The sequence below is a fragment of the Nannobrachium achirus genome, assembly GCF_963921795.1.
Source record: "Nannobrachium achirus genome assembly, chromosome: 18".
Taxonomy (NCBI): Eukaryota; Metazoa; Chordata; class Actinopteri; order Myctophiformes; family Myctophidae; genus Nannobrachium; species Nannobrachium achirus.
In genome coordinates, this window is record NC_137825.1 from 26,412,365 (window position 1) to 26,556,543 (window position 144,179).

Consider the following 144,179-nt stretch of genomic DNA (forward strand, 5'->3'; position numbering starts at 1 on the left):
AGAAGAATCCACATACCACACACAACTGTTGCACATACAATCAGCAACGACATCGCCTACATAACAGGTTCGGAAATACGAGTCAAATGGAGGCTTGCCAGACTGAGAAGCAAAGTGACGAAACCAATCCACTGAACGGAGCGTAGCAGGCTGGTACCCAGGCTAGCTGGCGAAGGCCTTGTGCCAAAATGTATCACTCTGATGTTGAAAATGAACGTTGTTGGACTGTTAGCCTTTGCTTTAGTCTGCTAGTACAGTGGTTCTAAAAGGGGGGTCTGGGTACCCCCACAGGCCCTTGAGGGGGTTCTGGGGGTCTACAGCAAAAAGAGGAAAAGTTGAACCACTTAACCCTTATTTTATTATACTTGAGCTCAGATATTCGAAAATAACATATTTTTGACAGCACAAATCTTCTCTTATGGGGGGCTGGGGGCCCATGGCACAAAATCTTAGATGGGGGTCCATGGCCAAATATATATAAATACTTTCAGGGCCGCCCATTGGGAGAGGCGAAACAGGCGCGTGCCTGGGGCGCCAGGTCTCCAAGGGCGCAGCGCCGCAATGTAGCCCCTATGAAAGTATGAAATATAATAATTGTCGCCAGACTGGCGTGAATCAGACTCATTCATACTGCGCTGATGTTCTCCTGTGAAATGACGCCCCCAAGGTAGCATTTTTTTATGAGACACACCATCACATGTGACAGCAGCCTGTGCAGTGTAAACAAAGTGAACGTCCCTACAACTCAAAGGTAAGACCTTATGTGCTTGAGACTTTCGTGGCATGAGCAGGGGTCCTTGAGGGAGTTTCAGGGGGTCCCCAGCTAAATGATAGGAACCAAATGGACCCTTATGGGTATGTAACTCAGAGAGGGTACTAATGGAACCAAATGGACCCTAATATGGGTATGTAACTCAGAGAGTGTACTAATGGAACCACATGGACCCTAATGGAACCAATTAGAACTGTAGGGGTCCATTTGGTTCCATTTGTACCCAAAATTTGGGCTCCAAACCGAAGAAGACCCACCCCAAAAATAAATGATATTTTCTTGGCACACAATGTATGCTGAATCTATCTATCTATCTATCTATCTATATATCTATATATATATATATCTATTCTTAGATAGCTAGTAGGCCTACTGTAGATATAGACGAACTTAGTATAGGTTTAGTTGTTTGGGTATCCAGTGGCATCGTGTGCACCCCTGTTGTCCTTAAAGTGTCACTTGCCAGTGTGTCACTGCCGTAACCTGACTGCTGCGCAATAGTGGCATTATTTTCCTTTAGATGAACATAAGACCTTCAATTGTGTCTATCCGTTACCTAACCACTAAGGGAAGTCAGTTTTTATGCTGATAAGGAGAATGCCTACAGTATATGCTTGAATGCTCCATCTCAAGGATGCACTGCAAAAGCTCTGAGTTTGTGTAGATGGATCAGTAAGGGTCCATTTCTACACACTCTTTGAGTTAATGTAACATTCCGGATTTTAGAGTGTATGTTCACTTGGGAGGGGGTGACACTTTCAATAGGTATATCCTTTTTACTCCAGGCACACAAATGCTGATTGTGGGAGAAGATGACTGCAAAGAGTTACTTCCCTGACTTTTCTTGTCATGGAAATCTTTCAAACTCCTTCCTCTAATGAGAACTGGCATTCCACCTTTCTACTATTGCCTTGGTGCGGGGTTGGGGGTAGAGAGAGATGGTTGCGAGACATAAAAGGATGACAACAGTTAAAAGTGCCAGGCTCAGGAAAAAGAATCCAGCCTAGCCCGTTATTTCATATACTTGAGTTTGAGAGTGGTCTGTACTGCAGATGTCACATGGGTAGCTCTTTATGAGAACCCCTCTCAGGGGTGTTGCACCACATTCTGGGCCCTGCATGGGTACAAGGATTGACTGCGGGGCCCCCATGAATGTTCTTCATAGGGGGAGGGGGTTTAACCCATTTAGACTGGGAACGCATTATTACCCAATATTTTGTGCTTTAACGATTGAAAAATAGCAGATATACAAGCTCATAGCGTGGCATCGAGTGCCGCGCTGCGAGCTTGAAGATCTGCTAAGGTATTTTGAAAAACCTATACAGGTATGTCAGTGGTGCTCAAACTTTTTCATGTGACGGACCCCCAAAATGATATGTATTTGGCCACGGACCCCTATCTCAAAATATTTAGTTCCAGGGACCCCCCAGAAGCAAAATTTGAGTTACAAATGTTTGCTTAAAAAAATACATATATTCAAAGATTTGCACACATTTTCATGACTTTTCAAAAATAGCTAAAGTATAAAATAATTAAGGCCCCTCCACCTTGGGCCCTAGTAACTCAGTCCCACTTTTCCCCCCCTTGTGACGCCCTTGGTCACGTGGGAAAATACTGTTGGTCAGCTCTATGTGAGCACACCCCTCTCCTTCCTCTTTTGAACCATGCAACCAGAGAAGATGACAACACTGTAGCCGACTGAGGGCTGTGATGCTGCTGTCTTCAACCTAGAAGACTTTGAGCCACATTTCTACCGGTCACATGGACACCAACAGCCTTTGACACAGTTATTCTTTTTTCTTTCTTTAGCGGTGCTAACCGCTCCGATACCTGACTGTGTGTGTGTCATGTATTTTCCCATTGTATCAAATAGGTTCAAGTTAGGTCTCCCCTTAAAATGTGAGGTAGCAGGCCCATTGTCGTATTTATGAAATCTGTCATGTACAGTATGAAGCTTGAGTGTTAAAGTTGGTTATTCATTTGGTCGTTGTTTGTGAATTATGTTTTTTCATTGTATAATTATGTCAAAAGAAATGTAAAAGTGTCCTGTAAGTCCATATGGGCTGGGCTTCCTTGGAAGCATGACACTTTAATAAAGAAAAATCAATCAATAAATCAATCAATCATCATGTATCACATACTGATGTCTTAAGTTACCCAGGTGTTTTTCCACTGTATCAAATAGTGATGTCGTATGTCCCTATCATGTGACGTCATATGGGTCTATCATCGTCATCATCATCATCAGCACCGCTCTATCATCAGCAGCAGCACCGCTCACTTCACACTGTGTGTGATTTTTTTATTAACACACCAACACTGGCATCCCAGATTTTTCAAGGAGATTATTGCGACCGTAGGTCGCATTTACTATGAAAACCTGCAGCTCACGTGCGTCACGTGCACTATGCCGTCCTGTCAGTCTACTGTCCTATCAATAAAGGCATAAAAAAGCCCAAAAAACTAATCTTACAAAAAAATAGTAGATCTACAGGCTTATAAAGCAGCACTATGCCACTGCTGGTGGAGTATTGGTGGACACTGGACATGAGATGTCCAACGTCCACAAATGATCCACCTGCAATCATACTATTGATTCATTGAAGACTTTATTAGGAGTTTGCATAAAAGGTACAGGACAGTCCAGTTCACTGATACAAGGTCAACTAAAATGATAAAACACCACAAGAAAGCCTTTGGGCCTGTTTGAATTGGGGTCCCTTTTTAACTCATAGGCCTACTCATCGTCGTTGTCGGGTGGAAATCTCGTATCTCCAAGTTTCAAATTTGTATGTTCTTTCGCAAAGCAAAGCCCTGCTTCATCGTACAAGGCCGTCGCACAGAAGTAGTGAAAACAGCAGATCTACAAGCACACAACGCCTCGGCTGTTTTCACTAGTTTAAATCATTTTTTAAATGATAAATGCAAAACGAACGGTTTTGGACATACAAGGTTTTCACCCGACAACGACATCATACAACATTAAATGACAGACAAATAAAACACAGTCGCCTACTATGCAAAAATATCATCATAAGACAATTGACAATTGATCATTATTGAGTCATTCTGCACACATAATAGGCTACACTAGACTAGTTAATTAATTCACAGCGAATATAATATAGGCTATATATGCAAGAGTCCTGTGGTGCAGACAGTCGTGCACGACTTGGCTCAGTTTGGTGCAGCAGAGTGGGGAAGATTCACCGTTATAATTTAGCCCTGCCAATTCCACACACAACACCGCTGGTGGTGGAGGCTTGCCTACTGGCAAATATTTATTTAGGGATTGTATTGTCTGAAAGACTGCATTAAAGGAGATTAAGAAATCAATTCATGTTTTCGTCCTGAAACGATGGTGCAAGCCCCGCGGCAGTGGGAGAAAATGAAAACGTGCCCGAACGATTATCATTCTAAAAGAAAGTTGATGTGGAACTGAACCGTGAATAGATTTGTTTGGGGACTGAAAGCAAACCTGTAAAAGCAAAGACAAGAGGTCGCAAATTGCCGTACACATCTCAAGTGCCAGTCATGTACAGTGTAGGCTATAGGGGGTGAGGACTGGGCGTGGCCTTGCAAAAATCGGCCACTTCCTCCCGCCATGTTCGTTGCTATCTCTCTTGTGAGACTCTTGGATAAAAGGAAGCGATGACCGGAGAACAGCAATGACAGTTCGCTGGTTGTAGACAAGATGGATTGGTCAATGCAAGTGTAGGCTACTCTATTACAAGTCGAAGTCCAGTAGTAGGCCTATTAAAAATTTACATGAGTTTAAAAGTATAAAAGTATTGGTAATGGTATCAAAATGTACTTAAAGTACCAACAGTAAAAGTAGGCCTACTCATTGTGCAGAATGTCCCTTTCAAGTTATCAAAACATCTTTTGAAAATAGCATGGATCTAACATTGTAAGCTTGTAGATCGGCTATTTTCAAATGGTCAAAATATATGTATATGCTGAAGTGGTTAATGATGTTTTGTAATAATAATCAAAATCTACAAAGTATAGTAGGCCTAGCATTACTAAAGTTTTGAAATAAATGCAGTGGAGTAAAAGTAGGCCTACAATATTTGGATCAGAGATGTAGTGGAGAAGAAGTAAAAATATTGGCAAAGTACATAACTCAAAAGTGTACTTATGTACAGTACTTCATTAAATATACTTAATTACTTTACACCACATAGCGTGCCTACAGCACAGCCAGTTATTGGGCCACTGCCAAGACCACTTGCAATTTGACTCGGCCATTACTCCGTCAATTTTCATCAACAAATTAAAATTTAAACGTGTCCATATTCACTGGAATGTCTGCTTTCATTTGCTGGTGCTCATTATTGTCTCCCAATAAAAAGATATCATGCTAAAATCGCTACTTCGGCTGTCCATGCATGACCGCAGAAAGAGCACAAGCAGATCAGAACAGCCATCACATTCATCCATTGCTTTGGAAATAAAGATCGGTTTATAATAATATAACATTCCCTATAAACAGTAAAACCAAGTGTGTGGGAATATCTTCAAAGGTTATTTTGTTTCTTCTTACAGCAGACACCCAAGCCATACGACATCTCTTGGTTATATCATCCATCTGTTTGCCAAAGGTTCTCTTCCAAGCTGGAAATGTGAACATTTTAACTCCGCCGTTTTTATCGCTGACTTCACATCCCACAACGCAGCACTTATGTACCATTGCTAGACAAAGATAGAATCTAGAAAGATGGAAGATACACACCACGTCACTGCTAGACAAAGATATAATAGATGGAAGATACGCTGCACACCACCGTCACAAGTAGTTAGCTCAACAAGTAGAACTACAGACTGACTGATCTTGATGCATCCAAGACCTAGCAATGGCAATGGCCGCCAAAGTGGGCGGAGTTAAGCCCCGAATCTTACGGTGATGTCATAACCGACAGTCCCTATATCAGTGGTTCTCAACTTTTCAGGCCACGACCCCCAAAATAATCATATTTTAACTGGGGACACCCACCCTGACAAGCACAATGAGTTGAGTCGTTACATTTTTATAACCCGGTTCTATTGTGAAAATAGCCGATCTACATGCTCACAACGCCTCGCAACGAGCATGTAGATCGGCTATTTTCACAATTTCTGCCTCTAATATTTGACAGTTTGGTCAATGTTTAATTTGTCATTTTAGAGGTATTAAAAAGTCCTTAAATTGTCACTTTAGAAATGTGCAGATACCCATACACTTAAACTTTATGTTGGTTTCTTTACTGTTGAGAGAAAAAACAATGTTGCACATTAAGTTAATCATCTGGGTCTCGACCCACAAGTTGAGTACCACTGGGCTATATGACAGCAATTGTCCTACTACGCAGACAGAGTGCCATGTGTGGGAAATTAATTTAGAGGTGTTCAGTCTTGGAAAGTAACTAAGTACTTTTACTCAAGTACTGTACTTAAGTACAGTTTTGAGGTATTTGTACTTTACTTGAGCATTTCCAATTTTCAGTACTTTTACTTAATACTCCACTACCAAATGTTGTACTTTTACTCCACTACATCTATTTGAAAGCTTTAGTTACTAGTTACTTTGCAGGTATAAATATATAATATAACCACATTAGCCCTATTCTATACACATTTTCAAACATTTTTTTTGTACTTTTTCTTTTCTTACTTGCAGTACTTTTAGATGCCAATACTTTCATACTTTTATTCAAGTTCCATTTTGAATCTCGGACGTTTACTTGTAACAGAGTATCTCTACGTATTGATATTGATATGTGAGTACTTTTTCCACCACTGGAAGTGTTAATGCCAACCATGCAGGCAGACTGAGAGGCAGTGGTGGAAAAAGTAGGCTACATGTTTTACTCAAGTAATATCAATAGGCTTCTGCAATGTAGAAATACTCTGAAGTAAAAGTCCAGAATTCAATTGGTATAAAAATGTAGGGCCTACACAGCACAGGTTACATGGAATGTTCTTGAGTGTGTGGTCTCAACATATAAAGCAGAAAAACAAAACACCATTTACAATCATAAAATAAAAGCAAGGTCAGAATGACTTTAGTAGGCTACTAATTAGCTTGGTGCAATACCTGGCAGTTACAGCATTTATCTAACAATCAAACAAATGGAGCCAAGCATCTATAATTGCATCTTTAAAATATAGGCCTACATAAACTTCAAATTCAACATATCCAAGAAATAACCATATTCTACTCAACATATAGTCTACTCAAACACAGCTCTCATGCACCTGCGTCATGCGCGCACACAGTAAAACAAGAGAGAATGGAGGACTGCAGCTTCTTGTCCTGTCGTGTGACTGAAGCCTCTTATACTGGACATGCTGCCCTGGCGCAGTCTTAATTGCAGTCAGGTGTGCTAATTATTATTTAGTTCAGGTGCGCTGCAGCCTGCAGGTTTTTTTTTTGTACATTTATTATAACTACTAACTACTAGTAATAAAGTTTTCAAATAAATGTAGGCCTACTGGAGTAAAAGTAGCCTACAATAGCCTATTTGCCTCTGAAAAGTATTGGAAATTGGAAACCCTCCAACTAAAGTATAGGCCTACATACAAACACCTCAAAATTGTACTAGAGTACAGTACATAAGTAGCTAAATGTACTTATAGTTAGCCTACTTTACGCCACTGCATTTAATTTAGAAGTGTTAAACGCCAATAACCGGGCAGACCATGGGAGGGAGGGAGAGAATTGCAATTTGCCCGATCCTTGGCTGAGTTGTGACGCCATGCAGCATCAAAGTGATGTAAGGAGGAGTGGAGGAGGGAGAAGCAGTGAGAGACAGAGAGAGAGAGAAAGAGAGAGAGAGAGGGGTTTCGGTCAGAGCTCTGATATTCTCCTCACTTTCGGAGAGCCTGAGAGAGAGAGAGAGAGAGAGAGAGAGAGAGAGAGAGCAACTCGTCGTCAGCATGCGGGAACCTTAACCAGAGGTAGGATGGATTCTGACTGCAGCGTTATTCGCCCGGCCAAGCCGGACAGCCGGACACGCACACGGACATCAACGTCAATAACATCGTTGTTGTCGGGTGGAAACCTTGCCATGTACAAAACGGGTCGTTTTGTATTTATCGTTTAAAAATATATATATTTTGAAACTAGTGAAAATAGCCGATCTACAAGCACACAACGCCTCGCGTTTGCGAGTAGATCTGCTGTTTTCACTAGTTTTACGTACGACAGTCTTGTGTGATGAAGCAGGGGTTTACTTTACGAAAAAAGGTACGAATTTGAAACTTGGAGATACGAGGTGACGACAGTGACGATAACATAGCCTATATTATGTTTTGTTTTTTGTTTTTTTACCCCATAGATGACATTTTAAAGATTAGAACTATATATCTGCCGTCCAAATTGTCAATCTGGCTTTGGCTGTTATGATCGACGTTAGAAATTGAAGCATACAGCATGGACAGATAGGCACAATTCAAAGCTTTACATAGCCTTTATTTGCATGTGAGCCAATTAACTACTGTATAACCTTTGTATGAAGTTTACGTCGTTGTTAGGCTACTTCCATATTAAAATGTCAAACGTTACCGACGAAAATACATTTGACAAATATGTTTGCAGACGTGACCAATGTGTCTTAGCGTGCACGGGGGAGTGGGGGACACGCACACGGAGCAGTTAGTCCCATAGGTTTTATTATTACATTCGCAGTAAATACTCAAGTATACCCTACTCCAGTCCCTATACGTGAGGATCATGTTTATTGCGGTGGTTCTTGGGGTCCGGGGACCCCCAGGGGTCCTTGAGGGAGTTCCAGGGGGTCCCAGGCTAAATGATAGTTGGGAGTCCATGAAATTAAAATTGTTGAGAATCACTGCTAGAGTCGTAAAAATCTTCTCTTATGTGAGTCCATGGCATATCTTTTCAAATGGGGGTCCGCAGGCTAATTAGTGTCAATTTGGGGGTCCTTCACATGTAAAAGTTTGAGAACCACGGGTTTAATGAACCGTTTCGTATGTTTCTCTGCTCCAGCAGAACTTCTGCTTGAACAAGATGTGAGGAACAGATTCCCAGCACCGTCTCCAGAATCAGCACCTTGGACAGCGACCGTACACTTCAGCACCCCTCACACAGAGGAAAGCGCACAGCGCTCACACACTCACAGCCACTGACAGAACATGCCGTTCCACTGCTGCCATCGCCTTTTGAACAATACTGCAATTTAGCTGCTTGACTCTTGCACGAATGGCATCGGCAGTACCCGCTGTCGTATTGAGTATGATAGAGGCACCAGAGACCGGGCTGGCAGGGGATGTCAGGGTTGCGAAAACCACAGAGGACTGAACAGCCCTTTTCACATCCAAGACACATCCACACTGCGGGCAACCAGAAGTGAGCTGACAAGTTAATCACACCATGGGGATAAGGCACCTTTTGCTCCTGCTCATATACCTGGACCCGCTGAGCGTTTTAAGCGCTGCCACGGGGGGCAAGAAGGGGAAGCAGGTGCCCAAGAAGAACCCCAAGCCTAAGGAAGCCAATGCCACGGCGGTGGTCCCCACGGCCGTCCCGCAAAAGACCCTCCAGGTCCCGCCGCCGGCCACCAGCAACCACGACACCTGTCTGGGCTATTACGACGTGAGCGGACAGTATGACAAGATGTTCGAGTGCAACAACACGAACCACCGCTTCTGCTGCGGGACGTGCTACCTGCGCTTCTGCTGCGAGTACAAGAAGGACCGGCTGGACCAGAAAGCCTGCAAGAACTACCACACGCCGGACTGGGTGAAGACCGTGTCCCCGTCGCCCGTCCCGACGGGCGAAACGTACGATCCGAGCATGGATCAGACGAACACGGCAGTGTACATCACCTGTGGGATCATAGCCTTTATCATAGTGCTGGGAGTGTCGGCCAAAGTTGCCTACGACAAAGCCACAGAGCCGCCTCAAGAAATGAATATTCATCGGTAAGTCTGTGGTGTTTACTCCAGTTGTGTGCACTTTGTCCAACATAGCCTATGGCAAAACATGTTTTATCCTGTGCACGTGCAAAATATCTGCCTAAAACAAGTCTTGATTACAGAGAAATACCTGCGCCATACAGTAAAATACTCTCTGTTAATACATATCCATTTGTAAGTCTGAAAGTGTACAAATGGACCCTTACTGGTCATTTGGTTACATTTGCAGAGTTAAATTAACACAAGGATTGTTCTGTGCAACTGTCCATCCTGTACAGTATGAAACCCACCAAGAGCTCCACCTTTCTTGTATAACCTTGACCTGAACACATGGGCAGATATTGACAGACAGTGCATGGGCGGGCTAGAATGCTATTGGCGGACATGGGTCACAGGCCATGACAGTTGCCATCGACAAGCCATGACTCATGCGATGACATGAACTCCATTTCACACTAGGGTGGAATAATATGCCCCCAGAATGGTAGTGATGCATTGAAGGTTGTCTAAATGCAGAAGAACCATCACCAAAGGGGCTTAATATCACGCTGAGGTTTGTCTCCCACAATGTGCTGAAATTAATTAACAGATGATCATCTAAAGCCAAACTGATACCCACAATGCCTTTCAGCTCACATTCTATTAGATTCACAGCAGATACTGGGACATCGAGTCCCTCTGTGTAGCTTTCTCCAAAGCCCAGAATAATTGCAGAAATGTTCAAAGGGAAATATCAAAGTGATTTTTGCTATGCGGCACAGTAGAATGGTTCAGTTATTTTGAAACTGGAATCCAAAACGTATTTGAATGACTAAAATGAAAATTTTAGCCAATCTGTGTGGTAGAGTGTATGAAAGTCTGCAGTGTTAGAGGTGGTCTTCTTATTCTTCCATTGAAGCATTTAGAGCCTGGTGTTGGGTATAGGACACTGACTGGTTGGCAGGTAGTACTGCAGGAAGCTCATAAGCGCAATATCTCCCAAGGCCAAATGGCTTCTACAGTGTTTGCATCCCGGGTAGGACATGAAACCCACGGATTGCAGCATTACTGAGGGCTTAAAAATGATCTCTTGGGTCATTTTATTTTATACTCAGTTTAGTTGTATGAATCCTAAATATTTCACTGTGTGGTGGTGTGTATATAAAGTGTGTACGTGTTTGTCAGAGAGATAAAGAAAGACTGATGTCTCACGTCACATTTGACGTGTTGTTTTGTATCCGCTTTACACTGGAATCTGTCTAATTGTCTTTTTAATCAATAATGCATGAATGAATGACTTTAAGATCTAAATCTTCACTCACTGGTTATAGTCTTTTTACCCGAGGGTGTCAAAATGGACCCGTAAGAGTCCATTTCTCAGAGTTAATGGAGGTTGCTGTATTGAGATTAAAATGGCCCCCTCTTTGAAATTGAAACAAGCAGTAGACCCAGACACAGTAACGGTGCATGTTGTGTACATTTGGATCATGAAACACAAAGGTGCGCAGTACACAATACTCAGCATCTATTTACCCTTTTAGAACTCAGAGAGTGTAAAAACCTAAAACATTTCCTACACATCACTGAGGATTTTACTGTGTGCCTGACCTCACAGAGTTAAAGATGCAATCAGAACGTATTTTAATAAATCAAATGTTATGTTATCCTGTATGATAGAGTTTGTTCATATAATATAACAACTGTACATCTGCAGTGGTTGGAGGCGGTCTCCTTACTCGTCCGTTGAGAAATTTGACCCTTGTGGTTGACAAGTAATACTGCCCGAAAATTCATACGCGTAATATCTCCCCTGGCCGAGCAGAAATGTGGTTGCCCATTCACCAAACGTACATGGCTTCAAATCCCAGGCAGAATCATGAAAGTTACTGATAGAAGCTTTAAATGATTTCCTCTACTCTTCCCATCCTCTCCTCTGCCACCCACTGCACATCAACACATGCTCTATGGCATTCTGGTGTGTGTGTGTGTGTGTGTGTGTGTGTGTGTGTGTGTGTGTGTGTGTGTGTGTGTGTGTGTGTGTGTGTGTGTGTGTGTGTGTGTGTGTGTGTGTGTGTGTGTGTGTGTGTGTGTGTGTGTGTGTGTGTGTGCAGGGGCGTCACAAGGGGAGGGGGTAGTGGGACTGAGTTACTAGGGCCCAAGGTGGAGGGGCCTTAATTATTTTATACTTTAGCAATTGAAAAATAGCAGATCTACAAGATCTTGTAGATCTGCTTGTAGATCTGCTTGTAGATCTGCATGAAAATGTGTGCAAATCTTATTATGTATTTTTTAAGCTTTTAACGTTTGTAACTCAAATTTTGCTTCTGGGGGTCCCCGGAACTAAATGTTTTGAAATGGGAAACATAGGGTTTTCAAAAAATCATAGAAGGATTTGAAATATTCAAAGACTTGCACAAATTGTCACGTTTTTTTCAAAAATAACAGATCTACAAGCTTGCTGCGCGGCGGCTGTGAGCTTTTACATCTGCTATTTTTCAATAGTTAAAGCACAATAATGTGTAATAATGTGTTCCCAGTCTAAATGGGTTAAACCTCCTCCCCCTATGAAGAACATTCATGGGGTGCCCGCAGTGAATCTTTGTACCCAGGGCCCAGAATTTGGTGCGACACCCCTGTGTGTGTGCATGCTAGATTGAGAGCGGAATGCTTAAAAGACGTGAGATACCATCTATAGATATTTGTATATAGATTCCTGGGCTGTTTCCCCACTCTCCCCTCGGGGCCTGCATGGGGCCTCACCATATGAGGGTTATCATACATGGCTGGACAACACATGTTGTACGCTGCAGGCCACATCAGTGAACAAACGCTGACACATATTATTTCCTCTAGATTAAATAGTTTTTCTTTTATATTGGGTGCTTAATTCAACACTCGAGTGATCTTAAGACGCCCGGTGAGTAATGGATAACAGTAAGGTCGGGGTTTTATTAAGGTCATTCAACTCAGCCCGCCACGGAACAAATTCAATTACAGAACGCACAGCCGAAACGCATAAGGGACCAAGCCAAACAAGAAAATATATACATTGTTGCAAAGGTTAAGCTGCTGACACATTTGTCATACAAGCGTATTGTGTCCCTGCAGCAGAAACAGAGATAATTTGATTTCCTCATCAGGACTGATGCCAGAGAAAAGCAAATAAACATTATTATTATTATTCTTTTTTTCTCTCTCTCTCTCTTTCTCTCTCTCTCCCTCTCTCTCTCTCTCTCTCTCTCTCTCTCTCTCTCTCTCTCTCTCTCTCTCTTTTCTTTCATCATGCTTGGTTTTCCTTCTCTTCTCCTCTGCCCCCCTTGAGGGCTTCATCACACTTCCATATGCACCTGGTGCGGTCTGAAAAGCATTTGTATTCAACCCAATTACTCTAGATAATCATAAACCCAATGCTGTTTCCCTTGCAAGAGAACTGTCATATTCGCAGAAAAAACAGACCAACCCCTACAAGTTTGCGATAACACAATATTTGGTTAAGACCAACCTGGAGCCATCAACGTGTGTAGAAAGCAAGGCGTCATCACATCATTTTGTTAACTCTTAAAAAGATGCCTATCATACAAAAAAAGAGACACTTAAGATCTTTTTCTGCAAGGAAAATAATTTCTGACTTCTGCTGTATTCCCAGGGCCCTTGCGGACATTCTGAGGCAGCAGGGACCCATACCCATCTCACAGTATGACTGTGAGAACTTTGCAGCTATGAATGGCTCCCCAAAAGACAACACGCCCGTCAGAACATCGTCCAAGAACCACTACACTCCTGTTCACGCCTCCAAGTCCAACCACGGTGAGTGAGATCTCTCTTGTCACGCCAATGAGTTTTCAAGATGCCTACAGTGTTCCATAAAAACCTTTTTTGCTAAGTGCCGATTTGTGTAATTGTCTTCTGCCGAGCTGCAAGAAGTAAATTCCTTTGTGAGCCTATACGTTCTGTATATACCTCAGTCAGTCGGTGTGTCAATCAAGGTTTGAGTTGTCTTTTGCTAGTTTTACTTTTCCCAACAGAGCTTTGAATGTGCTGTGTGTGTGTGCGCGTGCGTGTGTGTGTGCACGTGTGTGTGTGTGTGTGTGTGTGTGTGTGTGTGTGTGTGTGTGTGTGTGTGTGTGTGTGTGTGTGTGTGCGTGCACGTGTACCTGTGTGTGTTGTGTGTGTACAGCTGTGCATGCATGCATACAGTCCATATCTGCTGTATGCACACTGATGTTTCAGCAGAGTAATCTCCTATGTTAACATCCAGTAATCATACGTTTTGAGGGGGGGAAAACGCGGCGCAAGAGAGATAAAGATAGAGGGAAAGAGAGGGGCCCCGCTAGCGGAGATAATTATGGGCTGGCGAGGTAACGCAGCCCTGCCGTCTCTGACAGCATGGAAGTGATGGCCTCTCAGTTGCTCAGTGGGTGAATCCGCCAGAGCTCACTCCCAGGCGCGCAGCACAACTCTCGATGCACACGGCATGACTCAACCCCGCGATTCAGAGAGCAGACAGGGGGTATAAATCTGTAAATCAGCCTCTCTCTGCAAAGGGGGAAAAAACAGGGGAAGAAAGGAGAAAAGAGAAAAGAGTCAAGGGGGCACAGACTGCTTCCAGGGCAAAGCCGGTTTTATCCTTATCAGATAGAGAAAGGCAGAGACAATGGACAGTGAGAGAAAATGGGTAAAAGTGGAGATCTAACTGGTATATAAGAAAAACCTGGAGGGAGTAAAAGAGATTGAGGCAGAGAGTCAGAGAGGGGCTGATGCAGGGTTACAGGCTACCTTTTTTACCTTGACGTTCAGCATACAGTATGTTGTTGGCAAGTGCAGCTGTTCACCTGGCTCACCATGTCAATCTATTCATGATCCAGGCTAAGCAGCCACACGGTACAATCCAGAGTGTTAATTTTACTGTTCAGCCATGCAGGGGACGTGCCTTACGCTGTTGCGTGTGCAAGACTGTTATGCATGACCTTGTGTGTATTCAATCCTCAGTAGAGGGCGGCCATCACTCTTATCTGCCTCTCTGTGTGTCTCTCTCTCTGCTTGACTCTGGATATTTGCCCGTGCGCGCACACGATCACAGCTCAGTGCAAGGGAAACATAACTCGGCCTGGCTCAACTCTGTTCAACACCCGAGTCCATCCAAGCCAAGCAACCCCTTCATCAGGGACCCTGGCAGTCCTAACGGGGTTTGTACATGAAAGGCAGTGACAGCCAGAGAAGCGAAAAGCGTGGGTAATGTGTGTGTGTAAATTGGGAGTGCCATTCCATGCCCTGACAGACTCGACGGTATTGCAGCGGAGAGGGAGCCCACTCACTCACATAGGAAATGCATATTCATGTGCGCACAAATGCACATTTGGCACAGTTCGGGGACGCAGTTCTCCTGAGGAGTGGCCTCTCGGTTGGAACCGTTGTTGAGGAGAACGGCACTTCTCTTCCCGAGTCTTAAATCAGGTAGAGAGACCTCATAAAGTGAGTGGGCAAAGGGCCCACAAGCACCCGTATCGACCCGAGTTAAGAGTTGGAATAACACCCGTTTGCTCTGCTTTTTGCTGCAGGGCCAGGAATAGCAAGCTCCTTGCCAAAGTAGTTCTCCTTTCCGCAGCTTAGCGTAGACATAATCCTAAACTTACCTGTGGAGGTTTCTGAATGCAGACCTTGTGTGGCGCTCCCTCCCTGGTGCATTGCAAAACTCTTCTCTGCATTTTGAGAATGATATATTCTCTCTGAAACATGCAGGAAAAAAAGAAAAGAAAAACCCGGCCCTGAGCAAAAACGGTGCAGACAGCATAATATGATATCGGCACAAGGACTACTATTTTTATTCCCATCCACTCTGCATTGTTGGCAGGCTCAGATCCTCGTTTAGGTCGGAGTGTAAACATAGTGCTCCCTGCAGCCACAACAAGGAGAGGACCTTGAGTTAGATGCCATCAGCTGAGTTTGCCGGTGGTAAAAGTAAACAATAACTGGTTTCCATGAGTAATGCAGTTTGGCCCGCAGCGCTTCTAACATGAAGTTGATTTATTTACCGAACACCACAGGCAAATATTTGTCTTTTTCTTCCCTTTTTTTTATAAATTATTCTTTGTTTTTTCAATCTTTTGGAAGTATTGCTTGGTTTCCTTTCCGACGTTTTCTTAAATACTCCCATGTACCAAAGAAAATGTAAATAGGATGCATATGGTGCTTGACATACTGCATCACGAGGGTAAGAGATAATTCATACTTTGTCGCACGACGAACACGGCAAAGTGGTATAATAATATGGCTATGTTGGTTCCTGGCAATTCCCTGCTGTCTCTTAAAAGGCCTCAACAGCTCTCCGCGTCTTTCAGAGCATAACTACTCCAGTGAGCTTAAACAATCAACCCCTATAAGCGTAAAGGTCAGTGGCTCAGCACAATTAAATGCCCTGACAATAACATAACAATTACGGCTATTCGGCCTACTTTGACGTGACCACGGGCTACTTTTGGGCTCATAGCCATTGCGTGCGCGGCTGCACGTGCGCGTGTTCTTTGTATCGTATTCGTATGTGTGCTCCTGTGTATTTCCCTGCCATGACTTACCCACGTAGCACGCATGAGTTTTTCCCGAATAATTAAACAATGATTTAATTACTCTAATGATTTGCCGACAGGCACTCTTGTAATCATATTCAGTGAATCTGAACTTTTTTCTCCTTCTTTTTTTAACAAAGTGGCCCCCGCATCCTCTCTCGCTCTCCGCCAAACTCCCACTAATGACTTCCAAAACTGTGTAGCTTTTAACATCTCCACGGTGACCTTGCTGCCCCCCCCCCCTCCCCCCTCACCCTTATTTGGCACAATAATAATCATCCCCACGTTTAAAGCAGTATTTCTCTGCTGACCGCATCAACATGTTCCTCCTCCTGAGTGCAAACTTGTGTCAAACCTCAGCATATAAGAGACCCACCTAATTGACTCCGGTGCTACCTCTCATTATTGCTGCTTATTATGAAACACAACCTTTGGCCCCCCCTCTGTGTGCGTGCGTGCGTGTGCGACTGCGTGTGTGTGTGTGTGTGTGTGTGTGTGTGTGTGTGTGTGTGTGTGTGTGTGTGTGTGTGTGTGTGTGTGTGTGTTTGGGGGAGGTGATTGGGAGGGAGGTTCAGATGTAGGCCTATGTATCCATCAGGGCATCTCTCTGGGACCCAACCTGAAGTACCTGCTTTTTATCGTTTTAGTCACAAAACGATAATAAACGATAATAATAAATGGACACTCAGGATATTACGACGTGCACTAAACCTATACTTGCAGAGATTCTCAACCTGCGGAACGAGGGGCCCACACTAGCGATGCATTATGCATGCATATTAATTGAAGAATAATGAAAAGGGTTTCTTTAAAGAATAATGAAAAGGGTTTCTTTAAAACCTCGAGAGTGTGCCAGTTCCGTTGATTCAAGCCGGAACACAAACAACTGACTAATCATTAAGATAAACATGCCCTGACCCAGTGCTTCCCAGGCCGCCGACACACATTTAAGGAACATTCCTTATCCTTTACCTGGGGGGAGGCGGGGGTCCAATTCATTCCCTATGGAAGTCACGTGTTTTGATAAGGAAAGCCTTCCTTATGCTAAAATAATGTTTCGAAAATATTTTATAAAAAGAATTAAGCTTCATATGTGTTTCTTTTCAAAAATGACCACAAAAAGCGTAGAATAATGATAAAATAATCATTTTGGCCGTTGTCAGGCTGACTTTGTTTACATCCCTCTTCTATCCTTTTATATGGATTCCATATAAAAGAATAGAAGAGGGATGTAAACAAAGTCAGCCTGACAACGGCCAAAATGAAAAGGTTGTCTATAGCTCCTTTAAGGATGGTTTTAAGGGAAGAGGTTTTCTCAGACTTTGTAGCTCAAGACCCAAAGACGTTTGCCCGGGACCAAAACTAACAAAAACAGCAGATCTACAAGCTCACAACGTGGCGCCTCCGGCCGTGTTGTGAGCTTGTAGATCGGCTATTTTCTCTACTTCTTAGACATTTGTTTTCTAATTTTATGGACGATTTTTCTTTTATTTATTATTATTTTTTCATGAAAATCTTTTGAAATGATAATTGAAAAGAAAATGTTGGAAACAAAAATTAAGGGATCCATAAAAATGTGTACGCGACACAGAAATGGGTCCCGACCCAGTGCTTGGAAACCAGTGCTCTGACCACTGGCTGCCATGTTAAATGGTCAGATGCGTCGGCCGTGGGACGCTTTTGAGTGTTAGTTTAACTCGGGAGTGTACAAAGGGTTCCATTTATACACCCTCCTGAGTTAAATGCCAGTTGAATGCCACTGACAGTGATGAGGAAAAAAGGCCTTTGCTTTTTCAGGGACTGTTACATTTGTTAATAACCACTTAAACCAGGGAGGGGTCTTCAATGTTTTTCAGGCCAAGGACCCCTTAGCTGAGAGAGAGAGAGAGAGAGATGCAGCAGGGACCCCCGCTACATATTGGATTCATGTTAAATGTGTTTTTCAGACATTTAACCACCAAAACCCTCAATACTTTGTAAACGTTACCGTTGGCTCGGTATACTAAGTGTGCTCTCTTTTTTTCCCTCTACACGTCTTAGCTGAAAATAGCAGATCTATGTGAGCTGGTAATCTGACATTTTCGGCTATCCCTAGAATAGGGAGGCAAGGGTTCAAGTGGTTAATGTAAAAAATTAAAAATAAAGTCCATATCATATGCAGTATATCTCTGAGGACCCCCTATAGGTGTCCCAGACCTCCTGTTGATGACCCCTGACTTAAACCTTCAGTTGACCAATGTTTCCCCCAATGGTCTATCCACAAGTTTCCTGTGTCCCATTATCCCTTGCGTGAAAGGTGGCATGATAGCGAAAGGCAACTGCTTTCTCCCTAGTCCCGGAAAAGACACGCCGTGATTGGCTGGCGTCGTTTTGAATGACAACCGCACGAGTGTCCTCCCCTACGTGAGGCCTTTCCTCCCCTACTAATACAGACAGACCGAATGCACCATCCCAGCACTGGCCTCAGTGGCTTAGTCAACTAGTCACGACGCTCCCAATCCATGCATCCTGGGTTTGCACACTTTTTTTCGCCACGGCGGACAACCTTTTTTTTTGGGCAATTAAGTACAATTATTATCCTTGACGGTAGCGCGCCGGTTCAGGCGACCTGGAGCGAGCGGTGCGAAGTTTGCATGAGCCGACTTAGTACCGTTGGAGTTACATATACTGGGGGGCAGAATAGTAAATATTGACCAAGGGACTGCTTCTGCGTCAGAATGCGGCTCAAAGGGACTTCAGCCAATCACACGCTGGCAGGGTGGAGTTTGGGTGAAAGCGGTTGCCTGTCGCTATCATGCTGAAAGGTGGGCATCACTTCCTGTTCCTCTAGCTCATACATGGGCAACTAGCGGCCCGGGGGCCACATGCGGCCCCCACCTTCACTTAATGCGGCCCGCAGGTTAATATTGGAGTACTGGTTACAATTCTAAACATGGAAAAAATTACCGACTTTAATTACTTCTATGTTAGTAGCTAAATGACTAGTATGTCCAATGTATTTGTATTTAAGTTCATAAAGTTAACATAAGAACATATAAAAGCATTTGAAATTTTAAAACAAAAGAAGAAAAAAAGGTTACTTTTCGGGATTCCAATTCAAAAATAGCAAAAATAGCCGATCTACAAGCTCAAAACGCGTCGCAGGGCGACGCGTTTTGAGCTTGTAGATCTGCTATTTTTGCTATTTTTGATGCATTGTGGCCCTCTGGAGTGAGTGTGAAAATGTAGAGACCCCCTCCATCATCAAAGTTGCCCACCCCTGCTCTGTTGCTGCTGTAGTGTGCACCTGAATCTGCATGGTTATTAGGCTACTTGATCTTTGTTAAGTGATTTGAATCAGCTGTGTGGAGGAAGTGAAGCCCACATTAACACCCCCCCCTTTTCCCCAGTAAGCTCATTGGACCTCTCCTTTTCCCCCTCTACACGTTGTGAGCATGTCGATCTTTTTTTCTTCGTATGTTTGCTTGTAGTGAAGAATGTGCTTAGGGTGCTGGTTTGGGTTGTATGGAATTGTTCTTAATGACAATTGGCAGCATGCATGATATTTTGCATATATTATATGACATGCCGTGACAAAGACAGGGACAGGACAGAGAGAGACAAAGAGAGAAGAGACAGAGACAGAGACAGATGAGACACAGGGGTCTTCAACAGGGGGCCCGGGACCCCTAGGGGGCCCTTAGAGTTACTACAGCGGGTCCTCCAAATCTTTGTGTGATAGAAATAAAACCTTTTTTCCCCTGAGAACTTTAGCGAAAAATCGCAGATCTACAAGCTCACAACGCCTCGCAGCACGAGGCATTGTGAGCTTGTCGATCGGCGGTAGAGGTCAAGTTTATTAAGTATTGACGGTTCAAGTGGTCAAATATCTGAAAACACAAATTGACATGAATCCAAAATATACTGATGATTGTGCTGTCAAACAATGAAACTATATGGAATCTATGATACGGTTGTGGGGTTCCCTGCTTCATCTCTCTCTCTCAACTAAGGGGTCCTTGGCCTGAAAACGTTCAAAACCCTGAGATAGAGAGAGAGAGAGACAGAGGGAGACAGAGACGGGGAGAGGGAGAGGGAGAGGGAGAGGGAGAGAGAGAGAGGGACAGAGACGTCAGAGACAGAGATCAGTCAGCCACTCAGATATAGAAATACACGAGGGAGCATGCAATGCAGGGAGCTACTGTACAGCTGAGAGACTTCACTGAGATGATGTGCAAGGCACCATGTCCACTACAGCAGATCGCCATCTGATAACGCCATAAAATCAGTATACCATGTAAATTACCTCCTCCTGGCTGTGTTAAGGCTTAATCGACCTTGGAACCGAATAACCTTCCTGGTTGCAGCCAGCCGCGCAGCGCGCCATCCTCCGCATTCCGTAATGTAATTATCTGATTATTCACATTTTCTCTGCTCCTCGTGCAAAATGGCACATGGAGATACACACAGGTGACCGGAGAGAGCGTTTGATTTTTTTTTTCTCTTTTCTTTCTTTTTTTAAGTATTAACATTTGAATCGAAAGTCACGATTTTTCCTTCCATCAAGGACAATAAATTCATAATGCGTAGCCTTCCCCTGCAGCTTGTCTTAATGAGTTGGGGAGGGGGGAATCTGGAGGATAAGGATTGTGCTTGAAGGGTCTTTCAGGCATTCAAGTGTGGTCATATGGTGTGTGTGGCGCCTACCAATGACATACGTGACAAAGGAAGACAATTGCGTGTGCATGCGGGATGGGACGATATGAAAATGTCATATCACGATTATTGTGACAAAAGAAATCGCGATTTACAATATTATCGCGATATTATCACGATAATCAAAATCCATTATCCTGGGGTGGAACATTTGCCAAAAAATTGCTGATCTACAAGCTCACAACGTGTCGCATCGCGACGCGACGCGTTGTGAGCTTGTAGATCGGCTATTTTTTGGCAAAGACATTTGATAGAGAGTATAAAAAATGTATATACAGTAAGTACCTTTTAACAATTATAGAGGGTTTAAGTGGTACCGGATATGCAGCTCTGCAAATAAAAGGTGAATTGATCCCAGTGCATGACAGAGGACAATATCACGATAAATTAAATCTCCACGATACGATTATCGTGAGTGTTTTTTATCACGATATAATCGCGTATCGTCCCATCCCTAGTGCGCACTTGCGTGTGTGTGCTTGCTTACGCATGGGTGTTTGTGTGCGTTTGTGTGTGTGTGTGTGTGTGTGTGTGTGTGTGTGTGTGTGTGTGTGTGTGTGTGTGTGTGTGTGTGTGTGTGTGTGTGTGTGTCTGTTATACAAGTGCATTCGTGTGTGCTTAATGTATGTGTGTTTGTGTGTGGGTCCTTACGTATGTATGTGTGTGTGTGTGCATGCTGGTATTCATGTGTCACACGCGCTTGCACACACACGCACGCACGCACGCACGCGCACGCACGCACGCACACACACACACACACACACACACACACACACACACACACACACACACACGCACGCACGTAATTACCTCTACAATGGAATGGGAAAATAACCTTAGTGGCAAATATAAGGTGCTCCATCTGCAGTCATGAAAGCGGTGTGGGCAGAGTTTAGATTGGGTTCAAAGTGCTCTGGTATGTGGGCGCTGGAAACATATTGCTTTTCAGATCGCCACCTTTTGTCTGCTTGTTGTTTCACATATCCCTGTTTCCCCATTACAATTAGGAGCTGACACCACAGGGAGCCTTTCTGTCTGATACCACATAAAAAGAATAATACAAAAAAAACAGGTAGCCTTTTAAAATATCACTTCCAGTGTGAGTGAGTGGTGCCTGACAGGGACATGCTGCTGGGCCCCTGATTCAGCCTGGGAAAAAGAGTTGGAGAGGCCCTCATTGCGCGCTATAGAGAGAGATCTCTCTCTATAGTGTGTGCCAGCGGCTACGTCATTGTAGTCCTTTGCAGCCATTTCTTGGGTAAAAACACAGGTGTTTCAATTGTTTGCTTGCATAGAACTAATGCTATAGTCTAATCAGAACACCTGTGTAAGGCTGTGTTTACCCAAGAAATGGCCGCTCTTAGAACTACATTTGGCACACCCTATAGCGCTGCCGCTACTCAAAGATTTGCCATTTCAGATCATGACAAAGTGACAAGCCAGTGGGCAAATTACATGAGTTATATTTCGTTGTCGGGTGGAAACCTTATATGTCCAAAACTGTTTGTTTTGTATTTATCATTTTAAAAATGATTTAAACTAGTGAAAACAGCCGATCTACAAGCACACACCGCCTCGCACCGCGAGGTGCTTGTAGATCTGCTGTTTTCACTACTTGGCTGCGACGGCCTTGTATGATGAAGCAGGGCTTTGCTTTGCGAAAAAATCTACACATTTTAAACTTGGAGATACGAGGTTTCTGCCCGACAGTGACGATTTACTTTGTTGGCCGCCCAGCCCCCAAAATGGAATGAAGTCCGATATTTTATTTTTAATTTTTTCCTAATGGCCAGCCTGGACCGGCCGGGAATGGACCGGCCGGGAATGAACCGGCCGTTCGGGAGTTGTCCCGCTTTTCCCAATGGCCAGCACGTCCCTGGTGCCTGAGGCTGCTCAAAAGCTCCACTTGAAGGTATAGGTCACCCAGCGGTATTGCAGCTGCTGAGGCCGTACTCCTGCATAAATAATGGACATACATCCGGACAGACGGACATAATGTTGGAGTGGTAGGCGCTAGGTCTGTGTGGAATCCTCGATTCCATACACACACAACGTTCCTGTCGACATTGTGATTTGTCTCAGCCCATTGTAGCAGATGTTCATACACTCTTAAAATTGTTGGGTCAAAAACAACCCAAGTTGGTTATTTATGTAACCCAACACGTAACACTGTTTTGGACCAGCCCAACATGGGTTATTGCAGACCAACAGGGTTGGGTTAAGGCTGTGACCCAGCATGTTGGGTTGGGATTGTACAACCAAGTAATGGGTTAAAAGTGACTTTGCTGTTGGGTTAATGTGATACTGCTGATGGGTTGGAATCTAACACCCAAAAATGGCTTAAAAAAAGTGACCTTGTTGTTGGGATTGTACACTCATTCACATTAAATCTATTCATTTTTTTTTTTTTACAACATTTTTTTCAATGACATATTTCATGCTTAATCTCTACTCAAGGAAGAATGCATGCGGAGTAAATTATGCATTTAGTCGTGGCAATATATCACAACTTTGAACACAACAGATTATGTGGTGCTTCATATTAAAAGAACAGCAAACCTGTTTGTATGTGTCAGTCTGGACCATCTTAGTCATGGTTTCTGTTTCTGTGAGCAACTATGTTTTTTTATATATTTTTTAATTAGGGATTATGACTGGGCTACATCCACTGCGATCATCTACAATACAATGTTGTTTTCTCTATCTAAAACCATAAAATAATGGAAAGGTTTGTAAAAAATATCTGCATGGGAGCACAGTTGCATGCTGGGTAACTGCCCACCCACTTAGTTTAACCCAATAGTGGTGCAATTCACAAACCAATGTGTTGATAGACAGAGAGGGCGGGTCTATTTTAACCCAAGTTGGTGCAATGCAGTGAACCATGTGTTGGGTAAACTCAAATTCAAAAGCCTATACCAACACTTGGGTTATGAACTCAATGCATTTTATCTGATGATGTGGGCGGGCCATCCATAGCCCAACAGATGGTTTACTAATTTTAAGTATTTTTAATCCAATGTTTGGTCAAACTGACCCAACCTTTGACCCAACAGTGTCAACCCAGCAAAAGGGTTGAACATTTGACCCAACATTTTTAAGAGTGTATTGATGTGTGTGTGTGTGTGGGTGTGTGTGTGTGTATGTGTGTTTGTGGGCCTGCGTGCGTGCGTGCACAAACAGGTCTCCACTATGGCAAGGAGAGTGTACGCAGCAGTGGCGGCCACGACCTTCACAACTTCATCTCCTCTGGTTTTGTGACACTGGGTCGAGGCCATCAGAAAGGTACAGTGCCAGCTCCTCGTGCACGTAGTTACGTACACACAGTAGAATCTAACCCAGTGGTTCTCAACCTTTTCAGGCCGCGACCCCCAAAATAATCATATTTTAACTGGGGACCCCCCACCGTGACGAGCACTAGGCGTTGAGGAATTGCATTTTGTATAACACGTTTCTATTGTGAAAATAGCCGATCTACATGCTCACAACGCCTCACAACGCGAGGCGTTGTGAGCATGTAGCTCTGCTATTTTAACAATTTCAGCCTCTAATATTTGTCAATTTGGTCTTTGTTTAATTTGTCATTTTAGAGGTATTAAAAAGTCCTTAAATTGTCACTTTAGAAATTTGCAGATATCCTCTATACACTTAGACTTTATGTTGGTTTGTTTACTGTTGAGTGAGAAAACAATGTTTCACATTAAGTTAATCATCTGGGGATCCCCCAAAATAATTTGGGGACCCCCCTGGGGGTCCCGACCCACAGGTTGAGAACCACTGATCTAACCAACGCCTGTCCAAGTTCAACATGCACACCTAAGGGACCAGCAACACTCTTCTCTTCTCTTCTCTTCTCTTCTCTTCTCTTCTCTTCTCTTCTCTTCTCTTCTCTTCTCTTCTCTTCTCTTCTCTTCTCTTCTCGCCCCATCAAGTCTTCTAAATCCTAATGGTTTTCAGAAAAAAAACTTTCTGTATCGGTGGTGCTCAACCTTTTCATGTCAAGCACCCCCTAGAATCTCAAAATATTTTGTTCCAGGGACCAAGAGAAAGAAAGATTGCCTTAAAAATATATATATGTACAAGATTTGCACACATTTTCAAGATCTTTCAAAAATGGCAGATATACAAGCTTTCAGCGCGGCACTCGGTGCTGCGCTGTGAGCCTGTGAAAGCAAAAAATAATGGTTAAAGTGGTTCAAATCTAGAGTGGCACAGGGATGCGTTCTAGGTCTAAAATGGGTTAATCGTCTGTCACGTATGATCAAGAAAAGTATTGAATCACACAGGATGATCTCCCTTGTGCCCAGGCTCATTGTGTGACCGTGCAGAGTGGCGGCAGCATTGCTGTGATGTTTGTATACTTGTAACGTAAAGAGATAACAGAGAGAGACTACACAAATCACAAACTGTTTCCACATTTAATTTTCATTCCACCCGTTCCATGAACCATGAACTTACCGCCCGCCGCCTCTGCATTTTACAATTAAATGCATGCAAAACACATTTACTGCAACTGATGGTGTCAGAGTAGAGAAGGTGACCCCCCCATACACGCACGCACACACATGCACGCGCGCACGCACGCACGCACGCACGCACGCACGCACGCACGCACGCACGCACGCACGCACGCACGCACGCACGCACGCACGCACGCACGCACACACACACACACACACACACACACACACACACACACACACACACCCTTCCATTAGTAGGAGGTATAGAGTTTTCCCATGGGTAAAATATGCATATTAGTATGCAACCATGTTAGCCACGCTCTTGTGATTTATTTCCATCCATTTTTGCCTTCACAAATCAGCACACGTACCTCAAGGGGTTTGCAAGGCACCTGATACTGCTTAAAGTGAATATATGAGATAGAGAGAGACCTTTGACCCAGCTTTTATAAGAATTCTATTGCCGTTTAACACGTCAGGACGTTAGGAATAATTCAAGTCGTTGCAGTAAAATAAATGAATTAAACAAACAAACATAAACAAAGACATACAGTACAATAGTATTTTGTCACTATTGGGCAGCCGATCTACAAGGGCAGCCGATCTACAAGCACACAACGCCTCGCGGTGCAAGGCGTTGTGTGCTTGTAGATCGGCTATTTTTACTAGTTTAGATCATTTTGACATGCAAGGTTTCCACCCGACAACGATGATTTGTAACAGCACACACGTATACCCAGATACACCAGAGTTTACATTCTGTGTGTACATTTCTTAGAAAGACTAAATCAATCATTCGTGATCAATGAGTTCAGCTTCAACTGACCCTGCTCTCTCGATTCTGCTCCTCCTTGGCAGGCAGATACACATTTTAACCTGACCTATCAAAACATCGATTCGGCCAAAACATTGCTCCTTTGTACTTTGGGCCAAAGATGAATTCTGCCTCGTTTAGCTCTTCTCCAAAGCCATAACAGAATCCATCGATCCCTGCATCAGTGCAAACAACAGAACACTAGTAAGCTCATAACCAGATCATCTGATGTCTAAAGATTACTTCTGTTCTGTGAACTCTAGGATCTATAAGTGCCATGTTGTCTGTTTTTAGCCATGGCCCCTTGCCTTGCTCTCCCACTGGAGATGTCTCTTTAGGGCAGGGGTCTTCAACGTTTTCAGGCCAAGGACCCCTTAGCTGTGAGAGAGATGAATCAGGGACCCCCACTACATATTGTATAAATTGTTGTGTTGAATATTAAAAAGTTCATAGATTTCTTAGGCAGCTTAGATAGACTTGTTTGACAGCACTGTCATCAGTGTAGGTTGTTGGACTAATTTGTATTTTTAGACATTGAACCACTTGTTTTCAAATGTTGTCGATAAACAGCGAAAATACCAGATCTACAAACTCACAACGTATTACAATAGGGAGGCTGCAGCCAGAGGCGTTGGCTATTTGGGAGTCTTTGGCATGGAATAGTTTGCGAACCACTGGCCTATGTAAATCTCCTAGTCAGGGTGCTGTAAATGAGTGTGGCGATACCTCCTCTTCCTCCCATGCCTCCACTGCAGCAGAGACAAACTAGCGCTGGACAAACCATCTGTCTTCCATAATAGGTCTACATCAGACTCTATTACTAATGCCTCTCTGAGCGGACCGGGAATTAAGTGAACTCACCACCTTCATTCGCTGTACTATAGTATCAGGCCCAGTAGCTAATGAGAGGACGAAATATAACCCAATCAATATCCAAGCACAAATTGTAAGCCTCGCTCCCCACAGTCTATCGTCTGCTATGACCGCATTGTTCTCAGTCTGTCTCCAGCAGAAGACGGAGGAGCCGTTTGCTTTTACTTTTTTATGTGCGCAATGCTTCTTGCGTTGAGTGGTGTTGCCATGCAGCATGGCAAACCTGCAACAACGCAGAGAGAGTAATATGGGTTCACGTCGGGAGTGCTCCTACTGGGGGGACATTTAGAACCATACATTTCCAGAGCTGCCTCTGCGCTGTCAAAACCCGGTGATTTCATATTCATCGCTCTAATTACAACAGCTCAGGAACATGCCGTTGATTATATAGGAGTTCAGATTTATGCCCGGTTCCAGATGGACCGGGCTCTCTCCCTCGTGGGGTGGTGCCAAGGGGTGTAGATTGCATTGCACCACCAGCTATATCAGCATCTCTCCTCCTTAAGTTTGGAACATACAGTGTTGTGAGCTTGGCTCAAGGATAGGCTACACGCTTGTAATGTAGATCTACTATTTTCACAATCTTCAAAAATCACAAAACTTCTGGGAACATTTTGGGACATTATGGCCTGGGACATTATGCCCAAAATAGGTTGTTTGCCAGGCTGAAACAAAAGCGTCAGATCTTTACTTTGTCGAGCATCCGGACAGCAAAAAACTATGTTATTGTGTTTCCCATTGTTTCAGCCGAAAAAGCTCATGAAGGGTTTTGTCGTGCGGTCAACACAGTCACTATGTACAGATGAGCCCTCAGGCATGCAGCTGCAGGGAAGTACAGGCAACTTCCCTGTCACGTTTCTAATGAGGAAACACTGCCTTTATGTTTACACCAAATTAGCTGTATTTTCTCATCGCTCTTTCCTCGCTGTTTGTTTTCATCCCCAGAGGGGGTCCATTTCATAAATCTATTCATATGCACGCAGTGTTTGGATGGAAAAACAGATAATATTCTTTGTACTGTATCTCCCAAAGATTTCTTACAAGGAAAAGCGGATAAAGTTTCATGAATACTAGGTTATTTGTAATCCCCCCCCCCCCCCCCCCCCCTTCTCTGTACAAATAACAACAAACAAAACAGTTTCATCCCCGTCGTGGGTATGTTATGGTTTAGCCTTCCATATGCGAGGTGGTCAAGTCTGTGTTTCTGAAGTGATAAGTCATCTTTGATACCTCCGCTCCACAACAAATCTAAACGGACAGACTGAGTTCTCCGAGCTAGCGAGCGGAACATTTACAATAAAAATGAACCACGGAAAATGAAGCACAACACTGTGTACGTAAGTAGCCCCCAACCCCCTGCTTTCTTAATCTAATGGATTCACTCATCTCTATTTGGTGGGTCTCTGTGCCTAGAGGTGGTTATTACTGTGGATTGGATAGCAAAATCAATGGACTGCTTGTCTGAATTTGGGGTTAGTTGAATGTTATCCTCGGCATACCACTGGAGTGCAGTAACTGCAGGGCAGTATTGAGCAGAGAAGTCTCAGTGATCGATTTAGCCATGCCTCTCCCCTGCCTCCCTGCCTACTGTATGAGATAGGCTCTCATAGGTAGGTGCTGTTTACCAAACAGGACCGGGAATTAAGTGAACTCACCACCTTCATCTGCTGTGCTAGACCAGAGAGGCCAGGAGCTAATGAGGGGATTGAATATACTGTAAATCAGGGGTAGGCAACCTTAGGCACGGGTGCCAACATTGGCACAGGGGAGGGTGATCACTGGCACACTGGCAGAAGTGTGAGAGAGAAGATTTTTTTTTTTAAACAAATCTTTTTTTTTTCTTTCTTTTTAAACATGGTCAATTAAATGAAGTTGGCTAATGTATAGCAAATTACATCTTGCACACAATTCTACATTCATTAAAACTCTGACTGGGGAGGGAGTCAGGGAGATATATGGTTTATTGCGCTGGGTCTAATGATCGTTATAACAATCCTGTCAATCAAAATATGTCAAAATATTTGTAATTAAAAATGTTTTAAACGTGGTCAATTAAATAAAGTTAGCTAATTTATAGCAAATTACATCTTGCAGATAATTCTACATTCATTAAAACTCTGAACTCTGACTGGGGAGGGAGTCGGGGAGATAGGTGGATTATTGCTCTGGGTCTAATGATCCTTATAACAATGTCCTGCCAATCAAAATATGTTGACATGGCACACTGACACTCCAGAAAATAAAAACATGGCACTTCATTTCAAAAAGGTTGCTGACCCCTGCTGTAAATATTCAAATAAATGGCTGAGCTAAGCTAACAGTGAGTGAGCTTGTAGATCTGCTAGTTTAGACCCTCGAAAGTTGTTTAGGTGAAATTGTTTTGGCTACATGAAATGACTGGCAAAAAATGAATATACAAATAAATCCTGAAAAGTTTTCATTCTGCCTGACAGCAATGATATCCAAAGTATACTGGCAGTGTGAGGGCAGCAAAGACAGAATGCAGTATACTGTATGTATTAGACAGTGGCACAATGCGCTCCACAGACAAACGCTGCAGTTTAATGTAAATCATACATACCCACCTCATTTATATTTATAACGTTTGCACAGCTTGGTTTGTTCGGTGCTATGGTCCTCCGCTGTTTCCCTCTGTATTCAATATCGCTCTATTTTATTTATTTATGTTTTTTGTTTTTTTGCTGTACTAAAAGAGAAGAGAGAGGGAAAAAAACATGTTCAAGAGGCCTGGTCTATTTCTCGGGGCTGTTGTTGGGAAAGCATGGCGTCTGCTGCAGTGCTTAATTATACAGACAGAATGTGTGTTTGGTTGTTAATTATACGGCAGTGTTTGTGCGTGTGTGTGCGTATGTACGTGTGCGCGTGCATGTGTGCATGTGTGTGCGTGTGTGTGTGTGTGTGTTACTTGCACTGAGCCCCTTGGGCTGGACAGGTGAGGTCAGCGGGGTTGTTGCTGAGCATGGGAGCAGCTGGATGCTTCACATCTTTCTGCCGGGGCTCACAACAACCCCGTGACGACCGCAAAGTGAGTTCAACCAACAGCACTGCTGAATATCAAACAACGACCATTTGAAAATCCCCAGGTGACGTGCACACACACACACACACACACACACACACACACACACACACACACACACACACACACACACACACACACACACACACACACACACACACACACACACACACACACACACACACACATGGCACAATGGACAAAGAATGCATCATTAGGGATGTAGCAAAGTCTGTAGGCCTGATAGAATGCTAAACCCAAATATTAAGCCTTTCAGTGAAGTTCAATCCTGACACCTTGATTCGGTATCAGGGGTGATTGAACAAACATGAACCCTATAGCATCCCTATTGTCAAAATAGGCAAACATTTAGCAACAACGTCAAACATTCAGCATCATGTTGCGCCATGTTGTGAGCTTGTAGATCGCTTGGTTTCAGCAAAGGAATTGGGCGTGGACGGAAAAATGGAGGGGACCGAATATAGACGCCCGGGGGGACCCCAATCAATGTAGTATTATGGAGTTTAAGTGGATAACATGACACCACGATGAGGAGTGTTGCACAATATGGTTTGGAAATAGAAAGAGATGTTCACATTAGGAAGTTACGTGAAACCCCCCATAGCCACGCACTGGCTGGGTAGAGATGGGTGTGTAGACGGAGGGCAGGTGGACATCTGTTCCATGTATGGTCTGGCTTTGTTCAGAACCCTAGGTTTTTGTCTGTCTGCATGTTTCCTCTGATTCTGTGAAGGAAAGTGGGAATAGTTAGTTGGTGTGGTTATTATTTTTCAAACCTGTTTCATCTAAAGAGTCTCTGTAAGTGAGCTGTGAGAAGGTAATAGCTAAGAAATCGCTTTGTTCGGAATCCTGGGTTTGTGTGTTTGCGTGTTTTCTTTCATTCTAATTGGGAATGTGGGAATATAGTGATTTGGCGCAGTGATTATTTTGCAAAGCCTTTTCATCTAAAGAGTCTCTCTGTAAAAGTAAGTCGTAAAGAAGGTATTAGGTATCAGTTTGTTTTGAAAAAAATAAATTCTGTTGTGAGAAGAGCTGCGTAGTCATCTGAACAATCTAGCATCAGAATCATCATCACAGCTTGGTGACACTTAACACTACTGATTTACACTTCGAGACAGTAAATTGATAGTTTAGTACGATAACCCGGTTGTTCTCCCTTAAATATAAAGTGCTAATACACTGTATTGTGTCCCAAATAAGTGTATTGAGAAGACTCGCAAAAACAATACGTTTAATTTCTCCTTTCATGTCGTTGGTGTCCTAACCCCATGGCGTTACCCAATTCTGCAGAAAAGATCTTAATATCACACCCAACTGTTCTCCTACTGTTGACAGACCGGAAAACATTTACTGGTGCTAACGGGCAATTTTTTTCATTTGTTGCGTACAGCTGCTTGACTCACTCCTGTTTCCTCAGCCATCTGTCTGGATCAATGTGCAGCCTGACTGAAGTTCTTTTACTTTTATCCTCTTTTGTCCATGTTGTCCAGAAATTAGGAATCGGTGAAGATGATTTTCCTGTCACTGCAGCCTCTGAGTTCTGTTAATGAGGACACCATGATCTGATGTGTGGGCGCAGTGTCATTGGGAATGTTCACACCGCATTCCGTTTAAAAGAGTCCCCGATAATTGTGTAAAACTTCTCAAAACATCTCACAAGATAGATGACAGAGAGAGACTCTGAGAAAACTTCTGTCTCTTTTTGTTTGGCAATTGTGACGCAATGTTTCTGCAAACACAACACATCAACTTGAGATGAATCTGAGACTTCTATTAATTGTCCTCGACATACAGGAGCTACGCTGTCATTTTTATGCACTCAGTGTCACCAGCAAAAGCTCTGCGCTGTAAATCATTGTCACATTATTTCAGAGTCTTTGAGACGTGTCACACATATTTATGTTTCCCGGGTATGAAAAGATAAAGCACACAGCTGTAATGTGAAGATTACACCTTGATTGATTAAAAAATTCTGCCCAAACTAAGAAAGTTGATTGACACAGCCAGCATGTACCGGTACATTTTCTTTTTTTATCCCCTCAGCATTTCTGCTTTTTTTATTGACAAGATATTCTGTATCATTTTTGTGTCTTCTTCATCTGCATATTCTCCTGAAAATCAGATTTTTCCTTCATCATCATCTCATAACCATCTTCTATGCTTGGACTCTGTTGCCACTTGCGTTTTTATTAGTGCGGTCTGACATCATAGATAGACCACACGAGACACAGTATGTCCATATATGGTCTTCCCAAGATATGGGCTTAATATTGATGACATCAGGGATCTCCATATATGGGCATAAAAGGGACAAGGATGACACAGAGATCGTAATATTGAATACATTTTCCACATTGACTTGAATTCAAATGGCTGAAATTCACGTCACGGCAACCACATCTTTCTAGTTTATGTGTGTGTGTGTGTGTGTGTGTGTGTGTGTGTGTGTGTGTGTGTGTGTGTGTGTGTGTGTGTGTGTGTGTGTGTGTGTGTGTGTGTGTGTGTGTGTGTGTGTGTTGTAGCACCAAATATGTACAGCTCTCCATTGTAGGCAAAGGCTGAATGATCCTGGCGTCCTTCTGGGATAAGGTGACCAGAAGGCTTGCTTAGCCAGCAGTTGGTCTCTGTGTCAAACACGCTGATGCTGTTGTTGTAATGTTGTCCGATGCCATAGCCTCCAAATACAAACATCTTTGTACCGATGATGGTGGCAGAGTGACCGCGTGAAACAGGTGGTGTACTGTAGTGCCTCTGGTGTTAATTAAAGAGATTATGCCATAGTTTTGTTCTTTTTCTGGTTTTCATGTGCCTATGAGGTTGACAGTATTTCATTAGACCCCCTGGCATGGTTGTTATGAGCAATTTTGTATTCCCTTTGTATTTTGGATTTCTTCTTGGAGGTTGACACCTTGTGGGTCAAAAGTGCCAATCCAAAAACACAGATTTAATTGCATCATATTATCATCCCCCCCCTCCCCTTTTACCATTCGCCCAACACTGTGGGTGTGGCTAACTTCAGCTGGGTCACCACCTACCTGACAACCAGGCATACTCAACGAAACTGGTGGGTGTGGCCACAAAACCTAATTTTAACTCTTTCTGTACACTCTTTTGGAAAAACAAATCCTCCTCCTAGTATATTAATAATACCTGATAATCATGTTTAAGGGGGGAAATAAATCATGGCACTGCATCTTTAAAGACCAGACCATTATGGTGGTGTCCAACTTGTACATGTCATTAGTCCGTCTAGTCAGCTGGGTGTTTCCACCATAGATGTACATGACCTTCTCCAGTGCACAGACTGAGTGGTAACCACCTTGCTCTGGAATAGTCCCAGAAATATTGGGTTTGAACCAGCTGTGGGTGTCTACATCAAAGGCATAAAGCACAATTAAATTCCTCCGAAGATGTAGACAATTTCTTCTACCAGCACAGCTGTGTGGCCATAACGCCCGGGGGGAACCTCAATGTGAACGGGGGGAATGTGGGGGAACCTCTGTCAGTGGGGGAAACGTCCTCCAACGCAAAGATGGACTTTGACTTTAAAGATGTGGACTTCAATCTGACTGTAGGCACTGTCGTCACCTCCAAATGAGTACAGCTTGTTTCCGACTACCACAGCTGCATGGAAGTCATTCTTAGGTCCTCCTTCCAGATGTATCGTCCAGTGAAACATTTCACACAGCAGCAACACGGTGAATCAGTGGAACTAATTTATAGGATAAGTCGTTAGACGACAGTTGTTGAATGACATTTCTTTTTATCGGACGTTTACTTTTAAAGGACAAGTGCATTGGTTGTGATGCCAATGTTGTGATGACATAATTATGTAGAATGTCTATCAATTCAGATTATCTAGTGGATCCCAGTCAACTAAGTATTGAGGGTATAAGTGTCTAAACTGCTGTCATGATTACATCCACACACAATGTGAATATTATGCAGCGTTGAAGTGACACCTCAGGCAGAGTTTGTCTTCTAAATCCTAACAGTTAGTTAGTTAGATAGATAGATAGATAGATAGATAGATAGATAGATAGATAGATAGATAGATAGATTTCCTACACGTCTAGATAGATAGATTTCCTACACGTCTTTCCTATTTCCTTGTATGTTAGTCCCGCCCACTAACAATAGAACGCCCCTGCAAGGGAGTTGGCCCTATCGCCTGTAATGTTTTCATCAGAAATGGGACTTCTCCCCTTCTCTATTTCCTCAATGGGAGGGACTAACATACAAGCAAGGACATAGGAAATGTGATTTTATTTAAGGACCTGGGACACAGTTAGATAGATAGATACATAGTGACAGTGAGACAGGAAATGTGGGAATGACAGGGGATGATAATGCAGCAAAGAGCCAGGGGTTGCGGGAAGGCCTATACTATAGCCTTATGTATGTGGTATGCGCTCTTACTCGGTGGGCCACTGGGGTGCCCCCAGCCAGCATGTAAATTTGATTTCAGATTGACAGCACGGTCGGGCACCAGGTAACGACTCGTTGAAGTTTTGTGGTGTGGTTCAGGGGAGGTGGCATGGCTGACCTGCTGGCCAAGCGCTCCTTAGAATTACCAATCAGGACGTTGTTAATAAGGTCCTTGAGTGAGCGGCTCCGGGGCCACAGCACTCATTAGCAGCTACCGAGATCCATCCAGAGGTCTCACATGCAACGAGGGAGCGATGAACAGACATCACCATCCCTCGCGAGGCGGGTCGTCCTCATCTGAATATGCAAGAGATGGCGCAATTAGAGCTGAGAAGACGTTTTTCGTATGGCGAGAAACAGCACCTTGTTAATTGCAAAAAACATCCAGCCTGGGTTTTTGGCTGAGCGTGCGTGCGTGTGTGTGTTTGTGTGTGTGTGGTTTGTGGTAAGCTTTAAGTGGTTACATTGGGTGAGACATTCTTTATCATTCACTTATTCAGAATCAGGCGAGAGAGAAAAGGGAGCGGAGGAAACTAAGGAAAGAGGAGTTGAGGTGATATGAGGAGACGGGGAAAGAGGAGATGAGAGCAGTGGAAAAGAAAATATCTTTAAACAGGGAGCAATTTAGATGAGTCATCCTAAGAGATGTAATAGTGGCGTTTGTACGCCAGTGCTGAATTTATGGGCGTAGAAAGATTAACGCAAGACAAAGCGCTTCATCGCATTCACGTCAAATACCAGCAGCATGCAAGTATGCAAAGGTCAGTGAATAACAACCTGTCCTACACGTCTTCATGACGGTACTCCCTGGGTGTCGCTGCAGGAACTTCCAGTTACACTGCAGTCAATTACAGTGACGTGAGGGAGGAAGTGACAGCAAGGAGACAGCTCTCTTATCACTGTCCTTCTGTTGTGGCCACTTTGAAAGAAGGGGAGCTATTTGTCTGGCAGGAAAGGTATGCTGGAGGGGAGAGAGAGAGCCTGGCTTTTATCTTTGCCGGAGAGAAAGAGTGAGAGAGAGAGAGAGATAGGTGAGAGGGAATATACGCGAAATGTACTGCAGGCAGCATATTTCAGAGGCAGGAGAAAGCAAGGAGGAAAGGACTGTTAAGAGATTTGGAGTAACAGTGAGGCAGGTAAATGGCAGGAAAGAAACAAGTCTTTGCAGGCAGGCAGCTGGGGACAATGGCCAGACAAGGCTTCTGCTGTGATATTTGCTTGGGCACGGTTGCACACTCTTAATGTGCAACATCAATCACAACGTTGCCCACCGCACAGCGTGGCAACTTTTTATCGCCACTCATTAAAGTAAGTGCAGATATTTTATGCATCGGTTGAATTGCAAGGGGTTTTTCATGCTAATTTCCCTTGCTTTAGATTTGTTATTCATCATCTCCGAGCAAGCAGGTCCCGTGCACAAATAAGGCGGAGAGGAGACTTTGCGGTTGATGAATCTGGCTGCCATGTGCTGAAGCCTCACATCTTTTCTACGGCGGCTTAAGAGCCTATTTAGCAAGCACAGGAGTTTTACATATGTTCAATGAAAGCGTATTATGTATTACGGACCCCAAACCCATCTACAAAGGAACAACAGTATTCTTTAGAGTCTCATAAATAAATAATGTTTTACATTCAATTCTGTTCCTTTTTCTATTTTTTCCACACTTTTCCCCCAATTTATTCATCGCCTAGTCCTCCTCGTGTACTGCACTCCCTGCCTCTGCCATCCCCCACTGTTGGCCTGGGGAGAGTGTGTGTGGACTTTCACATGCCACCTCCATCACTCATACACAGTGGTGTAAAGTAACTAAGTACTGTACTTAAGAACAGTTTTGAGGTATTTGTACTTTACTTGAGTATTTCCAATTTCCAATACTTTTACTTCAGATAAGCAGATATACATTATAATATTATAAAACATAGATAAACCACTTTACATAAAACACCTATTTTATAGCATGGCTATTTGAAAATAGCCGATCTACAAGCTCACAACCCATCGCACAACGCATCGCACAACGCATCGCACCGCGGCGCGTTGTGAGCTTGTAGATCTGCTATTTTCAAACATTTTACTTTTACTTTTGGTACATTAAGTACATTTTGATACCAACACTTTCTTACTTTTACTCAAGTACAGTTTGAATTCCGGACTTTTACTTGTAACGGACTATTTCTATATTGCAGTATTGATACTTTTACCTAAGTAAAATATGTGAGTACTTTTTCCACCAATGCTGCTCATGCAGTCGTTTCTCCTGACAATCTGGAGTTTCACCACGAGCTTCCCACCCGTGAACACAATGCAGTGCCCAGCCAAGCCTATAGCTCAGCCGCTGCGTCCACTGCGGTGGTGGTGGCGGGCAAGGGTTTTTACCGCTACAGGTTTCGCCTCCGACCTTTCAAATTCCATTTCTCTTTATGTTAAGAACTCTGAATGTTTGGATGAATAGACAGACTATTCTAGTCATTGAATAATAATGTACACTGTTGCTGTACAACGAAAATAGTTTGCTGGCATCAATCTAGTGCAAAGAAGCGATAAAGTGCATTGAATACAGATGATGATATAAATAATACTTTTTATTTTAAACAGGAGCTGCCCGGCCATGTTATTAAATACCAGAACCACGTTGGGGAAGCACCACCTTTGTGTTTCCCACAACAAGACCGATCCTCACATCTTACAACTTTGAAGTCAAGCGGTCTTGGTCTTTTCTTTTATTATTTCCGCTCCCTATTTTCCCTCCTCTCCTCCATCCAAGTCTGATGTGATTACTTAAATGCCAAGGCCTGAGAATACCACTGAACTTGTGAACTTTGCCCCAAATATCTATGCGGGAAAACCATTTTTCCTTCCCTTGTGAAAGAGCTCGCAGATGAAAGGGAGTTTGGACTCGGGGGTTGAATTGGGTTCTGCGTCCACTTCCAGTCTTTGAATTTCAAGCTTTTTGCCTCGCTGGTCCTTTTTTTCCGGTTTCAAGAATGTAAGATATGGGAATTGAATCTGATGTTTGGTTTTAATAGATTTTTTTCCATGACTGAACTTGAGCAGTGAACACTCATTAGAAACATGTGCAGCGATCTGAGCACTGTTAATCCGCTGCTTAAAAGTACAGTGTTTAGCCTTTGAAATTGACAGATATTTGCTCTCATCCTTCCCTTCTAAAGATGCCCTTTAGCCTTATTACGATTGCACAAAAAAAGAATACAAAAAGGGTATATCCCAGCCAGACATGAAATGATGTTAACCTTGGAATATTTAACAGATGGTTCTGTAATTAAATTTTCTGACAACTGCATGGCAAGTCCTGCATAACCGTAGAAAGTCTGGCTCTTTCTAACACTGTCACAGTGGCATTCCCATTGTTAATGAACTTTAGATTGTAAACATTTATCACTTTTGGATCCATTGTTATGCTCTTTGCAATTAAATGAACACAGACGATTCTACTCTGTGTGTACTTGAGATGAGAGATGAGACGATGTTCTGTGCACAGCTGCACAGAATGCACCACAGCTTGGGCAACCAAAATATTTAGCGTGCATAGCACCACCACGCATTAAATATAGCTGGCCCAAGCTGTTTATCATACTGAAGAGGATACCTCTGAATATTGAACAGCTTTGTCCTTCACAAAGTTACCCGCTGTGGCCCTGATAAAAAGGCAATTAGAAATGGTTAAACTAATGAATTCAAAGGACATCTCCGGAATGCCTCTTCAAGTGCTTTAGATACACAGAGTAAGAGAGTGATCTTGGCTGTGCAGTGTTGACCTCAAGCAGCACTATATACCTGCCTCCCTGCAAGGCAAACTCCAGCTCTCATCTGTAATCTATTATTCATAGCGAAGAAGCAGAGAGGAAGACTGGAAAAGGCAGATAAACTGGGCCCGTTTTTCTCCAACCACCCCCACCTGATATCCCCCATTATCCAGCAGCCATTGTGTGGGAACATAAACGGAATGATTGCCTTTTGTTGTGCACTGGAAATGTTGTATTCTGTTCGGTATTTGAAGCCGGACTTGCCATTCCAAGCACACAAACTCCGACCGGCAGTGGTATTGTGCAAATAATGATGCATGGGGAAGAATCAAATTAAAATTCATCAGCTTCAGGTTGGCATCCATCTCGAAATCTATTTCCTACAGATTAAAAATTGAAAAGGCAATGAGGCAAAAGGAACATTGGTTTTTGCATGTCAATTTGTTCATTATTTTTTGACCAAATGACAGCTTGTGCGGTAAGTCTATCAGGCTATTGATCCCGAGGCTAAGGTGCTACAGTAGGTGGTATTTCTGTGTTGATTCCTTGATGTACGCACGCACGCACACATGCGCACACACATGCGCACACACACACACACACGCACGCACGCACGCACGCACGCACGCACGCACACACACACACACACACACACACACACACACACACACACACACATTCTGACCACTTGCCTCTGTGTGGCTCATCATCAAACCAATACAATAAAATCCATTGTTGAACTCTTCAATGATCACCTGGGGTGTCCCACTTGATGTAGTACTGCACAGCATTTTTATCCCATGTCCCGTGTCCCACATATTGAAATAAGGTCCCACATATTAAGATATGTTCCAACATTTTGATTGGCTCATAAGCAGTGAAGAAGATTTGTTACTTACAGTAAGTAATTATATAAATGATGCAGAATGTCTCATTTGACAATATTTTAAATATTTTGTCCATTTGTTTTGAAAGACTAGCAGATTTACAATGTGACACGCTGTCAGCTTGTAGATGTGTAAAATAGAGCCTGAAGTGGTTGATGTAAGTTTTAATCTAAATCTCCAAAGTAACTAGTGACTAAAGCTGACAAATAATTGTAGTGGAGTAAAAAGTACATTTGCCTGAGATGTAGTGGAGTAGAAGTACTGGTATATATATATATTTTTTATTTTTAAATGGCAAAGGGTTAATGCTAGTCAAAGTAAAGTCAAAGCACCTCAAAATAGTACTCAAGTGTACTTATGTAAATGTACGTAGTTACTATCCACCACTGCTCATAAGTCAAACCACTGCACGACAGATGCTTCTCTCAAATCTGGCTTTTATCCAAAGTCTGTAAAGAGATCCGGGATGGCTGTCTTCATGGGACTGTGTTTGATGTCAATCAAACTCTCAAAATGTGGGACAGGTGTTGCCTACGCTACATCACAAAATCACGAGCTCTGCAGATTTAGGTGTAACATGATGGAAACTATTATCCCCCCTCCCACGCCCCATGACATTTTGAATAATCCATCCACAAAATACTGAAGCATGCACTTGTGCCATATGACAAAATCTAAATATAGTTGAAGAAAAAGTAGTTTAGAAATAGTATTTAAAATAACAAATAGTTCCCGAGTACCTTAGAATGGCATTTTTCTTGATGAACAAAATATCAATATTTAAACCGTGTTTTTCAAAATGTTCCAAATATTTATTTATATAGTGTAACTAAGTTGTTCCTTGACATTTTTCCTTATCAGCTGCTATCACCTTTTCCTGAGAAAAAGCTAAAAGTAGCATTGATTTGCAACACAGCACTGTTACGTGCAATTGTGCATTCTTCAGTTCACTCAGAAGGGACAAATCTATTATCTTATAGATAGGCCTATTATGTTTCTTTTAACTCTATGCTGAGTGCAGACTGCATTTTGATCTTAAGCTGGTTTTAAACTCAGACAAAATCAAAGCTATTTATTTCTACACTTTGGGCTCACAGCCTGCCGTTGGCAACGTCTCCACCTCTGATGTGAAGTGTATTGAATTGAAGTGTCTTTTTAAAGCCTAGACATAGAAGTCTTACTTTTGTTGTTGAAACACTGTTGATTAAATTGGACAAATATAGTACATGTTATTTTAATTATATAAGACATAGCCTAATCTTTCTTTACTACTATGAAAAACTGTAACTAAATTTCTCCCAAGGATTAATTATGGTAATGTTCCTTATGCCTCTGCTACCACTCTCCAGTTTATGGACAGCCTTAGGCCCCACTCACACAAACAGCTTCAAGTTTGAGGACTAGCTTCAAGTTTCAATGCAAATTATGTCTATGCAGATGAGCTTTTCACCCTTTTCCTTAGCACCATGAAGCTAGACAACTACTACATTTTTTAAATCTGGTGCAGTATAAGCTGAACTTTGAAGCTAGCGTGAAGCTATGCACTTGGGTCCAACCAATCACAGCATCCCTCTCCCCCCATTTCTCCGCCCATCGCTCCAGGGAAAATGTACTCTCTGTCTGTCAGAGAAGGACAGCACTGCATTAAAACCGGGAAATGTTTCTTTTTTGACTTTATGATAACATGCCTACCTACATTGCCCAGCGATTCTCTCCGTCACACCAACATTGTACTTGAGAAGCAGTTAGTTTGTGCTTATTTATTAAGGTGATAGAGTTTGCTTGCATTTTGACATGCTCTCCAGTCTCCACCATTGGGCTACCTTACTACGGATGCTGCTCTGCTGTATGGAAATACAACTCTCTATGTAAAAGATTTTAACTAGCAGCTACATAAAACAGATCCCTTATCGACTCTCTTAGTTACACCAACGTTGTTCTTGTGAAGCAGTTGGTTTAAGCTTATAGACAGCAGGCAGTGGGAGCACTGCAGGGGGAGAAGTACAGTACAGTCGCTCGTACAGGTCATGTGGCAGCTACAATCTCTTCATTTTAGTGTATAAATTGGTCAAGTAGTTGCTTAATATTGATTTGTTTCACATCTACGGCCCCTGGTTTACATTTTTTAATTTCAAAATGCACTCCGGTCCATACAATCCGTGTGTTCCACACAGCAGCCAGGCACACAGCAGTCACTCATAACCTCGGAAACGCCCAAATGATTGCTTTTAGCGTCATGCTTAGCATTATGTTTTAGCTTTAAGCTTCCATGTCTGAATGTCAAATGATAAATCCCTTACACACTGCTGGCATCTGTATGACAGGGCAGGTCTGACTTCATTATCCTAAAATGAAACCACGCTGTTCAACAGCTCTCTGGCAGAGTGGCGGTACAGTTCTGCAAAGTCAGACAAATGACTCTGTGTGTTGTGATAATTATTAATCATTATAATTTACACAGGGCGATTGTTTGCTGAGCACCTTAACGATCCACAAATGTTGCATTCACAGATGATAAATTGTTACGAGAAACATTTTACATGTTGCTGTCAGGGAATTAGTACAAACAATAATCCAATCATTGAGGTCTGCCCGAAGCAACCCAACCGTTAAATATACATCTGCGTGATCTCAACAATGTAGCCAACAAGTACAGCATGCCAAATCCCCCTGCCTATCTGGGAAAGCGCTCTGCAGTTCCTTGCAACTTTCAAGTGAGAAAGATCAGTAACTCGATAGTTTGGCATTGGTCTCCAATTAGCATTCACACAGAATGTTCAAAACAGGCATTTGCTTGTGGGGCTTGAGCCCCTGCCCTTGTATCCGCCTGTAAAAAGTGCCCTCTCCAGACCATGAATGCAGTTTTCACTGTGGTGAATTAAATGCAGATGCCCTCTTTCCATGCCATACCTGAAGGCTGCATTAAAGAGAATTGCCTTGTCCAAACTCTCCTGAACTTGAATGCAGCATCTTATGTTGAAATAATTGTTCTCCCTGTGTAGAAATCCATGCCGTTAACACCACATCTCCACTATTGACTTGATTATGCTTAGTTTAGTGTGGTATCAAGTACCGAAAATAGCCGATAGTCTGCTATTTTCAAAAATGTCAGCCCATGCCTCTCTAACATTCTCTGCGCGTCCCTGGTTCAAAACGTAACAACTTGAGGGGAATGCAGTGCTCCGTCGTGCTGAAAGACTCTACTACTATGTGTGTGCGTACGCTGTTTGTTATGGAGAAAAACACAAGCCTTGTTGTACATTTTTTATCCGTTACAGGTTCCGCTCCCCTACCGCACATTACAGTGTGGCGTTCGAAGGCCTTATTGACTACAACTAGAGTAGATCAGCAAATTGCCTCTGCATTGTTGCCCGGCACTGATCCCGTGAACTTTTCACATCACAACAAGGCACTTGAATTATCACTGAGGGAGGCTACAGGTATTCAATCTCCTACCCGAGACCACCGGGTAATAGACATAGGGCTGAGGTATTATAATTGAAAGGTCCCCTTCAATAGCGATAAATAATGAAGTTTCCCTAGAGGCCATTAGGGCTTGGAAGGGGAGTGTGTGTTGTGGCATGGAGGGGAGGCGTTCTCACATACACACTCAGGCAGCCTGTTAACCTCCCATTGAGTCATGCAGGGGGATATTATACGGGTGTGGAAACACCCGTATAATATCCAACACAAGGAGGGAGGGTCATTCACTCAGCTTCATTATGAATCACCCGGAACAGGTCAGTGTGTAATGGAATTGTAGTCACCAAGCGAAATGTTTGGTATTGCGTCGAGACATTACAATAATGGTCATAAACAGACGTTATTGTGTAGCCAGTACATTGTTTAGTTTGTTCACCAGTGAAAGGGGGGAGGGGGGGATATTATACTGTATTATGAATCCAGACTTTTCTTTTCTGACACGCACAACATAGTAGAGCAGAGTCACATTTATGCTCCTAGAGAATAATACTAAATACCTCACACTGCAAAAAACAGAGTTCAGCTCCATCTGTAGTCTATTGCATTCATTGTGTAGCAGTGGCAGAGGTGATATAATTTAACATGAATTCAGATTTTTCTGGATCTTTGATTTTGCCTCTAGGAGCACCACCGCCATTTTTGTGTAGAAACAGGAACTCGGTTTGGCTCCTCCCATTTCTTAGTCCTCTTCCTCCCGGGTGCTTATGCGTTGATTCCTACTAACTACAACACTACATGCTTAGGGCAGTGGTGCCGACAGATTCCACTTGAGAGTAGAATCTGTCTTGTGGTATTGACTTAAAGACGACAGGACACCTCAGACAAATGAACGGTTCAGCTCCAGCCACATACATGCAGCTCCACGTCTTCTAACAGTAATCCTCCTCCTGGCCAAGGGAAGGATTTCTATGTCTTAATTACATTGCAATTGGCCCGCTGCACTGCGGAGTGAGCCGGAGCCACGGGGAGATGGGCGACTCAACTGAGACATACACAGACAGTTGGTGACAGGAGCCAAGGGAGTACGCAGCAAGCACGCCTAGAATGACAGCAGAGAGAGAGAGAGTGAGAGAGAGAGAGAGAGAGAGAGAGAGAGAAAGAGAGGGCCCCAAGGAGTAGCAGAAAGTCAGAGATAGCTCAAGGGAGAATCCCTTAAGGTGCATATGGCGGGATTGAAGCGTCCGTATGCTGTTGTGAAATAGAGGCTATTCTGAATGTTGCCGCTCTGTGTCCCTCTCCTCTTCCAGACACATTGTTTATTGGCTGATTGGCCGGTTTCATTTTGTGCTAAGCTCCCCTCCCCACATCCCCCAGGAATGCAGACAATGGCTCAGACAGTGCGGCTCTGCTCCCTACAATAGCTGATACGCTGGGGACAGAAATGTCATGAACAATGTGCGGACAGAGCTATTGTGATTTGTTTGTTGACAAGATGCGAGCGTGTATGCTTACATCTTAGAATGGGTGCCTGTGTGCCTGTGTGTGTGCCTGTGTGTGTGCCTGTGTGTGCGCGTGTTTGTGTGCCTGTGTGTGTGCCTGTGTGTGCCTGTGTGTGTGTGTGTGTGTGTGCCTGTGCCTGTGTGTGTGTGTGTGTGTGTGTGTGTGTGTGTGTGCGTGCCTGTGTATGCGTGTGTGCCTGTGTGCGTGCGTGCGTGCGTGCGTGTGCGTACTGTATGCGACTATGCGTACCCATGTTTTGCGTTATACTTTGTTAAACACGGACAGTGATGGATTGTCATCTGCTCAAGTTTTAACACACAGGCCAATACCCAGGCAGGGTTTTCTATGAGCTGGCTGGCAGTAGAGAAGCGTGTCTCTGACTGCCTCTGTGGAGAGAGTTCACTCACATGGCCGAGGGCAGTGACCCTCGAAGCCAGCCAGCGGAGCACCAGAGGTGCTATAGTGTAAAGAAAAATAACTATTCATATTCGTTCCTGAATGGCGTGATGGCAAATGCAACGCTCGCCAAGAGTCAGTTATTTACGGCTGTGGTTCTCAACCTCCGCAACCCCAAAAATAATCATATTTTAACTAGTGGGGACCCCCCCCCCCCCCCCCCCCCCACCCCATCCTACGAGCACTAAGAGTTGATTGCATTTTGTACAACACGGTTCTATTGTGAAAATAGCAGATCTAATACGAGGCGTTGTGAGCATGTAGATCAGCTATTTTCACAATTTCTGCCTCTAATATTTGACAATTTGGCCAATATTTAATTTGTCAATTTAGATGTATTAAAAAGTCCTTAAATTGTCCTGTTAGAAATGTGCAGATACCCTCTATACACTTAAACATTTTGTTGGTTTGTTTACTGTTGAGAGAGAAAACAATGTTTCACATTAAGCTAATCACCTGGGGACCCCCCCAAATAATTTGGGGACCCGACCTACAGGTTGAGAACCACTGATTTATGGCACAAGTACAAATACATGAAATGAATAGGGCATAACCACTTATAGGTGGAAATAATTTGAAAAAGTTCAAAATGTGAACTGAGCTTGTGCAGTAGACCCCCTATTTTCATTATAGACCACAAGCAAGTCTCCAGGCTTTTTTTGTGTTATCTTTTTAGCCCAAATGTCTGACTATACCTCGTGCTGTTTGCATTTCTGTCGATAAAGTATTCAATCAATCAATCAATAAATATCATCTTTTGTACACATTAAGAGGCCCCAAAATGAAAAATGTTCTATTGATTACTCACGCCATGGATAAGACAAAAAATGGATTATAGTAAATTTGCCCCCATTGATTGCAGACGGGGACCCAAATGCATTTGGGTCCCCGTCCGGAATCAATGGGGATACATTTAGGCTATTGAAATCAAATTATTGTCTTAGGAATGCGATAAAAAAACGAAAGATATTATCAGTGCTGTGTTCTACCTGTAACGCACGTATACGGCGTCTGGCGTCGGAAATACAAATATGAATAGCGTCTGCCCTCGTGAACCTTTCAAAGTAACGTATTTGATAGGCATTATGCACTGCCGTATGCCCGGGCCACACGAATAGCCACGGATCATAGATTATAGTATACCCTCAAAAAAAGTCACACACCACTGGATATTATTGAACTCAACTCTCCATGATGTGAGTAATCAATAGGAAAAAAAAGTGAACTACTCCTTTAAGTTGCAGCCTATGTCTGCTTATGGTCTTGTATTTAAAACAGTGAGCCGGCTCTCTGTTGTTGGTGTCGGATGCCAGCAGTGTCGTGACGATGACTCTGGTGTGTGATGTCAATGACATTGTAAAGCACAGTCAGCCACATAAAGCACTGGCCTCATGCTGGATGCGAAGATGGCTAATACACACGATGGACTCAGTATGGGTCAGCAGCATTGTAGTGTGCTTGTTCTTGTTGTTATTGTTGCGAGAGGACAACGTCCTGACAGTAAACAATTCCCTTGCCTTATATCAGTGGTTCTCAACCTGTGGGAATTATTTTGGGGGGGTCCTCAGATGATTAACTTAACGTGCAACATTGTTTTCTCACTCAACAGTAAACAAACCAACATAAAGTTTAAGTTTATATAGAGTCTATGCACGTTTCTAAAGTGACAATTTATGGACTTTTTAATACCTCTAAAATTACAAATTAAACATTGGCCAAATTGTCAAATATTAGAAGCAGAAATTGTGAAAATAGCCGATCTACATGCTCACAACGCCTTGCAACGCGAGGCGTTGTGAGCATGTAGATCTGCTATAATTTTCACAATAGAACCGTGTTGAGAACCATTGCCTGATATTACAGTATCTGTCCATTTTCACCTGACTCCAGAGTTGAACGCGCTCAGTGTGCCATCCCTCTGCTGTATTTCTCATCTTGCAGACGTTTTAAAGGGACTCCTCTGCAGTCTACTTAGAGATTTGTCATGAAATATTAATCATGTGGTTCTCAGGATCCACATGGGAACGGCATGGCTCCAACGTGGAGCTCAGACTTCATGTGGCCAGCCTGTGACATCACTTCCTTTATGACAGCCACAGTGGTGTAAAGTAACTAGTAGACCATGGGTCTTCAACAGGGGGTCCGGGACCCCTTGGGGGGTCCTTAGAGTTACTACAGGGGGTCCGCCAAATCTTTGTGTGATAGAAACCCTTTTCTTCTTTTTTATAATAAACACTCTCTGACATCAGGGGAACCAAATCCCTTTTATGGCTATATATGGAGATCCCTGTGATGCCAGGGTAACCAAAGCCCTTTTATGCCCATATATGGAGATATGGAGCAGAGTATTTCTACATTGCAGCATTGATACTTTTACTTAAGTAAAACATTTGAGTACTTTTTCCACCACTGCACATCCAAATTCACTTAAATGTAATGTATGTTTGAGAGAGTGTGTGTGTGTGTGTGTGTGTGTGTCAGCCAAAAAAAAAAAAAATCACGGACGCACGGGACATGACACGGACACGGGAAGCCTATAGGACAGACTGTACGGGATAGACAAAGCCACTCCTTGGAAGCGGCTTTCACCGCTTCAAAAAGTATGAGCATGGCTCTCCATGTACATCGAGATCCGTGCTCATACACATAAAGTAACTGACGTCACAGACAGAACGGCCCATACAAGGAGATATGCACGTGTGTCGTGTTTGCACCGCTCACTTTGCACTGGTGTGATTTGAAACTAGAAAGGTGTCGTTGCACTGACACGAGTCGCAAGGAATCCGTAATATAAATATATTACATATTGTGATGTCAAGTGAAGCAATCCTGTCTGATTGGACATTATATTGTCCAAGATACAGTAGCCTTACAACCCAGATACATTAACTTCAGTTAAAAGGTTAACAAAAAAATAATTATGTGGGCTATACTGACGTATTCTGTCGAGCAGTTTGCGAGATTAGCCCTGGACACACAGACAGACAGATGTGTCTCCATTCCCTAAGCGAGTGAAGTCACATGGGTTCTTCTGATCAGTGATCACCCCCCTACTGTAGCCTTATGATTTCTACAAATCTCTGCACCAGGTAATATTTTAGGAAGAATTAATCACAGCTCCTTTAATTTTAACAGCTTAAATGGGGCAATGGCAGATTTATTTATTCATTATTTATCACCTCAAACTAGCCTAAATTGTGCACACAAGCTAAACCTATTAATGAGGACTTTTTGTGCTTTGAGAGTTTGTTCCCTGCAGCTTACGCATTATCTCAAAAATCACACATTTTTGTTTGAGAAATGAAATATTTAAGCTCAATTTCCCATTCCCGTTGCTACTCGGGACATTTATCGTTTTCCACCTGTCTTATGGACCGTGGTTGTTTTGTCTTGGCTCAGGAACAAAACCCCATTCAAGGTTTCTATTTTGAGGGCAAGCTTTTTTATTTAACCATTGTGGGCTCTGGCAGATACAGCAGTCTACGGAAGCATGAAGGTATTAAATTAAACCGTGAGGAATCAACCATGCAGCTGCCACAATGCCCCCTGGGAAATATAGTCAAAAATGGAAAGTGTTTCTGGGGGATAATATCTGTAGTGTTGGCGGCTCATTGACTTCAAGCCTGTTAGATACTTCATTAGCTTTTTAGCTAGAACGGTTTTCAAAGAACCCTGTTGGCTTAACTGTCGCGCAGTGTTGATGCCACACTATCTAACTTATAATTAATGGCCTGGAAACTTTATATCAGAATCCACAATGTGTGTTGTTGTGACATATAATCGAAATTGATGTGTGATTAACTCTTAAGTAATTCAAAATCCACCAAAGATTGTTGTTTTGGCTGAGCCACTCAGGCAATGGGGACCAACCAAGGGTACGTCCTATTTTTGAGAGTGTTATATGGCAGAGCCAGCTAACAATCCCTTCCTTTCCAGTCACCTCAGGCTGCAGTCTTGAGTTCTATTTTAAGAATACTAATTGATGAAGTGGGTATTTTTAAGTGAAATCCTTCAGCTTGACTTGACATTTATTGTGAGGGAATTGGGAATAAATATTTGTGGAAAAACAGGTCTTATATAACTGTTCTTTCAAGTGACATTCTCTCTAATAATTTAATATGGCATAACTAATGTACTCTAATGTGTTCTAATTGAATTTGACCGTGCAGTTGGACTAGGGCAGATAAGCATGTGGTGGCCATATTCATCACCAGTGAACATAAAATGCAGCAGTCTTTGACAAACCAACATGTCGCCTACATAATCACACACCATGCCTATTGCCCACATATATTGTTTATATACATTGCAATGTAAGTCACCAGTGGTTTTCATTTCATTAGAACTTGACATACTGTCCAGTAATGATGATAATACTGTACTACATAGGCACACTAAGTAGGTGGATATTGAAAGCAGCCTCGTTTGTAAATCACGCAAAATGCATGCCACAAATTGAAATAAGTCTGCATACATTATTGCTTAATGTACTGTTGTTTATTATGGCCAGTAACAAAATGTCCTCGCTTAATGTTTGTTTAATGGAGTATTAAACTGGTTGCTGTGAGAGTGTGCAACTGTTGTATGCAAACACTCGCCCATTGTTGTGTCATATGTTGTAAACCGCAGAGTGACCGATCCGCTCTCCTCTGACAGGTAGTGCAATGTCATAAGAAAACAAGACTTTTATCTAAAAGCCCCACTGGTGGGGGCATGGTTATTCAAATTCATCCAAATGTCACAACTGAAATCAGCTCATATGAAAATAATAATGCATACTATATCAATTCAGGTAATTTCAGGGAAGGCTATGAAAACCGGTACACCTATGACTAACTATGAAAACCGGCACACCTTGTCCGTATCTTGTATCTTGTCCGTGAGTAACGCCTCAATATCTATACTGTAGCTGCTGACCTGTTTGTTGATATTGTGACATCACATTGTTGTGACATAAGCCCATCAAAGATCAAACCCTGGATATCCATACATGGCGACGACTGTATCACAATAATACACTTATGTTATTCCAAAACAGTTCTGTCGATCTTAATGCATGATACCTCATTTTGTAGGTTTGATCCTCTACTTTCATATTAAATTAAAAAACTAAAATACGTTCACATCAGTTACATCCCATTTACTGAGTATTCACTGTAACACACATTGTAAATGACGGCAAGTACCTGTACCTTTAAAACAGAATACATAGCGCTAGGCTAGAGGAAAGGCCATTGGGCCAATTAAATTGTTAGCGTTCAATCGTTTAGGGGAGTGTGTGTAGAAAAGTTCATGGGAATTCGGTGCCAATTCGATTTTGAGGTATCCTGCATGCAAGTGAGTGGGCATTTTAGGAGAAAGGGTGAGTAACCCACGTGGTCTCCAAAATCGGTATGTTTCATCCTCCAGGGAGCATGGAGATGAAAATCAAGACAATCAGGGTCATCAATATGTCCGTACACGGACAAAAGACAAGTTTTTGTCTGTGGCAGATTTTAGATTTTCTACACTGTTCTTATTTTGATCATGAGACCCAATTACTAAACGTCAAGTCTTCAGGTTTTCTTCAGAATATGTATGACACTGATTTACTACGACACTATGGCATATCAGGAGTCCACTTGTACTCGTGGTTCTCAAACATTTGTATTTGCAAGGACCTCCTTGAGAGCCGTTTGGTTCCATTTGAACACTCTGAGTTACAGACCTGTTATGGTCATTTTTAGGGCTAGCTCTTTATGTGTTTCTGGTGTTATTATTGTCCACTCATTATATGTCCATGGCAAAAATTGAATTTTTACCAAAATGTCCACCACAAGCCAGGATGGTGATGACCCTTGATAATCCAGACAAGAGAATTGAGATATCGTGTTAGGGAAGTGTTGGACGGACAGACTGACCGTATTAGCAAAAAAAAAAAGAGAAAAAGATCATGAATGCTTTTGCTAGAATTTGCTTATATTATGTTTTCTCTCTATGTATCTTAGCATCTGTCCTTCACAAATTCTTTCTTGAGCAGGCGGATTGATAGGAATGCACAAAATCCATTATTGTGGCCCATTGATCGAGCGTTGCAATCAAAGATCGGTGTATGTGGCAGAACTAACTGGCCCTCCAAAGGGACTGTTCCCTCACAGAGGCCCAAACAGCGATGTCAGCCCCTGGCCTACTAATCACCCGACTCAGTGAGTAATGGCTATGAAAGCAATCGCAGGGGAAATGCATCATCTCTCCAGACCCTCTATCTATCAACCTGCTTCCCTCTCATTTGACTGCTTGCATGCCAGTGTAAAATATGACACCTTGTCAAGTAGAAAAGGAGCATGTTGGCTGGGGAGTGTTGCTCAGCAAAATGTAATAATTAAACATACCCATAAAAACATCGTATTTCATCTACCGACACATATGTGTTGTGATTTCTGTGATGGTGAGAGGGGTTTATAATGCATATTGTAGTTACAATGCATCACTCTTTATACAGTGTTAAACCAGAAATCATTTTCCATTTCAATTGCCTTTCAGTTTTCTGTCTTTTCCTAAAATCCCCAATGGTCTTCCTTCACCAACCAATCCTTTAATGCAGGGGTCTCCAACGTTTTCAGGCCAAGGACCCCTTAGTTGAGAGAGAGATGAAGCAGGGACCCACAACCTTTTCATAGATGCCATATAGTTTCATTGTTTGGCAGCACGAGTCTGCAAGATCATCAGTTTTTTTGGGGGGATTCATGTCAATATGACATGACACGTTTTCAGATATTTAACCACGTGGAACCGTCAATAATTAATAAACTTGACCTTTCACTCTGTACTTAGTCTGCTCTTTTTCCCCTCTACAAAAATAGCAGATCTACAAGCTCACAACGCCTCGCAGTGTGAGGCGTTGACCTTGTAGATCGGCTATTTGCAGCTAAACTTCTCATTTCAGATTTGGAGGACCCCCTGTAGTAACTTTGAGGTCCCCCTAGGGGTCCCGAACCCCCTAGAGGTCCCAGACCCCCTGTTGAAGACCCTTGCTTTAATGCGTTTCATTAATAGAACTCAAGGAAGGATTGCGAGTGATTTGGTGGTTATCATTTGCACATTATCTGAAGTTGTTTATGTCACAGCTTGTGCAGTGCCAATGTTTTACTTTCACACAGTGGGACTGTTTTCAGTTAAGGGAGACGCTCCATCTCATCCACAGGAGTTGTCTCTCTCAGCTCCTCGCAGGCAGTCAGCAGGCAGGCAGCAGTGGTGGAAAATGTACTCACATTTTTTGCTAGAGTAAAAGTATCAATACTGCAGTGTAGAAGTACTACTTCATGGGGCGCCCGTTGGCCTACCGGTCCAGGCGCATACCACATAGGCTCTGATGCCTGACAGCATTTTGTGGGTTCGAGTCCCGATCCCGACGACCTTTGCTGCGTGTCACTCCCCATCTCTCTCCCCATATCCTGTCAGTCTACTATCCTATCAATAAAGGCATAAAAGCCCCAAAACAAATCTTAAAAAAAATTATATATATTAAAAAAAGAAAGTACTACTCCATTACAAGTAAAAGTCCGGAATTCAAAATTTACTTGAGTAAAAGTATGAAATTATTGGCATCAAAATGTACTTAAAGTTGTACCATGTAACTTTTTTTATAAAACAAATCTTAAAATTGTCCTAACTCTTAAATCGCTAAAGTTTTAGAACACCCACTCCGTTATTTTCAGCTTCTGAAGCCTTCTCTTTATATGTTTTCTATGATCCTGACCGGGGTCCGGTTTTCGCGCAAAAATTACGTCATCATACACTACCGGCCAATCACAGCGAGGGTTATACACTGCCGGCCAATCACAGCGCATCTTGAAGTGGGGTCGCTAGCTATCACAATAGGGCGGCCATATTTGTAGGCGCCCGTGTGTGTCTATCTATACTCGGGTGAAACACTCCGTTTCTCCGGAATGCCTGAACGCACAGGAACCAGGGACCCCTCTAAAGATAGATCTCGGCGAGGTGGAGGCAGACGCGGGGGTGACGCGGGGGTGTGAGGCCCGGTCCGCGGCGAAAAACGGCCGAAAGACGCGGACGCTACTGACCACTAGTTGAGCAACTTACACAGTATAGCTTTAAAGTACCAAAGTACAAAATGTTTGAAAATAGTAGATCTACAAGCTCATCGCGGTGCGTTGTGAGCAAAGTAATTACTGTAGTAACTAAAGTTTTTAAATAATTGTAGTGGAGTTAAAGTACACTATTAGCATCCGAGGTGTAGTGGAGAAGAAGTAAGAGTATTGTAAAGTGGAAATACTCAAGTAAAGTAAAATAATAACTCAAAACTGTACTTAAAGGAGCTATAGTCAACTTTTTCTTGAAAAACGGATGCTAAAATAAAAATAATGTTTCGAAAATATTTTATAAAAAAAATCATATATGTGTTTCTATTCAAAAATGACCACAAAAAGCGTCAAATAATGACAAAATAATCATTTTGGCCATTGTCAGACCGACACTTTGTTTACATTCTAGTCTATAGACTAGGATGTAAACAAAGTGTCGGCCCTACAATGAAAAAGTTGACTATAGCTCCTTTAAGTACAGTACTTGAGTAAATGTACTTTACACCACTGGCAGAGGGCTTTTATGGTACATCCCCCCCGACCCGCTTTTCTTCCTCTATTCTCTAAATCACTTTTCTCAGCAGGCTGTGTGTGGCATTTTTGTGTGCCATGTCCTCAGTCTCAACAGGTGCTCGAAAGGTTACAAGAAGACATAGACGGTAGCCCCAGTGACACACTACAAAATCAACTCAGCTCAGACGCGGTAGTTCTGCAAAGCAAAATGACACAAAAAAATAAATAAACGCATTTTCCCCCGTAGCAAAGTCACGAGTGATTTATGATCTTGTGCATTTACCGAATGTCATATTAGTCATTTTTAAAACAAATTGGCACCCGGGTCTGTGGAAATGAATTCTATAGATTTTCCTCTCCGCTCATTCTGGGTTTCTCTCAGCGTGGGTTATTACTTAATTAGATCCGGAGAAGGCTCTCTCAAATACCTCCCTAGTCTCCGACTGCGACTCAGCTTAACCCAGTCTCTCTCACTTCCCAAAGCATATTGATTGGCTGGCAGATGCTTCAACCAATTACCTGACATGAAATTAAAAAATAATACATGAATACATTTCCACAAAGTCCTCATTTAATTTTCCTGTCGAAGAGTAAGCCACAGCTTTGGAAAGTTGGACAAAAAGATTATTATTATGTATGACCTATGTCAGGGCTGGTTTTAATTGCTTGTGAGAAAATGTTATTGATTTAAAATGCTTCATAATTAAATCTCATCAATATGCAGAGGTCGTACAACTGCAGCGTAACTGTTGTAATTTAGTAGTCTTCTGTTTTGATACTAAAAGCTATCCTCCAGTAAGGTGGTGACTGAGTTTAATGTACACCAAAGAGTGTGCAAATGGTTATACACTCAGTACAATTGTATACTAGGCATACATATCATACGGAGAAAATCACATATAGGCTATGCAAACATATTTATCTTCTGTACATGTGATTAAACAGATTAAGAGTGATTAAGTATAGTTATAAGATCATGTACAGTGGAATGGTTTAATAAGCCTTGTGCATATTGCAACAGCAACCCTTCCATTCATATTACAATTATACTATGAGTTAACTGGATTAAATAAATGTTGTTGATAACAACATGATTACACTTTATAACATATATAATTCGTTGCGCGGGATGAGGACACTATTTGGTCCCCATTTTTTTCCCCCTCTACACCAAATCTCTTTGCCGGAAATAGCTGATATACAGTACAAGGCATTGTTCACTGATTATGACGTCTCCAGAATAGGGATCCTATATGGTAAATGTGTTTAACTGTGTAACTGTGACCTGTGTTTGTCTCCACCCTCCGCCACTCATTGTCCTGTCTTATGTCAAACCATCTCGACTGTATCTTGGACTAGAAACTAGCCAGCTGGTTTGTTAGCCATAAACCACAGGGAACTATTTCACTATGTCAAATAGTTCCCTGTTTGTCAATTCTGTCTTCCACTGTGCTGGAATATTCTGCCCAGAGATGGTATGCTGTTTGCTCCTCTGCACGTACACACCAGGTTACAGCAAACTGTTCCGATGTTTATGGATGGCACAGCATACAGTTGCAATCATAGATGCAAACGCCACGTCCTGCAATTTGACTTATCTTATATCAGGGGTCTTCAACAGCTGGTCCGGGACACCTAGGGGGTCCTTAGAGTTACTACAGGGGGTCCTCCAAATCTTTGTGTGATAGAAGCTTTTGCCTCCTTTTTTATATTAACCACTTGAACCCTATCGTCCATTTTCTGAGAACTTTAGCCAAAAGTAGCAGAGCTCACAACGCCTCGTATGGATGGTTCATGTAGTTAAATATCTGAAAAATACAAATGGACATGAATCCAAAATACACTAATGATCGTGCTGTCAAACAATGAAACTATATGAAATCTATGAACAGATTGTTGGGGTCCCTGCTTCATCTCTCTCTCAACTAAGGGGTCCTTGGCCTGAAAACGTTGAAGACCCCTGTCTTATATGCTGATTGGCGTGGCTCTGATTAAGTCGGTCTATAGGCAGCTAACGGCACTACAGTATATTCGCAAATGTTAATAAAGATGTTGTTTCCTCGATTGCCATAGCGTTCTCAACAGGAAGTCTGTAGCCCCTGGCTGCTCACGAAATCTCGATGACTTCATTAACTCATTACCATGAGTCACGGAGCGACGTGCCAACGGCAATTAAATCTCGACAGAAAGGAGCGGTGTCCTTGGACCGCTGCTCGGCTCCCAAGACTGACGGGCTTTACTAGATTTACCAGGATGATTGACATATCAATAGGTGCTGAGGTGGATTAAATGGCCTCAATCAATATTCAAATTCGTCCCACTAACACCTTGTGCCTACAGCACGATTGTGAACACCTTGTCAAATGCTGTAGACGTTTGCGCTTTGGTGTGAAAAAAGCCGCACTAGCATGCCACTGTTCAAATAAAAAAAATACGATATTCCTTCCATCAAATGTTTTAGTCTAAGGATTTGTCTTCAAGGATTCTATTTTAAATTCTTAATCATCAAATTGACTTTCTAAGGTATGGCAACAGGAAAAGTGTGCAAAATATATAAATGGGGATTAAGGGTCAGTTGCTTTTTCTCCCTGTACACAAGTGATTCGTTCATATTCATCTAAATCGTTGTCTTTTCTTCCACATTCATCCACGGGTCAGAAGAGATTAAGAAGAATTTAAACATTCGATGAATATGTCAAGGCTTTAGTTCAACTCCCTCCTCTGTCTTTTGTGGAAAGTCATTTTCTATTCAGGAAGCCAATCCTCCCCAGTCATGACACTGCATACTTATGTATCTTTTGTAAAACTCCAGCAAATATGGTAATTGAATTGCAACCGAGGGCTTCTCTCCCCTATGCAAACTTAAAGAAGCCTTTATCTTAGCAAATGACTGACAGACAACTTTGAAAAGCCTGCCTTTTTTTCCCTGTGTCACCCAAACCTTTCGTGAATTCTATTGTTAAGTTTCCTTTATTAATGAGTTTGGAATTAACTTGACGCATTGGCTGGAGACTGGGGACCCTGTAGAGTATGAATTCTGTTGAATGGGCGTCTAATAGCGATCAACCCCCCTGAGTGTGTGTGTGTAGTAGGATGTACTGTATAGTAGGATAGTATAGTGTGTGTGTGTGTGTGTGTGTGTGTGTGTGTGTGTGTGTGTGTGTGTGTGTGTGTGTGTGTGTGTGTGTGTGTGTGTGTGTGTGTGTGTGTGTGTGTGTGTGTGTTTGTTTGTGCGCACGCACATGTCTGGAATGATCATGTTCTTGTTTTGTTACTGTAGCACCATAACACAACCTCATAATTGTTTTTTTCTTTCTTTTATTATATATTATCTCTTAATGTCAGCCACCCGTTAGATTCAGAATGACCCGATCAATATAATCTCTGAGTATCACACTTTAAAATAAACATACAGTACCATATGATTAAACAGCTCATTCATAAAATATGTCAGCTATGCGACGGCAGCAAGATGTTTTCCTAGACTGTATGAAATGCTGTTTTATCTACTCTACTGTGTATGTGCTGGCAGCGCTGTATACGGTTTCGATACGTACTCAAAAGATTGCATAAATAGCTTTGAGATATGCCTGAGGTTTGGGACGAAGGTCTACCATTCTGCACAGGTCAGAGAGAGGTTTCAATAAATCAATGCCCTAAAACCATAAACTGGCGTCATGTACTGTAGATTGTCAGTCGGATTATGTTGATTTCTGCCAATGGGCTTTCTCTGCCTGTCTCTCCCGTCCTCTCTCCCTCTAACCCGCAGCATCAGTCTTCATAATGAACCTGTGGACAGGAGAGGAGATATGATTCCTGGAATTAAAACAGCATTTTCTGCTTTGATCATTAAGCACTGCACGGAGCAGAGGAATAAGGCTCTGGCCTTCTCTATCTGGAGTCAGCTCTCCTTCTTCAGCCAGTAATCTTTCCCTTGCCTGCTCTCTGTGCTTAGGGCGGGTTATGAGATGCAGGGTTAATGAAGGCAGCTTTTGCATGAGGAGACTGGTAAACTGGCTGTTGTTACTAGTCGAATCACGATCGGCAGCAGTGCAGACCAAAGTTGAAACAGAAATATGTGGTGCAATTTCCTTTAGCACTTGAACCCTATAGCGTCCCAATTCTGGGCATTTTATAATAGGGCAGGGGTCTTCAACGTTTTCAGGCCAAGGGCTCCTTGGTTGAGCGAGAGATGAAGCAGGGACCCCCACAACCTTTTCAGAGATTCCATATAGTTTCATCTAGTTTCATCGTTTGACAGCACAATCATCGGTGTATTTTGGATTCATGTCAATTTGTGTTTTCAGATATTTGGAACCACTTGAACCGTCAATACTTAATAAACTTGACCTTTCACACTGTACTTAGTCTGCTCTTTTTCCCCTCTACACCAAACCTCTTTGCCAAAAATAGCCGATCTACAAGCTCACAGCGCCTTGCAGAGCGAGGCGTTGTGAGCTTGTAGATCTGCTATATGGCGACAGTTCTCAGAATATGTACGCTAGGGTTCAAGTGGTTAATATAAAAAAGGAGAAAAAAAGTTCCTATCACACAAAGATTTGGAGGACCCCATGTAGTAACTCTGAGGACCCCTTAGGGGTACCGGACCCTCTGTTGAAGATCCTTGTAATAGGGGCACATTCAGAAAAAATTGAAGATCTACAAGCTTGCGCTGTGACGCCTTGTGGGCTCCGAGATTGGCTATTTTCTAGGAGGATGTGAGTGAAAACGGGTCTAAGTATAGAGTTTACGTTGTTAAACCTCTGGGAGCATAGCATTTTCATATACTGTAAATCATGCTACTGTAGAGATGAGTCAGTTGTATTTATTTATTTCGTTTTATTCTATGCACATATTGAGTCACTGTGTGGACAGCTAAGGGCAGTATACACCTTATTCCTGGCCCTGCCCCCGCCTTCCTGTTCATAAAGAGGCTAAAAAACATCATTTTGGTTTCCTGTGTCCTTGCATTAAAGTGTCAGTAAAAGGCGTTCTGGGCTCTGAATGAACCTGTGTTGCCATGTCTGCTTATAATAAGCAACTTGTGCAACTTGCTTATTGAGCTTACTTTCTAATATTTTTAAACCAGTGGTTCCCAAATCCTTTCATATCAAGGACCCCAGATTAACATATTTGTCCACAGTCGCAGACCCCCATCTGAAAATATGTGGTGCCAGGGACCTCCACACAGATTCCTAATTCCTAAATATTTTTTTTAAATAGCAAATATACAAGCTCACAATGTGTTGCAATGTGACACATTGTGAGCTTGCTGATCTGCTATTTTCAAATGTAAATGTAAAGTAGTAAAACTGAGCCTAGTTACTTCTATTGGGCTTATTTCTTTGGCAGAATCTGGCAACAGACAATTTCCTGTCACTTCCTTACTTGAAAAGATGTTTTTGAAGCAGCACACAGAGAAAAACATTCTAGCGCCCACAGTAAAAGGCAATGGCAGCCACCCTATAGAGGGCCAGGAATAAGGTGAATAAGAAAATCACTTTCTTTACTCTACTCCCTACAAATATCTACACACACAGACTCATGCACATGCCTACTGTACATGCAAACGCCATAAATATCAGTATTATACAGTATGTCAACAAATTATTGCAAATGTTCATCCTTTGATTCCTTTATTATCCTGCATTACAATTGCTGACTTTTAAAATACTTCACCACACTTAAAGGTAAGATCACAGATGCATGGCACCGCGCTCACTCACATCCGTATATCTGAGCCACAAATGAGAAGAAAAACATTGTCAAAAAGCCATTTAAGATGATATCATCTAATATGGAGGCAGACGTGGGCTGCTGCTGGCAGCGCACTTATGTAAGCAGCTCTCTCAGGGACCGATAGGAATCCAAGACACCCAGCAGGAGAACATTGGGGGGTGTGAAACAAGTCACACATACAGTACAGTACATGATATTACACCCAATGTTTTGCCACAGATACAGACATTCACTCCTTGGTGCCAGTTGATTTGTTAATATGCTAATGTTCAGTGATTAAGGAAGAACAAATCAACGCACACACTTGCACCCAGTGAGGTGTTGATTGAAATAAACAAACTTAGGGAAGAGAGAGAGATGGAAAAAAAGAAAAACAGAAAAAAAAAAAGAAAACAGAGGTAAAAAAAAAAAATATATATATATATATATATATATTTTTTAACTTTTTTCTCGTAACAAAGTGTGCTAATATCACAGTTTAAAATTATGTTTTCATTCACTGCCATTCTTCGGATTATTGACCAAGGACAAGGAGTGAGCCGTGTTGAGTGGTTGTTGCACACCACCAGATCAAGAAACCCTTTGTGCAATCTTTATCTTACAATGTCTGTTGGTATTGTGAACATGTCTCATACTGGCTGATTTCAGGAGATGGCTGTTAGGTCATGGTCAAGTGTATTCATTGGTTGACTGAAGATGCAGCCCTCGTAGAGTCATTTACCTTGGGCAGAAAACCTCAGTAAACATGGACATGCACTGATGGTCACCAGTGTGTTTGGACCAGAATGTCAGACAGACTCCCCAGTGTGGTGAACAGCTTATTCACTCACTGGAAAATACTGGAATTCCTGGCTATGACTGTCAGTTTAATTCCAGCTCACTATAGTGCAGCATGTATAGGCAAACCAGGGACCATATCCAACTAGGGAGACCGTCAACCCTGGTCCCCATCCCCGCTTCCATAACCAGGGTTCACGCCCAGCCATTCTCCCATCAGTCAGCTACCAGTCAGTTAAAAACAAAAACAAAACACAGTGCATCACAGATTTAAGCTATAACCCCTTTCCACCAATATTTGATTTGCGTGCATATGCAGTTTTTCTTTTATGTGGAAAAAACAGCAAAAAGAAAGAAAGAAAGAAAGAAAGAAAGAAAGAAAGAAAGAAAGAAAGAAAGAAAGAAAAATGACTCCTTTCCTACAGCCAGTAGACAAGTATACCTTTCTGTTTGTTTTTTTTCCTGGTGTGTCAGATTTGATGTCACAAATGTGCCAAATCACGAGGGCATACAACTTGCTAGAGGAGCTACAGTATATTCACCATTCCGAATAAAAGGATGTCTGTCATCTTATCAATCGTGACGTTCTTTGAGTGCCTTCCATAGACTGTAAAAATGAAGTGCATTCGTGAAGTGCCTGCAAGTAGTGTTCTCTCTCTCCCCTGCACGCACGCACGCACACACGCACGCACACACACACACACACACACACACACACACACACACACACACACACACACACACACACACACACACACACACACACACACACACACACACACACACACTCTGCTTCTCTCTATCTATCTCTCTCGGGTGCGTGCAGTCCAGAGGCAATACGCAATTATAGCTATCCAAACCGATGACAATAATTGTTTGGGAATTGGGATTGCTTGTGATTATGTAAAGGCATGGGGCTGTGGGTGGGTGGGGTGAGTTATAATAGAGGTTTCTGATTACAAGGAAGTTTGAATCACTTCGAACAAATTCCCTTTTACTTTGAATTGAAAAGATTACCGTTGGTTGTAATCTGTACTGGCACACTGCGCTGGTAAATTGTTTTTTCGGTTTGCACAGAACTATTTTTAGGGGCAAATGGGAGTGAAATACTCACACTATAGTCTAGTTTTGTCTTCCCTCAAATCAGAATAAGCTCACTCAAAGCATCACGCCGTAGGGGCGCCCGCTGGCCTACTGGTCCAGGCGCATACAGTACCACATAGGCATTGCCACATAGGCATTGATGCCAGACCGGTTTGATTCCTGATCCGGACGACCTTTGCCGCGTGTCACTCCCCATCTCTCTTTCCATTTCCTGTCAGTCAACTGTCCTATCAAATAAAGCCATAAAAGCCCCAAAAAACGAATCTTTAAACTAAAGCATCATGCCGGAAAGGGGGCTAAAATTAACATGTCTACCTGGGTGTCATATTGCCATCACTGCCAGTGAGAGCCGGTGCTGCTGATACATAACCATGCATACTGCAGAGATATTTATCCTGGGAATGATGGCCGATTGTAACCTTTCCCACGGAAGACAAAGGCCAGATGATGAGGGTTAGATGTGTGTAGGTTTTTGACCATGGGGAAAGGGGCTTTACAGTCTTACATGTATAAAACTGCAAAGCAGCTGCTTGATTGCTTTAAAGCCCGGGCCCTGATCCAATTAGATGGACACAGCTGATAGTGTTTATTGTTTAGGAAGCCAACAATCTTCCACCTGATCTGTATGACCTGCTACGTAAGTGTCTCATATTATGAATTTTATTCCTCCACTGTCTGTCGGGTAGAAACCTTTTTGATTAATATCTTTCTCACGGCATTGCAAGAAAGTTGTGCATCAAAATAATTGACAATTTTACCCAGGAACACTGTGAAATGAGACCATTGTTTACTTGTGCTGCAGCTGGAGTGAAAGTCTGAACCTCACTGCAGTGCTCTCTCAACTTTCATCTTTCCGCTAGCAACAGCCGCGCAGTGTGATAATACGTGACAAACACATTGCCGACAGACATAGAGGTGATGTTTGATTGTCTTCATAGTTCCACTCTGACTCCATGCTGCGATTAAAATTCTGACCCGAAATGTGACAGCCGACATGTAAATGAGCGTGAATATCTCATTTTTAGATAAAGGCTTTACAGCTCATAACAACATCACAGTTGACAACAATAAGATAAAACATATGCATTATTCCTGGCAGAGCACAGCAGAGCACAGGGATATGCATCTACTGTCTGCGGCTCCAGAAACAGAGATGATTACAGCAATGTGTAGAAGTGCACTTCAGAAGTTCCCTGAATGAGTGTATAGGGAGTATATAGGGACACCTTTTACCTCAACAAGTGCATGCCATTAGATGTGAACTAAACAAAAGATGGGGGTGTGGAATTGAAGGCATTATACCACCTCTGGAGAAAACGTTCCATCAAACCCTCAATAAGTCAGCCTTTCTGTACTTGTCAGATGTAGATCTATTAAGCCATTGATTCGTTATTGATTGGAATGCAGAGAAGGTCATACTGGAGGAATCTCTAGCATCCTTAACTGTTTGCCATAATATATCTGCAGCTTGGCACGGTACTGTACGATTACAAATTAATTCTCTGGGTGACTCCTGCGATACGAACAGGCAGGACACAAATCAGTCAAATTTTGAAATAGATGGAGCTAATTGGTGCTTTCCATTGTGTTATGTGAGCAGAGGCACATCTACGAGTGGCCTTGTCCTCCAAGTTCAAATCATGATAGTAAAAATGGATTGATGCGAATACATTTTTCCCTAAATCGATAAGAGTGGGACCAAATTGCACTTACCTGAAGGTCCATGACCACCAGCCACTCAACTGCAGTCGCAGGGCTGGAGGATTTACTTAATGCACTGCAGAGCAAGCTAAGGAACAGAATGTACTGCAGATAGAACAGCGCACTGCAAAGCTATCCGTTCTCACTGCAGCTGATGCTACACGTGGTGTGTGTGTGTGTGTGTGTGTGTGTGTGTGTGTGTGTGTGTGTGTGTGTGTGTGTGTGTGTGTGTGTGTGTGTGTGTGTGTGTGTGTGTGTGTGTGTGTGTGTGTGAGTGTGTGTGTACAAATCCTGGCATCGAGATATGCCGTTTACTCAGGTTTCTCGCACTGGGGATTTAGCATAAACTCCCACTGTTATCAATACGCATACTGTGTCTGCATGAGCACCCATATCCGGATACATCTGCAATTCATACTCCCCATAGCCACACTACGTTGTGTTTTGAGTTGTGAGAACTGCAACACTCCCACCCCTTATCTTGCTAACACACAACCCCAAACTGCGTGTGGGTTATTTGGCCAGTGGGAGTAAGGTCAAAGCCGGTGTCCAAATCATTCATGCTGTTCGGGATGCATCTGAACCCAGAGCCTGGGAAGGCATCCCTGCATCTGTCTGTTGCTGTGTGGGAGGCAGCAGCAATGAGGATCTGATGGCAAATCAATAGTGATGGATCAAAGTGCCGCATGGCTGGAGCCCTCTGGTATCAGGGTGCGTGGGGAACAACGGCGGCTTCTACACCTCCCCCTCTTCTCGTTTTCATCTTCCTCTGCCGCCATAACACCCCACTCCCCCCGACCCCCATCACCACCACCGCCCCCGACTCTTTCTTTCAACTGGCCGTTCAAAGTCCTCCCCACCTTTGAGAGCCCTGTTGCCATTCCGTGCCACTTTGTTTATACGTGGAGTATAAGAGAGAGGGAAAGAGAGGGGGAGAGAGAGAGAGAGAGAGAGAGAGGGAGATAGATTAATTGAAAGAGAGAAATATCTTATGGTATCAGGTCCTGTCAGCTAATAGCTTATGAGGTAATAAAAGGTAACACAATCAATACTCCAGCGCTAATAGTGTACTCATTCTCTGCAGTCTCTCTCTCAAACACTATGTCCTCGGTTTATGGTGTCATATATGGGCAATTGTGTCAAAGACAAATTCTGTTGTTCATAAAATGAACCTATTCTACTGTTTAATTGTCTGACATTGGACTACCGCCAATGCCCATTTTCAGAGACATTATCCATTCATCTTGTGACTACTGTAAATTGAAATGCAGACATGCATCCCTGGTTCATTGTAACTGTTGGCTGTGCAGTGTGACGTTTCTGGCTCAACCTCCTTCAAATGCTCATTTTTTATACTCTACCACTCAATGTGCCCGGTTCCAGTGGCGTCAGTTCCGAAAAAGCTAAGGTATGGCAATATGACTGGTGTCTTGCACACGTGCCTTCGCGCGCGTGCAAGACACCAGTCATGTTGCCATTGCCATACTTTAGCAACAGGCATGATACATTTATTTTAAGTACATTTTTTTCCCCCTACAGTTTCTTGGGCTGTATGGCAGCCTGGAATGGTTGTTCAAGTGCAGCTAAACTTGGCATAGTAAACGTGCCACAATTAACAATAATGCATTGCACCTGTGCAACTGACCTGCAAAACCTGGGAATATACAATTTTGTCAAGATGTGGAGAATATGATTATAATACCTTGTTAAATGACCATTTTGTTAAATTTTGCATAGTTATTTTACTGTAATTTAACAACATAATAACCAGCACAGATAGACAAAGAGACATTTGTGTATTTATTTTTAAAAGTAACTTTTATTTCCCCCCCTGGACCCAGGGTATGGCAGCTGCATACCCCTGCCATACCCAATTGACTCCCCTGCTCAACCTTCTTCAAATGCTCATTTTTATACTCTATACCACTCAATGTGCCTGGTTCTGTTTTCTAGGGGAAAAACACTGGCCGGTCCGCTCGCTGAGTCACCATGGTAGGAATGGCTGTTCTTTGTGGAGATGGTCAGAGTTGCCTCTAACCGCAGATGTAGGATCAGATCTCTTGTTAACCACATGAACCCTATCATCCCTATTCTGGGCATATGTCATCGTAGGTCGAACATTCGATGAAAATAGCCAATCTACAAGCTCACAACTCGTTACAACTCAACAAATTGTGAGCTTGTAGATTTGTAATGTTTAGCAAAGAGATTTGGAATGGAGGGAAAATAGGAGGGGCCAAATACAGACACCTGGAGGACCCCAGTCAACTACATACATATATACATATACTGTATATAGGGTTTAAGTGGTTAACCAATTAATGGTGTTCTTTTTTTTTCTTTTCTTTTTTCCGTAAGATCTGATTTGACATTTACGTTTACGTTTAGGGGCAGCTTATACCTGGAGTGCTTGTCATTGTGGTGCCTTACATTCGCTGGTATCTGCCAATCTAACCTCTGTATCTTGCCCTCGACCGTTCCATCTGTGTGATTAGTAGTATTGTATTGTGTGGTCTGCCTGTGTGCATTGAATTCGTTCAAGTCAGTGATGTGATGTTGTTGCTGAGGGTCTCCTGCAAGATAACATAAGAGGTTATTTCAGTAATAGGCTTTAGCACATACTGTACAGTGTACACGACGCAAATCTCTATGTGTTGTGTGATATTTACTTGTTAGAATATGTGTAAATAGCTATATTCTGATAGCAATCGTTACTATAGAGGGTTTACTCAGTAACAGGAGTCTCATATCTCCAGCTCTTTGGTAAACAGAGAATAAATCTTCAGGCCGGGGTACCAATTTCATGCAATCAGGAGAGAAAACCCATACAGGACACAGGATAAACATAAACACTGGAAATGATGAAACAAAAAATATTAGCATGCAAACGCTGTAAAAATTGAGGCTGATAAATTACCTTTGTGGTATGTGGTGTTCCAACCTGAACATTTATTTTCTGTTCACTAAAGAGATGGGGAGATCCTGTTGCTGAACACGCTATACTAGCAATGATTTATCGGAATATAGACCTATACTTTTTAACATGTTTTTATTTCCAAGAAAAACACATCGCTTAGACCCCCTTTAACCCACTTTTAATTGCTTTGGGCCTGTGAGACCTAGTACACACCAAACTAGGCCAAATAATCAGTCAAAACCTGCCTCTTGATGTTTGTTGCAGCTGACCCACCTCTATTCATTTTTCCCCCCGCATTAAAAAAAAAAAGAGTTCCATTTCACTCCTGTATTTTCAATTGTACCCTGCTCTGAAATATTCTGTCCAAATTCTCTGCTGGCTTCATTGTATGGTATGGTGTCATTGAATCTAACCCACTATGATGCTTTTTGCCTGTAACGTGACGTTCTAACCCGGTGTGGTGGTGTGTGGTGGTGTTACTCCCGGACGCTCTGGTCCATCTCGATGTGGAGGATGGTCTATAGAGACAGGGATAAAGGCAGTTTTTAATGATGTTACTCCTTTTTACTTAAAGAAGACATCAGATAAATCTGTGCTTATCCTTGCCTACGATATGACGACCCCTACCCCCTCCTTCCCCGCCTCCTCTCAAGGGACAAAGTCTACTTTATCAGCAGCCAACAAGGGAGTCGGTTGGTATTGTCGATCAACTGTTGTGAGGAGTGGCTTTTGTTTTTTATCATCATCCCCTCAATGTGAATTTAGATGAAAATATCATTTCTTATATATATTGCTTCACTGTTTGATCTTCAGGGGAACGTTATTACCTTTAAGTCCAGTGAGTCACCCCCACACGGAGCTGTGGGTGACTCACTCCCCTTCTATGAAAACCACAGAATATGTCTTCAATAACGTGGACCTCTTATTGCCTTTTAACACAGCGGGGTCACTGTATTCTGCCGTGGGTTCACTGTCCATCACGGTGCAAAATGAACTGAATATGAGATCCACCTCGACCCCCTGCCCTTCCGCGACCCCCCGCCGAGACTATCACGCCACATTTGTCAAGGTGGATTGACATTTATAGGAGGGCCATTTTACCACTTGCATTGACACATCGACTGAAGAGTTGCCCTTTGCTGCCTCTGCCGTGATTGTCAGTTATGAGGTGAAGAGGAACGCTCACAAGCATTCTAGGCCAGAACGAGCAGTTCATTGAGTGTGAGTTCACATTCCTGTTTTATTATGTTTACTATGTCACTTCAAGTTGTCATTCATACAGGTACTGTAGACCAGGGGTTTTCAAAGTGGGTGACGGGGCACCCTGGGGTGCTGTGACGGCATTCCACAGGTGCCGCGAGATAATTTGATAATATTTGGAATTTATTTGGACACTTGAAAAAAATATTTAGTATCATTTTAAACTTGAAGTACAAAGTAATTTTCAGTCAGTTCTAACTAAAATGGATTTTATCTCAATGTTTTCCTCGCAACATAATCACTAAAATATCGTCATTGTCGGGCAGAAACCTCGTATCTCCAAGTTTCAAATGTGTACATCTTTTGGTAAAGCAAAGCCCTGCTTCATCATACAAGACTGTCGCACAAAACTAGTGAACGCCTCGCATCGCGAGGCGTTGTGTGCTTGTAGATTGGCTGTTTTTACTAGTTTAGTACATTTCATAGATGATAAATACAAAACGAACGGTTTTGGACATTTCCACCCGACAACGACGATATGCTAGTATAAATATAAGGTGCTGGGAGTGAAAATTATAATGTAGGGATGCCTCGGATGAAAAAAAAATATTTATGGGGTGCCCTGAGACAAAAAAGTTTGGGAACCCCTGCTGTAGACAATAACCACAATTTACTGAAAGCCCTACTATGCACTTCTTCTTCTTACTACAAATAGCGAAAATAGCAGATCCACAAGCTGAGAAGGTGTCGCCTCATGATATGATATGTTGTGAGCTTATATAGATTTGCTATTTTTGCTTCTTTTTTTTGTAAAAATCGTGAACATGTTTTTGAATTGTTTCATTTTTGTGAATGATTTTGCCGGTAATAATAACAACAATAGAGACACTAGGTTGAAAGAAATTCAAAAAGTATTCCAAGACACAGAGAAAACTGAAAATCAAAGTTGCATCTTCATAACTTTGTTATGCAGCAATATGATTGGATTCATTCCTCTAAATCAGGGGTTTTCAAAGTGGGCACCCTGGGGTGCCGTGATGGCAGTCCAGGGGTGCCGCGAGATCATTTGATAATATTTGGAATTCATTTGGACACTTAAAACAATATTTAGTATTATTTTAAACTTGAAGTACAAAAGTTATTCTCAGTTCTAATCAAAATGGCTATTATCTCAACGTTTTCCTTGCAACATTATCTCTAAAACATAAACATATGCCATAAATATAAGGTGCTGGGAGTGAAAATTAAAAATAATGTAGGGGTGTCTTGGATGAAAATAATATTTATAGGGGTGCCCTGAGCCAAAAATGTTTGGGAACCCCTGATCTAAATTATTTTGTCTTCACACTACACCTTTTCTTTCCTGTATTCTTTTTATTGAATCAAAACACAAACTGTCATTAAGCCTATTTTAATTTCACAATGAGCCCCATATGGGATTTAAACTCTAATTGACTTGTGCGGCACACCCTGTTATGAATGAACAGTAGGAGCTAAAATTAGATGAGTGTTATTAATGTAAGTATTATCATTATCACCAGCGCCACAACTGGGTCAGATTTAAGCTTTCCCCTCAGCCGGCGGGATCATGCGAGTGGAGGTTGAAGGCTCTTTCCATGGGGCCCAAAGCTTTGTCCCCTCCCGAGTGAGGTAGGGCTATTATGGCAGTTAACATTTAGCGATTAAATGTTAACACTCTTTGTCAGTTGTTAAATGCCAGGCCCACAGTGGCTCTCTGGCCTGCGCGTCGTCTGCTTGTGAGTGGAGGGCGCAGAGAAGGGCAGGGGAGGCGTGTTGGCAGCACTGGGCTATCAACAGATCCAGTGGAATAGTGGCCCCGGAGTTTGATATCACATCGGTATTCATGGCAGTCATGCACGTTTTTTGGAACACGCTGTTGTATGCACAAATACACACCCATGCACACACACACACACTTGTGTGCAAACAGGCAAACATGTGCACTCACATTTCTATAGATTTTTGTGTATCTTTTTTACACATGCTGTTGTATGACCCCGCTATAGTACACAAACACACACACACACACACACACACACACACACACACACACACACACACACACACACACACACACACACACACACACACACACACACACACACACACACACACACACAGCCAAACGGTTTCACTCACATTTCAGTAGCATACTGTGTATCTCTCTTTTGCACATGCTGTTGTATCGACAGAAACACACACACACACACACACACACACACACACACACACACACACACACACACACACCCCGGGCCGTGCTCATAACACAGTAGCTCCACATGGCGGGGTAATGGGGTGGCAGGACTGCTGGTATTTGGAGCGGGATGTGAGTGGGAGAGTGGAGGGGCAGAGATCAGAGAGCAGACTCTGGAATAGATCTCCAGTGCTGTCGTGTGATCACTGGCCCATGTTGCTCTCTCTCTCCTCTCCTCTCTCCTCTTCTACACCAGCCCTGCCCCCTCAATCCCCGACCCCCTCCATGCACAGCTCCCCTTGTTCTCCTCATCCCCAACTGAGCTCTGTCTTTGTAAGTAATTTCAAGTACAAATCTAAGAAATTCTATAAATTAGAACACAAAAGTTTAAGAAGTAGTGAAAATAGCCGATCTACTGTACAAGCTCTCAACGTGGCATGAGGCGACGCGTTGTGAGCTTGTAGATCTGCTATTTTCACTAGTTAGTCTTTGCTTAACCACTTGGACCCCAGCGTCCGTATTCTGGGGGGAACATTAGCCCAAAAATAGGCGATTTACAAGCTCACAACGCGCTGGTGTGGACGGAAGAAAGTGCTCCAATTGAGCCAACTCAGGTCCAATTTATAAAAGATCTAAGTGTGTAACCACTTAAGCTACTATACTTTGTCGTATGACAAAACAACTATTTTCAGAAATATATATTTTTTACATTTTGTCCAATGCCAGGTTTAAAGTGGTTCATTTCCATTTCTACTGTTCTTTCTTTATTTTATTTTCACATATCTCTCCCTTTCCAAATTATTTCCAAAGCCTTTGCATTTGTTGTCAGATTTTGCGCATTTTACTATGTTTTGAAGTTTGTCTGTTGCTTAAGGCTTCTTGGCAGCCATAGGTTGGCGGTATAGGGTACTATACCGCCAACCTATGCCATTAATGATAACACTTTATGTTATTCAAAATCAAAACTGTAGAGTCACTGAAAATATTTAGTGAAACGTATATTCATTATTTTACCACAGCAGTTTTAAAGAACATTTGCACTTTTATTTATTTATTTGTTTGTCCTGCAGTACTTTAGTTCAATTTACAAATTACCACTTAGGAGAGACTCTTATCCAGAGTGACTTACAACATACAAGGTCAACAAGTAGTGACAGGGTAAGTGGTTGACTAATTAAGAAAACAAGTACATCCTTCAAAGTAACAAGGATAACAAGAGGACACAAAATACCAAATAAATAACATTCTTGACATCTGTGAACGAGCCGCATATCTAATTAACACTTCCATTCCAACAATCGCTTATATAATGTCACTGTCGGGCAGAAACCTTGTATCTCCAAGTTTCAAATTTGTAAATTTTTTCGCAAAGCAAAGCCCTGCTTCATCATACAAGGCCGTCGCACAAAAGTAGTGAAAACAGTTTTCACTAGTTTAACTCATTTTTTTAAATGATAAATACAAAATAAACGGTGTTGGACATATAAGGTTTCTACCCGACAACGACGATAAGCAAAACATTTTAAAACAAGGCTATGGCTACAGTATGTGAAAAACAACAAAGCATCAACTGCACTTGTTTAGTTTTGAGGAGAGCATTTACGTCTGAGATCGGCACTTCCTTACCGGCCACTGAGACACCAAAACCCATGAGTATGAAACTGTTGATGCTTCTAGCTGCAACTTGACCTTGACTCTTGGTCAAGGTGTTCGGTGTTTGAGTCAGCGCGCCTCCTCTGTACACCTCCTCCCCTGTGGATGTGGACGTGATGTTTCAACGTGTGATGTGAAACAAAATGCCACGCCAAATGTCAGAATACTGAGTCACTCGCCATCTGGACCCGATTATGCGAACTCGCCGAGGAGGAATTCTCTGGAGATCAATTGCAGGGAAAGTGAGAATTAATGTGATCTCGACGCGGGGGAGAGGAGACAGTATTTCCGGAAAAGTGTCTCAGCGCAGGCGTTTCCAGCCCACACAGTGAAATCCTCAGCGTCAGTTTAACAGAAAACAACAACACAAAAAAACGGACTAAGATTCACCCGCTGGGATCCCTCTTTACAACCTCAGAGTTAGATTAACGCTGAGGAGTTTACTGTGAGCCGTTATCATGTTTATATGGATGATTTAGTCAGGGAGGCTAACTGGCACCAACTGGCAAATGCACAGCTGCGTCATCAACATACTGGCATAAAAAAACATCAATTTAGCAATTTAGATAGGGTCCCGTTTTAACCCAGCAATCTGGAGAGCATGCCAATCAGAAATAATCAACACGCCTTATGATGTTCATAACTACAGCTACTCCACGGTGGCATTGCCTATACCAGGGGTCTTAAACGTTTTCAGGCCAAGGACCCCTTAGTTGAGGGAGAGATGAAGCAGGGACCCCCACAACCTTATCATAGATTCCATATACTGTACATAAGTTTCATAATTTGACAGCACAATCATCAGTATATTTTGGATTCATGTCAATTTGTGTATTCAGATATTTAACCACTTGAACCGTCAATACTTAATAAACTTGACCTTTCTCTCTGTACTTAGTCTGCTCTTTTTCCCTTCCACACCAAAGCTCTTTGCTAAAAATAGCCGATCTACAAGCTCACTGCGAGGCGTTGTGAGCTAGTAGATCTGCTATTTTTGGCAAAAGTTCTCAGAATATGGACACTACGGTTCAAGTGGTTAATATAAAAAAAGAAGAAAAAAACTTTCTATCACTCAAATATTTGGAGGACCCCCTGTAGTAACTCTGGCGATCCCCTAGGGGTCCCGGACCCCCTGTTAAAGACCCCTAGCCTACACTCAAGCTTGTCACTTGAGCTGGTTGAAAAGCAATAACTAATGAATGGCAGCATGTCCACTGGGCCTTGCCCTTCACTTTACCCTGCCCTCCCCGTCACTGACAAATGGTTATCCGGGGTGGTGGTAGCGGGCCGCCATTTTGCAGTGTCAGCCCGGTGAGGATGACTGAACACCGGGGGTGTTCCGGGCTGATAACCAGGCTTGGTGCTCTGAATGGGGGGGTTTTGGGCTGCTGGTGGCGGTGGTGGGTACTCCTGCTGGAAATCTCATTCTCAAACACAGTTAATTGGTCCCCAGATTGCGGTGGGATCGTTGAACTTGAGCTGTCCGGGCTCTTAATTGGGGAGCAAGAGCGAGTGCTATGCACACACAGTGTCTGACTCTGTACTTTCTCTGTTCGCTCCGTGGGTAGTTATGTCGCTTTCTCACACATAAGGGTCGGGAGGTGGAACTTCAGGAGAGAGGTTTTTCCGGTTTTGGTGGAGTTTAGCATTTGCGAGCAAGGCTTTCATATTTGAAACCGAGAAACTTTGCACGTCTGAAGTGTTTGCTTGTTGTGGGGTCTTTTTTGGTGTCTGTTTCCCTCATCTACATGCTCTGCCAGTGGTGGAAAATAAGTAGGCTACATTTACTCAAGACTGAAGTCCAATTTTAGGTACTTTAATCCAGTGGTTTTCAGCCTTTCTGGCCGCGACTCCCAAAATAATCATATTTGAACTGGGGACTCCCCCCCCCCCCACCCTGATGAGCACTAAGAGTTGAGGAATTACATTTTGTAACACGGTTCTATTGTGAAAATAGCAGATCTACATGCTCACAACACCTCCCGTTGCGAGGCGTTGTGAGCATGGAGATCGGCTATTTTCACAATTTCTGTTCTAGAGGTATTAAAAGTCCTTCGATTGTCACTTTATAAATGTGCATATGTGCAAATATGCCTCCAAAATAATTTGGGGACCCCCCTGGGGGTCCCGACCCAGAGGTTTGAGAACCACTGCTTTAATCCATTTAATGCAATGTCCATTTTCTGCAATACTTTACGTACATTTTTACTCCACTACATGTATTTACCTTGCTTTAGTTACACTATAGTTAGAAAATTGAGGTTAACAATATAAAATAGTATCGATAAATAAATTACAATGTATTATTGAATGGTGCATTTATATAGCGCCCTTATTCAAAGCACTTATAGCTTATTGAGCTTACCTTAAGTAAAATAGCTGAATGCCTAATTTTAAACATTAAGCTCTGCTAACTTTCAAGAACATCATTCCCATTCATATATTCCACCCCCCAATGTGACCCTAAAATGTTCTCTCATGTAATGGTCACTGCATGTTTAGACTGTTAAAGCTTTAATTTAAAACAAGGGGGAGAAATGGAGAAAACCCACTGGAGGAACGCGCAGAAGACTTATCCCATCTATCTCTATAACTCGAGCAAATATTGAAACCCATGATGTTGAGTGCACCAGGCCCCTCTTTCCTCTTTCAGCTCTGTGACAGATGTAAATGGATGTTCCACCAGTTGGCTCTAATGCATTTTTAAACAGGCACAACAGCGAGACAGCAAATGAACGCGTCTCAACAGCAACACTCTAGTGTTGTGGGGCCTTCATCTATCGCTGCCTCCTCGCGTACAGAAATACACGCACGCACACACACACACACACATAGACACACATGCAGGTGCACACGCACACACCGCTGAGAATAGCTGTCATTCATCACCTTTCCCACTACAATAGGCTCAGTAAAGGGCCCATCTTTCAACTAAAGCACCTCCACACTGCAGTGCCCAGCCAAGCACTATACCACCATACCACAGATCCCCTCTCATTCTCTGTCATCCCCAAACAGTCCTGCAGCGTGGCACAAATATATGATTAGGCTTTGCTGGGGTCTGTGGGGGAGGGACTCATTTAATTATTGTGGTATAAAATCCTGTCATATTTCAAAGAAAGGCCGTGATGTTGGGAAGTGTTTTTTCTTTTCTTTTCTTTTTTATTTATTTTTTCTTTTTTGACTGATGATGATGTTCTACTTCTAAATACATTGATTACATCTTTTTTAATAATGCATTTTTTTCTTCTTCTAAAGAATATGACGGCATTCATTAATAAAACATGTAATTGACCCAAATGGGACCATTTGGGTCAATCTTTACACTCAGATTTTCTGTGTGCTGCGTGCATACCAGGCCAGCTCTTTTCTCCCTGATGCTACTCTGCTCTGACGTTATGGATTGTGTTTGATATAAATATGTAACAGTGAGCTTAGCGGGCACTCCACCCTGTTCCCCTCATACACCTGTCTTCCTCACATCACCACACAAATGTGCAGTGGAATATTGACCTTCCAATGCCATTTCTTTTGAATTGAAGCAAACCTTCAATTTAGACATGTTTATTCATGTTTTCTTATAACCATATGGTTTGGTCCATATACACATTAGGGTCTATACTTCATTCCTTTTTTCCCTCTATACATTAATCTCTTCACTGAAAATAGCTAATCTACAAGTACACAATGCATTGGTTTGCAACGCATTGTGGGCTTTTACATATTCTATTTTCGCCTATTTTTTGGGGGGTGAATTATACCACTTTAATTGTCACCTTCATTGCCAAACATCATCTACTAACCATCTGTATTTGATCTGATACAGATATGAATAGATCTGTCATTGCTTTTGTCATTTCAGGTACCCATCAGCACAACTATAACCATATGGCCCTAGGTAGTCCCACACGCACACCTAAGAATGGTAAGATATGCTCACAAACTGGCATGGGGTTTGAGGAAAGACGCGATATGATTGAGGAAGGGGAATAGTCAAACAGAATCCTCTGCTTCCATTCCGTTTCTATTATTCTGAGATGGGGCTTTCATTCAAACCCGGTGGCGTTCACTTCTGATATGCAGCGCTTGAGATGGAAGTGTGAAACCCTCCGTGACGTGGAACCTTCTCAAGTCCGCCCCACTGCAAATCCTTTCTATTATTGAAAAGCAAGGCCTTTGTTGCAGATTGAATCATAGAGGTGTCACATCCCATAGTCATGAACATTTTTTCTTTGAGCGAATGAATGGGGATCTGGCTACAGTCACTGTCCATCACCTTCAAACAGGAACACAATTGGCTGAGGGATCAACTTAATGTTCTGTTAAGGACATCCCGTCCTCTTGTCAACAGAGCATGCGCACGCTGACATGACTGCACACAAAATGTTCAGCGATAGAGAAAAGAATCTAGAAAACAGATCTACAGGCTCACAATGCATCGTGGACGTGCATAGTTTGACGAAGCCATTCAGTCAGAGATCTCCCCCTTAAGTCTGGGGAAATCTTAATTCAACATATTGTAGAATGGTGGAGAAAACCAGTGCTAACAAACCTACACCCTGCTTTTTTTAAACTAATCCTTAGCTTAGACCATCCTTACAGACAGTCTGTGGATTGGTTTCTGAATTGTTTCCACCCAGTTTTAGCCAATTAATTGGATTTAGATCAGGGGTCTTCAACAGGGGGTCCGGGACGCCTACGGGGTCCTCAGAGTTACTACAGGGGGTCCTCCAAATCTTTGTGTGATAGAAACCTTTTTTCTCCTTTTTTTATATTAACCACTTGAACCCTAGCATCCACATTCTGAGAACTTTAGTCAAAAATAGCAGATCTACAAGTGAGCTTGTAGATCGGTTATTTTTGGCAAAAAAGTTTGGTGTAAAGTGGAAAAAGAGCAGACTATGTACAGAGTGAAAGGTCAAGTTTATTAAGTATTGACGTTTCAAGTGGTTAAATATCTGAAAACACAATTGACATGAATCCAAAATACACTGATGCTTAGTGCTGTCAAACGATTAAACTATATGGAATCTATGAAAAGGTTTGCCGGGTCCCTGCTCCATCTCTCTCTTAACTAAGGTGTCCTTGGCCTGAAAACGTTGAAGACCCCTTGATTTAGACGACGCGGTGCAACGTGTTGCGAGCTTGTAGACTGGCTATTTTCACCATCCATCATACAATTAAGTATAATGTTGGGCTTAAGTGGTTAACCAGAGATCCAGTGTTGTTACATAACCTCTGTTCCCCGCGTGAAGACCCATCGAGAATTGTTCTTTATTACCAATATCATTCAGCCTTTTCCAAATGCCTCATACTGGGGTTATAAACGGATACATGTGATGTATGGTGGAAGCACAGGCAGGATAGAAATAATAGAGAAGGCGAGATAAAAGGGAAGTAACGAGTGTTTATCTTCTTCCTTCTCTGTTTGTTTAGCTTTGACCACTGTGTGCGCCGCTTGTCTTTGATTTATATTCTGTTCTGTTTTGCTCAAAAAAGAAGGGGAAAAAAAGGGAAAAAGGAGTTGAGGAACTGAGACAGCCTGTATGGAAATTCAACAGTCAGGACGCCTCTATTTGTATGAATATAATTGACCGTGTGTTCCATTTAGCACACGGGAAGATAGCAAATAGCAACTTGTGGGAACGCCTGTGAGATCTATATATACGGGGAAACATGAGAAATCCATTTCAACACATCTAACACAGAGTGACTTTGATCACAGGCCCATTGGAAGGCTTGGAAATTAATTGTGCTGCGTATTTGCTACTGTAGATAAGACCAGCTTTCTGCCCACAACCCCCCCAGTCGGGTTGGAGGGTCACTATAAATCAAGGAGAGAAAATGTATAATCACACACAGCACAGCTACAGGCGTAGGCCTTTAAAAAAAAAAAAAAAGGTTGTGATGTAGGCTCTGTCTGAGTGTGCTTTATATGCCGTATTTTATTTTCTATTTCTTTTTTTGTTCATACCATCAACATGATTCTGAAATATTTTGTTTTCCACTTGGGTTTGGTAGCTCACCGGTCATTGAGACGTGGTAAGTCACACATAAACCCACGTTTCATCCAGTGTGAACATCAACCCACGAGCACATTGACGTGCACATACTGTTGTCCATCTGATTTGTGGGTGTGGCTGCAGACCTGGGTCAAATGGAAATAATGGCAATAGCTTTGTATCATTGATTTCGACTCGCGTCACATTAAAGCCTACACAGGACTTTGTCGTATTGTATGACGCTGTGCAGCAGATCTACGGTACAAGAACAAGTTCTGGGAGCATTGCAGATTGACTATTTTCGGTGACCGACCCATCTTACATAAATTAACCAGAGCAATGTAATGTGCCAGACAGTTCAGACAATCATAAAGTCTGTAATAGTAGCTTAAAGCAAAAAAGATAAGTTTGCACATAGTATTTTGGCCCAGGTCTGAATTGTGAACTAGCATTGAGATGTGTTTGACGTGGAGCGAGCCAACAGCATGCCACATTCTGAACCAGTCTTCCCCTTGTGGATGAGTGAGACAAACAGTCCACTCCCTTACACCCCCCCCCCCCCCATCCCTCCATCTCTGGAGCACCCCTGCTGCCATACCTCCATGCCCTCATCCATCTCATCCTTCTGTTTATAGGAGAGGGCCACTTTATATTCACACTCACTCCAGAGGGCCACATTGCATATACAGTCAAAAATAGCAAAAAATAGCCGATCTACAAGCTCAAAACGTATCGCAGTGCTACGCGTTTTGAGCTTGTAGATCTGATATTTTTGCTATTTTTTATTCAAATCCTGAAAGTTTTTTTTTATTATTTAATTTCAAATGCACATACAGTACAGGTTCTTATGTAATATGTTACTTCTTACTTTATGAACTTACATACAATGCTTTTGACATAAAAAAAAGACTAGTAAGCTACTAGTCATCAAGATACTAATAGACTGAAGTAATTAAAGCCGGTCATGTTAGCACGTTTGGAATTATAAGAGCTGAAACCAATAATTTATCAGTATTCCTGCGGGCCGCATTAAGTGAAGGTGGGGGCCGCATATGGCCCCCGGGCCGCCAGTTTCCCATGTATGGTCTATAGCTTTCCCCATGTTTATTCTCCCGTTTAGTTTTTCCATCTTTCATTCCCTTACCCCACACCCCTTTTATTATCTTCTCCATATCCCTCGCTTCTTGTCTTTCCCCTCTCTCCGTCCCATCTCTCTCCATCCTGCAGCAGTAGCTCGGCCCCTTATTTCTTATCTGTCTGTCGGAGGCTCTCTCGGAGCCGCACCCAAGCTCTGCACCGCATGACGGGCTCACAGCCCACGGGGGAGAAGGACGGGCAGAGAGAGAGAGAGAGAGAGAGAGAGAGAGAGAGAGAGAGAGAGATGTGAAAGAGAAGCAAGACTTGAAAAGCAAAAAGAAAGTGGGCGGCGACAGCAGCAGCATGGCCGCATCAGATAAGATGGAAAGACATGCTGCCGAATGAATCGTGAAAGAGAGGTAGAGAGAGTCAGAGAGAGAGAGGGAGAGTAAGAGAGAGAAGGAGAGAGAAAAGAGAGGCCACAGTCCAGCAGGCCCTGGCATCGCGTCACATCGCATCAGTGATGAGTGCCCAGGGCCACCCACCCTCCGTCACAACCCCCACCCCCACCCCCGTCCTGTCACCGGCCCCCGATCATCACACAGACACACAGACACACACACAAACGCGCACACACACACTGTCACGGTGGCTGGGGTCACTGTTCAGCAGACATCTGTTGTTTGATGTGCTGTCTCGTCTGTTTTTTTCCCCCTTTCTTTTCGTATTATTTATTTATTTCGGGAACACTGTGCCTTCCCCCCCCCTTCCTCTCACCTGTCTGGTCCAGTCACTTCCAAAACGCTCGCTGAGAGCCACTGACGCACCCCAACTCGTCTCCGTCTCACACCTCCTCCCACCACCTCACGTCCCCGCCCCGCCCCGACGCAGGAGTGCTGGGCCTCCTCAATCAGCCGCCTGCGGGCCGACCTCGGGTGTCTTTTGTTTTGTTTCCGTATTATTTATTTGTTTATTTGCGGGGAGCCTGTCAGCCTGCCCACTTCTCTCTTTCTCTCTCTCTCTCTGTCTCTCTCCTCTGTGTCTTCCCTCTGCTGTGTCTGTGTGTGTGTCCTCCAGAGAACACGCGGACCAGCGGCATCCTGACCTCGCAGACGGAGCCGTACGACCTGTCGTTCTCGCGCTCCTTCCAGAGCCTGTCCCACCTGCCGCCCTCCTACGAGGCGGCCGTGAAGGCCGACCTCAGCCGGTACTCCTCCCTGAAGAAACTCAGTAGGTCCAAGTCTGTCCCCTGCGTTGATGCTGACTGGGCTCCCCCCCACCCCACCCGCCTGCCTGTCCCAATGCCCTGCATGATATAAATAAACTGCATTAGTTCTGCTTTCTCTTCTCGGTGCACAACAATGCGAACCGGCCGCTGCCCCGCAGTGGCTCTCCTCCGTTGTCCTCGGCTGCAAGAATAGCAATGCCTGCTGGACCACAATCTTCAAACATGGTAGAAAAAGTCACGCTCGTATTCTTTTTTATTTATTATTTTTGGAGGGTGGGGACTTTTTGCAGTTGAGCTCAGCAAGTGTCTGATTCCTTCGACTGAGTCGGTGGATCAGGTGGATCAAGAGGGTGAGAAATCTATCAGAGCCAGAGGAAAATACACACTTCTCAGCCACAGCATGATCCGACATTGTATCATCGCATCAGAGCAGCCGTCTAAAGAAAGCATGAGTCATTGGTATGCTGGGGCTCCACAGTCTCTCCCCCCTTAGCGGCGGCTGCCTTCGGAACAGCCGCTACGGCAGCCACTATTTCTCCTGGAGCGTATAAGTGCATTAAGCTGCTCCTTATGCCTGGCCCGGTCTGGTATTGATTTAGCGGTGCCACGCTAGATTCTGCCGCGTAATGAGGTCTCATCTCATGATATTCTCTAAGTGGAACGCAAATATTCCTTAAGGCTTGTGTAATTTCATCATGGCTGGCCTACTTCACCGCTGGCTCACGACCAAATTGAAGGATGGCGATCTACAACTCATCCCGTCAGGGCTCCCCCCCCCCCGTGTGCCGGCTCTCGCCCGCCTCGCGGCCAAGGCACCCTTTCAAGCAAAACATGGCAAATGCCTCTGCAGGACGCAGGGGCTATTTAATGATTCTCAATTGTATCAGGAGGAGAACAGTGCCTAAAAAAATGCTCTTGCTCGGGGAATTAGCATAATAGAATTTATGATATGAGTCAAGAGGAAATCAAATGAACTCAATTGTCAGGGAAAATGCCCCGCAGAATAATTTCCCACAATGTTAGAATGGAAAAGTGTCCTAAGGCAATGTCATCCTATCCTTCCCACCTCTTTCTGCTTCCAAAGCAAATTATTTGTTGCAGCAAATAGCCAAAAGGCTCCGCGGCGCTCCTTTTGTTGCTTGGCAAGCATTTACACACAGATAGATCATGTTGGATTGCGCTTGAGGGAAGATAGAGCAGCGTTTTCATTGTTGGCATAATGAAAGAGAAGAATCTGCTCATGCTTAAGAATCTAAATTGGAGTCGAATTGAAATCAAGGCATGCATTGCAGCATAGCATCAATAAGCATCTTATTCATTCACGACAGGATATATTTATGCATAATGGTCACTGACCTTGCAAAGGCTTGCATGCTTAATGGGATTTATTTTTCTATTCATATTTTACATTTAACATTTTGGAAATGAATGGCGTCTTGATTTAATTTTCTGTCACAATGAATCCATTTCACGAAAAGAAACCAGAGGCTTTGCTACAGAATGACAGCTTTCTTGAGTGTAACCTTGGCGTGTCCATTATTGACAAAGACAGGCTCTGTTTCTACAGATTAATCTCTTGAGTTCTGCAAAAGGTGATGAGGGCTGCTCTCCATAATTCATTCCTAGATGAATGACTTAAACTCTGGCAGTTAAACGTTCAACCGGGCACTCAGGAAGAGAAGAGGGATGGCCCCTTTGTACATATGAATTTAAAACGTTTCCAGTTTTTAATGATTTATGATCCAGCTCAGGTCAGTCATCCTATTTGACAAGATGTCTGACAGGATATGTGTCGCGCGCGCGCAATGCTTGTGCGTGCTGCGTGCGTGGGTGGGTGTGTGTATGTGTGCAATGTGTGCACACCTTGTGCTGTGCTGCTGTCAATGGCAAGACCTTGTGATTCATGGCGGATGGAAGATGCATGATTCTGTGGCATGAAGGTAGGGCGACCGTTTACTGTACCTTTCATTACCTCGACACTACGGTACGTGCTACAGCCTCCGCACTTGAAGCTGTGAAACATCCACTCTGAAGAGCATGTTTTCAGTTCACTGTGATAATAAGCAAGCACTAAAGGACACAAATACATTTGTAATTCTTGCTGTGATGTGATCCGTCCGTGCGTGCGTGCGCGGGTGGGTGTATGCAGCCATGCGTGATATAATACCATTTGTTTACAGACTTCCCCATGACCTTTGGAAAGTTCACCCCTGCAGCCAGAGCTGTCTGGTAGATCCCAGATGAGGACAGTCTGGGTAGATGGGATGTGCCTGGCATGTAATATGGTTTGACCGCACCGCTTCCCATTCACTCTCTGTTTCCTATTCTCCTCACAGAACGTAGATGCATCTTGTGCGCAATGCTCTCCGATCCCCCTCATGTTCCTCACCTCGCTCGCTCATACCTCCTGGTCCTCACCTCACCTCCTACTCCTCCTCTCTTTCTCTCTGTCATGTCCTCCGCAGCGGACAAAGACGTAGACGACTACTACTCCCGGAAGCGTCACCTGCCAGACCTGGCGGCGAGAGGCACCCTGCCGTTACACGTCATCAAAATGACCCAAGAACAGGTGGGTCTTCCATGGCTTCAGTTCAAATTATGGTTATATCGCTGTTCCTTTTTTTTAATCCTAAATCTTTAACTGCTATCAAACTGGTGTTCAAAATCATACATTTTCTCACATCAATGTGAGCTTGTAGTTTGTCTATTTTTGCACGACTCTGTTGATGATCTATAAAATAGGGCTTAGGTAATATAGAATTCTAAATTGTTAATCCTATCGTCACACCACACCCATGTCAATTCAAGCTGGTGAGAGTATCCCTCTGTATAAAAAAGGAAACATATTAGAATTATTGTATTCCATACTCCATATGAAACAAATTATTTCCATACTTTGTTCCATCTCAAAGGTTATACAGAGATTAATTCACTAACAGATCAGTAATTACCTTGAAGAACGAAAACTGCTGTTTGAATTCTAATCTGGCTTTCAAAACATCCCACTCCACTGACTATACATCAACCATGTCCATGAGGTAGACTCGGGCAAATACTGCGACATGGTCATGCAGGACCTTCAAAAGGCATTTGACACTGTCAATCATTCAATTCTACTGAATAAGCTGAAAGCGATTGGTTTTGATAACAAACCGTGAACTGGATGAAATCCTACCTTGAGGGAAGAGAACAAGTGGTTGATGTCAATGGAACCCTATCCTCGTCCCTCCCAGTGAGCTGTTTGATTGATTGATTGGATACATTATTAGACAGAAATGTAAACAGCGCGAGGTACAGTCACACATTTGAGCTCAAGGATAACGCAACAAAGTCTGGGGGAAGGGGCATCACAAGGGGGGGAAAAGTGGGACTGAGTTACTAAGGCCCAAGGTGGAGGGGCCTTAATTATTATATACTTTAGCTATTGACAAATAGCAGATATACAAGTTCACAGCGCGGCACCGAGTGCCACACTGCAAGCTTGTAGATCTGCTATTTTTGAAAAGTCGTGAAAATATGTGCAAATCTTTGAATATATGAATGTTTTAAGCGAACATTTGTAACTCAAATTTTTCTTCTGGGGGGTCCCTGGAACTAAATATTTAGAGATGGGGGTCCGTGGCCAAATACATTTTGGCGGACATGAAAAGGTTTGAGCACCACTGACATAGAAACATATAGGTTAAACCCCCTCCCCCTATGAAGAACATTCATAGGGGGATCCTTGTACCCAGGGCCCAGAATTTGGTTCGACAATACCCCTGTCTGGGGGACTTGTGGTCCTATCTATTCAATTCATAATATGAACATAGCATAAAAATAACACCTGTGGGGTTCCCCAAGGAAGCATATTTGGTACAATACTGTTCCTTCTATAGACTTCTTCTATAGCTTCAGTTCAAATGTTACGAGGTTATATTGCTGTTCCTAAATATTTAACTGCTTTCAAACTGACGAAATCAGACATTTTCAAACAATTCAAAGAAATTGCAATAATTGCAAATCTACAAGCTCACATCAAATCGCGATGTGAGCTTGTAGATCGGCTATTTTTGCTTGATGATGTATAAAATAGGGCTTAGGTAATATAGAATTCTAAATTGTAAATCCAAAGAAATTGAAATAAGTATTCAATTAAACTAAGTATTGAACATCTCAATGTCAACAAAATTAAGTTTCAGACCTCCCAAAACAAACTGATTTGACTACTTCTCGGCCTTAAAGGACAACTCCTCCCTAAATCATGTCAATCTTGTGCCGAATGCTCACCTTAAAACATTATTTATGCGATTGTGGTGGCTTTTGTGGGACAACCAAGGCATGGATGTGTTTGTAATGACAACTAGTAAAATATTCATGAAAAAGAAAATCACTTTTGAACACAACAAAATAGTTTAAAAGCGATAGGCTTATAGGCTCCACTCTATGCATTTGTGCCTAATAGACCCCATGGACAGTCTTTTGGGATCAATATAAGTAGGAAAATGAGCCTAGAAGTGATTTAGGGAGGAGTTGTCCTTTAAGCCCATGTTCCACCTAATTGGCCTAACTACAGTATCAGGAGATCACAAGGGGAGGTAAATGCATATTCCCATAAAAAGGAGGTGGTCATTCACTGCCGGCGTTCTTTTTCATTTTCCTCCTTTGTACATACTGTATAGTGTTTTGTATTGATGACGTATATAATAATAATAATTATTATTATTATTATTTTACTGCTATGTTAATGAATTGAATACATAGGACCACAATGGAAACAAGTCCCCAATACTTTTTGGTGTTATCCTTTTAGCTTTAATGTCTGATTGTACCTCTCTGATTAATAAAGTATTGTATACTGTTACGGTTTTGCACACTTATGTTTACCTACTTACTGGTATTACTACTAACTTACTTGTATTATAACCTATTATATTAGCTTGCTTGTATTATATATTTTACAGTGCATTACTGGTAGTAGTAGAGTAGTGCAGAGTCTGGTGGTGTCTGGCGTAACAGCATTCCACTGCAAAAATGTAATCTTTGAACCTTCATTCTAAGGCATAAGCAAGGACGGTGGACCGGGCTGTGTTTTGTCCACGTTTGAATTTGGCTGTAAGCCAAAGGTACTCGTTCAATGTAATCTGCAGCAGTAGGTGGCAAAGCTCTTTCCTCCCACTGGGCATAAATAAACTCTCCTCATTCATCTTCTTCAACAGCACAGGGAACAGCAGCAGATCCAGACCCAGGCCTCCGGCCAGCCCTCGGGCTCCCAGGCCCCCTCCCAGTCCCAGTCCCAGCAGAGGCAGCGGCCACGCCGCGTCCAGAGGGCCATGTCCCAGGACCGCGTCCTGTCCCCGCTGAAGCAGCAGCAGCTGCAGGAGTACAGCATGGCCGCCTCCAACGGCATGTCCCCGTACGGCGGCCGCATCCTCTCTGACGAGCAGCTGCTGTCCGCAGAGCGCCTGCGCTCCCAGGAGCGCCTCCTGCCGCAGGAGCGCCTCTCGTCGCAGGAGCGGCTCTACTCCGCCAAGGACCGCATGTACTCCAAGGACCGCCTGCTGTCACAGGACCACCTCTACCACAAGGACCGCCACCACTACTCCCAGGAACGCCTCTATTCACAGGATCGCCTCTACTCGCAGGACCGCCTCCTATCCCAGGACCCCCTGCTGTCGCCGGATAAGCTGATGATGTCGCTGAAGCGCGGCATGACCGGCGGCGCCGCGGTGGGCTTCTACGGCAGTGACAAGTCCATGTCGCGCGCCATCTCGCACACGGACGTGTTCATGCCCACCACGCCGCTCATGGACCGCTACAAGATGACCAAAATGCACTCCCATCCCAGTGCCTCGAATAACAGCGGCGTGCCGCCGGGAGCGGGGGGAGGCGGGCCTTCCAGCGCGCTGCCTATGAATCAGACAGTCAACAAGAGGCAGGCGTTTGCCTCCAGACGGACCCACACTGTGGAGCAGCTTCAATACATCCCACCGCATCACCAGCAGCAGAAACAGCAGCACTACCGCACGGGCAGCAAGACTGAAGTGACTGTGTAATGCCGGCTACTGCTGCCCACATGAAACAGACAGACGGTGCACTGTTGTGTATTAAAGGGGGGGGGGGGGGGGGGGGGGGGGATACATTGGCCTTGTGTCAAGGGTAGGAATGGTGGTGATGCCACCGTGACCCGATATCCTGCAACATCAATCAGAGTTCCGTTTGTGCGCGTTTCCAGACTTTGGCTCAGAACCACGAACGTCTGTAAGGGACAATGGAGGTAGAGTAGAACTCTTACTGCTGTGTACACAGGTCCATCCAGAGAGATGTGTTGCAGTTGAGGTCAAGTAGGTACAGTAGGTGTTGTCAAGCTAACTTATCTAGTATTATTTCAACTGTCATATCTTCATTGACCCCACAGGCTGAGGTCCTGTCCAGTGTGTGTTCTAGTGAGAAGACATGTACTCTGTCTTGTTTAAGGCTTTTAGCAGTCTCTCTGTCCAACTAATCTAGTCTGTGATCTTTTCTGGCAAATCTTAAGGGCTTTGCATGGTTTAAATACAAGGACCTCCATGACTTCTGTTGTGCAGACAAACACCACCACCACGGACGGTGACCCGAGAAGAGCCTGTAACAACTTTATAAATATATAAATAGAAGTATGAAAACAACTATGATTTGTACTCCTGCAGTTCTACTCATAGCTATAGAGCAGTGGTTTTCAACCTTTTTCATATATTAAGGTCCATTATGTATTCAGCATTTGAGCCATGGACCACCATTTGATGAGATTCAGCCTCTCAGACCCAATACTTGGATTGTTGGATAGGAATTTGTCCACAATTCCATGCTGTATAGATGTGGTACCATAGGACTGACAACTGTTCTACTGTAGCTGTGTAGACTTCTTGTAAATTAAGTAATAATTTAACTTTTGAGAGTAAAATGAAACCAAATGTGGTTTAATTTTACGCTTTCAAGAGTTAAAGATCTATACAGGTCCATTTGGTTACCAACTCTCCATCATTTAGCTGTGGACCACCTGGAACCCCCTCTCGGACCACTGGTTGAGAACCACTGCTATAGAGAATCTCAATGAGAGAAACTGAAATGGATGTTAACAGTACTTCTATTTGGTGCCTCTGGCAGATATTCCATTTCTAAAACTGAAGTGGTTTCGTGGGTTACAAAGCACAATCAATTGAAAAGTATATGTATATTTTATGTTCTTGATTTCTTTCATTGGTTTGATTAGTGATGGCTAGCTTGTATCAGTTTGTTATTAAAGCAATGGCAGGTTTCTTTGCTTCCAGTAGACGATTGTAAATAAGCTATTCTAGAAGCAGTATTATGGACAAGTCTGTACTGGGTGGACTTTGTATTAGACTGTCTGTTTTCAGTAGATTCTGAAAAAAATAACATATAAGTCACCACTGTTTAGTGAGTTCAGAATAGAAACCCACTTAACCAAGTATTTGACAGGATAAATTAATGCTATACTGTGCGTGTGTGTGTGCGCGTGCGCGTGAGTATGAGATTGGGTGATTGGGTGCGTGCGTGTTTGTGTGTCTTTGCAAAACTGTTTGTATATGAGAACTGAATGAATGTGTTGTTGATAACAGATATACCACTGTCATATTTGGATGTAGACTGTGTTCCATTGACATCAGAGGACTTGAAACTTCATGGAAATGGATTATAATGCTTGTCAAAGTAGGGTCAAATAAACCATCCATATTTTTCTAAACATTCAACATCAGCCTCTGGAGATTTCTGTGCTGATCACATCATTTGCAGTATACAAGACCAGGGCACCACATTGAGTCTAAACTCATATAGTGTTCTATTTCTCAGGCATTAACTTACACTTGAAACGTTCTTTTTAGCCTTGCAAATTCCAAGGGATTTGAACATGGCATCTCTGTGTTGAGATTCCAATCCTTAGAGTTTAGCTGGCAGAACTTTATAATAATACTTTAAGAATTTGGTTCAACTACGCACCCGTAGCCTGGGACCTTGAAAAAGGAAACTGTTTGTTTTATCATTGAAAAATCGTAATGTTATCTCCCTTATTTAAGAAGATATTTGTTTGGATCAACTGTTAAGGCATTGTGCTTTCACACGGGAGGCCTGGTTTCAAATCCTGGGTGTTACACTTGCTACTAAACAGTTTTAAGGTCAACCGCACCAAAGCAACTCTTTGCAACTGCCATAAAGGTTGCATGATGTTGCAAGGCCAATCATAGGTGTCAGAGTCTAAAAAATGTTCAGACTCTCAGAGCAGAGATCATGCTAATTAATGACTGTTTTTGACATCCCATACTCAGGGACGGATTAACCCCCGCGAGGGCCCCTGGCCGATAATCTTTTAGGGCCCCCCCACCCTCCACCATAACCCTCCCTCCCTCCAGACACGCACTATCCAGCTCGGATTTTAAGCCATGATGATCATCTGTGGGCCAAGAAAGAACCTGTAGACAACAGGAGGGGCTCACACATTTGATTTTTAATCAACATATGCATTTAATAGTAAATTGTCAATGACCACGCGGTCCAGTTCCCCCAAGGCCCCCTGAGAGCCAAGGGCCCCTGGCAACGGCCCCTGGCAACGGCCCCACCGGCCCAATGGTTAATCCAGCCTGAGACCATTTTACTACCTGTCAGAAACTCATGGCACAGCTCTCTTAGTGTTTTGAAATGTTTTTTTCTCCCATTTCTATTATTCTAGCCTTGGAAAAAAAAAAAAAAAAAGTTAAATAAGAGACATGTGCCACAAGTGCCTGAGCAGTGGTATAGTGGTCTAATGATTAGTTCCTTGGTTCAGAGATGCCATGTTCAAACCCCAGTATCCCTGGAGTTCAATCATGCACTACTTTGGAATTTTCTATGCAAACATATACAGGAGTGACTCAAAATGTCTTTATGAATGCATTGGGCGCTCACACATTCTGAGTTATGGTAGCTCTGTTGTCATGAGATCAAATTCCAACATCTGCACCTCTGCATCTGAGCAATTAACACTGATGGTTTTTTGTGTTTCTTCCTGCCCAAAAAAAACCATTCATTAACTCTAAGCCTTGCCTTTCATTTCAGTGATTTTCTGAATGGGAGAGTCTGAACGGTACTTTTTTGAAATCGAGCCCTTGTTTATGTCACAAGCCCTTCTTTATGTCACAAAGGCGCTCGTTTCCTCTTTGGCCCCCTCGAGAAGGGGGCGGTACTTTTACGGCGGTACTTTTTGGGAGGCTATATTCTATAGAGACACACAGGCGCCTACAAATTCACGCCCACAATTGAGACAGCGGCCCCACTTCAGGTAAGGGAGAACGGTGTACTGCAAGCCAGCCCATAGAAAGCCATTGCAATTCAACTGTAGTTACCCTAATATTAAAATAATCCATGAACTGAAGACTATATTGATTGAAATCAAAATATGTTTCCAAATGTATTGTCTGGCTCTGCCAACATATCTTCTTGTTTTCTAAATACATAATGTGTGTCACATTTAATTTGCCACTTGAATGGATGGATTACCCATAATGTTAACAGAGCAGAGTGGAAACGGCAGACCGAGAACCTGTCGCTTTTCAGTGACATCACTGTCTTTATTGCTATGCATTTATGAGCGCCAACTTTGAAGATCCCGACTTTTTCAACTGCAGAGTGAATTCCCCCAGGTTAGTATTAACCAAAAAAATAACTTGCAAGACTCCGTTTGGAAGAAGCAAGATGCCACAATGTCCCAAAATAAATAGCCTAATTATACATGAGACACAAGCGTATCTGGGTATTGAAAACCTCAAGGGATGCGTCCATGACGTGTGTACCATGCGACCACTTAAACTTACATTTTCCAATGCTAGCACTTTTGACTCACTGATGAAGTATATTAAAGTATATTGTAGGTAGCGTATCAAGATGACACTTTAAAAAGGCCAAATTAAACTCAGGGGACACTTTATTAGAACACAAAAAAAACACGCTACGGCCTCAGTAGTCAACCACTGAAATTATGTTATTTCACAATGCCTCTCATTGGGATTGCATTGGCATTACCCGAAGTGGGGCTGCTATCACAATAGGGGGTGTGAATTTTTAGGAACCTGTGTGGAACCATGAGGTAAAGTGGTACTAAAAATTGTCTTGAAATGGATTGATCAATGCAGTCTCATGCTGGTATCATTTCAATCATAGCCCAATACACCACCCGATGCCAGTAAAGGTCATTTTGAAATTGCATCTGAAATGACCTGGATTTAAAGTCAGAACATAATATTTAAATATTTGAGTGGATGTTTGGGCTAAAACCTTTATAGAACCATATCATGGACCAATATTTACATAAAATATATATTTTGTAAAGCATAGTGGGGCCCCTTTAAAAATGTACAAGAGTAGTCTCATTAAGATAACTTAATATAAATACAAGCTACAGTTGGTGCACTGGTAAAGATAGAATATGCTAAACTTTAAAGTCCTTGGTTCATACCCAGCATAGATATCTGCCATCTTTTACATTACTCGTGCACCTTTATTGCAAGAGAAACCACAAAATGTTAATGCTGATGGAGTAGTGGCTATGAAATGGGCCTTGCTGCCAGGAGGTTGTTGGTTCAATCCCAGCAAGGATCTTTGGTTTAGTTTTACCTGCCTCTTTTACCCTAGTCTAATATTTTAATCAAGAACTTGTAAGAGAGCAGAGAAATAAAATCCATGGTGGAGCAGTGGTCAACGTACAGGTTTCATTACCTGAGGATGGTGGAGCAGTGGTCAAAGTACAGGTTTCATTACCTGAGGGTTGTGGGTTCAAAGCCACCAGGTGTATTTTCAAGTTTGAACCGGCATTACCACAAACAAAACCATTTGTTGTTTATTTCCTCTTTTTACCTGGATTTTTTATGCAGTTGTGCGCCTTTATCTAATCTTTTAGTGAAAAACATGCAAGAGGAACCACAAAGAGTTAACCTTGATGGAGTAGTGGTAATGAAACAGGACTCATTACTAGAAGGTTGTTGGTTCAATCCCGGCAAAGATCTTTAGTTTAGTTTTACCTGCCTCTTTTACCCTAGTTTTACCTGCCTCTTTTACCCTAGTCTAATCTTTTAATCAAAACTTGTAAGAGAGTTGAAGAATATAATCCATGGTGGAGTAGTGGTCAAAGTACAGGTTTCATTACCTGGAGGTTGTGGGTTCAAAGCCACCAGGTGTATTTTTCAAGTTTGAACCGACATTACCACAAACAAAACCATTTGTTGTTTATTTCCTCTTTTTACCTGGATTTTTTATGCAGTTGTGCGCCTTTATCTAATCTTTTAGTGAAAAACATGGAAGAGGGACCACAAAGAGTTAACCTTGATGGAGTAGTGGTAATGAAACGGGACTCATTACCAGAAGGTTGTTGGTTCAATCCCGGCAAAGATCTTTAGTTTAGTTTTACCTGCCTCTTTTACCCTAGTCTAATCTTTTAATCAAAACTTGTAAGAGAGTTGAAGAATATAATCCATGGTGGAGTAGTGGTCAAAGTACAGGTTTCATTACCTGAAGGTTGTGGGTTCAAAGCCACCAGGTGTATTTTTCAAGTTTGAACCGACATTACCACAAACAAAACCATTTGTTGTTTATTTCCTCTTTTTACCTGGATTTTTTATGCAGTTGTGCGCCTTTATCTAATCTTTTAGTGAAAAACATGCAAGAGGAACCACAAAGAGTTATCCTTGATGGAGTAGTGGTTATGAAATGGGACTCATGGCCAGAAGGTTGAGGGTTCAATCCCACCAAGGCCCTTTGGTTTAGTTTTACCTGCCTCTTTTACCCTAGTCTAATCTTTTAATCAACAACTTGTAAGAGAGCAGAAGAATATAATCCATGGTGGACCAGTGGTCAAAGTACAGGTTTCATCATCTAAAGGTTGTGGGTTCAAAGCCACCAGGTGTATTGTTCAAGTTTAGACCGGCATTACCACAAACAAAACCATTTGTTGTTTATTTCCTCATTCTTTATTTCCTCCTTTTAGGTGGATTCTGCAAGAGAATAGAACCAGTGCAAAGCTTCATGGAGTAGTGGTTAAGGTGAACACCTTGTAGCCAGAAGGTTACTAGTTCAAATCTGGCAAGGATATTGCTCAAAGTTTTAGCTGGCTCCTGTACCTTCAACTAATCTTCAGTTAAAATTGTGCAGGAGAAGCAGAGCTGCATGAGTCATGGTGGTGCAGTGGAGTAGACACAGTGCAATTGAGCAGGAGATTCCTGGTTCAAACCCAGCATTGGGATTTTTCAAAGTTTTACCTGGCTCATGTACCTTTATCTCTGATCTTTCACTTAAGAACGTGCAAGAGAACAGATTAAGTAAGAACCAAAGTGGCACAGTGGTTAAGAAAATTGCCTCACAGTTCCAAGACTGCAAGTTCAAACCTCACCAGTGGTGAAGGTAAAGTTCGAAAGATGATCCAAAGGAAAATCCCGAAAGTTGAAACAAGGCAAAATCGTGTAAAGAAAACCCCAAAAGATGGTATGGAAAAAGATGAAACAAGGCAAAATCGTGTAAAGAAAACCCCGAAAGATGGTATGGAAAAACCCGAAAGAAAGTCCAATGGAAATTCCCAAAATGCAAACCCCCAAAACCCCGAAAGATGGTATGGAAAAACCCGAAAGAAGGTCCGATGCAAACCCCCGAAAGTTGGTAAAAGACAGTAAACATCAGAATGTACGATGTAAGACAAGACACTAACGAGCTACCGAAAGCAACAACTGAAGTTGAGCAGGCGGAGACGAAAGGAGACAGAGGCGGGGACGAAAGGAGACAGAGAAGAAAACGAAACAAATATATATTTTTTAATTCATTTACATTTTAAGCCCCTCCCTCTACCACCTGAGGGCTAGAACGGGCTAGAATCTTCTTATGGACAAAAAGTTAAAACTGCTATAGCCAGGATTCAAACCCCCAACCTTCTGTTAAAACTGCTATAGCCAGGATTCAAACCCCCAACCTTCTGTTAACAAGTCCTGTATTTTACCTTTACACCACCAGGTCTTTCACACTGAAATAATATTTTATGTCATATTTAAAGTCGAAGCAAGAGACAGCAGGTCAAAACATACAAATATTTAAATATTCGCATATTTAATGTGGTGTTCTGTTTTTTCCATCATAAAGCTCATTGGCAATATAAATGTACTATTTACCATTTATATATAAGTAATTTTATAAGTTACCAAAAATAGAAAAGTTATTTTCTAATCAAACAGATTAGCTCTTGGGTTTTTACATACATTTAGGTCTTTACATTAAAATAATGAATGGCTATAAGGTTTCAGACGGTGTCGTACTACACCCAAACATAAATGTTTGACTGAAGAAATATCAGTCATGGCATGCAGCATATCACATTAATGAACAATTATAAGCTGAGCCACATAGTTATCAACTGCATTCAGTTTTTTTTTAGTTTTTTTTTTACAGATTTTAGACAGCATCCTGTTTTTTTTTTTTACTGATTCTAGACAGCATTCTGCCTGTTTGACTTGAAACCTACATAAAATAGATTCCAACCACTTCCATTCCTTTTTTTTTGTTACAACATAAACACCTCACCTCAACCATTAATAAAGGCTATGCGCATGCATAAAGTGAATGGCAAATTGAGTGGCAAATCAAGTGTCAATGTGAGTGGCAAAGTGAGTTTAACATTGTTTAACGTTGTTTAATGCAATCAGATAGGACCTTTCTGTTTGGATGTATGGGCTGTCAAGACCAGAAAGTAGTTTTTGCCACTCAATAGGTGTTCCCACATAACTTCCGGTATGATGATGATGGCAAGCACATACCCTCTATATAGTAAATAAAAAACTCATATCATACGACACAACATATCCTATGACAACATACTAATACTGTAAAAAACATGAACCAATAATACTGTCAAAAACATGAACCTAACTAAACCTATGTCGTCAAAAAACACGACAAGGTGGGTTTTGATTTAATTTCTTTATTGACACAAATGTATATTATAAACTCCTGTCAAAAGGATTTAGTAGTGTGTGTGTGTGTGTGTGTGTGTGTGTGTGTGTGTGTGTGTGTGTGTGTGTGTGTGTGTGTGTCTGTTGGGAGGAGAGCAGATATAATTATTACAGGAAAACAAAATCAATAATACAATTAATAAATAACATTTCCAATTAACCATTCAATTAAAATAATGTTAACGATATGGGTGTATAGAACCCATTTTCAATGTCTCTAATAGTGTTATTTTGTGGTGTTAAGGGCAGTTCACACTGAGCACTATGGAATACAGTGAACCATATAGTCATATAGTTATAGCGTGAATGGCCCTTTGATGTTAGTTCTTGTGGTGTTAGGATATATTTGTGTGGTGTGTGGGTTAAATTCTTACCCTCTGGTAACACTCTAATGGTGTGGTCTCGTAGAGAAGGTGGGCATCAGGATCCTGATCCACTCCCTCAACAGTGGATCCACCCTGAAGGTCAAACACAAAGGCCATAGGTCACAAACTGATGCACAGTGATATTTATTGTCTATTCATTTCAACAGTAGAATAATGACCAGATCCTATAGCTATAGACAGTTATATCTATAATCCAATTGAGGACAAAATAATGTTATACGGCCCGCGGCTTCATTCCTAAATTAATTGTACTATAAACAGCCCATCAACACCGTCAAACTAAAATATTTTATAGTATAATTACTCAGGTTTCCTTGTTCCCTGTTGTCTCAATCTGAAGGGGTCAAAGAAAGGCTACTTTGTTGATTTTCCTTTACCTTGCACGTCTGGTTATTTTTGGTAATGTGAGTTACCGGTACGTGTTTTGTTCAGAGCACACACCTAACGCCTGATATTGAATATTGATGATGATGGTAAAATAGTCTGATAACAACAAAAATATGCTCAATTTGGGGCAGAGGTTCTTCCTTGACCTACTGGGAGTGTGCGTGCAAAGTTTGAGCTGCACGCGCACACGCGCACAGTGTGAAGTGAGCGGTGCCATTCACAAGTTAATTTCATCAAGCGTCCCGCAAAGCTTGGGCAATGTGATCCTGGGCGTACAACAAACATTGAGCGATTTGTACCAAGATGTAGGACAGATGTAGGCCACGTTTCAGAGCCCGGGCAAAACCAGATGTTGGAGCTTATTAGCTCCATCCAGGAGCACTGCTCAAGAGCTACATCTGCCACTAATAAATAACAACACAATCAAACAATAGATTAAAACCTGGACAGGCATTTAGCAGATACTCTTATCCAGAGCAACTTACATTAAGCAAAGTAAACACATACATACACACATAGAAGTGTAGTGTCTCAGTAAACTAGGATCACATACCGTAGAGACAGTGTAGTGCTAAACAATGGGTCTTCAACAGGGGTCCGGGACCTTAAGGGGGCCACAAAATCTTTGTGATAGGAACTTTATACATTAACCATCTGAACCCAATAGCATCCCTATTCTGGTGGGAACATTCGCCATAAATAGATGATTTACAAGCTCACAACATTTTGGTGAAGAGAGGAAAACCAATCTCAGAACCAATACAAGTAGCCAAAGGTCATGTTAAATGTCTGAAAATACACATGAACATGAATCCTACACAACAACGATGAAAGTGCTGTCAAACAAGTCTATGAAATCCATCAGAATGTATCCATGCCAGGATAGCAGGCAAACAATGAACCTAGCATCAGTCTAAATAACATGCCTTCTAAATTACAATGTTAACATTGTGGTCAAGCCTAAGTAACAAAAACACAAGAATGACCAACATATAATGTACATCTGCATGGTCGTCATATCTAGGTCAGTCACCAACATCAATCGAGCACAATGTGGAAGGGACACACTCTCTTCTCCTCCAGGCTAGTTTGTTAGTCCAGTGGTTCTCAACCACGACCCCCAAAATAATCATAGTTGAACCTTTTTAGCCCCTCCAAAATCATGTGGGTCCCGACTCCCGACCCACTGGTTGAGAACCATTGTGTTAGTGGTGCAGCCACAGCCCTCTCTGTAGTCACTAATGTCAGCGGTTATGGTGGAAACACTGAGTGAAGGTTTACGGGGAGAGTGAAGTGTTAAGGGCTGAGGCGGTTCTAACTGAAATGGGGAGTTACTGTAGTTCCACAGTTTGTGGGAGGACAGGGAGAAGAGTCTGGAACTTGTGGAGCGTTGTCCCGGATGTTGTCCTAGAGTGAAAGCTTTGGCTGGTTGAAGACCAGGCATGCTGCATTTGCTGGGGTTTCAGTGCACAAACATGCTGGGAGGGCCAGTGAGGAGAGAGTTACACTTGCAGTAGTTTTGATATGACTGAGGTCTGGATAAGGAACTGGGCTGGGCTGACTCCTGGGTGAGGAAGGGTCTGAACCTTACAATGTTACTGAGCAGTGGTTCCCAAACTGTCCGTCCGATTATTTTGGGGGGTGTCTTCAGATGATTAGCTTAATGTGCAACACTGTTTTCTCACTCAACAGTAAAACAAACCAACATACAATAGGTGTATACAGCACATTTCTTAAGTTACAATTCAATGGCCTTTTTAATACCAAATTGGCCAAATATTACATGAGAAAGAGGCAAACATCTGAACACAACTGGCCTGTGTTCAGGGGAGAGAAGCCGGGCGGGGAGGTGGGTGATAATGGTCAATGCATGTACTCCTACGGGATGGGGGGGGGGGGGGACTGTCCAAGACAACACCAATGATCTGAATGAATGAATGACTGTCCAGGACAACACCAAGGCTCTGAATGAATGAATGACTGTCCAGGACAACACCAAGGCTCTGAATGAATGACTGTCCAGGACAACACCAAGGCTCTTGGCTGTTGGAACCGAAGTCACCAGAGATGGAAACAGTGAGATCCAGCATGGGGCAGGACTTACCTGGAAAGAAGAGAAGCTCAGTCTTGTCTGGGTTCAGCTTGAGGTGGCGGGAAGAAAACATCCACTGTGAGATGTCAGCCAGACATGCAGTGATGCCCTCTTCAACCTGAGTGGCAGAGGAGTGGAGAGAGAAAAACTGTTGAGTTACAATCAACTAATTGCGACCATAGGTCGCATTTAATTTGCAAGATTAAGATTATCTGACCAGCTAATCTAAACAGGCTCACACTAGCCGTTTTGAAAAGTCGGGGACTCTGCATACTACAGGATTCTATCCACATTGAGTCGGGCCCGAACAAAGCAATAATACATAATATAATGAATACAAAATGTCACGGGGACTGTTCTTCGCCTTGCAACACACACGCACGCACACACAAACAAACACATTTAACGTTATCCACTCAACGCACCATCGCCTCGCACAATGGAGGAAAAGCGCTTCAATATGGAATTTGTGACTGACTGACTGACACTAGCCGCAAATTGCAACACTAGATTTTTTTATAATCGGATGAATCTAGGGTTGCAATACCTCCCATAGGCAGCCAATGCATCAAAACGTTATTTTGCTATCTGATTGTATTAAACGACGTCAAACTCACCAATATTGCTGCTCTATGGAAAGATTGGAATTTACTATTGCTATCTGCAAAGTGTTTGTTTCTGAAAAATCCACCGTATAATTGTTATGATTTATTTTCTGTCAAGAAATCCGAGCAGACATGGTTTATTTTCTAAGTGTTGAACTTCGGAAGCGCTTGTCTTCTATAACGCCATGTCCCGCTGCCTCCTGCATGGCTGCATAATGTGACATTTAGAACCAGATGGTCACAGGACCGCTGAGGGATTTTCCATGAGCGCTTCCAAACTCCAGGACTTTTTCTTGGATAGAAAGTAACTCATAACATATCTACTGTAGATTTTTCTGAAACAAACACTTTGCAGATAGAAAGAGTAAATTCCAAGCTTTCCATAGAGCCACAATATTGGTGAGTTTGAAGTCGTTTAATACAATCAGATAGCAAAAAACTGTTTTGATGCATTGGCTGCCTATGGGAGGTATTGCAACCCTAGATTCATCCGATTATAAAAAAATCTAGTGTTGCAATTTGCGGCTAGACTGACACCTGGATCCTCTGATATGCAGTGACAAGTCCTGATCACCTCTACTGCACAGCTTTGGTAGTAGGTCCTGAAGCACACTATCCAAATCACCACAACACTGTTAAAGGTCCTACTGTAATCCTAGAGTGGCTGTGATATTACATTCATTTAATGTATTCCATATACAGTATAAAGCCATAGATCACTCCTATGCCCTCCTGTGTTGGTGACATTGTGAAATGTAAGTGATATCATCACAGCCATTCTAGGGCTGAATTATCAGATAGCATCCATACTCACAGAAACCTGTTGAAATGTCTCCCACACTTTCTTCTCCTCCAGGCTAGTGTGTTGGTTGACCAGCCATAGTCCATCTAGTAGTTATTAATGTCAGCTGGTTATGGTAGAAATACTGAGTGAAACCCAGCTCCAAACACACAGACATGCTGATATATGCACACTGGTTTATTATCCCTGGCCGGCTTCATTTGGTGACAACATTTACCAGATTATTTAATTAATAAACATCTCTGTTTTCAACGTGGCTGCACTGTCAGATTGTTTTCCTTCCTGCTTCTTTTAGCCCCACCCCTTCTTGTAACTGCTAGGTTGTCTTGTCTAGAGTTGATTGACACCTGAATATCCAGTGACATTGCTTCCATGATCTTGCCCCCAGAACCAAGGGGGAGGGCTGAAGCGCCATGGACATGGGACTGCTGCACTGAGTCAAAACTTCACACCATCTCTAACTGTAGCTTCCATTTGGTGCTTTTGAGTAATTATTTTGTATTTTAACCTTGAAAATGTCATTAATACAGAAATGTAGGTGGACTGAGATTTGAACACAACCTCTGAACAAAAAGTCTGATCTTTAGTCCACTACACCAGGGGTTCCCAAACTTTTTTGTCTCAGGGCACCCCATAATTATTTTTTTTAATCCGAGGCACCCCTACATTATAATTTTCACTCCCAGCACCTTATATTTATAGCATATCATCATTGTCGGGTGGAAATCTTGTATGTCCAAAACCATTCATTTTGTATTTATCATCTACAAAATGTACTAAACTAGTGAATGCGAGGCGTTGTGTGCTTGTAGATCGGCTGTTTTCACTAGTTTTGTGCAACAGAGGTTTCTGCCTGACAGTAATGATATTTTAGTGATTATGTTGCCAGGAAAACGTTGAGATAATAGCCATTTTGGTTAGAACTGACAGAAAATAACTGTTTAAAAAATCTGGTTTAAAATTATACTAAATGTTTTTTCAAGTGTCCAAATAAATTCCAAATATTATTATCAAACTAGAAATACTGTTCCTTCGAAACAGTGTGGGCTCGATTCCAACCCAACAAATAGGATACTTTAAGGTACTGTAAGGTACAGTACCTTACAGTATTGTACTGTACCTTACTATACTGTACTGCACCTTACTGTACTGTACTGTACTGTACTGTACTGTACTGTAACTTACTGTACTTTACTGTACTCTACTGTACTGTACTTTACTGTATTCTACTGTAACTTACTGTACTTTACTGTACTCTACTGTACCTTACTGTACTGTACTCTACTGTACCTTACTGTACTGTACTGTACCTTACTGTACTATACTATACTGTACTCTACTGTACCGTACTGTACCTTACTGTACTGTACTCTACTGTACCTTACTATACTGTACTTTACTGTACTCTACTGTACTTTACTGTACTCCACTGTACCTTACTGTACTTTATTCTACTTTACTGTACTTTATTGTACTTTACTGTACTCTACTGTACCTTACTGTACTGTATTGTACTTTACTGTACCTTACTGTACTGTACTCTACTGTACCTTTCTGTACTGTACCTTTCTGTACCTTACTGTACTTTACTGTACTCTACTGAACCTTACTGTACTTTTACTGTACTCTACTGAACCTTACTGTACTGTACATATTCTATGTGTTCTAGATCTACATTTTTGATTCTGTGTTTGGGAACCAGCAACTGTCAAATGGACTCCAACTGTAGTGGACTGAACCTTACTGTACTGTACATATTCTATGTGTTCTAGATCTACATTTTTGATTCTGTGTTTGGGAACCAGCAACTGTCAAATGGACTCCAACTGTAGTGGAGTATATTGAGTGCATATACTGTAGGCTAACAATCCCAGATCACATCTGTCCTCCACTATGTCTATAACCAAGGCGTTCTTCTATGTGGCCACTCCAGACTGAGGAGTGGAGCATGGCTTTTATTGTGTTTGTGGATCTGACTTGGAAATGCATTGGTTTTGATATCTCCCTGACAACCAACAACAACCACTAATATGGCTGACTGTCCCTGCGGGCTCTAGGATATATGGCTATGGGATTTACATCCCATCGCCCGGACTTGATTCTTGATCACAGCTGTGTAATCAGTAGAGTGGAGAGGGACATTTATTTATAGTTTTAACTATAACTATAGTTTTATACATCACACAGCTTAGACATTTGGATCAAATCAGAGAGCAGACCTGTGTGAACGCAATGATATAGATAGCATATCTGAAGTGTGAACACTGCAGCCACAGCGCCTTAACATAAACATGGGTCTATTATCCTTCTCTCCACTCTGTCCCCACTCACTAAATGCATTGGGTGCTTAAAGTTAAACATTTTTATTTTTTTATATTTATACTACAAAACATTTCAAAACCAAAAGTACAAGCACACGTGTCCTCAGTAAGCTGAACACATAAAAATTTGAATGGTGTTGAAAGGTGTAAGCGTTTAAGAGATGAAGCGCGCCAAAGTTTTGAGGAGATACTGACTGACTGACTGACTGACTGATAGATAAATAATGAAGATAACATACGTGTGCTCGCCTTCCAGGCGAGCCCACAATTAGGAGCTCTGTAGGAAGCCTGCCTGGGATTTAAAAAAAATGGGATCTCTGCGTTGAGACTACTTGAGAGTCTAAACTTCTGTTCTGACCATTACACAATGTCCTAACTGTAGGTTCCATTTGGTGCTTTTGAGAAATTCTTTTGTATTTTAGCCTTGAAAAGGTCAGTAAAAGCGCAATGTAAGAGGGCTGAACAGAGATTCTGATCTTTAGACCACTACACCATCTCTCATTGCAGGTATTTCATGGTGTTTTTAAGTACCTTCTTTGTATTTTAACCTTGAAAAGGTCAAGATAATACAGAAACGATCTGTAGGAGGACTGGTATTTGAACATGAAACTAATTCACTGAGCGTCTCTAGTTATTGGTCCGCTACACCGAGATGTTTTAGGTGCTTTTGAGTACTTATTTTGTGTTTTAAAGTCCTGTGAGTCCTACAGCAATATAGGAGGGATTCTGTTCACATCACTGTGACATCACATCACATTGAAGCCAGAGCATGATGTCAGAGCGGCTAACGCATAGACCGTGAAAAGGTGTACTCGTCCAGACGTAGTCAGCATGTGCCGTTTCACATAGGCCTACTAAATAGGCCTAGTATATCAAATAATTTGGATTACAATTAATGCACTGTTTCATATTGGCTACATGTCGGAGCTGATCTGCCATGAAGATCAGAGTCAAAGTCACTTTCCGAAAAAAACGATAAGTGTGACCAGCAGAGCGCACGAGTAGGGTGAGTGCAGTCTGTAAGTATGTTGGCAAGTTGGCACTCCGTGGAGGTGCCAACTTGTGCCTTTGTTATTTATATCAGGTCTCACTTGTTGGTGGTGACATCACTGAGAACGCTGCTCCCTCATTGGCCATACTGTAGGACCTGCCTTTGTACTGTCAGCCACATACATACAGACAGCTCTCATCACCTACTTGCTCGCTGGGTACAAGTAACGATGAGACGTCATGTGGGTCTATCCTCTGATGTCATGTGGGTCTATCATCATCCAACTATAATTCTTTTGAAATGGTCTACACTATGACCAGTAAAATGACACAATGAACAATGAGTATGGTATACACAATGCATGTTGTGTTACTCTGTTTGGACATGTCATGAAACCGTCTATAGTCTGGTGTTTTACTCTCTTTCAACCTATCATGGATCTGTATTCTGACTGACCATGATACTGAGATCCTATTCTGCAATATAATTTGTATTCCTTGCCTTATCTACACCATCTTGTATGAATTGTTCAGTGCATTATAGGTGTAAATGCACTTGAACTGCACTTGAACTGCACTTACTGTATGCCTTTAGCGCCCCAAGCTCAATGGACTTGACCTGCACGTACGCCTTTTGCACTCCAGATTCAACGCACTTACACCTTTTTCGCTCTATACTCAATTAAGGTTTTCACGAACGCCTTTAGGTTTCCAGCCTTTATTTTTAAAGATTAAAATTATAATTACCATATTCTTTAACCATCTGATAGAGCTCATATATATATATATATATATATATATATATATATATATGAGCGAGCATATATATATATATCTATCTATAAACCTCAATAAACGTTGGCTATATGATGAAATGCTTACAGTACCACAATAAACAGAGAAACATCATAGTAAATTAGTAATACTGCTACCAAAACATAACATCGCTATGTTTTTCCCACCCAGCAAAATGTGTGTTTCTATCAAGAATATAAGTGCAGCGTTACCAAAGCATCGATAAACGGTGGCACAATTTCGCTTCTGAGCTGCAGAGGTTCGATTTTACAATGAGGGTCACTGGCATGATCTCACAGCGTGTCCCAGCCAGATCTCACATCTTTACTTGACACTTCCACCATGATATATGGCACCAATGTCATGCAGGGCCGCTATTTCACTTTGACATCTGAATTAATACAGCTGACTTTAATGCTGGTCAGTGCAATTTCAGACCTCCTTTAAATTCATGGAAGCCACAGGGTGTGAACGACAATTCGCACAGCAAACAACAGGCCCTGCGATGGCACTCACCACCCGCATACACAAAAGTGGGGTGGGGCGGGCGGTGGTGGCTGCAGAATAAGTTTGGGTTTCCAATTTACACTGATCCTCTATAGCCCATCAGCATTTAGATGAAAATATGACTGTGCAATCAAAGGGAATCTGTGGATGGGGAAGCAGCTGAGGTGTGGGAGGTACGAGTATGCTGCCTACAGAAGAAGTCAAAGGGAAGAAGAAGGGGAAACTCAACTGCACAAAAACAGGGCTTTCTATAAAATAATAAGCAGCTTTCAAATTGTCTCCCCAAATCTCATATGGCACAGGCCTGTTTCCACAATACATTTCATTACCCATCTCTTCCCGTTTTAATGCAGACATGGTCCAGAGGGTAGAGGATTTCTTTTGTTGGTTACACATTTAGTTTGCACTGTCTGCACTTCTCCATTTGTCCTCTGCTTTTGCTGCCGAAGTCGGTGTCAGCTTGCATTGTCAAACAGATTGTCATCTTTGAACTCTGAAACTCTTGAGCCTTCATCTGCAGAATCCATCACCATGACATTCAGAAAATGTATATACCGAATAGCTACCCTGAGCTGAGATATGGGATGAGACAATGTAGGCGCAGAGAGGAAGAGTAGTCAGAAAACAGAATTCTTCCAGAACACAATCAGAATCAACTTTATTGTCACATCACAGGTTTACAGCTGTAAAGACGTTTCTTTTTGCAATCGTTTTCAGAACGAGACAAAGAAAACGAAGAGGGGGTGCAGGGACAGGGAGACCAAGGAGAAAAATAAATCAAACCGTAAAGAGCAACATGTCAGGGGTAGGAAAAAAATATATATATATCTACTTACATACAGTACATAATCCAGCTGGAACAGTACAGTATGTACATGAGGTTAGACATAAGGTGTGAGAGAGTGATAACGCAAGTCATGTGATTTGTAGGATCCACTGTGTGTAAAAATAAATAAAAACAGCAAATCAGAAAACAAGGTCAGTAGGCCTACACTCTCTAGTGATGATATATGGCACAATGCCATTGCTGTCAGAAATGGGCAGACAACAAATCAAGCAACAACAGCAAAGCGTGTCAATACCTCAGATGAGTAATATTACAGTATGCCATTCAATACAAAGAAACTTTAATTTGCAGCCTGCAAATTAGATCCTACAATTGTCAGGACTGGGGGAAAAACCTGGCCTCAGCATTGGCAGGCTGAGGGAAAAAAATATACCCAAAGTGTTCTCAAAAAGGGTGAAAACTCAGGAGCAGAGACACAAAAAGAAGTATAATTTGCTGAAACTAAGTTTAAATCTCAAAGGAGAAAACCCAAAAGTTCATTGAATGCCCAAAGTCACAAAGGATAATCCCAAAGACTCTAAAGTTATTTTGATGGCTAAGGGCACGGTCACGCCGCACGGTATGGCGGATTCTGCCAATGCATTTCAATGGGAGTGGAGTGTTGTTTTTGTTCATTTTCTTTTTGCAGAAATCCGCAAATGGCAGCAAACAGCTCCATTCCCAATCCCATTGAAATGCATTGGCAGAATTCACCCTCATAGGTAGAATAAAAGCGCACTTTAATGTCCAACTCAAAATACTCAAAGAATTCACAAGAACCACAAAAAGCTACTGTAAGTAAAAGACTTTTCTTGAAAGGCATGAGGGAATTACAGCCATTACAGGGGCCAAACTCTGAGTTCACACACAAAGACTAAGCACTGAACTGAGGAAAAGGCAGGGTTTAAATACTCAAGCAAACAATCTGGAAAGAATCAAGGATAAGACACTGTTGAGGTGGGAAACAAGGAGGCGGGCAAAAACAATAAACACAAGTTAAGGACAGACAATGTCCAGAATAACCATCAAAACCCCCAACCGATGACAACAATGAAGATAGATTAAATATTTACTGTAATTTTATACTGAAGTCAGTTCACTTTATTCCTGTTCATAATCCATACTGTTTGTGAATGAGGAGAGTGCACCCTATTTGCACCATATTACTGCCGTTCCACCTGCACACCACAGATCTACTGTAGCTCTCTTGCACCAGTAAATTCTGATTTCAGCTCACCATCAAAGCATGCAGTACATGAACCCTTGCATCCCTATTCTGGGCATGTCACAATAGGTGAATATTCATCTAGAGATCTAGAGCAGGGGTTTGGTTCCCAAACTTCAGGGCACCCCATAAATATTTTTTTTAATCCGAGGCACCCCTACATTATAATTTTGTGAAGAGGGAAAACAAATTTGAACCAACTTAGTTATACCCTTGGAGAACAAAAAACTACAGTTTGTAGGGTTTGAACTCTTCCTGCTGAAGTTGTATTACATTCTGATTCAATCATCATATAACCAATCGTCATTCATTAATTCACTTACAGCTAAACAAAAGTACAGCAATGTGTAGTGGGTTGCTTTAAGACAAGAATTCCCTGTCAAAAGTATAGCTATACTATGCTGTCAACTCCAAGAAAGCACTTAGAGTGAGATTTGAGCGAAGTTGGGGTGGATTGGAGGTGTTTATTCTTTATTCCCCTGCGTTTTTAGTGTTAAACTGTTAATTAGACGTTCAACATCTTGTAATCCTATGTCATTCATAATTAAGCTTTCAACTGGGAGCATTCCACTTTCAAATGTGTTCTACATTACTTGAAAACAGTGTGGAATTCCTCAGGCTCTTATTGATGATAACCAGAACTTCCATATCCGAAAACACAGGGTTCGCTTAATGAAAAACCAAACAAAAACACAAAAACATAGGCACAACGCGCTGTTAGCTTGGCAAGCGACTCTGCTACACCAGTGGGTCTCAAAGTGTGGTCTAGGGACCCTCGTGGTTCCTTGGGGGTTCCAAATGACCCCTTAAAAGGTGTGTTACTCTGAGAGTGCACAAATGGAACCAAATGGACGGTGCCATTTGTGCACTCTCAGAGTTATGGGGGTCCTTGAAATAAAAGGTTTGAGAACCACTGCGCTACATGAAATGAAACAAACAGAGCCTTCATTATGACAACAGGGACTGCCACATGACAACATGATGGTTATAGGCAACCGCAAGAACAAGGTGCAATACAGTGCAATGATGGTTAAAATACTGTAACAGCACCAAGTAGTTGAAGTAAAATAAATTTGCAAAAATTCTAGTACAATATTAACGATTTCAGCATCAGGGCACTCAGATAACAGATAACCTGCGCTTTGGTACAGCTCAACATGTTAGACCCTGACCATTTACACTGCCGTTTGTTGTCTAGAGTTCAAGCCTTTTACTCCCATCTTGCACTTTGTAAGTCGCTCTGGATAAGAACATCTACTAAATGCCCAAATTGTAAATAGTAAAGCGCTGGAGAGATAAGCAGCCAATGGAACAAAGTATAGATTTTGTTGCTAATTAAACTTTTGGAATGCAACCAAAATGGTGGTAATAAAAGAGGCCTCCAAACCTTCTTAACCCCTTGCTCATTGGAATAAGCAGCAGCATGTATAATTGAAACTATGGCTTTGATATCCGACTTGGACTTAACCAAAAACAATCCACTCAGTCTCATTTGGATTTACAGTTATCGAGTAATAGTTCAAAATATATATGAAGCGTATGGGTCCTAATGACGTGTTCAGCAGAGGACTGCCCATAAGTCCGAAGGTTCATTAGTCCGAAGGTTCATTAGTCCGAATTTAGTTAGGGTTACTGAGGTTAAGGTTAGGGTTAGGGTTAGAGTTAGGCATAATATTCTTAACAAATTCGGACTAATGAACCTTCGGACTAATGAACCTTCGGACCAATGCCATGGTACTGTTCAGCAAATTACATTTATCTAGGTCAAACAGGAAAATGATTAACCCTATTTAAAAATTTTCACCTACCCATATTACATTTTGGAAAGTATATTTTTTGTACCAACATACTGTATGGCTTCTATCAGACAAAACACAGGAAAAATACATTAGGAGAAATAAAGGAGAAATAAATTAGGAATTACGTCTACGTATTACAAAAGGTCACACAAAAAAGAACCAGTATACTGTAAGTCATACATGGGCAAATGGCGGCCCGGGGGCCACATGCAGCCCCCACCTTCACTTAATGCGGCCCGCAGGTTAATATCGGAATACTATATATATATATATATATATTAGTGATTTCAGTTGTTATAATTCTAAACATGCAAACATGACCCGCTTTTCAGTCTATATTAGTAGCTTAATGACTTAGAACTTCTTTTTTTTTTATGTCCAATGCATTTGTATAAGTTAACAGAAGAACATATATTTTTGAACATATACATTTGAAATTAAATAAAACATTTACTTTTCAGGATTCCAAATAAAAAATAAAAAAAGCTAAAAATAATTCAGGATTCCAATAAAAAAATAGCTGATCTACAAGCTCAAAGCGCGTTGCGCTGCGACACGTTTTGAGCTTGTGGATCAGCTATTTTTTGCCTGTATATGCAATATGGCCCTCTGGAGTGAGTGTGAAAATATAGTGGCCCTCTCCATCATCAAAGTTGCCCACCCCTGCTGTAAGTGTTACTGTGAATTTGGATGTGCTATTAAATTCCATCACCTAAGTAACAAGAAATATGTAGACCACCATTTCTGCATTCACCGTCTACGACGTTCAAAACCTTCCCCCAAATCACCATCCATTCCAAGCTTATCTCGCAGCGTGCAGGACCTAGCCCCAGTCATTTACGATAATCCACAGATTGTAGGCTGCAAACAGACATTTGTTTTTTACAACAGATGCCAGATTCAGATAAACATTTAATTAGCAACTCATCAGCTCTGTCAGAGCTAATTACCCCCAGTCTCAAGCCTTAGCCAAGACAGCTCACTCTTCTTAAGCCTGATTTATACTTTGGTCGCACACCGGTGTCACACATCGGATCTACAAGCTCCCAACGCGTCGCAGTGCAACACATTGTGAGCTTGCAGATTGTAGATTTTTGGTGTGCGCCTGTGCGGTAGTGGTGTAAAGTAACTAAGTACATTTACTCAAGAACTGTGCATTTACTCAAGAACTGTGCGACTGTGTAGTTTTACTTCTACTCCACTACATCTCAGAGGCAAATATTATACTTTTACTCCACTGCAATTAATTCTAAACTTAACTTAAAAGTTATTTTTGTAGATTTTGATTATTATTAAAAAACGTAAACTAACCACTTCAATAATTTTGTACTTATATTCAAGTAAATTGTGATTACAGACTTTTACTCGTAACAGAGTATTCCTACATTGCAGTATTGCAACTTTAACTTTTAGTAATACTATAAGACGCCTCAGGGCGACATGCGAGCGCCAATTCTTGGCCATCTGGCCATTGATGTATATCGGACCAGTTACCCATATATGGAGATCCATGTACTGATGGTACATCCCTTTTATGCCCTGTCTGAACCAGCCACACAGATATGGGCTGTCTTCCTCCATATATTAGCATTCCCATATGAAGTCCTGTTAGATATGGGTTTAATATTGATGACATCAGGGATCTCCAATATGGGCATAAAGGGGATTCTGTTAGAGTGGTTCCCATGACATCACAACATAAAATCCCTTTTATGCCCTTACATGGAGATCCCTATCTAAACCAGCCACACAGATACTGTATGGGCCATGTCTTGGCCATCTGGCCAGTGATGACATCAGGGATCTTCATGGGCATAAAAGGAATTCTGGGGAATACCCATATATGGACTTTTACATAGGTGATAATCACCTGTGATATCAGTGATGTGTCAGGGCCAGGTGAACCACAGTGTCAGGCGTGACCTTCAGACAGACAGACAGAGATACGCAGACAAGATGTGCCGGTTTTCATAGCAAACTTGCGACCTATGGTCGCAATAAAACATGTAGTCCTTAGTTCACACCTCACTGATTACAGAAAGAGGTTTTGCTGTTGTTAGTTTGGACTCTCTCCTGTGACCAATCCGGTGTGGTTAAACCTGTCAGGATCAACCTCCACCAGCATAGGTCCCAGAGTCACTGAATCACTAAGCCTCTCCACCACGGCAAGGTCACAGCAAAAGGAGAGGAAACATGTAGTAGTAGCCTCCTTCTTCCATCACTGGCGTGCAACACAATGCACAACCAAGTATAAATCAGGCATTGCTGTTGGTCCACATACACAACAGATGACTCCTCCTGTGTCTGCCTGGGATCCACAGAGCCTGAGGCTCTATGAAGGCCGGGCCCTGATAGTGTACAAGCATTCTGAGTGGATAATCCGGCCATTCACATGTCACAGCAAGCAGACTCCTCTGGGTCAGAGCAGCGAGGAGAATGGGCTAGATAGAATTACAGCCCTAGAGCATTGTGCTATTTATCAGTGCTTAACACGCCCGTCACACAAATCGAGGTGGTGTCCGAAAGAGCCGTTGCTGTTTGTCATCGGGATCGGTGCATGCATTTCTCACCCGAGGCAAATTCCTTTGCACGTGCAAACGCACCTGGTGGAAGGTACTGTACAGCAGCAGGCCACTCGTGGTGTCTGGGAGTAACCGATGTTCATTCTGTGATGCGGCTGGAAACACAATGCGGAATAAAACAAAGGTAGGAGAGGGGGGAAATTAAACCTATGATGTCTTCCCATGGAAAGAAAACATTAGAATTTTGGTATTTGAAACATGCCTGGGAGGAATTCAGTGGCAAAGGTTTAAACTTTTGTCATGCCTCATGCCTTGCACACAGAAACATGAAACGAAGGCTGGAATGTGATACTGTATGCGTCCCTGTTATTATTAGATACAATACATACTTTACATACATATACATAGACCACGTACATGCATACATAAATATCGTGCGCGCTCGCGCGCACGCACGCACGCACGCACACACACACACACACACACACACACACACACACACACACACACACACACACACACACACACACACACACACACACACACACACACACACACCCCCCCACACCCCCACACACACACACACACACACACACACACACACACACACACACACACACACACACACACACACACACACACACACACACACACACCATTATAACAATGTTCTCTCATTCCATTAAAATTAGTATTCTGCATGCTTATACGATACATACATGTACGTATGATGCACCCCAAACCATCACTATAGCATTGGCTTTCTCAGTGCTGACCCGTAACCTAGCAACCAGTTGACGTTCCCACACAAGAGATGATTAAAGGTAGCTTCTTTCCCATTCTGAGCATGGACGCTTTGATAGATCCTCCCCCCACCCCAACTTGTGTTCTCTCCTCGGTATAGCATGCCAGGAGCACTCACATTACCTACAGTACAAATATGAAATATGAATCCTACACGTTTTCTTTTTTTTGCCTTTTCTGTGGTCATACACTGCAGAAAGGACCCGTCGTTTTAGATTTTGAGGGCTGCAATGCGTCTGGGTTCTTATGTCACACTCGAGTCCTGAGCTAGGGCGTAAGTCGTAGCTATAGTTCTTAACTAGTGAGTTTCTCAATTATGTTGCCCCAAGACCTTTTATGACACAAGTCTTCAATGACATGCACTTAAACACAGACGGTGGTGTTCTTTGTTTTAGGCAACTAGATATCAATGCTCTCAGTGCTGCATTCGACACGGTTGACCAGAACATATACAGTATATCGTTAAATCATTTTTAAAACGATAAAAACAAAACAAACGGTTTTGGACATACAAGGTTTCCACCCGACAACGACGATATACAAGACACAAATTGACATAAACATATCACTAGCAGTGGTGTAAAGTAACTAAGTACATATACTCAAGTACTGTACAAACAATTTTGAGTTATTTTTGCATTTCTTCAGTATTGACCATCCTTTTCCATTTTCAATACTTTTACTTCTACCCCACCACATCTCAAAGGATCCATTACAAATATATTACAAGTTACATTGTAGATTTTAATTATTATTACAAAACACACTAATCACTTAAGCCATATATATTCTGTATTTCGGCCATTTGAAAATAGCAGCTGTACAAGCTCACAATGCGTTGATCGGATATTTTCAAAAGATGTTTTAAACATTTTGAACTGGACATTCTGCACAATAAAATTATAATAATAATACTTTTACTTTTGGTACTATACGTATATTTTGATGCTGATACTTTTGTACTTTTACTCAAGTACATTTTGAATAAAGGACGACTTGTAACAGAGTACTGTATATCTACATTGCGGCATTGATACTTTAACTCAAGTAAAACATGTGAGTACTTCTTCCATCACTGATCACCAATGGGATTATGGCCCAATACAAACAATAAGTAAATGCATGGAACAAAACTGAAGTAATTGTTTTTGGAGCCAAGGAAGAATGATTTAAACTAAAGTCTAAAGCTTCAACGCGTAATGCTAAAAACCATGACGCAAGCCAAACATCTTGGTGTAGTCATGGACTCAGACGTGCATTTTAACAGCATTTAACACAATTACAAAGTCAGCCTACTATCACCTTACGAATATATTGAGGATTAAAGGACTTGTGTCTGGGAAAGATTTGGAAAACGTGTCCATGCATTAATCATCAGAAGAAGACGTGACTACTGTAACAGGTTCTTTACAGGTCTCCCTGCAAAACAATTGATGAATGCAGTAGATTCCAAATGCTGATGTACAATTCCTTACCAATACCAAGAAAATGTGCCATATCACCCCAGTTCTTAGATCTTTACACTGTCTATTGAAGAACTGATTTAAAAATATACTGTTATTGTTGTTTAGTGCCAAAATACATTTCTGATGTTGTACTCAGTCCTGTCACAATTATTACATAATCGCTTAAAGGGAATTATTTGGCATAATCGTCATAATCGCAGAAATAGTAGTTCTACATCTTAATATAAATAACAATTGCATTCATATGTTCCTATGTTCAAATGCCCAAACCCCAATTAAATTAAATTAAATATGACGGACACTATTTTTAGTGTACATGAAATAATCGAAATAATCTAAAATGGAACAGGATGACCACATCAGGGACTACAAAATACCTCACGACACAAGCACTGCACTGCACTGCACTTGTGTTTCAAAACCTAGCAGGAGAGCGGAGATAATATCAAGATTTATCAACTCAACACCATGAAACCACAGGGCTTAAATGATGATTTTCTAATAAACCAGGAATGTGTTCTGTTACTCATATATCTCCACTCTCCTGTAGGTTCTGAAACACAAAGACACCTGCTGGACATGTGCAATGTTATTTGGAGTATCTGAGATCACTATGCCGTTTTCAACTATTTGTTTTCAAGTTTATCTGATGTGTCTTGATGTATTTTGGAGTCACTGATGAGGTCATGCTATGCCGTTTTTATATTATTTCTCAATCATGATGTACTCTGTGATGTCTAAAAAAGAAAAATAGTGTCTGTTATTTTCAGTTATAGTGAACTGCTTTATAGTTTGTGATATGGTGAACTGATTGTCAAGCAATGACCTTCCCCCTACACAGATGGGGATGATGACACGTATACTTTACACCCCCACTTTCATGCTCTGAGGAAGGCTGAGGCCGAAATGTGTTGGCGTTCTCAATAAATAGAAGAAATGTGCATCTGAGCCTCTCTTGCATCTTTTATTTAGGAGTGCCGCTTTTCCCACTTCAATGGTTCTTGAACATTCTACCTTTGGCTGAGCACCTACGGCCTAAACAAAACGTTGTTGTTTCTTACAACTAGCCGCTCATATCTAGAAATCGCACGCTTCGCGTGCTCACATGCACACACGCACAACTGCTCCAAGCCATGTTGCGCACCAAAAGCACTGTTTCTTCATGTATTTTGTGTGTGTGTGTGTGTGTGTGTGTGTGTCGTAATGTCTGCACTACACTGTTCCTGCCACCAGGGGACACAGTAGGCCTACTACACTCGTAAGTACACTGCAGCGTGGAACTATTTGTAAGTCTGTGTTTCGGCCGGAAGGTTTATAATGGACGTACTATGATGTAATTCGCGTCATAGCATTAAATTATTGTTTTGTTTAATTGTACATCGTGCAAGTACAATACGTTCAGGGAAAGCAGCTAGGAATGTAGGGGGGAAATGCAGCGATGTATGTGTGAAAGGGGGAATCTGTAGAAGCAGTGGTGTGAGAGTCTATCAATGACATGCCTAAACAACACCAGGAGCTGGCCTGTCTATTATAGTAGAAAGATTAAATCATTCATCGCAATTATTTGTGTGAGTAATTAATCGTCAACTTAAATGTGTAATCATGACTGCCCTGTTTGTAGGCCTACTACGTACATCATGGACCATCCAGACCTCTCAGGTCGTCTAGAACAGTGCTTCTCAACCTGTGGGTCGGGACCCCCAGGGGGGTCCCCAAATTATGTTGGGGGGATCCCCAGATGATTATAATGTGCAACATTGTTTTCTCACTCAACAGTAAACAAACCAACATAAGGTTTAAGTGTATATAGGGTATCTGCACATTTCTAAAGTGACAATTTTAGGACTTTTTAATACTTCTAAAATGACATATTAAACATTGGCCAAATTGCCAAATATTAGAGGCAGAAATTGTGAAAATAGCCGATCTACATGCTCGAGGCGTTGTGAGCATGTAGATATTTTCACAATAGAACCGTGTTATACAAAATGTAATTCCTCAACTCTTAGTGTTCGTAAGGGTGTGATTTTTTTAGGGGTCACGGCCTGAAAAGGTTCAGAACTACTGGTCTAGGACACGGTTTCACCCGTGAAAATAGACTATCTTGGCACAAAGCTATGCATTGTGTGCTTGTAGATCTGCTATTTTCACTAGTTTGGGTCCCGGGCAAACGTCTAATCTCTCTTTTGGGTCTCGGCCTAAAAAGTGTGGGTTCCACTGGTCTACAATGGTCTGCTTTCTGTCCCCATAAAGGTGGGGATTGAAGCAGTGTTACATTTGTATGCACCACATACAAACTCCCAGAAAAAAGGTCTTCTAAAACTCCCACATGGTGAATACATAACCGTATATCCTTGGTTTTTGTGCTGTGTCAGTTCTTTTAAATCAAAGCTACAGTATGAACCTTTCTGGCTGGCATTGCCTTTTATCAAGGCTTTTTAATCATTCTTCCGCACTGTAATTTGTCTCGTTATTTATACTTATTTTTATTTTTATTTGTATTCAAATGTCAAATGTCAAATGCCTCTTATAATGTGCTTATTTTGCTCTGTGTCTTGATGGCTTAATGCTTGATGTTTTATGTACTTTGAATTGACTTGTGGAAATGTGCAATACAAATGTGCAATACAAATAAACTGGACTTTAGCTCTAGGAGTTCTCCTTAACGCTATGTGACTCTTCGGTTATTCTTTTCATACCGTGATAGTTTCTCGACTTTAGTAAACATAAAGAATACACTTTCGCTACTCACCATGACACTGCTTTCACCTGTAAACACAAAGGAGTAAATAGAGACTTATAGGCACTCGACAATGATATCCCAGCACCATTGTCCAAAAATGCAGCGGTATAACTGTTATGTTGAATTATAAAACTAAATTTGTTACTCTAGAGTCTAACATAGTATTAGCCTGGCATTGCCAGACTGATCACATGGGATCATTCACATGTTCTCTCTACCCCCAGCATTGACTATGTTGAATTATTTCCGTCATCATAAATATATGAATTTAATCTATCTCGCAAAGTAAGTTGGAGAGGATGGGGTCACTCTTTATATTCAATACATTTGTTGTTGAAGTCAAAGTAGTCTGCCATTGTAATTAGACGATAGGACTATATTGAGTTGTAACTAAAGGCCAGTCGACACCAATGATTCGCGACCCAACTCCTTGCAACATGCAAGTACTTGCAACCATTAACCCCAGTGGCAGTTGCATTGGTGAGGACTGGCCTTAAAATGTTTTTGTTGCAAGGAGTTGCGACTGGTTGCATTGGTGTGGACTGGCCTTTAGAGATTATAGGTTATAACTAAGTTGTGTGGAGGATTAGATTGATTTAGAAGCCATTTATGCTACTAAGTTTTAACTTAGTGTGAGGTAATGTCCCCCCAGGAGGACAGAATATATTTCTGCAGGGGTTTGCAGTACAGACTTTCAGTGGCAGAACCATTTAGAGATCCTTTAGTAAAAATTGTGTTTGTGAGAGAGGGGCTGCGTACCACTCTCTAGCCAGGCTCACATTCCATACCCATGCCATGGTCTTTTATCAGATGAGCCAGTGATATCTCAACTCCTCAAAACAATTCACGTGTCTCTGCCTGTACTTGAAGTCAAATTATTTCTCCTGTGCATAGATGCATGCTTCAGTAGCACAGGGGCCCAGTGCACATGCACCACATATACAGATTCTATTTTCATAATGCCACCTGAAGGTGTAATTTGCGAGTTATACATAAATTGCCTCGCCCTGCATTATTGCATTTCTACTTCCCCTTGTCTGGTCCTCCTCCTAACGCCTCTGTGTCTCGGAGCGCATTGTTAAGGGTCTCCAATAACCAGGTAAAGGAGACACCAGGGAGAGTTGGGCTGATGAGAGAGATAGAGACAGAGAGAGAGAGGGAGGGAAAGAGAGAGAGAGGGAGACAGAGCGAGAAGTGCAGTGAATCACACATATGAGCTATGCTGAGGCATCATAACTTAGCCCAATGGTGAAATGCATTCCTTTGTTTGTTTGTTTTTTTCTTTCCACCAGGCCGTCCTATGTGACTGTGCGTCTGCATCAGCATCTAGTTGGTGTTGAGGGGATTCGTCTGTGAGACTCGACAATATGTTTTCAGCTTTGGGGGGTTTCTTTAAATCTCAAACGGGGGGGACGGGGGTGGAAGAAAAGAGTAAAGTGAAAGAAGCAGAGAGGGGGAAGGTGTTAGAAGCAGAGAGAGCGCGATGGAGTTTCGGTCCCAACCGTTGGAAGAGAGGAGAAAGCTGCACCAAGAGACTGGGGAAGCGAGATAGGGGAATTGGCACAGAATATTCAATACTTGGGATATACTGCACTGAAAATAAAACCAGAATGCACAATCTGGAATGGCAAGATATCAAATCTTTTCTTTTCAATTTTCATTTTTAACAGTAAAACATAAGGACATTTTAAACAGTAGAAGAACCGTATGAACCATATGAAACTGTTTATTTATTTTGACAGAAAACAGTTGCTTTCTGTGTACGTATACTGTAAATCCTGACAGATTTGGGGATCCAGCTAAAACACACACACACACACACACACACACACACACACACACACACACACACACACACACACACACACACACACACACACACACACACACACACACACACACACACACACACACACAGTGTTGCATTGGTCCAGTCACACATGTACACGCCGTTCCCCATCTTTTCTGACCAGTGCACGGGCATGCATCGATTCAAAATAACCCCCAAATTCACACCTCAAGGTGCCTATATGCCTATATGCATATATCAATAGACCATTTGTCTGAACCTGTTAACTCCTGTAATGTAGGTGTTAAGCGATGTGCGCGTGACGTCATTAAACCTGCCTCCCCACAAACATTGAGTCACCACTGCACACAGATACATACATGCCAGTACTGAATTGCCAATCCTAAGAAAAAGGACAATAGCCACCCACCAACCACAACCTGTTTTCAAATTGACTCAGAGTTGTCTAAATGAATACTGTTTCTCAGAAAATAGCATTATGAATAATTCATATAACAACTTATATAATTCCCCTTAAAAAGTGAAATATGAAAAGGTCTCTAATCATCTGCTGTGAAAGACTTTCATTGTATAGTTTGAAAATGAGCTCCGATTGGAGATTTCTACTCTCCACCTTAGCACATTTTAATCTTGGCTTGACATTATGCTTCACCGACCAAAAAAAGTAGCCATCTTTCGCCTTCATTCCAAAAAGATGAATTTAAAAGAGTTTCTATACAAGGGTGGCCCTTATCCCCACTCTAGTTTGCACTAGTGAATACATATTTTTGCCCAACCAGTATGATTAAACAGCAATATTGATGGTACGTTTGTTGTGGATTTGGTTTCTGTTTTCAGTTTATGCAGTAAATGATACTTTAGGATATGGGGAAAAGATCTGAACTAAATATAGAGCAGCAAACATGGGTGCAGATCTACGCAACAGTAATCCTACCTTCACTTTCACTCTCCCTCAGAGTTCTCGAACATAAAAGTTAAAATAAGAATAAAACTGTGGTTTGTCTCAGTAGTAATATTTTTCATGGAATACATTTATGTAAGACAATCCTGGGAACATGTTTTGATTTCGGTTACATGTCTCCATTCCGACACTAACCCTATCTCTAACCCTAACCCTAAACCTAACCTCTATGGAAGTGCTGCCACTCCGACAATAATAAGTCACTGTCGGAGTGGAGACATGTCGGAATGGTGCCAGGCTAAGTTTGATTTCATATGTTTGGTTCTGTTCTGATCAAACCCTAAGGCCTACACTGTGTCACTCAATTCATGTTCTTTCACATCAGGATGCAGTGATCCTTAGACTCACCTACAGTATATCCCAGACTCAATCCCAAGCCAAATTTCAGAGTTTGAATGAAAGTAAAATTAGAATTATGTGCAGGATGTCATTTGCACACAGATGTGAGGAGATCTCTCTCTCACACTTGTATGCCAGTGTGCCAGTGTGCCAGTGATCACCCTGCCAATGTTGGCACCCATGCCTAAGGTTACCTGAAACTAATGTCACATTTAGGAAATAAAATCTTCTATCATCTATTAGCATTATTTATTATTATTTATTATTTTCTTCAGGTTTTTGCCAAAAGAATGTATTTGTATTTGATCGAATACTGATGCCATTCTTACCATACAATTGGGGATTACTAAAATATTGTCTGTGTTACCCTTGGGGAGGCTTAAGTATGACTTACAAGATAAGGCGGATGGGGTTTTGTAATAATGGTCCCAATTGTGTATGCACTTAAAATCTGAATGTTATTGAAACACACACACACACACACACACACACACACACACACACACACACACACACACACACACACACACACACACACACACACACACACACACACACACACACACACACACACACACACAACATTCATAAATGATAAACTTAGCTGTGCAGAAGAAACGCCATGCATCAGGGGTCTTCAACGTTTTCAGGCCAAGGACCCTTTATCTGAGAGAGAGATGAAGCAGGGACCCCCAGATTCCATATAGTCGTGTGACAGCAAAATCATCAGTGTATTTTGGATTCATGTCAATTTGTGTTATCAGATATTTAACCACTTGAACCGTCAATACTTAGTAAACTTGACCTTTCACTCTGTACTTAAGTGTGCCCTCTTTTACGAAAATAGCCGATCTAGCTCACAACGCCTCGCAGCGTGAGGCGTTGCGAGCTTGTAGATCTGCTATTTTTGGCTAAAGTTCTCAGAATAAGGACACTAGGATTCAAGTGGTTAATATAAAAAATAAGAAAAAGGTTTCTACCACACAAAGATGTGGAGGACCCCCTGTAGTAACTCTCAGGACCCCTTGTTGAAGACCCATGGTCTACTTTGAAGGCTTGTCTTTGTGCTGGAGCTCGAAGGTTGATGCATGCAGTTTACAGTTTACAGTTTAGGCATTTAGCAGACGCTTTTAATCCAAAGCGACTTACAATAAGCAGATAAAAAACATCACAATAATAAACAAGATAATATGTCAGTACATTAACAGCAAAAACCTGATGAAGGGGTTCATCAGGTTTTGGAGGTATGGAGGAGCCATACCTTTGGCTGCTTTGAAGGTCAGCATCAGTGTTTTGTATTCGGTGCGGGCCGCAACCGGGAGCCAGTGGAGGCTGCGGAGAAGGGGAGAGACATGTGAGAACTTAGGCTGGTTGAAGACCAGTCGTGCTGTGGCATTTTGGATCAGTTGGAGAGGTTCAAGTGCACATGCCGGGAGACCAGTGAGGAGAGAGTTACAATAGTCAAGTTTTGATATGACAGATGTCTGAATGAGGAGCTGCGCTGCCTCCTGGGTGAGGAACGGTCTGATTTTACGGATGTTATAGAGTGTGAACCTACAGGACCGGGTGACTGATGCAATGTGTGCCTTGAATGATAACTGGCTGTCCAGGACCACACCAAGGTTTCTAGCAGTAGGAACTGAAGTCACCAATGCATTATCTACGGAAATAGTGAGATCTTGCATGGGGCAAGACTTAGCTGGGAAGAAGAGTAGCTCCGTCTTGTCCGGGTTCAGCTTGAGGTGGTGGGCTGACATCCACTGTGAGATGTCGGCCAGACATGCAGCAATGCGCTCTTCCACCTGGGTGGCAGAAGGGGGGAAGGACAAAAACAGTTGAGTGTCATCATCATAGCAGTGATAGGATAGATTGTGAGCAGAGATTACAGCACCAAGGGATTTGGTGTACAGCAGGTGGAACCTCATCTGTGAGTCTGGCGCACACTCCTCATGTTTGTCCACGGGGATAAGCATTGTCGGCGTGAGCTCTTTCCAGCAGGCGTCCACGATCATGCTGGTTTAAAAGAAAAGCAGGGAAGGATAGAGATACAGTAAGAGAGAGAGAGAGAGAGAGAGAGAGAGAGAGAGAGAGAGAGAGAGAGAGAGAGAGAGAGGAGGGGGACATACAAGAAAGCAAGCATGAGAGAGGCCAGTCAAACACGGAGGGACAGATTTCACAGAGCTATGGGGGGAATTGTAAACCAATCTGAGGTGAAGTGAGAACTTGCTTGTCCAGAGGCAATGCTCTGCACTGTGTAAGCCACCGAGGCTGCGTTTCATTAAAGTGTTGTGTTTTTTTCTCCCCAGTAATAGAAATGTTTGACTAATCCTGGTTGCCAATGGGAATGACAGACTTTGGGTATACTTTCAAAGTGCTCAATATACTGTACTGCGCTACCCTTGAAAAGTGCTGAAAGTCACCGGAGTTTGAGGCGAAATCAAGCAGCCCCGGCTTTTTAGTGTACAGTACACGCATCTATAAACACGCACTAAAACACGGCGGTCTCTCTCTCTCATTAATTAATCCTCCCCACACTTATTGCCTGACAAACAGAAGTTTCGCCATGCGTGCATACTGTTGTGCATACTGACTTTCAGGAATTAATGTAAATCCTGATGACTTTGGAGAGCCCAGAGGACAAAACCCCACAGTAATTGCGTCAGCAATCACCATAAAACTTGACAGGGCATGTGTGCTCTTAAATACTGGTGGCCTTATGTCGTATTAGGTAAATACAAATAATAGGGCTCATAAAATGAGCCAAGTGGTCTCATTGAAATTCATGATCAACGCCAGTTGATCTATATGTAGTTAAATTGGGGATGGCTTATAAATAGCATAAAAGGCTGCTTTTTATCGTAACATCTTGGGACACACTGCAGAATGAGCATGTGTACTGTACAGTATCTCACACATTGCTTGGGTATTTGTCCTTGCTGTGCAGCCAGTGTGCCACGTGCACAAACACAGAAACATCTCTATGTTTTCTATCTGAATGCACAAGGTGTGTGTGGTGGGTGTGTGTGCGCGCGACTGTATATCCACTAGCCATCTTTGATGTCTGAAACCCCCCTTCAATGAGAAGCAAAAGCTCATTAATATAGATGAGCTGGTTTATCATAAATCTTTGACTTTTATTGCCGTACAGAGACGGGCCCACAGATGGAGCGCTGCTTTACCCTCCTATTCAGACTCTGCTGCTGCTACACCAAGACACCGGCACAGAACTGGCCTTGGGGCTGAGAGGAGAGGAGAGGAGAGGAGAGGAGAGGAGAGGAGAGGAGAGGAGAGGAGAGGAGAGAGGGTTAGCTGTGTCCCTACTGGTCCGCCTGTCTATTTGCCCGTGTCTATAACTTTAATGAAGAAAAAAGGTAACCACTCCTCTAAAGCGTGATTTAAGCGTTCAAGTGCACACTCTGCACTTTGCCTAATTAAGAAGTCTACAGGGATGCTCCTTGAAAGCTGGATGCATACATAGTATAGTAGCTGCATGCATGTAGATAGATAAGAGCACATGCAGGGAAGCTGAGTAATGTTCTGTGCTCCCAAAACTGAATGCAAGCTGGACACAGAGCCAACTCACAAAGGCATCATGGAATCCCTTTAGGGAGAGTATTGGAGTTACTTAACCAATATTGAAGATGCCGTTTAGAGGTTATCTGGCAAGGTCAACTGAATGTTAACGTGTCGGTCTACCATCCATCATAAGAAACCGAGTACTATCATTCTACATGAAGCTGTAGATTGATTAATCATAGCATCTTGCTGTTTTGCTATAAACTATACCAATTATGCCTTGAGACAACAGATGAAAAATAACAGTTCACTATCTCTTGGGGAGGTCATGAACAGTAATTGCCCAAAGAAGGTGAAATAGTATGATCTACTAGCCTTACTTTTGGAAGACTTATATTGTTACAGTATTGGGATATTAGAAATATTGTATTTTGTTCTAAATATCCATAGGTCAACGAACAAGATAATGTACTGGAAACCTTTACCAGATACGCTGTAGCTGTCAATTGACATCCCACCCCTAAAATACTGCCTTACCCTTTGTTAGGTCTCCACGAAAAGCAGAGAATATGCAGCTTTTTATTCCAACCAACCCATATGGCAGGTGTTTTCATTAATGTGTGCCTTCAACCAGAGAGGATTGCAGACTACTGAAACCACCTTGTGGAGTGTTTGTTTGCACTGCAAATGTGCATACACAGTAAAATGCTGTGTTAATTTAGAGAGACTACAAATGGATCCTTATGGGTCCCTTATGAGTCCTTATGGGTCCATATGGCAGGTGCTGTGTTTTATGGACCCTCATGGGTCCATTTTGTGTCCATTTTTACACTCCCAGGGTTAAATTAACACAGAGGACTTTACTGTGTAGCCATAGTCCCTTTGTGACATGATGCAAAGCTGTATTATTTTCACAAATACAGCTCTATAGAGTGCCTTTGAGCCATTGTCTGCATCAGGGACGTGCAGAGAATGTTAGAGAGGCATGGGCTTAAATTTCTAAAAGGGCCTTTTGGTGAAAATATCGAAAATAGCAGACCTCCAAGCTCACAACACGTCACGCTGCGACGCGTTGTGAGCTTGGAGGTGGGCTATTTTCAGTACTTGATACCACACTAAACTAAGCATAAAAAAGGTAATACTGGAGATGTGGCATATCATACGGCATGGATTTCTACACAGAGAGGGCAATTTCTTCAACATAAGATGCTGCACTCAAGTTCAGGAGAGTTTGGACAAGGCAATTCTCTTGAATGCTGCCTTCAGGTTTGGCATGGAAAGAGGGCATTTGCATTTCTTTCACCATAGTGAAAACTGCATTCATGGTCTGGAGAGAGCACTTTTTTACAGACTGCCCCAGTGCCCCCTTTGGTGTCTAACTGTCTATGTGTGCTCGTGTATGGTCTGCATGATGCTGCCTGCGAGGAAGGACTGCATGTGGACTGAACAAAGCCAGCGAGCCTTACTGTTAACGGCAGGACAAAGTCCACTGTCCAGGTCTCTGGCTCCTTGATCCAGGCCAGCAGGCCTGTGAACCACAGGGCCAGGCCACACATGGAGGGGTAAGCCTGCCTGCGTGGACCCACCGTTCGCCACCTGGTCGAGGAAGATAGCGTTCTGAAGGCTCCCCACGCCACTGGCCATCTTTAGATATCCCAGTATGGAAGGAAGGGTCACAGATTAAACAATGTCAAACTTTGCTTAATTCATTTAGGCCTAGAATTATTTGTTGCTTTAACTATTGAAAAATAGCAGATATAATAGATCTGGGGGGTCCCTGATACAAAATATTTTGAGACGGTGGTCAGCAGCCAAATAAATATAATTCAAGGGGTCCTTGACATGAAAGAGTTTGAGAACCACTGACGTAGAAACATGTGTTTTTCAAAAAAGCCTTAGAAGGATTTAGAAGACACTTATAGAATCGGGTCAAAATCGGGTCAAAATTCAAATGTTCAAAAATTTTCCAAAATAACAGATAGAAGCATAAAATAATAATACGCAATAATGCGTACCCGGTATAAATGGGTTTTAAAATGCTTTAAATCATTCAAGTTTTTTCCCCACGCAGTTTGAACAGACGGCATGAAGATACTTGAGGGGGGGAAAAAAGCTGTTGTATAATTCGGTTTCATCCTCTGATCAGCTTGATGATTTTTATTCTAATTAGGAAAGCTTTTTTTTCCCCCTTATCTTGACAGATGCTTCTTCCTTTGTTTTTGTACATAAAAAAAGTCCTTTGTTGGCCTGAGAATTTCCATTATGGGAAGAGACCAAAAGTTCAACGTGTCACTTCCTGTTTGCTTCAGCAGCAGACCATTAGAGGTGACACGGCACAGCCGCTTAAAGGTGTCGCGCGCAAACCAAACCCCCAGAAAACTACTGATGCATACATAAACATGAACACAGGCAAGCCACGCCAGATAAGGAAATGCAGTCGCAAGGTACGGTAGCCACGAGAGAACGGGCGAGGAAGAGTAATGAGACAGCGTACGAGTGAATACAGTGACATGAAACAGTAGCGTCCTTCACCCACTGATTCCGCCGCTGATGAATTGCTGACGCATAGATACGCCTATCTGACAGTCATAACCATCCTTTACTCAGGTGATAAAGTCTCGCAGATTTATCTGCAGTGGCACGTTTACTGTGAACCTTTCACCCTCTCCACTGTCTCAAAATAACTCTGCTCCCTCCTCAGTGTGTGAGCCATAGCTCACATCGCAATCCCTGCCACTAAAAACAGTACTTTTTCCAGCAGGGCTAAAACATTCTGATGGTGCCTATTTATTCCACTGTAAAGACAAAATGTGATTCCATTCGCTGCTGGTACAGTGGTTGACATGGCTTTTAAATCACTCAGGCGATTTTATTGGGGGCTTTATAGCGTTCAGAGATCGAAGCCTCATAACTCCTGACAAGCGGTTTTGCATTTATATTATTTATTTAAATGTTCCTTTTTTAACACGTGCATGGCCACATATTTTCAAAGTGGTGGCTATGGCCAACCAGGGGAATCCAAGAGGGCATTTGGAAGGAGAAAAAGAAAATAAATGAATAAACAAACAAACAAATAAAAAATAAACAGTATAAAAACATTTGTATTTCAATTCAAATTCAATTCATAAGATTACTGTGCCAGTCTAACCACTTTCAAGCTTGCGCCCCTATTTCCTCAATTTCTTTTAATAAAGCCATTTCCCAATCAGACAGAGACTATGGCTATTTGGTTGTCCTTGACATGGAAACGTTTAGGAACCCCTGGTTTAGTCAAGCATGAGCCATGGCTGTTTCCCACAGTAAGCCTGGACAGAGGCACATTCTCAAGGGTTTCTGACCAAAAAAAGAAAAAGAAGGATAAGGCCTTTAGTTATGCAGAAAGGCCCACAGCAGCATGTCAGTGTCAACAGAGGCTAAATCAATGGAGTGTGACTCATAGGTCTTAATGATAATGAGTGGGTTATGGGGGAATTAAGGGGGGGCCAGCAGTTCACTCAAAGGTTATATTTCAATGTTTATATCGTCTATCTATGAATTCATGAAATCCTTGAGTGAGAGAGAGGGAGAGAGCGTGTCACAATGTACAGTAAATGGAGAGGCGCCCAACTTCAAACTCGGAGAGCATACGATATTATCGTAGACGACCCAAGGGAGCCGAGTGGGACGTCGGTCTGTCGGATCAGTGGATTTCCTAATAAATACCGGTATTGGTAAATCTGCAAATCCATCTATAGGCCTATGGAGTACCCTGAAGTCATCAATATGACATCATAGTATACACATCGCATTGAGATAGATCGGCATTTTTTGTTCAGTTTTGCTATTTGTGAAATAGGGCTTAAGTTGGTCACTTTTTGCCACACTTTAATCTCTATATCGCTGCTGTAAGGAAATGGAAAATCAAACCTGTGTCCCAATGGATACAATGTCATATTTAGTCACATTTTAGACATGTCATTATCAGCAAAGATTTTCAGAACTTTTCAAAAATAGTGGAAATAGCATTTCTACAAGCTCACAATGCATCACAGTGCATTGTGTCCTTGTCGATCTGCTATTTCCACTACTTTTGTGTGACACTGTCATATGAAAAAGATGGAATTTATGAAAAAAAAAGAAAAGAAGAAAAACATAAAAAGATAAGGTTTCAATCTGACAGCGACAAAATTGAACTCCTTGGAGAGTTTCTTCATGATTTCCTCCAGTACGGTATGGACCAGTGTCCAGTATGAGTGTGTGGGAGCATAAGTGAGAGTGGGAGCAAGTATGGTGTGACTAATAAGTGTGTGAATGAGTGCGTGAGAGAGTGAATGAATTAATGAAGACTAAATGAATGCACGAAGAGAGGGGAGCAAACAGGCAGGACCAACAAACAGGAGAGAACGAGGTGTGTTTGTCAGAATTAGAATTAGGTGGCTAAAATGAGGATTTGAGAAACCTGTCAGGGCTATAAGGGTCTCCATACCCTTATACCGTACTCTGCGATCGCGACAGGAAGATGAAAGCAAAGAGAGGAGTCCTTGGCCACTGAACAGAAGATGAAAGTATCCCTGAAGATCGGGGCAATCTATGTCAAATAAACAAGATAACGCTGCCAATGTTGACAGCTTGGGAAGCAGTTACAGTTTGGAACCAAGACGATGGCATAAATATTCATGAGGAAATATTTTGCAACAACAGCTCTTTGTTTTGAGCTATGGTCTAATCCCTCCAGAAAATCAATGCTCACATCATATTTTGGTGGGTAAGTGATGAAAGCTAACGTCTGTGTCGATGTTTTCCCAAGGCAGCCGGCATTAGAGATCAATCAGCGGATTACACATCGAACAAAGGATATGAGGTCATCATATCTATGGATTTTCAGTTCAGATATTGGATCTGGGGTGTCAGCTACTAAGCAGGCTGAATACAAAACGGCCCGTGTTCACAAGCTCCGTGTGCCTGTCATCTGTAAAGACAGGAGTCTTCATGCTTCTGGAAGCAGAAAGGTCACACATTATAATAAATCCAGGTGCACAGACAGATGCAAAACCGCAGTACACACAGGCACACACACACAGACGCGAAAGCACAAGACAAGGGCTGAGCTCTTCAATACTATAGAGTTCTTGAAAGCAGAATAATTTGCTGGGATACACCGCAAAATTCACATTATCGAATGTTGATCAGATGATACCAACTCGGGCATCCCGGTCACAATTGACCGTGTTTGCGGTGGGAAGCCATGCAGGCGGGGGAGAGCATTCTCTGTCGCTGCACTTGCCACTACCACAAGTCAGGATCAGAATCAAACTCTTTTGTCACGTCATATACAGTAAGTAATATGAAAAGTTAAATTCTTAATTGTGCAGGCCCATCAGTGCATTTAAAAGATAGAGAATTAGAGCATAAAAGGAGAATAAAGGGCCTTAAAAAGTGGCATAATGTGCTTAATAAATGAAGGATCATGAAATGTATGTAAAGGCGAGTCCATTTAATAAACCGTGTTGAACTAAATGCCTTTCATTGCCTCCATCTTATCAACCACCATTTAGGCTGCTGTAATGCACAAATAAGTTCAGTATGTGCATTAAAACACAGTTCAGGCTTAGCTCTTATTCAGCAGTCCAATTGCTGCTACTGTAGATAGAAACTGTTCAAGGAGAAACACTGTTCAAGGAGCCTTTAAAAAAACATCACGTTAAAGAGATCTACCTGAATTTTTTCTTTAAACCTTGGAAAATGTGTTTTAATCTTGATACCGATAAATAGGAACTTATTGTATGCTATGTTAGTAGCTCTATTGATCCAAGCCCAAACACAATTGATAATAAACATGCTCTGAAAATGTACGCGCTGCCGCCCATCTCAGCCATTTAAGTGGCCAACGTATTAAGTGGTCAGATGGTTGTGGTTCAAGTGGGCCCTGATCCAGAAAAGTTTGGGAACTGCTATTGTAGCATATTCCTCTACATGCCAGGGGTCAGCAACCTTTTGGAGATGAAGTGCCATTTTTGTATTTTCTAGATAGTACGTGGGCCATGTCAACATTCATTTTCACTAGTAAAGACCACACCATCAAACAGAGACACACTTGGGTTGTATTTATTAAAATGTATTTGGAGAACATGGAGGCATGGAAATACGTTTGGAGGTAGAATGGGGAAAAGAAGAGGCCAGGGAGGTGCCTCGGGACAGGAAGGTGGCAACAACACCTGCTAAGTAAAGCGGCGACAACGCTTTGGTTAGGTGACAGGAAGGTGGCAACAACACCTGCTAAGTAAAGCGGCGACGACGCTTTGGTTAGGTGACAGGAAGGTCGGCGAGCGCCTTGGCTTAGTCGAGAGGAAGGCGGAACGCCTTTGCTTAGACGAGGGGAAGGCGGAACGCCTTTGCTTGGGTGACAGGGAGAAGGCGGAAACGCCTTTGCTTAGGTGACAGGACGGCGGCGGAACGCCGTGACTGTAGTGAGTGAATGGTTGCTGTTGTGGATGGGGGGATTGGCCGGGTTGGAGAGGAGTGAATGGTTTGATGGATGGTGGAATGAACCCAGTGAGTTAACGGGAGGGATTGTGATGTTTTAGCGAGGACGGGCATTGCTGAGTGGAGCGGAGAAGGCGGGGGGGGCTGAGTGCTCGGGGCACGAGCCCTGGGTAGTTTGGCTCTGGGGCTCTGGACAGCCTGTGTCTGGACGGCTTGTCTCTGGACAGCTTATGGCTGGGCCCGAACAGAGTCCCCCCTTTTTGGAACTGGTATCTGTGGAAGGATGCAAATGAATGTTAGTTATCTGAGAAGGATGCGTGAGAAGGTTAGTTACTGTAGATAGGGAGGAGAATGGGGTGGAGGCGGGATGCGAGGAACTGAGCAGGGAAGTGCTGTGAGCACGGCCAGGTTTAAATACAGCGCTTGATTAACCTGGTAGGAGGAGATAAGGGAGGAGGTGTTATCAGTTAGACCTGTAGCAAGCGAGGTGGGGAGGAGAAAAGCAGGTTAGATTGGAGATGATTAGGGAAGAGAGAAGGTGGTTATCCGGTGTGGTCTATTCTCCTGAACCTTTGTTGTTCCAACATCATTTCACTAGTAAAGACCACACCATCAAACAGAGACACACTTGGGTTGTATTTATTAAAATGTATTTGGAGAACATGGAGGCGTGGAAATACGTTTGGAGGTAGAATGGGGAAAAGAAGAGGCCAGGGAGGTGCCTCGGGACAGGAAGGTGGCAACAACACCTGCTAAGTAAAGCGGCGACAACGCTTTGGTTAGGTGACAGGAAGGTGGCAACAACACCTGCTAAGTAAAGCGGCGACGACGCTTTGGTTAGGTGACAGGAAGGTCGGCGAGCGCCTTGGCTTAGTCGAGAGGAAGGCGGAACGCCTTTGCTTAGACGAGGGGAAGGCGGAACGCCTTTGCTTGGGTGACAGGGAGAAGGCGGAAACGCCTTTGCTTAGGTGACAGGACGGCGGCGGAACGCCGTGACTGTAGTGAGTGAATGGTTGCTGTTGTGGATGGGGGGATTGGCCGGGTTGGAGAGGAGTGAATGGTTTGATGGATGGTGGAATGAACCCAGTGAGTTAACGGGAGGGATTGTGATGTTTTAGCGAGGACGGGCATTGCTGAGTGGAGCGGAGAAGGCGGGGGGGGCTGAGTGCTCGGGGCACGAGCCCTGGGTAGTTTGGCTCTGGGGCTCTGGACAGCCTGTGTCTGGACGGCTTGTCTCTGGACAGCTTATGGCTGGGCCCGAACAGAGTCCCCAAAAGGAGCCGTGCATAACAGACGAACACGGAGCGAGCTTGTCGGAGGTCGTGTGCAGGGTAAATGGGAGTCGATGCTCCGTTTTACTGTGCCTGAGCGTGTGAATGGGGAGTGAGGAGGAACTGCCTTGTTAATTATCTCTACGGAGGTTTGGTTGTCTGAGTGGATACTGGAGTGAATGCTGGAGAGAATAATGGAATGAATAATGGAATGAATACTGGAATGAGGACAGAGCGGCTGGTCCATTCTGAACCCCAAAGGAAGCCGCTACAAGCCGAAAAGCGTAAGGCTAGGTCGATGATTATCTGCATATAATCATTCAGCTCCTGCCTGCGGTAGGGGAAAAACGGAACAAATGACGTTCCGGGAGAGGGAGAAAGCCAGGACAAACTCTGTGGGGGAGAGAATGGTGGGGTTAGTGGAGGAATTGAGATTGCGGAGGGTGGTGGACACCCCTCCGCAGTCTACGGTCCTGGCCTGGTGGGAGAAGCAGAGGGTTTGATTAGTGCGGCTAAATCCACGTCCATACCCTGGAGGATCTGGTGGCGAAGGGTGTTTGACACCGGCATCGGGTTGGCGGCGATGGCCGACGGGGGTACGGGTACAGGCAGGGCTGTGGAGAGGGAAAAAGAAAATTGAGGTATGGGTGTGTGGACGTGGGCCTGGGCTACTGGTAGGTAGTTCGGGGGGACAGTTTGTAGCTGTGGGTTGAAGTAAGCGGCCTGGTTGGCCGTGGCGAGGGAGTGAAGAATGGGTGGTAGGGCCTGGGTTTGGGAAAAAGTGAGCTGATTAGCTGTGGGGGGGAGGGGGGCAGTTAAAGCCTGTTGAAAGAGAGTAGGCTGATTAAACATGGTGGGGGGAGGGGGAAACAGTTTGGGCCTGAGTTTGGGAAAAAGTGAGCTGATTAGCTGTGGGGGGGGAGGGGGGCAGTTAAAGCCTGTTGAAAGAGAGTAGGCTGATTAAACATGGTGGGGGGAGGGGGAACAGTTTGGGCCTGGGTTTGGGAAAAAGTGAGCTGATTAGCTGTGGGGGGGAGGGGGGCAGTTAAAGCCTGTTGGAAGAGAGTAGGCTGATTAAGCATGGTGGAGGGAGGGAGGACAGATTGGCTCTGGGTCGTTAGACCCGTGGCCTGATTGCGGGGGGGAGGGGGGGGGTGTTTGTGTGTGGCCGAGAATGATGGAAGATTGGACGGGGGTTTGGGTTTGTGCAGTCCCCTGTGCATACATGTTAAGTAAGTGCAGCAGTGGGTTGGAAAACGTGGATGGGGAAGAGTGAACAGTGGTTGCAGAGACGTTAGTAGTGACAGCGGGGGAAATGGCGGGGGAAGCGACGTGGCGAGTTTTACGAGAAGCTTTCCTAGGGGGTGGGCGGGACGGGGATTCCCCGGGGTTTCCCTCTGACACGCCTGTCGGTCCCGCGTCATCAACGTGCGACGGACCGGGCATGGAGGGATCTCGCATAGCATTACAGTATAGATCAAACAAAGTGGCTTTAACTGCAGCACGGGGAAATGTTACGTTTAAACTAGTCAGGGCGTTCTGTAAGCCACGTATGGTCCAATCATTAATGGCAATGGAGGGAGTGACTGACCTGGCAGATGGCACGGAGGTGGCAGAACGGCTCCTGGTGTACGGGCGAAGAGCGGAGGCGGCAGTGGAACGGTGAGTGGAGCGTGCTGGGGATGAATGGTGGCTCCGTGTAGGAGTGCTCCTCGGCCCGTGGTGAAGTTCCGCGGGGGTGGGGGTGAGGGCGGGTGGCGGCGCGGTGGTGGTGGAAGTTGCCGAAGTGGTGGTGGCGGTGGTGGTGATGGCGGTGGCAGCGACGGTGGCTCGCTGTCTGTCCAAGATGAACTCGGAGGTCGATGGTTGGAAGGATCTCGTCCTCCGAGGCATTGAGTTCCATTGGCTCATCTGGGTCCATCGTGGCGGATGGGTGATGAGAATGGTAGTAGTAGTAGTTTAATGTCGTTTAGGACAGGTTTTTGCGAAAACAAAGTTTCTCTTAGTACGAAGTACTGTTGCGTGGGTTCCCATGCGAGGAACTGAGCAGGGAAGTGCTGTGAGCACGGCCAGGTTTAAATACAGCGCTTGATTAACCTGGTAGGAGGAGATAAGGGAGGAGGTGTTATCAGTTAGACCTGTAGCAAGCGAGGTGGGGAGGAGAAAAGCAGGTTAGATTGGAGATGATTAGGGAAGAGAGAAGGTGGTTATCCGGTGTGGTCTATTCTCCTGAACCTTTGTTGTTCCAACATCATTTAATGAGACGCCACCAAACATTCTACATATTTTGATTGGCAGGACATTGTTGTAACGATTATTAGACTCAATCATTAGACGCAATTAACCATCTAGCTCCCAGACTCGCTTCCCAGTCAATGTTCCGAATTTTAATGAATGTAGAATTATGTGCAGGATGTAATTTGCTGCAAATTAGGCGACTAAAATGAATTGACCAACAATAGGCCTATTTGGTTTTAGAATAAAAATCCTCTCTTTCACACTTCTGCCAGTGAGCCAGTCCCCTGTACCAATGTTGGCACCGCTGCGTTACACCATCCCAGTGAAACTCCTCACGCCAGGGGAAAAGAATTCTTAAGCGGCTGCCGACTCCATACGTACTGTCTGTAGGAGACGTGGTTGTCTACACCCTCCCCAACTCCAAGACCAAACAGTAGGAGTTGGCAGTGACAGGGACTATACAAACATGGGGGCAATTGGAAACGACAACATTTGTTTTATTAATTTGGGTTCTTGTGTGTTCTTCTCACACATTTACATCAGGACCACAATGGAATTATCGCCCGTTTTCTGGATTTTTTTCTTATCCTTATGACTTGTGTCAATTAAAAAAGTAAACCAAAATCTCTCCCAAAATCAATCAATCAATCAACCAAACAAAAACAACTTACTCTTCTCATTGAAAGTAACGTCAAAATACGAGTCATTTCTGAAAAATGTACTTGCTCAAGCTCACGGACAGAGCATACTGTAACAGCACATTCTGCCTCCTATACGTCTCTTTTCAATTGTTTTGTATCTTCTCCTCATGGGTGGAGCTACAGCCCTCCCCGGCTCCTCCGTCCCTGGGCCTCATCTCCAGCACAGTGCAGAAGATCTACCGCTACGTCTGCATCGGGAAGTCCATGTCAACGTCAGGATGGAGGCCGTACAGACACAGGAGACAACACAGGAAGAGTGCCATGGATGTACTGAATTAGTAACAGCAGGGAGAAGACATGTCAGAACCACATACAGTACTGTACATGACCAGCGTGTCCGCATGTCAGCAGACTGGAGCTCTGTACAGTATGCTACAGCACTACCACTCACCACCTCTTTATTCACAGACAGAGAGTCATAGTGGAAGTGGCTTTGTGAAAGAGCTCTGTGAAAGAAATGTGACATTTCCTTTCACAGTACACTTACACATTTTTCTTACTGTATGACATCTCTTATGATTCTACTGCTGACAACATGACTATAGATATATATAGAGATATATCATGGTTGAGTGGTTTATAAAATGTTACTCGGGTATCAATTGAGAAACTGTTAATGACCATAACAAGACAAAGCGAGTGAAGACGCAAATGCACCTTCCATAATGAATACTGATATGCTTTTAAGTAAGTACGGATGAAAGCGGAAATTCAATAAAAGAAATAATGTTTTATGTGGAGCTACACTTTCCTGTAAAGGCTCCACAAATCATAATGTGCTGATGAAAGTGTTGATGGAAAATATATTTGCTTTTAATACAGACACTTTTTGATCTCCTTGGGTACACCTTGTGTTGAACTAAGTACTGAAATGCTGAATCACAAAGTAGTCAGAGTGCCTTTCACTGTCTTACATCTTATCACCCTCTCCTCTCCTCCCTTGTCCTTCTTAGACTGTACTGTATAACCAGTTTGCTCCAGATGGCTGTGGGGGACAACATGGCCGGACAGACCTCTGGGGAATTGCATGCCTTTAGAATCACTGTTCTTCAGCCAAATCCCAACCACTGAATTCCCAACTTGGCTGCGTGGTGGCTGGCAGCCGAGTCTTAACCATTTAAGCCTCAATTTATGCCGCCGTACAACGGTGTAACATGGCGAAAACGCATCCCAATGTGATGCGTTGTGAGCAGGGCCGGATCTAAGCTTTAGTAGTAGGTGGGGCATGAAGAAATGCCAGAGGGGCGACTTTTTGTAGGGGTCATAGCGCCCGAAATGCATAAAAACCTATGCATTTTGGCACTCTTATACCTATAACACACAATACAAACAGAGAGGACCAGGTGTTGCCTTTTGTCTGTCCTCTACCCTGAAACAATGCAAAGCAGCATGTACTGTATCTATTATGCATCTAGCTTGAGGCAACCCAAATGAACTAAAATCTTTGCTTCTGGGGGTCCCTGGAACAAAATATTTTGAGATGGGGGTCTGCGGCCAAATACATATCATTTGGGGGTCCTTGACATGACAAAGTTTGAGAACCACTGATTGAGGCAACATTTAGCTTGTCAGGGTGGTTGGAGCGCCTCAGTGTGGCTGCAGAGTTCATGTATAACCTCTCTTCCAGAGTAGAGAGAGACACTAGAAACTCTGCTGGAGAGACAAAACAAACTGCTGAATGAAATGAATTAGGAAAAAAAAGGACTCATGTCCCTCTCAACTCGAAGGGACTATATGGCATTATTTCTGCAAGTGGTAAATACACCCACAGATGTGCTGAGTCTTTACATGCTGCTTGCTTGCTTTCATTCACAAGGTGCCCTTTTTTTCACTTGAGCACCCCCTCCTCAAAAAGTCTGTATATATATATATATATATATATATATATATATATATTTTTTTTTTTTTTGTATTTTTTTTTTCATGCCATCTTGTTTGGTGGGGCAGACAGGGCATTTAGGGGGGCAATGCCCCCCCTTGCCTATGGGGAGATCCGGCCCCGGTTGTGAGCTTTTTCTTAAATTAGTTTAAAGTGGTTAAACCAGGGGTCCTCAACGTTTTCAGGCCAATGACCCCTTAGTTGAGAGAGAGATGAAGCAGGGACCACCAAACCTTTTCAGAGATTCCATAGTTTCATTGTTTGACAGCACATTCATCAGTGTATTTTGGATTCATGTAAATTTGTGTTTTCAGATATTTAACCACTTGAACCGTCAATACTTAATACACTTGACCTTAGTTTCACTTATACTGCTTTTTTCCCCCATCTACACTAAACCCCCTTGCCTAAAATAGCAGATCTACAGCGCGCGGCATTGTGTGCTTGTAGATCTGCCATTTTTGGCTAAGGTTCTCAGGAAAAAAAGTTTCTATCAAACAAAGATTTGGAGGACCCCCTATAGTAACTCTGAGGACCCCCTAGGGGTCCCGGACCCCCTGTTGAAGACCCTTGGGTTAAACTATCTGGCCCTCCCCACTGGGATGTCTGTGACCGACCGGCAGGATGTGCCCAGCGAGCAGCACCCAGAACGGGGAATAATTAACTACATGTCACCCTCCCCACTCCCTCTGGGTCTTTGGGGACCTGGTGGGAGGAATCTGGAACGCCTGCCAGTGCCAATGGACAGTTTAAGTATGAGCCAGTGTTATTGATATAAATGTTGGCAGATTTCTTTTTTTTCGTCTTTTTTTTTAAGGGTACACTCATGAAACAAGTCTCTGCTTTTAAAACAAGGGCTAAAAGATTCCCTACAGATTCCTTAGTATGAAACTACGGGATCAGGGCACCGTGCAACAACCGCATTGGAATGAACACTATATTCTTACAGTACTTATTCATTTCCCCCCAAAGAATGATAAATAATATATGACCAGTAATACGCTACTTCAGCAGCTGACACAATGCCCCGACTCATTTTACCCAGTCAATCTCAAGGACCATATATTTCTTTTAAATGACAGATGAGGTGTCATTTACTTGACAAGATGGGCAAGCTGAGGTAAACCAGTAACCTGATATCACCTGCCACTGTCATGGCTTAAGCCTTGACTGCTCTGCAAGGCTAAACTTAATCATGTCACAGTTGATAGAAAGTTTTCATACTGGGAATATGCAGCACAGAGAAATATGCTATATGCTAATATTTTAAGTTTGAAAGGTACAGCAGCTGCCTGCTGTACAGTATGTACTGTATAGTGTTTTTTTGGGTTAACAAAATCTATCCCTAAAGCAATGGAGTGCACTCCATTGCTGTTGTTCTGGCACGATCACTTATGCATACTCCTACATGTTTGGTATCTGCAGACTCATTTTTATTTCTGTTTTGAGTACGCACCTTGTATAATTGATAATGTTGTCCTGTTATCCGACTATTTTTATGACTATATTTTGTCAGTGCAAAACATTGGGAGCTTGTACAGGAAAATCATTTAACCCAGACTCTTTTACACATGTAAACTTGTGATATGAGAGGTTAATCCATGTTCTAGACCCCAGCTTAAAAGTGCTACAGTATTGAATGTTGTAGGTCTCACGGCAGTTGCTAACATTATTTCATATCTTATTTTTCCTGCAGCTATAATGATAGTGGCTGGCTTAATGGAGGCTGTAGTCTTTGTCTGTCTCACCCACGGTGGCCATGGTAGTACATGTTTCCTGGCTCCCGGCCGGGCTGGCTCTCCCTCCCTCATCTCGGGCCTGAACTCCACGTACGTAGGTCCACACCGATGATGGTCCCAGTTGTCTGTGATGTGACCTCCAAACATGATGTCACCAAACAGGTAGCACAGGTCATCATTATGCCACCTGGAATATGGTGATTATTATTTTTTTTAAATGTGTGTGGCGTGGCTGAAAGCCAAACCGCCTAGTTCAGCGTTTGTTGGTATGCAGTAGGGGCGATGCCATTTCCCTTGTTAACCTGCCATCCCATAGTAGAATGATTAATACTTATATTATTATTTATGTTATGTTCATGTTCAATTATTATACAAATGTTACAATAACTAGGCTAGTTAAACACTTAAACCCTATAGTTAACTAGACCTGAGTTGGCTCTGTACCTGAAAAGCTTTTTTTCCCCATTTACATCTAAACAGAAAGAAAGTCTATTTATCTAAATAAATTCTTCAGCAGCAGCCCCAACCCCACCCCCCTCTACAAAATAACCACCTCTGGCCATAAACAAACCCAGCATGAACAGTCTGCACGACATACTGTAGAAGTGAACATGAAACTTATGAAGAAAATGTGAATGTTGGCACGTACAGTAGTTGATCATCTACAGTACTATTAGCATTTATCTCTTTGTTGTAGCCAGTATTTATAAAAAAAATGCTATTTGACAAAAGGAGGCTGTCACCACACTAGTTAGCATGCCCACAAGCAGACAGTTTGTCTGGATGCCATCCAGATTTGCCCTCCGTAGTAGTAGATAGTGAGGGCAGACAAGAACTATACCGTAGTCTGGTTGTCCTGCAAGGCAACCACACTAACTACAGTAGAAAGATGCAATTGGATATTGCAAGTGTGGTTGCCGTGATGCGAGTCACACTTGCAAATGAATTCCGTCTTACATTTGAATTTTCCCCATTCAAGTCAATGGGGAAAATTAATTCACTAATACATTAATGGCCATATATGGAGATATATGGAGATCTGTGTCCCTTTTATGCCCATATATGGAGATCCCTGATGTCATCAATATTAAGCCTGTATATTGGAATGCCCATATATGGACATACTGTGTCAGTCTCATGTGGTCAATCTCCATATTTGGGAAACCAGGGATCTCCGTATATGGGAATAAAAGGGGAATAAAAGGGACAAGGACTGACAGATATAGAGATCTCCATATACGGGTCGGGCATATCAGTCGGATCGGTGGTGTGATGTAGGAGGGAGGGCCGCCGAGCTACCCGAACCTCTAGTTGTTTAAAATGTCCCTGCTGTATATAATGCTCAATGGAGTGGTAGCCAGCAGGTAAACGATCTCAATTGTTTTGTTTTAAACTGCAATGAATGCAACCTTTTGGCTCACACCTGTAACCCCCCTTTTTTCCCTTTCTCTCATAATACGTAAAATGAATTGGGCTCCAGGCAGTTGTAGAGATATTAAGGTCTCCGGTGTTAAACGGGTACAATCTGTTCACCAAACTTCTTCCTCTCCGACTGGAAGTATAGCCAGAGTGCAAACAGAACACCGTTGAACTCATTCTCCCGGTGCACGCGTCACACACACAGTCCCTGCACACACTCCAGTGTCCTGGGAAGTGAAAGGGGACACAAAAAAAAAAAGAATCACAAAAAAGAAATAATCACAGAGAATGTCAGCAAAGCTCACATCTCCCCACACCGCGCAGAGCGGTACTGAAAGTGCCACATCTGTGTGTTATAAAGTAAAACGCTGTGGCAGGTTGCCTGTGATCTGTTTTATCCCATTTAGGCCTAGAATTATTGAATGCTTTAACTATTGAAAAATAGCAGATATACAAGCTTGCAGCGCGGCACTCGGTGCCGCGCTGCAAGCTTGTAGATCTGCTATTTTTGAAAATTTGTGAAACTGTGTGCACATTTTTCAAAGCAAACTTTTGTAACTCAAATCTCTGCTTCTGGGGGGGGGGGGGGGGGGGGGGTCCCTGGAACAACATATTTTGAGATGGGGGTCTGCGGCCAAATAAATGTAATTTTGGGGGTCCTTGACATGAAAAAGTTTGAGAACCACTGATTTAGAAGAGAAGAAGGATTTAGAAGTCGGGTCAAAGATCGGGTCAAAGATATTCAAAGACTTGCACAAATTTTCACGTTTTTTTTTTTTTTTTCAAAAATGGCAGATCTACAAGCTCGCAGCGCGGCACCCGGTGCCGCGCTGTGAGCTTGAATATCTGCTATTTTTCAATAGTTCAAGCATAAAATAATGGTTAAAGTGGTTAAAATCTAACGCCACTCGGGCGCGTTCCCGGTATTTGAGACTTATTTTGTCGAGTCCCCGGCGGGTGCGGTGCACTAACAGACAGACGACGGGAGCACTGGATGCCACTAAAAAAAAAAAAACCTGCGATGAGCCTTCCCTTTTAATTGTCACTGCTTGTCAAGCGCTTTCAGCCTCCAGCCGTCCCGCAGGCTCATTATTCCAGACAGGGGAAATAAAAAATAAAAAAACTGGACGGTAAATGGCATTGTAATCTCAAAGGGAAAGACAGCTAAATAAGCCTGCCAATAAGCCCTATGGAAACGGGAGGACCTAAATTCTATTTATTCTGCCATGTGTCACGGTGAGCGCCGCGGAGAGGGCCCCTCTGCGGTGCCCTGGGGAGCTGACTCCTCTGACGCACACACACACACACACACGCACGCACGCACACGCACGCACGCACACACGCACGCAAGCACGCACACATGGTGGTCAGTGGTGGAAAAAGTACTCACAACAAATACTCTGTTACGAGTAAAAGTCTGGAATTCATAATGTACTTGAGTAAGAGTATGAAAGTATTGGCATCAAAATGTACTTAACGTTTGAAAATAGCAGATCTACAGGCTCACAACTTGCAGATCGTCTATTTTCAAATAGCGTAGGTATAAAATAGGGCCGAAGTGGTTAATTAAATATTATAATTTATATCTGCAAAGTATAGTAACTAAAGCTTTAAAATAATTGTAGCCGAGTAAAAGTACAATATTTGGATCTGAGATATAGTGGAGTAGAAGTAAAAGTATTGGATATTGGAAATATTCGAGTAAAGTACAAATACCTCAAAATTGTACTTAAGTGCTTTACACCACTGCACAACACAGTACGCACGCACGCACGCACGCACGCACGCACGCGCGTGCACACACACCCACACACACACACACACACACACACACACACACACACACACACACACACACACACACACACACACACACACACACACACACACACGCAGCCTCTCTTAGAGTTAGTTAATATTCTGCACTGTGTTCCTCTGCTCAACGCAGCTGAAAGAGAAGCATAGCCTGCCTATTTACGACCTGCGGACTGGAAGGGACACGCTCCCAGTTCACATACCACCAATGCAGGGAAGGACACACACACAGACGGACAAGCAGATAGCAGGCACACGCCTGTGATTTGCACACACACACGCACACACAGCACACTAGGGATGGGACGATATGAAAATGTCATATCAGGATTATTGTGACCAAAGAAATTGAAGATATTATCACGATAATCAAAATCCATTATCCTGGGGCGGAACATTTGCCAAAAAATAGCAGATCTACAAGCTCACAACGCGTCGCAACGTGACACGTTGTGAGCTTGTAGATCGGCAATTTTTTTGGCAAAGACATGTTAGAGTGAAAAAAAAAACTGTATCAAGTACGTATATTATAAGTACCTTTTACCAGTTACCAGTTATATAGGTTTTAAGTGGTACCGGATATGCAGCTCGGCAAATAAAAGGTGAATTGATCCCAGTGCATGACGGAGGACGATATCACAATAAATTAAATCTCCACGATACGATTATCGTGAGTGTTTTTTATCACGATAAACGATAATATCGCTTATCGTCCCATCCCTACAGCACACACACACGCTCATGCATGCACGCACGCACTCCTACTGTACACCGCCCCCCCCCCCCCCCCCCCCCCCCCCCCCCCACACACACACACACACACACACACACACACACACACACACACACACACACACACACACACACACACACACACACACACACACACACACACACACACACACACACACATGCCTATGAAGTGTTTACGATCCAAGTCTACACCATTAGCCTATAAGCATGAGGGCGCCCGACCCTGAACTTCAACAATAAACTTGCATTTCATGAGAGTGCATGTATCGTTATTCCATTACAGTAAAGATAACATTAATGAAAAATGGCCAGGCATCAGATAAAAAAGAATCAGCCCCAATTGGCATATTACTTTTTACACCCACACACTCGCACACACTCGCACACACGCACGCACGCACACACACACACACACACACACACACACACACACACACACACACACACACACACACACACACACACACACACACACACACACACACACACACACACACACACACACACACACACACACACACACACACACACACACGCACACACACACACAAACACAGGCCGCAGGAGCAAAGCATTTACACTTTCTCAAGAGATAGGAAATTACATCTCAAAGCCGTAACAGCCTATTTCACAGCAGCTCTATACAAGATTTAGAAGGGAAAAACTGTAACCATTGTGCTTTGTGCTCCAACAGAGCCAACCACCCTGATCTGCAGGCCATCCTCTGGGCTCCCAGGGATGGGAATTGACATCGGAACGGAAGGCTGTTTGCATCTCCCAGTGAAAAGGTCATGAGGAAAGCGACTGTCATTTCTCTGGCTTATTGTTGGCTTTAGCCACGCGGGTGGGCTATTACAGAGGGTTAGCATAGCATTGATTAGCCTTCACTAAGTACACATGATTGGAATGCGCGCATGCACGCATACAGTACACACAGACACGCACTCACACACGCACTCTTACAGGACCTCATAGGAACCTTGCTGCGGTTGTTGCGCACAGGGAAAGGCTCACAAACACGTTGCACTTATCGGGCGGGCAGATAGACATCGGCGAGCTGAGGGCGGTGGAAATGGACTGGGAGGAAGCCGAGCAGTGAAGTAATGGTGTGCAGGGAAGATGCATTGGCAACAAAGCACAGGGGTAATGGTAAAGGCTTAGATAGAGACGATGAACTGATATGGGGAAGAGAGGCTGCTGCAGTGAACTCATCCATTGCAGTGATGGGGCTTATATAACTGCACTGACACTTAACACCTTTAAGTCTTGCACTCCCCGAAACTCTGTTATTTCCGGCGAGCAACGTGGTATGAATCAGCGCCATTAGCCTGTTTGTCAAACAAATGCACAAACGAAAAGACGATGTTGCTGCTATCGTTGGCCTCTCTGGCCCGTGCACACACCCCTCCATTCTGAGCTGAATACAACCAAACAATAGGTCAGAGGCTACATTTAAGGTCATGGAGAGGTTGCTTATTCCCATCTGTTAGCTGCTGCAGTGCTGCAAAATGGCAACATGATGAGAACGCTAGTTATTGGACATGAGAAAATGAATGCTCTAGTGTAGTCTATATCATCTGTTACACCCTAACAAATGCTCAAATTGAGTGTTTGTGTGTGTGTGTGCGTGTGTGTGCGTGCGTGTGCGTGTGTGTGTGAGTGTGCGCATGTGTGATAACACACGTGCACACCATTTGTTACACATTAACAAAATGCTCAAATTGAATTCTACAGGTGTGCATGTGTTCTATGGGTGTCTCATATATTCAATAGTTGTAGTTGTGCAGGTTATGAAGCCTCTAGCGCAGTGGTGGGAAAAGTACTCATATGTTTTACTTAAGTAAAAGTTTCAATACTGCAATATATAAAAAGAAAGGAAACTTGACTTCGGCCCATTATATCTCCCCTTTAATAATAACAAATTGTATTGTGTTTTATATCATTTTTATCGTTGACTTCCACATTAATAAGGAAAAAAAACACATATTGGCCATTTTTACACTTTTTTAATGTTAAGCTCAGTGTCAGGGAAGCCCAAAACGAGAGTAAATGCCAACAGAACAGTATTGCAAGCCATTTAGGCAAAACACGTTTGGCTGTGTAGCTCATGCCTCGAATGCCTGATGCTTACAAGCTGTACCTCGTTGTAAAGGTGACAAATCAACGATAAAAATGATATAAAACACAATACAATTTGGTATTATTAAAGGGGAAATATAATAGACCGAAGTCAAGTTTCCTTTCTTTTTGTGCTGAGTATATATACTCTCTTACAAGTAAAAGTCCAGAATTCAGAGTAAAAGTAAAAAAAAGGTATTGCCATCATAATTTACAAAAAGTACTCATTATGCAGAATTGTGTTATTAAATGTTATCAAATGTATAAAAATCGACTGAAAATAGCAGATGTACAATAGATGCTCTATGTACAAGGCTATTGTCAGTGGCTGAAGAGGTTAATGTACATTTTGTAATAATAATCTAAATCTACAAAGTAACTAGTAACTAAAGTTTTCAAATAACTGGTAGTGGAGTAAAAATACAATGTTTGTATCTGAGCTATAGTGGAGTAGAAGTAAAAGTAGCTATTGGAATTTGGAAATACTCAAGTTAAGTACAAATACCTCGAAATTGTATTTAAGTACTGTATAAGTGAATCTAGTTGCTTTCCACCACTGCTCTTGTGGACACGGAACTGAGTGTTCTACAGTGCAGTCCAGACCTGAGGGCAGTGTGCAGGTTGGCCGTGGGCGGCTCGGTGTCAGTGGGGACCTTGATGGAGTTCTCCAGGCAGTGGCATCAGTTCAGCAAAAACTAAGTTATGGCAACAACATGACTGGTGTCTTGCATGAGTGCAAAGACAGTCACGTTACCATACCTTAGCAACAGGCATGATGAATTTATTTTAAAGAGGTGGTGCCATACTTTTTCTGGTTTTCATGTGCCTATGAGGTTGACAGTAGCAATTATCTATTCCCTTTGTATTTGGGGTTTCTTCCTGGAGGCTAACACCTTATGGGTCAAAATTGCCATTCCAAAAACAGTGATTAAATGACATCATATAATCATCCCCTCCCCTTTTACCATTCACCTAGCCTTTATTTGGCCATCGGTAGAAAAATAAAGTCTGGGCTATCGCGTTAAAATCACTGATGTAGGAAGTGTAGAATTTCCCTAACCAATCAGAGTGCAGAGGGGCGTCACACTGAATTTGTTGACGTCATGACGCAGCAGCGTTCTCTGAGCCCTGTGCTGTGTCCACTCCTCAAGCATGCGCTGAGCAGAGGGGGTGGGGGAAGGAGAACACATGCTATTGGCCGGAGACTCCCAGTGAGATTTGCCGGGTTGTTATCCCCACCCATCTGCAGCATAGACTGTCCGCGTTAGGTTAGACTAACATTCACCCAACACTGTGGGTGTGGCTAACTTTAGCTGGGTCACCACCCACCTGACAACCAGGCATACTTAACAACTTGGGGGCCAAACTTGTTCAGTAACGAGATACGGCCACTGGAGGTCGCTTTGCCAAAACTCAGTTGTCTCGTCCCTCAACGAGACAAAGGGTTAACTTGGTTACATGCAGCTGCATGCATCCTGTGTACCCTGTGAAAGACCCTGGTCCATACGTCATAACATGGCTCGCAGAGAAACAAAATGGCACGTCTAGGCTGCATTGATTTCTATTCTATGCTGAAACATAAAAAGGGCTTTATCTATGAATAAGGTGCAAAGAACGCCAGGGAAGCAGAGATCTGCCTGTTTTCACGGCGACACTTTACCGCAATGGTCGGCCCCGGTTTGGATTTTAGTTTCGCGAGCGTCTGTAAACAAAATGGATTATCCTCCTCAATCGTCAGTGGACTCTCACGTGCACACGCACGAAGCTTCCGAGGCTCTTCAAAATTAAAGCGTAAGTGAACGACGGCAGCAGCAACAGCTAGAAATGTTAGAAACCTTGGCTTCCCATGTGTTAATGAACTGGTGGGTTTGGCCACCTAAAAACCCAATTTTAACTCTTTCTGTACACTTCTTGGGGGAAAAAACCTTCCTCCTAGTATAATCATAATACCTGATAGGCCTAATCATGTTTTAGGGGGGAAAGAAATCATGGCACTGCATCTTTAAGAAGTACATTCAATTTGTTCCCCCCTCTAGCCAAGGTATGGCAGCTGCCATACCTTGCCATACCCAATTGACGCCTCTGTCTCCAGGATGCCCTGTGGGATGATGTGTCCCTCTGGAGCGGAGGAGGGCTCATCACCCATGAAGACCCCCAAGTCCCTGCATGACCAGTGGTGGAAAGAAGTACTCACATTTCTTACTTAAAGGAGCTATAGTCAACTTTTTCATTGTAGGGCCGACACTTTGTTTACATCCTAGTCTATAGACTAGAATGTAAACAAAGTGTCGGTCTGACAATGGCCAAAATGAATATTTTATCATTATTTTACGCTTTTTGTGGTAATTTTTTAATAGAAACACATATATGAAGATTATTCTTTTATAAAACATTTTCGAAACATTATTTTTATTTTAGCATCCATTTTTCAAGAAAAAGTTGACTATAGCTCCTTTAAGTAAAAGTATCAACACTGCAATGCAGAAATACACTGTTAGGGTGCCCTCACACCAAAATACCTAGAGTGGAATCAACCAATGCATTTCAATGAGAATGGAGTGTTTTTCGCAGAAATCCTCTACTGGCAAAAAAACGCTCCATTCTCATTGAAATGCATTGGCGGATTCCACTCTACAGTAGGTATTTTGGTGTGAGGGCACCCTTACATGTAAAAGTCACTGCGGGTTTGAGTCCCGTTCCCAACGACCTTTGCTGCATGTCTCTCTCCAATCTCTCTCCCTATTTCATGACAGTCTACTGTCCTATCAATAAAGGCATAAAAGCCCCAAAACAAAAAAAAAGAAGAAAAGAAAAGAGAGAAAATAGCTGAACTACAAGCTCACAATGTTTCTCATCGCAACACATTGTGAGCTCGTTAAAACGGCTGAAATGCATAGGGCTGAAGTAAATAATTAGTGGAGTAAGAGTACAATATTTGCCTCAGAGATGTATAGTGGAGTAGAGGAACTGGAAATTGGAAATACTCCAGCAAAGTCAAAATATCTAAAAATTGTACTTACAAGTACAGTACTTACAGTATGTACTTAGTTATTTTACACCACTGGTCCCAGTGGCCGGCTGGCCGCCCTCCTGTCCTGTCCTCTCCTCCTGCTGTTCCAGGTACTTCTCCAGGGAGCCTGACCAGTAAGTGTCACCATGCAGGTGGATGCTGTATTGGGATGGGGGGACCCATCAAAAATAACAACACGGTCGATAAGGGACAGGGTTTGCGAAGATAATTAAACGGTATTGCAGGGAGAAAGCCACATTGCTGGGGGAAATTAATGATCAAGGGGTTAGACGAAAACGCAGGACAATGTCGCCTTTCTCCTTTTCTTTTTTACCAGTTTCACTGTTAAAGATAAGTGTGTGACTAGCAGAGGGAAAAGGAGAAAGTCTACACACATTAGAGATTATATTCGAGGTCCGTGCATAACTTGGGTTAATAATGAACAACTTTGCCGAAAAGGAGCAATTAAAATGTTGTACATTCTTCCGTCTGACTTTGATGTGGCACCAAATTAAACTGCTACACAGTGCTCGAGAAACGCTTCTCCGGACTGCTGACGTTCTGAGCGAGCGTCCGTTCAACGTGGACGCTCACGCCTCACTTTTCCCCTGCATATTCATTTTTTTTTCTCAGTATTCGGTGCGGGCGCCGTAGCCGGCCGGCTTGTACTACCATGCAAGCTTGAACAAGCTCAATTTTCCATCTCAACTGCCCTGACACTTACAGGATATCCCCGTGAGTGATAAGGATTCGGCCGTTCCCCCCCTGCGCTCATCCCACCGCACACCACACTGCCCATTCCCTAAATCTAATTACGGCACTAATAACTCCAGTCATTAATTCATAAGCCTCTTTGCTTTCTCATTTCCCGCCACACTCCATATTTAATCTTCCTCACGTTTATTTGAAGTTAACCCTCTTTCCAAATGGCGGGACACAGCAGGGAAAGAAATTATGTTAAATTTGCGGGAGAGATGGCGAAGAAAATCAATGAAAAGTTTCAGGTTTGTCGACAGTTGCCGCAACCGAGGACCGCTCATGAAGCTGAGCGAGGGTGAAGTTTGACTACGGCA

At 42.8% G+C, this 144,179-nt stretch overlaps 1 protein-coding gene across 9 annotated transcripts; it reads left to right on the forward strand.

The window, feature by feature from the left end:
• Window positions 1-9,146: 9,146 nt before the first annotated feature.
• LOC308302838 (shisa family member 6) lies at window positions 9,147-84,846 on the forward strand (the record flags this gene model as incomplete). 9 transcript variants are annotated; one of them, XM_080747148.1, is made up of 9 exons in its annotated part: window positions 9,147-9,697; window positions 13,317-13,477; window positions 24,112-24,213; window positions 64,470-64,508; window positions 74,367-74,429; window positions 76,526-76,546; window positions 78,661-78,813; window positions 81,277-81,380; window positions 84,010-84,846. In XM_080747148.1, 9 exons carry the CDS (start codon window positions 9,147-9,149, stop codon window positions 84,844-84,846), a joined length of 2,031 nt encoding a protein of 676 aa, XP_080603274.1. The 9 variants fall into 9 exon arrangements, with proteins under 9 accessions (XP_080603274.1, XP_080603275.1, XP_080603277.1 ...); XM_080747149.1 differs by having other exon boundaries at window positions 84,022-84,846; XM_080747151.1 differs by having other exon boundaries at window positions 84,040-84,846.
• Window positions 84,847-144,179: the final 59,333 nt, after the last annotated feature.